Genomic DNA, 144,179 nt, shown 5'->3' with positions numbered 1-144,179 from the left:
GAGTATCAAAAAACGTATGATGCAAAGATAAGGCACATCGAAAATATACCAGAGGTTCTTAAACTTTTCCAGTTTGCGACCCACTTTTAATTGTAAGGTAAAAAAGGTCATTGTAGTGCTTCGGAAGATTACTAACATGATGTGTGATAAATTGTTTCAGGTGGCTGTCAAGGTAAAATCAAAGCAAGTTAGTCAAGGTTCCCCGGTTTCAGCGTCCCTTCACTGGTACATCCCCATAGATGAATCTCTGAAAGTACCACTTGAGCAATTCCTGAAGGAACTGCTGGAGCAACTTCTGAAAGAATCCATGAATCAACTTTTGAAAAAATCTCTGTAGAAAATTCTGATGTTTTTCTAGGAATAATAAAGTAGTCTCTAAAGATATTTTCAAAAGTATCGCTGAAGAAATTTCAGAAGGAATTTAAAATTTCAGAAGGGATTAAAACCAAATTCTAAATAAATTTCTAATAGAATCTCTGAAAAAAAAACAGGAATATTTTAAGAATCCATAAATGGATTTTCTGAAGAAAATCCAGGACGAATACTTGAAGAAACACCTGGAAACCCCTAGAGAAACATCCAACAAAAACTCTTAAGATATTTTTGGAAAAAATCACATAATAAAAATCCTATTTTTTTGATGAATTCATGGACTAATCGATAGCGAAATTCCTATAGGTATGCATGGAGAAAATCCTTGAGTAATTTCTTAGAAAATACATAGAGGAACGCCCGCCGGAATTTCTGATGAAATCTTTTTGTGAATTTCTGCAAAAATCTCTGCGAAGACATTTATTTCCGTAAGAATGCTAATAAAAATCTCTGAAATAAACTGTAGAAAAATTCTTAAAGAAGCCTGGATCTTCTTAGAAATTTTTCAAGAAATCCCTGGAACAATATTTGGAAGAGAAATATCTTGAAGAAATATGTAAAGGAATGCGAAGAAATTTTGAGAAGAAATTTTGGAAGCTGTCCGTGCAAGACTCTCTTAAGAAGTTCTTGGTGAAATTTCTGGAGGACATTCTAAACTAGTCTAAAAGATACCCTAGAAGATTTTGTGGCAAAATTCGAACTGAATTTCTTTAGGATTTCCTGGATGACTTTTCAAAGTAAATCTACGAGGAGTTTCCAAAGGATTTCCTAAAAGAACATTTTTAAGAATCCCTGGGAGATTTTTTTTTGAGAAACTCGCGAAATTATTTTTAAATGAATTATAGCTAGCTGAAGGTCTATGACAGAATTCTCGAAAAATCTGTGGAAGTTTTTTTTTCACAGTAATCCTTGGAGAAATTCGTAAAGAAATCTTTGGAGAAAAATCTGGAGATATTTCTAAAGAAATGGCCGATGCATATATTATTTTTCTTTTATGTCCGAGACCTCTCATGGGGTACGAGGCGGGAGCAAAAATAAATAAGGAACAAAAAATTAACTGCTGAAAAATTAAAAAAATATATCCTCTATTGAAAAACACATTTTCAACCATTGAAAAATTGTAGCTTGAAAACATTTTTTCTATTGAAAACGGAGTCATGGGCCGCCATGTTTTTTACCTCTTCAAAATTTTGGGAATTATGGGGGGTAGGTTGACATAAAACAAATTAAATATTTGCATCAGCCTTAATAGTCGAAATTATAATAAAAGCAATGGGAGGTTTTCTGAAACAAACCCTCGACAAAATTTGTGAAGGTATCTCTGAGGGAGTTTTCATAGGAATCCCTGCAGAAAATTGCCGAATAGATCTCACTTTTTTTTTTGAAAAGAGTCCTTGGAGGGATTTCGTTTGAGAGAAAGCTTAAATAAATTTCCAAAGAATTTTTCGGAAAAAAAATCTAGAAAATCCCCAAAAAATAGGGTAAATCTATGAAGGATTTTCCCTAGAGAAACTCATACACAAGTCGTTGCGGAACTTCTGGAAGAATCCGTAGTGGAATTTCTGGAGAAATTGGAAGTTGCTGTGGGACTTTCTGGTAAAATCCTTAGAAAATTTTCAAAGTTAACCAAGTACAAATTTTTGAAGGAACTTTTGAAAAAAATTCTGAAAAACTCTGGAATAGTTTCTGAAGGTATCGCTGAAAGTTTTATTAAAGGAGAAATTTCTGAATAAATGTCTTAAGAAATTTCTGAAGGAATCTCTGAACGAAGTTTTGAAAGAATCCCTGGAGGAATTTCTGCCCAAATTCATGGATAATATTTTGGAAAAAGATGGAGGAATTTCAGAAGTAAATCATGCAAGATACTTTGAAAGATATTTTTGTGGAATTTGTAGAATAGGGTGAATTTCTAAACAAATCCCTGAAGAAAATTTCCTTCAGGGATCTTTTCACGACCTTCTCCTTGGATTCTCTAAGGTATTTCTTTAGAACTTCCTCTAGAAAATACTCCGGAAATTCTTCTAGACATTCCTCCAGGGGTTTTCCACCACGAGTTGCATCACAAACTTTTTTTTAAAGATTTATTTGGAATTCTTTCAGAAATTTTTCAGGATCCCTGCAGAGAATTTTTTAAGATTTTTTTTCAGAAATCGCTTTAGGTTTTTCTTTTGGCGTTTATCCAGGAATATCTCAAAAAATTGTATTTGTTAATTTTGATTTCCCAAAAAAATCAATTTCTTTAGAAATTTCTTTAGGTGGTGCCTTTAAGAAGTTATTCCTGATTTGTTTTAAATTTCTGCTGCTATCTTTCCACCGAAGATTCCTATAGAGATTGGTTCGTGAATTGCTCCAGGGATGTTTGTCCACTAATACCTTTCAAACCTTTTTCAAGAAACTTTTTCAAGATTCCTCCAGAAGTACCTCCAAGAGTTCTTCCAGGGTTTGCTTCAGAACATCCTTCAGTAATCCCTTCAGAAATTGATGCAAAGATTTATTCAAGTGTTCCTCCAGTACCTTTGTCTGCAATTCCTACATGGATCCTTTGGAAAACGCTTCAGGGATTCTCTCAGATATTTCTCCAGGATTTTTTCCTTCAATACCTCCAACAGATTTTCAGAAATATTTTCCAGGAGTTTCTCCTGAGAAATTTCAAGAAGTTCCTGCAGGTGATCCCCAGGAAATTCTCCAGGAACTTCTCCAGCGAGTGCTTCACATAATTTTGTTCAGGAATCTCTTCAAGAAATCATCAAAAAATCTTCTTGGAATGTCCAAAGGTATCTCCAGGGATTCCCTTAGAAATTTCGTCAGGTAAACCCTTGAAAAGTTATTCCAGTATTTTTATGTGATTTAACAAAGTACTTCTGTAAAAATCCGAGGAGATATATCTTAAACAATTCCTGGGGAAATCTCTGAAGAATTCCAAGAAAATATTTCTGAAGGTCCCTTCAGGAAAAATTCAAAAACGAAACTTTCTTGTAACCCTGACGAAATTTTCCAAGGGATTCCTGGAGGAACTTTTGGAAGAATTTCCGAAACAATGTATGATTTTTTTCAAAATAATTCAGAATAATTGAACTACTGAAGGAGTCACCGGGGATTTTTCGAAAGGAATTCCTGAAGAAGTTTAGGATAAGGAGGGAGATATTCTTAACCTTCCGTAACTCGCGCGGTTGGCCACCACCGCCAGCACCACGTTAATGCCGAATAAAAAAGCGAGATTTTTTCAAAGTGTTGTACGAAATACAACAGCGCGATCGCTCGAGGGTTAAAGGATCGTGTGAGGGATATCTACAATAATCCCAGGGATGTTCTTGAGGAAATTCTAGATAAAGATGCTGATAGAAAGGAGTTCCTAAAAAATGTCTGAAGAAGCACTATAACTCCTCTACAAGTTCCTAAAAAAATCTCATGAGATTTCCAAAGGAATTTCTGTAGAGGTTTTTAGGAATCACTTGTGAATAAATTTCTGAATTTCTTGAAGAATCCGAGTAAAAATTTCTGAGCGTTTTTTTGGATCCTGAAGGCTCCTGGAGAAAGTTCTGATGGATGATACATGGATGAATTCTCGGAGAATCTCTGCAAAAATCTTCGAATGAATATATGGTGGAATCACAAGAAGAATCATAAAGGAACTTCGGGAGGAATTCCTGGAGACATTTAATGAAGAAATTCTTTGAGGTTTGCTTGAAAGAAGGAACCGGTGGAAGAATTCCTGGTATAAATACTTGGATTACTTTATAAACGGAATTCAGAAGTTCCCATACAAAAAGTGTGGCACTTATTGGGAGGAGGGGGGTTGACAATGAACCATTTTTTTTGTGAATCTGAGCTCTGAATTTTCTGAAAAAAAAATCGCTTCGAGAATGTCTGGAATCCATGCATGGTTTTCTCAAAGCATTCCGAGAGCAAATCAAATCCGTTTTGATGTAGACACTTGTCGCGTTATTACTCGCCTATACCTCTCTGAGAGAGGGCTAATCGCAACTAGCATAAGTGTGAAGCATAATTTATGCACTGCAATGATGATGACTGCAACAACGCTACATCATCTATACATCAACATGCTGCGCTACCCTCTGGGTCTGTGTTAGTTTCGACTCGACCCTGATTATGTGGCATAAACAGACAGGTAGTTATGCTGCGGAACCACACGCACACTCACCCCTAAGCAATGCAAAACATCAACACTGCGAGTATTGAGGGGAGATCTGGGCATTGTGTCACTTAGGGTAGGGTTTTATTGGATAGCATTATTGAAAGTTTTATCAAGCTTATGATACACTCTGTTCATGGTAGATTCAACAATATAAAATTGATTAACATTTACGACTCTTTTTACTTTTTTGAAGAAAGTCTCAAAAAGTTAAACATAGCTAATACTGTTCTGGATAATCAGTCTGAACTATTTAATATTTGTCATGTTTCCAATACAAACTAAAAACTCTTGTCCCATGGAATACGCCATAATTCTTTTTTTTTAACTACATCCTCTCCACTCCTCTTTGTGTATATCATGTAACAGTCACGAAGATACTCTATGCTCAAGGAATTAAAAAAAAAATCCATTACGAATAGTTCCTGGACCGATCGGGGATCTAAGCCGTCACCCACTCGCTGAATACCGGTGCCTTTACCACTTCGACTATATGGATCCTTTATACACCCTAGGACCCTAGGTATATATCAGTTTTAATTCACAACCGTTGTTTATATCGATGATAGGTTCTGCAAACTTAGCAGTTTCACTATTATGAAATGTTTTAGAGAAAAAAAAACATGTTAGATTCCAACTAATTCTGCATTGAATTTCCGTAGAGTTTGTTATAAGTTCTCAAAGACTTTATTTGAATATTTCCCCAGAGATCCTCCAAAATCATGCTATTTTGGGTTTGGGGATTAAAGTTAATTCTTTTCTAAAGTTTTGTCAATAGTTTCTCTAGAAGAGTTTCATGTTATTCTTACAATTTTATTAGATCTCCATAAAGAATTTAACTCCTTTTCCAGCGATTCGAATAAAAATCTTTCAGAAATTTATCAAGGGATCTCTTTTTCAAACGTTCGCTCTGGATTTCATAACTAAGAGCTCCTCCAGATTTTTCTCCAAGTAGTCCCTCGTGAAGTTCCTCCACGTTTTCTTCGCGTTTCATAGCAGTTCTTCAATGGGCTTGATGTGTTTTCATGGTAGCTGTGTTTATAAGTAAAAAAAGTTACGAAAATCAACTTCAAAGAAGAGCAATTGTAAAATTTCTGAAATTGTTATGAGCGGGAAAGAAATTCAAAACGATCACAATAAAACCAATATAAAGTGCGGTGCCAAAATGACTCCCCAGCAGTCGTCAAACAATCACAATCAAAATGGCAGTTCGACGTCTGCCGGGTCAGCTTGTCCTAAATAAAATGGAAAGGGGGTTTACGAATGTCTCGCTAAATTCCTGTGTTTTCCAAACCACTCCGAGTGATAAAACTTATTCTGAAATATTCACGAAGAAAGTTTGACGAATTACAACAGTATTCATGATTTTTTTTTAAAAGGTGAATATTATTGAAATAAAACTAGCTGTCCCCGGCAAACTTTGTCTTGTCTACTGCGTTTTTTTGACGTTTCAAACCACTATCCAAACCCAACTCCTCGTTCAAAATGTATGAAAACCCAATTTTCAAAAACTATCAATTTTTCCATGGTTTTTGCCTCATAAACCTTCCTTGGGTGAAAACTAACAGAACAAAACTTAGACGACCCAAATCGGATCATCTGTTCACAAGTTATGCGCGGTCCCACGTATGCCACTGCATTTCTATATATAAAAAAATGAAGTGTTCTATCCAATTCTACCATAATTTTGTTCTGAAAAAATCCGCCTATGAATAGAAAACAACATTTTCTCAGAAAGAAACTCCTTTAACAATTTCAGTAAAAATTAATCTTCAAGATTCACTTAAAATACCCTGAAATCAAATCGGTTCAAAATATTTCAATAGTTTTTAGATTTACGAGTTCCGAAATGTTTTCAGTCTCCAGAAACACTTACAAAAATAGTTTACACCTCGGTTTACACACATGTACCAACTTGGGAATTCTGTATAATTATGTAGATTTCTGAGATATTTAGAACAAGCATTGTTTAATCCTGAAGAACCCGAAGGAATTCATAGAAAAATTCGCAAAGGGATTCCTAGAGAAATGTTCGAAGAAACTTCAAACAAACTTGGGAAAAAAAATCCTAAAGAAACTGCTAGAAATATTTGTGGAGCAGTCCCCAAAGTATCTCTTGAAGAAGCTACTGAATCATTTTCTGAAAAAACTCTTAGAGAACTTTTTGAAGGAGTTTGCAGAGTTATTATTGTAAAAACTTTTGGAGAAATTCGTCGATGAACTTTTAGAGAATTCCCTCAAGGAAGTTCTAGAAGGAACTCCTCGCGGAAGTTCAGCAGGAATACCTGAAGTAGTACCTGTAGAAACTTTTGCGGGCAAATCTGTAGGAACTCCAATAGGCATTCGCGCATCTATTTCTAAGATTAATAGTTCTGGGTTGTTTTGTTTTTCGTGGAAATTTAGAAGACACTTCTCAGTAGATTTTTGGAAAACTGAAAGAATTTTCTGTGGCAACTTCTGGAACAATGGCTTAAAGAACTCCAACCCCTGAATAAACTCTCAAAATGATTCCCGAAAGAAATTCTACAACAGTTCCTAGATTACAAATTTTCTTACTTCTTTTATGAAAAAATATACGAAGAGGGAGCGGAGCTGGTGGGCTTTGAGATGACCAAAAGTGAATCAACGTTATTTTTAAACAGCGCCAAAAGAACTCCTGAAAGAAACTCCTGAAAAGACTCCTGCAGGAACTTTCAGAAACATTGTTGAAGAAATTCCTCCTTAAGGAATTCTTGGAGTAATTCGTTACTTCTTGGAACCCCTTGAGAAACTCACACAGTAATGCCCACATTTAGATTTCCCAAGAGAACAACAATTATTTTCCCTCATTTGAAAGAACTGCACTTTGACTTTCGAGACTACCTAGAAAAAATGGAAATAAAAATATGCGACAAAATCAAATTTTTCATGTTTTATGGTTTTTTTTATTCTTCAACCACTTAACCTAATTTACAGCTCTTTTGTCCACTAAGGCACTGTGTGAGCAATTCCAGTTGGCGGCTAAAGAGTAATGCGGGGCGAAAGTCCGCACGGTGCAAAAGTTCGCAGTGGGTCTATTTCTGAGCACGAGTTAATAACCCAAACAAATCTGTATGGGTTCGACCTTGGGTTCAACACATAATCAGGTCAGTTACTCGTCAATAAAAATTGGAACGACTTCGTTATGGTTTGGCAGAGTAATACGAAAAAATGTGTTTCTAGGTGTTTTGATAGAATTTTTGAGCCGTTTGGAATAAGAATTTGTAATAACAGGAAGAAGAAGAATCTCATAACCTCTTGATGTCGGAGAATCGTTATTCCATAATAGTTCGCGAGGTGCATTCGAATAAACAATAAACTATTAGTGCTTCTTGTAGAAAGGGGCATTGTTGAAACCTCGACAGTGGGGCAAAAGTTCGCATTAGATTTCTGAAGCTAATACATCAATATAATTACAGAATCTTTGATGCAATGATGATTTCGTACAAAAACTACTATATACAGGGGATGGCCAAAATGTTTGGGATAGGCAACTTTTTTTTCTCTCACAAAAAAGTTCAGCATGCTATAACTTTTCATAGAGCGCATCAAAAAATCTCAAATTTTGACTGTTTGTCAACCTATTATATGTGCATCATTGGTACAAATTTGGGCTTGATTGATTAATATTTCGCAAAGTTAGAACCGTTCGGGTAAAACACCTTTTTTTAGACAACGCATTTTTGAGCTGTCATATCTCGGAAACCAGTAAACCGAATTGAATGAAATTTTGAACGTACACTAACAATATGTAAATGCTTCACAAACTATTAAAACATAGATACTTTTTAAACGTTGAAAAAAGTTATCATGGATTGACACTTTTTGGACTTTTCTCGAAAAAATGTATTTTTTTTTACATTAATGTGAATAAATTTTAGTGTTGATATCCAAAGATTTTCCACTTCTGTTCTCAAATTATCTCTAATCAGATATATTAGAGCCTATTTAGATTGAAGGAAAAACACATTTAATATTTTTTGTGTGGTATTGTTAATTTTACTTATTTTCCTCTATATGGGTAAAAGTTTCAACCCGATATAACTTAATTCGCCGTGAGAAAATATTACATTTTATAACGTCGTATTGAGTATCAATATATTGTTGATAAACGTTAAAAAATTCATTCAATTTGGTTCACTGGTTTCCGAGTTATGACAGCTCAAAAATGAGTTGTCTAAAAAATAGTGTTTTACGAGAACGGTTCTAACTTCGCGAAAAATTTATCAATCGAGCCCAAATTTGTACCAATGATGCACACATAATAGATTGACAAACAGTCAAAATTTGAGATTTTTTGATGCACTCTATGAAAAGTTACATCATGTTGAATTTTTTTGTGGGAGAAAAAAAGTTACTCCCCTGTACAGGGGATGGCCAAAATGTTTGGGATAGGCAACTTTTTTTCTCCCACAAAAAAAATCAACATGCTGTAACTTTTCATAGAGTGCATCAAAAAATCTCAAATTTTGACTGTTTGTCAACCTATTATATGTGCATCATTGGTACAAATTTGGGCTCGATTGATTAATTTTTCGCGAAGTTAGAACCGTTCGGGTGAAACACTATGTTTTAGACAACTAATTTTTGAACTGTCATATCTCGAAAACCAGTGAACCGAATTGAATGATTTTTTTAACGTTTATCAACAATATATTGATACTTAATACGACGTTATAAAATGTAATATTTTCTCACAACGAATTAAGGTACACCGGGTTGAAATTTTTACCCATATAGAGGAAAATAACTCAAATTTACAATACCACACAAAAATTATTAAATGTGTTCTTCCTTCAATCTAAATAAACTCTAATATATCTGATTAGAGATAATTTGAGAACAGAATTGGAAAATCTTTATATATTATCACAAAAATTTATTGACATTGATGTAAAAAAAAAAATTTTTTTGAAGAAAAATCCAAAAAGTGTCAATCCATGATAACTTTTTTCAACGTTCAAAAACTATTTATGTTTCAATAGTTTGTGAAGCATCTGTATATTGTTAGTGTACGTTTAAAATTTCATTCAATTCGGTTCACTGGTTTCCGAGATATGACAGCTCAAAAATGAGTTGTCTAAAAAATAGTGTTTTACCCGAACGGTTCTAACTTTGCGAAATATTAATCAATCCAGCCTAAATTTGTACCAAAGATGCACATATAGTAGGTTGACAAACAGTCAAAATTTGAGATTTTTTGATGCGCTCTATGAAAAGTTATAGCATGTTGAACTTTTTTGTGAGAGAAAAAAAAGTTGCCTATCCCAAACATTTTGGCCATCCCCTGTATATTGTCCATTATGAGTTGCCTCTCGGGGGGAAGAGTAACTGACGAAAAATTGCAAGTGCCGGGGCTGGGATCGAACCCATGACCATCCATTTATGAAGTGAACGTGTAGCCACTACGCTAGGGGCCCCGGCATTTTTATGGTTTTTATCCACTTTTTGTTTAACTTGTTGTGGTAAATCTCAGAGGCAACGTAAACAAAAGTTTGTTTGCACACATACAAGTATAAGTAATGACTGAATTATTGCAATAATAAGTATCACATAAAACGAAAACTAAACAGATGGAAAAAATACGCAAAACTGTTATCGCTCAATAGCACAATTGTGCTGGCTCGTCACGAAAATTAGGTCAGTAAAAATTAGAAAAATGTTAAAAAAATGTATGAATTATTTCGGCTCCGTTATATTCATGTGACAATATTGAGTTTGAAGACATCTAAACACATTTTAGCGTGTCTTGTGGGGACATTTGAAAAATTCACATTGCATTCGTCTGTCGGCCGTCGTATCTGCAAATTACACTTGCTTTGGAGTGTTTAGCAGAATGAATCTGACGTAACGGTAGTGGTCCACGGTTTTTAACTTTTGCAGGAGCATTATCACTTGTCCTGGTGTCATGTGTACTATTTTTAAAATAACTTCGCTTTATGGATTGTATGACAGATAACTCTTGACTGTGTCCCTCTATGAGGAACTTGTTATCTATCGACCTCGTGAGCTGTTCTGCAAGTGCTTCCAGTGTATTTCCATCCACCGGCTCATCTTCTCGAGGATACCCGATTGATATGATTTTTACATCTCAAATCTACGTTGCAAATGTACTTTTCTACAAAAATCAATGGAATCGACGAGAAAACTACTTAGAGCTGATCCGGCTTTATCGTCACAAAAGTTGTGATAGGTTGAAGAAATTGAAGGTAAGGCGAATTACAGGATCGACTGTAATTACAATTTTTTATTAGTTGTTCTAGAAATAGAATTGTGTATTTGTACGAGAAAATTTTCAGACACAAATAAACACCGGGTTGAGTCGTATCCCACCGGCGCATATCATGCCGTTTCCCCCTTGTTGGAGGGCAGAACAAATCATGCTGTGGCGCGATGCGCGCGATTCCACTATCACAACTATCGCGCGCGCGCGCGCCTCAAACGAAACGTATACTATAGTGAGAGTGAGTGGTAGCGTTCCCGCGCGCCACCCATAATCATCAATGACGTGCGGGCAGGCTTGACAGAAACTCCCTCGCGAGAAAATGAGTAAGCGATTTCGGCGATTTTCTGAGGAGTGAAAATAAAACTCAGAAATCACAACGCAAATCCTCAACAGCAGCGAGCGCGAGCTTGCCGCGCAGCGAGGAGTTGGTCCAACACTCATAATTGCTTGTTGTGTGTCTCACGTCCACTCACACTCAAAAAGCTCTCGCGAGTTCCACTCCCATACAAAGAAAGACTCTCGAGGCGAAAATCGCACTCAAAAACCCGAAAAAATCATCGGCTCTTTTTTCGTTCCCCTCTTCCTCGCTCAGTTTTTATTGCCTCTCTGTTTAGGGTTCGTTCGCTCCCTCGCGACGAGGCAAAAGCAAAACACCGCTCTAGAGCTTGTTGCAAAACTCTTTTGATTTCGAGGAGGATTATCAAGCCTGCGTGCGGGTAAGTTGAATTTCGCGGGGCATCCACTCGAGCTCGGTATTTCGTCATCGGCGGCGGTGACGACGACTACAACAACAGCGCGGCGGCGGCTGACTCATGGTTTGCTTTCGAGAATTCAACGCTCGGCTCAAGTTCGCGCGGTGGCGAATCATTGAACGCCTCACTGACACTGCACTGATGCACAGACGGCTTTGCGTGGCGGCGTGGCGAGACGGAAATACAATATACCTACGATCAACAAAACAACTATAAACTGGATGGTTCTTGGCCAGAAGAAGTGGGTATCCGAGGACGCCCTCAATAAAAAGGCTTCCACCATTGACCGTGATGCAACGCAACGTAAGCAGATATATCGGCGGAGGATATCGATGTCAGAGCGTCGCGGAGTGAATCAGTCTGCGTATGTATTAGCTAGCAGCTCGGGTATGTAGGTATGTACCCGACATGCTTGGGATGCTTATGAAATCATCGAAACAAAACGCGAAATAGACACTCACCTAATTTTCCCGCTGACGTTGGCCGCGATGAAATCATTCCGTTGTTGTTGTTGGTTGGTTTAACTTGCTTCTTTTGATTTTTGTTCGTTCTCACTTTTCGCTGTTCACATTTATCGGGGTCAGCACTGTTTTGGCGGTTGTTTTGCGCACTTGGTGTTGGATTTCGCTTGTTTCGTCCTCTGAAGCCATTCGCCACACTACCATTGGCATTGGCCATCGACGGCGACGACGACGACGACGATTTAGGCGACGGGGGAGTTTTGCTCGTTCCATTCTCCGCAACCAAGGCCGGAAATCCTTCGGATTGCGTTACATTCCGCTGACGTTGCTGCCTCGGTCGCAGCTGATGACGATCCGAGGTCAACGTCCACGGTGGAGGGGATTCTGCGGTCACTAACATTTGCTGTGTCTTCCGTGTCGCCAAGTTCTTACTGACTCTTCTGTGCTTCTGAACTTCACTCGCGCAAATGAGTAACATCGTCTCCGGGTGTACAACGGTAAAATTTTCCCTTGTTTTATTCTTGCTGTTTTCAAAATTACACTGTCTTCATCTACGCGACAACACACTTTGAACCGAAATGCTGAACACTTCTTCGTGATTCTGATTTTTTTTTCTGCTGCTGTGTCCTGTAGAGGCGAGATGCTGCGCCAAACACTTCCTTTGTGTCCTACTGAGAATCGGTCAATATGTAAACAGTAGCTGCACTTTTTAGCGCATTCATCTGCCTTCACGGCACGTCCGACTTATTCCGTTCGAATGCACTCCGCAAATGTAGACATACAAATTGTTTTTGCTTTTATCGAACACACCGACGAACCAAACGACCCACCGATACAACGCCGCTACGTACGATGTCGCTACGCTGACTGACTTGGGAATACCACACGTAGGGTAGCTGTTTGTTGAACACCAGCGCGCATAGGGGAACAAAGCCCAAAATGCCAAGATGGGGTAAAATGGCCCAACTCATAAAATCATTCCTCGATGTGATTTGACCATTACTATAGGTGAATGGTGTCAAGATATGTTAACATAAAACATTCTTCTAGAAGCTAAGCCGCCATACCCATGGAAAATCTTTCGATTTCCCAATGAAAACTATCAACTTCCGGTTTTTCGTGCTTGCAATTAAGGTTTTCTGGTGATTTTATCACCAGCCAAGTGTTTCCAAGCAGATTGAGACACACATGGAGGCGCATGGTTGTTGATGTCTACGCTTTTCATGTTAGGGATCATTCAAATATGACGACCATAGTTTAGCGGGGAGAGCGGTGACACTCCATGTATTGAGCATACGAAAATAGCGAACCAGAGGAGCAAAGGGAGCCAGAAGTGCCCGAAAAATGATGGACGTAATTTTTGAACGTTTTCATGAAGTGGCATCTTACCCCATGGCAGGTGGCCTTTTTGCACCACTTCCGTTTTACGAACCAGTTTTTGAAATCGCTATAAATCGATGAAAATGCATTAGTTTAGTGAATATTTTTGCTGAAGCATCGAGCAAATATTGTCTAGTTGCTGTTAACACTTTGGAAGCCTAGAAAATGAAGCTATATATCATAGAAAACGATGAAAGTTTGAAAAATGGCATATTGCCCCACTTTACCCTACCACTCTGCTGAAGCCAGGCAGTGAACGACGGACGGACGGACGACGCTGCTGATGATGGCCAATGACGATGATGATGGTCGGACTGTTGAAATCAGCGTTTGTTTACACACATTTCTTGGCCACGACACACGCTGAGTCGAGGCGAGAGTCGCGATGGGGAGACCCAGAATGCATTCGAGGCGTACAGTGTAGGTAAACGCGCGCGTTCTGAGGGTATGCGATATAGGTAGCAAGTGAGTTCACCAATTACTTAGCTTTAGCTTTACTGGCTGCACATTATCTGTGGTTGCTACTACATGATTGAACGAAACCAGTGAAAGCACGAAACAGCACAAAAATGAATCAATTGAAGAGATGACTGACAGTGGTCATAACTTATATGTCACTGTTCATGGTTTAGTGGTTTTACTTTAAAACAACAACAGCGCAGGCCACGTAGTTGCAGGATAAATTACAATATAAATTACCGGCCCTTAAGGTGCTTCAATCTTGGGGTGAACTAATCATTTATAAAAAGGAAGGAAAGGAAGGAATTTTGTAACTATGTAAAATTTGTTATTCCAGGAATTGGGAACGAGTTCCCGGATGACATGTTGGTCGGAGTTATGGCGACACGGACACAACACTTATCGCTCTTAAAAATATAAGAGAATAAAAGATTTACCTTTACATGGACCGCTTTCGGGCTCTACCCAAGCAACCAAAACTTCGGATAAATAGCATGTTTGGGCTTAAGCAGCTATTCGAAGGAAGATCAAAAGCATTCTATTCAGCTCACTTTTTAAGTAAATAACCGAACTTGAGTTCACAAAAAGTACACTTGTGTCGCTGAAAGGAACGCTAATAAGCTTAAAAATAAGCGTCAAAAAAAATGTTTAGTCCTCAAAAGTAATTTATTATTAAGAAACATTAGTTCATGTGGAATCCAAATTGACTAATTCTTTATTACACCAACGAACCTAACCTCACTTGACTGACAATTCACAGGTCATTTTGACAGATGTAACATGAGCATGAAAAGGACGACAACAAAATCGATAAAGTAGAATATATGATCCGTCTTTTTCGTGCATGTGTTTGGTCTGTCAAAATGACCTCAGAAGTGTCAAACATTTTCATGGCTAGCTTTGTTGGTGTAATCAAGAATACCTAGAAAATAATTTGTGATGTTTTTTACTTACTGAGATTTGAACTCGGGTTCTCCTCGTTGAAAGCCGGTGCCTAACCACTACTCCATGTATGTGTTGTTAGGCACTGTGGGATTTTATCCAATGTGCTGATATCATATAGTAGAGCTCAATCAGGTTCGCATGTGAACTTTCCCTGAACTTGGAATACTTTTTGAAGTCGAAAGTTCGAAAGAAGTTCACGTGGAACTTCTTGTGCACTTACACAGTTTGACATTTTCAATTTGTTGTGGTTCGCAGTGCAAAGCAATAAATTAGGGCCAGTGTATCGACTTTAAGAAAAGATTATAAGTTTTCAGCTTGGTTTCCAGTGATTACGATTGCGTCGATTACCGGCGCGCTGCAGCGACAAGTGAGACAAGTGTGAAAACATCCAGCAAAGCTGGAAAATTTTTGTGCGCAGCCGAAAAAACCCCGGCGGAATTCTGGGGGGAAGAGTTGCCCGCTGCGGGGGCAGCCTTTGAGCCACAAAATACGGATCCTTTGCGTTGATTACAAGTAAGTACGTTGAAATATTATAGTGGAACAAAGTGTACTTGTGAAATTAACACAAGCTGTGGCTGCTGCGCTCGATTTCCGAGTGATTTAATTGAATGAGAACTTCTCCCCGGCCCCGCTGTCGCCGAAGTTCAAGTGAAGTTCACTTTTGGTACGGTTAATATTCATACGAAATTTGAGTAGTAAGTTCAAAACAAGTTCGAAACAAGGAACGGATGATTTCAAGTTGTTGGAATATGTCCAAATGAACTATATTTGAGTTTTGAAGGCACGCATGTGTTCGGTTAATATTTGATTGAACTCTGTTTTAAAGTTCAACATAAGTTCTTTTTGAACCTTTTTTCGACTTTAATGTCGTTTTGAAGTGAAGTCAAAAGCTTGTACATGTACTTCCAAGTTCATAAACAATACAAGAGTAACTTTTTGGAGAATTGAGTTCAACGAAACCGGAATTGAACCAAACTTGAACTTCTGAGTTCGTTATTCAAGTGGAATCCGAACTTTTGGTTGCTTGGGTATGTTGCCCATCTATCGGAGAAGCGTTGAGAATCATTCGTAGTAACTTATTTTAAACGGAGTTTCAAGTGGTGGTTTTGGGCGCAGCTCTCCCAAACTTGCAGGTACATTACCAGTGCATTACTATTCGATTACCGGCGAGATGTTGTTTGTAGAGAGCAAGCTTGTTTCTCTGAGGCAAGGTCGTCTGCACAGCAGTTTGCTGTCTAAGATGAGGCCAAGATAATCTGTCTTGTTCCCACATTTTACCGCTGAACGATTGAGGGTGATTTTACAACTCTCAGTTGGAACAAATCTGGGAGATTGATTTTGGGGAAAGCGGGGTCTTCGTCGCATTGACGCAAATCTTCCAGCTGGTGAAATACTCTGTCAGGACATTCTAAGCAGTCTCGTCGTGCCATGCCATGACCCTACCATTGTGGACCACTGCGGTGTCACCGGTGAACAATGACAGAGATCCGTTTTCGGGGTGTTGTGGCATATCTGAGGTGAAGAGGTTTAACGGAAGTGGACCTAGTATGCTGCCCTGCGTAATACCTCTGGGCTTCGTGGCCGAGTAGTTTCCGGCGTCAATCGTTAAGGTGTTTCGTAAGTCTCGTAATTAAAAATCAGTGCCAGCTGTTGGTTGAATTTCAGGCTCAAGTTCTTGAGTTTTGTAACAACGGTTGTAATAAAACATGTGCCGATACTAGTTATGTGCTAGTTACGAAACTGGTTCCTCGTCGAAAGCAGATCGAGGACCTATCGTTTGTATTCTTCAAAGTAACGGATACTAAAGCAGCTTCAAACGTAGTTGGCGACTCGTTTTACTGGCCAGAGGGTATATCGGTCCGTCTTTTCGAGCCCAACCAAAAACAAAACGCCTCTGCGGTTCGTCTTCCAAATTCGCAGTAAAATCAGCCTACAACCTATCGATGTCCTGTTCGCCACACCCGGGACGCACATTGTTTTACACTATAGAAGCCTTCCCGGTCCTGTGTCTGGGGTAGGCGGAAGGGGTCTTCCAGAGTGTGTCTCCAGGCAAGTTAATTAAATGTATGAACCTCATCCGCACTGATGATGTCAATAACAACAGATCGATGAACCCGGGACGCACAACAATTTGCACTACGGAAGCCCCGGAGCCTGCCAGCACAGTCCTGACCATCCAGCCTGCGTTCATCTGCCGTTCCGGTCCTGTGTCTGGACTAGGTGATGGGGTCTTCCAGCCTATGCTATCAGGCGAGTATAATTCAACAATGAACATAACCAGCTCTGATGCCATTATTACCCCTAGCGAAGTCGACCAAAATAAGTCGCACCTTATCGAATATCGTTTTTCATCACCAACTCCAAGACGCACATTAACTCGCACAACGGGAGACCCGGAACCTCCCATCACAGTCCAGACCATCCAGCCAGCGGCCTGCAGTCGTCCCGGTCCTGTGTTTGGGTCTGGCGGAAAGGTCTCCCGCCCTGTGCCATCAGGCAAGTATTCGCTATATATGAACTGTATATGCTCTGACGAGGTTTCACCATGCAGCTCAAGGGATGCCGACGAAGATATCACACCACGGTCCAGTTCTTTCCAATGTCAACGCCAAAGTTCACCTCAGCCTCTGGGACGCACAATACTTAGCTTTATGGAAGCCCCGAAGCCACTCATCACAGTCCAGACCATCCAGCCAGCGACCTGCAGTCGTCTCGGTCCTGTGTTTGGGTCGGGTGGAGGGGTCTTCCAATCGACGTTTCTAGGCAAGTACGATCAAGCCAATAGCATTATTCGCACTGATGAAATTACTTCCGGCAGCCGTGATGAACACGTTGGTGAAAATGGAGACATTCACGAATCTTCGGTGGTATTCAACGGTCGTCAACTGCTCATCTACTACCAGAACGTTAGAGGATTACGAACTAAAATCGATGACTTCGTGTTAATCGCATCAGAATCTCACTACGACGTTATTGTTTTGACCGAGACTTGGCTCGATGAACGTATATTCTCAGCCCAACTGTTTGGCGACTCATTCACCGTTTTCCGAAACGATCGAAATAGGACTAACAGTGAAAAGTCACGAGGCGGTGGCTTTCTTATCGCGGTCTCTACACGTTGGTCTTGCTGCTCCTTAGATCCTTCCATTGTCTGCAATACACTTGAGCATCTGTGGGTTAGGATCAAAATCGTTTCTAGTTGCTTTCACCTTGGCGTTATGTATCTACCACCAGACCGGAAATTCAACCTCTTGGATATCAATAACCACATTAGCTCGTTAGGGGCGGTTATTTCCAACATGACACTCTCGAACCAAATTCTGCAATTCAGGGACTACAACCAATCCGGTCTTACTTGGTCAACTTCTGATGATGGATTGCCTTCAGTAGATGCTATCAACTCGAACATGTCTGCAGCCTGCTCTTCCTTGCTGGATGGATTCTGTCTTCATGGCTTAACCCAGATCAACCATGTGGCTTATTGTTATGGTGGACTACTCGACCTTGTCCTGGCAAACGAGCCTCGTAATTGTACTGTTTCGAAAGCGATCGAACCATTAACTACCCTCGATCAAGCTCACCCAGCATTGCAAGTCTCTGTGAAGTTGAGTCAAGCTGTTCGGTTCGAAGACATTGCAGATCTTTCAGGGTTGGATTTTCGACGTGCTGACTACGTAGCTCTAAGCGCAGCAATTCAAGCAATTGACTGGAGTTTCATCGAAACATCGGATTGCATCGACAGTGCAGTAGAATTATTCAACGAAGTAGTAAATCGTGCTATCATCGACTGCGTACCGCTTCGTCTGCCTATTCGTAAACCAGCTTGGTCCAACAGACGTCTTCGCACTCTTAAAAGATTAAGATCAAAAGCTTTTGAAGAGAAACACATTTTACTACAAGAGCACTGGTGGTTTATTAGGTGGAAAAAGAAACTGAGTTGCTCCCAGAGACCAGAGCGATATTTATACCCCAACGGTTGCCATGCAGTTGTTATTTATTATGTACATAGCAACCGACATTAGCCTTATGTACTATGATGGAATTCAAATGCATCATACGATTGCTATGATTTCCAACACCCCCTCTCAATTGAATCCTTCTATTCCTAACTTATTCCTTAAAGCTACGAACGTTGGAGCGGGCAGGGACTTCGTGACGATGTCGGCTTGCTGCTTCTGAGTCGGAACGTATACCAACTTCACCTTACCGTCGGCAACAACATTTCGGATGAAATGGTACTTCACGTCAATGTGTTTGACTCGCCTCGTTTCCTCTCGTTCAGCCATCGCAATTGCTCGTTGGTTGTCCTCATATATCGATACCGGATACAGCAGGGCATCCGGTTGGAGATCGGCCATCAAACCGGCCAACCATATCGTCTCACTAACGCAGGAACTCATGGCAACGTACTCGGCTTCGGTAGAAGACATTGCCACAGTAGACTGCTTCTTCGATGACCAGGCAACTGTGTTTCCGTGAACCTTCAGCAGAAAGCCAGAGACGCACTTACGATCGGATTCATCGCTTGCGTAGTCTGCATCTGCGTAGGCAGCGACCATCGGTTCTCTTGGATTTCTTCGGTAGACTAACTCCATGTTTTTCGTTGCTTGCAGATACCGTAGGACTCGCTTGGATTGCTTCCAGTGTTCTTCATTAGCAGCATCCTGAAACCTCGCCAAGTAGCCAACGATGAAACAAAGGTCCGGTCGAGAGCCCATCATGATGTACATGAGACTACCGACCAGTTCGCGGTAGGGATACGGACATCTTCCATCTCTTCGCTTCAGCTGCAGTTTGGGTTCTGCTGGAGTCTTGGCAGGATTGCAGTTTTCCATGCCAAAACGAGCAATAATCTTGTCGATATGCCCCGACTGGGACAGCTTCGTCACTCCTCGATCCAGATCCCTAGTGATCTTAATGCCCAGGAAGTGGTGCATCTCCTTCATGTCCGTCATTTCAAACTTCCGCATCAGCACATTCTTCACTCGCTCGATTTCGACTTCGTTCCTGGCAGCAATCAGAAGGTCATCCACGTATACTACGATGTACACCGTGTTGTCGCCAGTAATCCGAACATACAGGCAATAGTCGTACTTCGATCGCGTAAATCCCAACGTTGTCAGGAACTCGTTCAGATGGCTTTTCCAGCACCTCGGCGGCTGCTTCAGACCATAAAGCGTTTGATGTAGTAGGCAGACTTCTCCAGGACGTAGGACCACCCCCTCTGGACACTGCATGTACACCTTCTCGTTGAGCTTCCCATTCAGAAAAGCAGTTTTGACATCTAGCTGGTGAATCTGCAGTCCGTTCGTCGTTGCTACTGCCAGTAGAGATCGGATGGTAGCCAGCCGCGCCACTGGTGCAAACGTCTCCTCATAGTCGATATGCTTCTTCTGTGCGTAGCCCTTAGCTACCAGCCGCGCCTTGTAGCGCGTAGGACGTCCATCAGCATCGGTCTTTACATTGAACACCCACTTGCACGGTACGGGCTGTACCTCGGCGGGACATCGAACCACGGTCCATGTGCGGTTTTTCTGCAACGCTGCCAGCTCTTCATCAATTGCTTGTCTCCATGCAGGCTCGTGCGAATGACCATCGACATCGGAATAACGTTCGGGAACCTGTATGGAATTTACACCAGCAGAAAGCGCTCTATACGGAATAAAATCAGAAAACCAACCTGGTCTCCTGCACTCCCGACCACTGGACCTCGGAACATCATCACGTGGTGCGTTCCTTTCTGATTGTGGCGGGAGTGCGGTTGCGCCTTCCTCATTGTCGTCCTCCTCTCCAGCAGTGGAATAACCACCGGAGACATGGTCATCGTCCTGAGCATTGTCGTCTGGTCCAGCATCTTCATTTTCCCCCTCTTGCTCGGGGACCGGTGATACTTCCTCCGGAATAACCAGTCGACGATCGATGTCTTCACTTGGTGACTTGAATGGAAATGCTGCCTCATTGCAGCGGACATCACGGGTCACGAACATTTTCCGAGAATCCTGATCCCAGAGGCGATACCCAGCCGGTGCGTACCCGACAAATACACACTTCCGTCCGGTTGGATCCAGCTTACCTCTTTTCTGTTTCGGTATCCAGGAAAACGCTTGGCATCCGAACACTCTCAGCTTGGTGACATCCTGCTTCTCTCCGTGCCATCGTTCCGCAGGCGTTTGGTTTCCCTTGATTGCTTCAGTCGGACTTCTGTTGGCAACGTAGACAGCATTCAGGACCGCTTCTCCCCAAAGGTACTTCGGTGCACCCGACTCTGTCAGCATTGCTCGCATTTTCTCCACTATGGTGCGGTTAAAGCATTCCGCCACACCATTATGCTGCGGGGTATACCCGACCGTTGACTCCACTTGGATTCCTTTTTCCTCGTAGTAGGCCAGTTGCTGATTTAAAAAATACTCACGTCCAAGATCACACCGCAAGCTTGTTATTTTTGTCCCGAATTTGGCCGTCGCCATCGCCTCGTAGACCTTGAAATAATCGAACACCTGATTCTTCCTTTTCAACAGGTAAACGACTCCGAAGTGCGTGTAATCGTCCACGAACGATAGGTAATAGCGGTAACCATCCGCCGTCGTCGGTGTGATTTGTCCACACACGTCCGTGTGCACACGCTCCAATGGCCTTCGAGTCTGCGGTCTCGTTCCGTTGAATGACAGCCTCACCATGTTGCTTTCCGCGCATGTGTCACAAAACTTTGCGTCACCATGGATACCATCCAGTCCTGTCACCATCTTGGCATTCTTTAATTTGAGCACATTCTTGAAGCTGAGATGCGCATACCGCTTGTGCCACAGCCCCAGGTCCGGAGTGCTATCCGCCGCCAACGCCGTTCCATTGGGTAGCCGGTTCATCCGCAGATAGAAAAGATTACCTTTCGCTCTCGCCACACCGATAGTATCGCCGTCCTTCGTCAGAACGGCACAATCCGGCTTGAATTCGACGTACACACCCGCTTTCAGTAGCCGCGCCAACGACAGCAGGTTATACTTCAGCTGCTTGACAAGCAACACGTGGCTGAATGACAACGTGTATCGGTGCTCTCCAACGAGTGACTTGCCTTTCACGGTTCCTTCCTTGGATGCTACCAGAACTTCACCATCCTTCGCGCTGTCGATGTGAAGTGGTAGCACATGGATCTCCTGGAAATATCCTTCGTCGCTGACCATGTGGCAACTTGCACCCGAGTCCAGCACCCACTCGATTTCGTCCTGCTCGAGGGACACCGTCGCTCCGGAAACAAGGGCCACTTCCTTGTCGATCGGGAGTCTCGCTACCTCCGCCCGATCCGGATGATTTTTCACCTTGGGACAGGCAAACTTTTCATGCCCCACTTCTCCGAAATGGTAGCATTTTCCTGGGAATTTCGTTGCCTTCCCACGCCGATTTCCGGATTTGGCCGCCAACACCACTCCATTCGAACCGCTCGCTGCACTCGTAGCGGAATCTCGTTCAGAACGCTTTTGCTCCTCCGCTAGAAGGCGTGCTTTGACAGTCCCGAGGTTTAACTGTTGGTCGTCCAAATTTTCCATTGCCGTGGTAACCACATCGTAACTAGGTGGCAACGAAATAAACAGCTGGCTCACCATGTCGAGCTCCGTCACCGTGGCACCGGCATCCCTCTGCTGTCGTCCCAGCTCATCGAACCGACGGAAATGGTCCGTCAGCGGTGTTCCTTCCTCCATTCGCAGCAACGCCATCGACCGCCGGATGTACGCCTGGGGAGCAAAACCTTTTTTCGCGAAGGTATTTGCCAACGACGTCCACAACGCTTTCGCGGTTTGCTTGTCGCGAATATACTCCAGGTGGCTGTCCGCAATGTACGCCACCAGCAGCGCTTTCGCCTTCTCGTCCTTCTCCAGAAACGCCACCTTCGCTGCGCCTTCCTCCGGGGGGTCGTTCGTGATGGCTTCCTTCACTCCGTGCGCCGAAAGCTGAGTCTCCACTCGAAACTTCCACGTGTCGTAGCCTTCGCCGGCAAACTGCACGATTCCTGCCTTCTTCGCACTGGACATCCTGGATTCTGGAACGGGCTTGAGATTTTTGACGTTGAATAACGTCCTTCGGCAACATATAGGGGTGTAATTTCAGAAAAACCAAAAATCGGCCGCGTCACGAAAAGTGGTCAGCTTTTGAACGCTAATAACTCAGTCATTTATGAACGAATTTTAAAAATTTTAGCACCGATCAGACGCAAATATTTCCAGCAATTATGTCAATTGATAACAACTATTGATTTTCAACAGCGAACTATTGAAAATTTAGGAAAAGTGAACCCATGTTTTATCCAGCCAATCACGTTCGAGTGCAGTTTTGCACTTTTGCGTCGAGCGCCTGGCAGTATAAAAGCTATTTCTTCTTCCCTTCTTCCTTCATTCTTCATCAACACCTCGAGGGGAACGCATCGGCAGAGAGCTGTGCAGTTTGCTCCGTTTGCGTTTTCATTTAGTGTTCTTTGACAAGCCGAGCGCGGTGGTCGGTGCCTCTTCGCGCGCGGCAGCTCGTTTACCGGATCAGAGACGGAGGAGCACAGCTCGGTTTGCATTTTCGCTCAGCATTCTCTTCTCACAGCACATTCTCGCGCTGTCGACCGCAGTAGACGGACGGACGCGGGACGGAACGCACCGACGACAACCGAGCAGCAGCGGCGGTGGTGGAATAATTTATCATTTCCCCAGTTCGGAAGCGGATGGGCGCCGACGACACGGCAGTAACGCGGTTTGGTTTTGTGAAATCAAAATTCTCAGATCAAAATTAAACAGCCATTATTAGGGCTACAATTTTAAATTCCACGTAAGAGTTGGTTCGAATTCCTGCAAACATTTTGAAACCTACTTCGAGAGCACCGCCAGCAACCTAGAAGCAGTCGCGGCGGTGGCTCATTCGCATTTTCCCAGTGCGATAGCGGATGGGCATGGCAACAACTGGGAATATTTTAACCGCTTGATGTAGAATCTATTCTAAATTCAAGATACGGTAACAAAAGCCTAAACTTATGCGCGCATCATAAATCTGTTTAAAATTTCTACAACTTTGAAAAATAGCAGGTTTACTGGAAATGAAAACTGTTAACCAGCGTTGCCAAATTTCAATAAGAATTTTAGAATTTCAAATATCTGTGATCTTTAGAAATTTTGGTCGAAAATACATGACGATGCCGTTACTAAACATTATAATATTGGTTAATCCTAAGCCTACCTACTGATTTGGCAATGGCTAATAATAATCATTTTAGTATATTTTAATACTCCGCTATAATAAATTAATGCAGATAAATTTGTATGGCATCGTTGAATTTTACTCCCCTCACATCTAACCAATCACGTTCGAGAGGGGAAGCCAGGCGATTGTGCCGTATAAAAGCAAACTGCTTCTTCTCATCTTCCATCACTCGGGAAAAGTTTAGTGTAGTGTAGTAGTGTACAGTTGTGAAGCACTGTCGGCATGGCTCGCCGGCGTAAGAAGGCTGCTGACCAGTCGGGAAACATCTCGGCCAACACCACAACCAGCTCCCCGGAGGCGAAGGGAGAAAAGACGAAGAAGAAGCGAAACGACGACGAAGCGTCCATCGTTGAATCGCTGTTGTCCCGCAATCGGTACAGTACCGGTGGAACGGCGGTCAACGATAGCGATCTCGGCGATTTCGGTGAAGATCCGGAAATCCCAACCCAACACCAAGGCAACTCCACCACGAACCAAGCTGCGGATCCACCCGCGGAAAAGATGAAGCTTCCCCCGCTGGTGGTCAAGAAAGTTCCGCTAGACAGGCTCGTCAGCAAAATCGCCGCGCTCGGTGTAGCTGCGGAATACAAGCTCTCGCGCATCGGAACGAAGGTTATGGTGTACACCAAGCCGGAGTACGACCGCGTCTGTCAACTACTCAAGAATTCCAAGGTGGAGTTCTTTACCCACGACATCCCCGGCGAGAGGCCGTTCAAGGCGGTTATCCGGGGACTGGCAAACATCAACCCCTCCGAAATCGAGGAGGAACTTCGAAGCCGGTACAAACTGGCCCCGACGGCCGTCCACCGGATCACGCGGAGGGACGAATCGGTGAAAACGTTCAAGGACTGTCTTTTCCTTGTCCACTTCCGGAAGGGAACAGTGACACTGAACGCCCTCCAGGCAGTACGCACCATCCGCTCCATAATCGTGTCGTGGGAGCGCTATCGTGGCGGACGTCACGATGTTACGCAGTGCCAACGATGCCTGAACTTTGGCCATGGCACTCGGAGTTGCCACCTCCATCCTCGGTGCAGTAACTGCGCCGACAAACACATCACGTCCGACTGCCCTCTGAGCGGAGCTGCGGTCGATGAAGCGGTGGAATTCAAGTGCGCCAACTGCGGTGAAGCCCACCAGGGCTCCGACCGGCGGTGCCCGAAACGAGAGGAATTCAAACGGATTCGCAAGCAAGCTTCCACAGCAAACCAACCAGGACGAAGGAAGGAGAAAGCCCCGGTCTTTGGCGCAGAAGACTTTCCACCGCTGAATCCTGGCCCGGCTCAAGCATCCCGCCCGCAAGCGACACCAACCTGGCCACGTAAGCACCCCCCCACACCGCTGGCCGCCCACTACAATCAACCACCAAGCGAGGCGAACGACGAGTCCTTATTTTCGGATGAGGAACTGGTCATTCTGGTCATGGAGGTGCTCTTGATCAAGCGATCCTGCAGGACCCGTTCGGAACAGCTGCGTGCTGTCATCTCCCTAGTCGGCAAGTATGGGAACTAAGCCGCTAACCGTCGTCACATGGAACGCTTGCTCACTACGAGCAAAACAATACGAGCTTGCTGATTTCGCCAACAGGCTCGACATCGATGTGGGGCTCTTCTCCGAGACCCACCTCAAACCCGGCGAAAGCTTCTTTCTGCCGGACTACAACATCATCCGGCTTGATCGCATCGGCTCCAGGGGGGGTGGCGTTGCGATTGCCATCAAGAAGGGGATCAAGTTCACCACGCTTCCGCACCTGCGCACTTCCGTCATAGAGGCCCTCAGCGTGGAGGTGGAGGCATCGACAGGGAATATCCGGTTCATCGCTGTCTACTGTCCTCGACAGTGCACTGACGGCAATGGACTGGGTACGCAGTTCAAGAACGACTTGGCGGCCATCACACGAACCGGCTCTCGTTTCGTCGTCGGTGGAGACTTGAATGCCCGCCATGAAGCGTGGGGCAACTACCAACGGAACCAGAATGGACGATTGCTGTTCGAGCATGCACAACATGGCCTGTATGTGGTGCACCACCCGGACGAACCGACCTTCTTCTCCCGGGCAGGAAATCCATCGACTTTGGACTTTTTCCTGTCGAATTTCGACCTCTCCAAGCCAACGGCACTCAACGAACTCAGTTCGGACCACCAACCGGTGGTGGCTGCAGTCAAGGCCAGCACAAATCCGGCTCCAACGTACCAGCGGAAGGATTACCACCACGTTAACTGGGTGGTCTTCGCACGAATGGTGGACCGGAACGTGGACGAGAACCCACCGCTCGACACCGTGGAGGACATCAACCGAGCCCTGGAGGAGCTTCAACGGGCCATATCCGTGGCCGACGAGGCGTGCGTTCGGCGAGTTCCAGTTAGGGGTAAGTTTGTTGTTATTGATGCCCACACCAAACTATTAATTAGGCTGCGAAACATCCGTAGACGACAATTCCAGAGGACGGGTGATCTGAACCGGAAAAGCGAGATGGCCGATCTGAACAGGCAGATTGCTTCCAGAATGGTCTCACTCCGTAACAAAAAGTTGGAGGGGTTGTATACTAGACACGACCGCAAGTCTGACGTTGAATAACGTCCGTTTATGCATTAGTTTCGATTATTGAATGCTGTATTAACTTTGATAAAGACTGTGATGTGAAATTTTGGTTTGTTTTAGTTTGATTGTAGACGGCAATTGACAGTGGAGTTTATTATTTATCATTATTTTAGGTCCGATTCATTCTTTATGAACTTTGCCGTTCAATTTGAATAGGTCGTAAATTTGCTGGGATTCCTATACAGATACGACCTATTCAAATCGAACGTCAGAACTGTTTAAACCTGTGCACTAACTTAGCACTAGGTTTTCTTGGTTCACCATTTATGAGCAGCCCAGGTACTGGTAGTCGTAACTAGTTTCTCTTTCATTAAACTATGTTGTTGCTCTCGAAATACAGTGAGTAAATTAGCAGAATAATTTCAGCGGGCCAACTGTAGTTTGCTAGACCTTTGGATTTCTTTGGAGGCTAACAGGTAATTATTTTACGAAGAAAATTGATGCAGATTTCAAATCCTCTCGCACAATTTCTCTGTTTTTGCAGGTTTATATATAGAAATTTAGAATGGACGCGACAAGACTTGTTCCGCGTAGTAGTTGGTTTTAAAATGTTTCCATAAACGAGTTTTTCAAAACCATTTAAAAATCTTTACCTATAACAGAATTGTCTTGGTAACCGTTAATTTTATAAGAATTTAAACAGATGCAATCCAACAGATCATTCAAAAATGCAAATCATCAAGCTTTTGCTAATTGGTGGACTGGAAGTACCAATATGTAATTATATAACAAAGAATTTCTAGATATCATACAGTTCTCTTCTAGATTGCGTGACAAAAATGGGTATAGAAATGTTTAATTTTTGCGAACACAACACACATTGAAATTGGGCTGGGAAATATAAAAGGTGCTATAACAATCTAATATATTTTCACTATTCCGCTTGCAAAGTTTATGCTACGGTTTTAAGACTTAGTCGGTTTTGACGTATTTGTGACCCGACGCGTCGGCTAAGAGAATTATTCGTATTGTTGCTTGAGCAATGTTCGACGCCAGATTGATGCAGATTTCAAATCCTCTCCTACAATTTCACTGCTTTTGCTGGTTTTTTGAAAATTTGAATGGACGCGACAAGACTTGACCTGCGAAGTAGTTGGTTTTAACATATTTCCATAAACGAATTTGTCAAAACTCTTTAATAATCTTTACCTATAACAGAATTGTCTTGGTAACCGTTCATTTTATAAGAATTTAAACAGATGCAATCCAACAGATCATTCAAAAATGCAAATCATCAAGCTTTTGCTAATGGGTGAACTGAATTGACCAATAGTTAATTAAATAACTAATAATTTTCAGATATCGTACAGTTTTCTTCTAGATTGTGTGGCAAAAATCGGCATAGAAGTGTTCAATTTTTGCGGAGACAACACGCATTGAAATTTGGCTGGGAAATATCAAGATGCTACAAGAATCTAATATATTTCCACTACTCCGTTTGCAAAGTTTATGCTATGGTTTTGGACTTAGCTGGTTTTGACACATTTGACGTGGCGCGTCGTCTAGGAAAATTATTCGGGTCACTGTTGTGGGAAACATTTTTGAAGCCCTTAGAAGGGCTGTTTAATTTTATTTGTTGTACAATAATCGTTCAATTATTGCATGGGGTAAAAATCGGTAGTTATGCCAACCAAATCCAGAACGGCATCGGTGGCGTTGACTTCGATGGGGATTTTGCGATGGCGATGCTGCGCAAACTCGGTGCAAAAGAAAGCCCTCGTTGTAGCCGCGCACCAGTTTGAACTGGCTGATTGCTCCACTGGCGCCGCGTACAACAATGCGTAGGAGAGCGTAACAGCCGATAACCACCGCGCTCGGCTTGCCAAAGCATGCTGATGGAAAACGCAAACAGAGAAACTGGCTAGCTCTCCTTCGATGCGATCCCCTCGAGGGGTCAAGAAAGAATGATGGAAGATGAGAAGAAGCAGTTTGCTTTTATACGGCACAATCGCCTGGCTTCCCCTCTCGAATGTGATTGGTTAGATGTGAGGGGAGTAAAATTCAACGATGCCATACAAATTTATCTGCAATAATTTATTATAGCGGAGTATTAAAATATACTAAAATGATTATTATTAGCCATTGCCAAATCAGTAGGTAGGCTAGGATTAACCAATATTATAATGTTTAGTAAGGAATGACAGTATGTAGTACAAAAGTCATGTATTTTCGACCAAAATGTCTAAAGATTACAGATATTTGAAATTCTTATTGAAATTTGGCAACGCTGGTTAACATTTTCATTTTCCAGCAAACCTGCCATTTTTCAAAGTTGTAGAAATTTCAAGCAGATTTATGATGCGCGCATAAGTTTAGGCTTTCGTTACCGTATCTTGAATTTAGAATAGATTCTACATCTGCGGTTAAAATATTCCCAGTTGTTGCTATGGCCATCCGCTACCGCACTGGGAAAATGTGAATGAGCCACCGCCGCGGCTGCTTCTAGGTTGCAAGTTGCAAATGATAAATTATCCCCCCACCCCACCCCCCAGACCCCCCCCGGCGCTGCTGCACGGTTGTCGTCGGTGCGTCAGTCCGTCCACCGCGGTCGACAGCGTGAGAATGTGCTGTGAGAAGAGAATGCTGAACGAAAATGCAAACCGAGCTGTGCTCCTCCGTCTCTGATCCGGTAAACGAGCTGCCGCGCGAGAAGAGGCACCGACCACCGCGCTCGGCTTGCCAAAGAACACTAAATGAAAACGCAAACGGAGCAAACTGCACAGCTCTCTGCCGATGCGTTCCCCTCGAGGTGTTGATAAAGAATGAAGGAAGAGGGGAAGAAGAAATAGCTTTTATACTGCCAGGCGCTCGACGGAAAAGTCCAAAACTGTGCTCGAACGTGATTGGCTAGATAAAATATGGGTTCACTTTTCTCAAATTTTCAATAGTTTGTTGTTGAAAATCAATAGGAACCTTAGATAGATTCGATGCGTAGATAAATTTGTGATCAATTCATGCAAAAATTTTGAAAATCCATCAAGAAATGGCAGAGTTATTAGCGGTCAAAATCTAACCACTTTTCGTTACATGCTCAAATTTTCGGTTTTCTGAAGTTACACCCCTATATGTTGCCGAAGGACGTTATTCAACGTCAAAATGAACGGTTACCAAGACAATTCTATTATAGGTAAAGATTATTAAATGGTTTTGAAATATTCGTTTATAGATACATTTTAAAACCAATTACTACGCGGAACAAGTCTTGTCGCGTCCATTCTAAATTTCTATATATAAACCTGCAAAAGCAGAGAAATTGTGCGACAGGATTTGAAATCTGCATCAATTTTCTTTGCAAAATAATTACCTGATAGCATCCAAAGAAATTCAAAGGTCTAGCTTATTCTGCAAATTGACTCACTGTATTTCGAGAGCAACAACATAGTTTAATGAAAGAGTAACTAGTTACAACTACCAGTACCTGGGCTGCTCATAAATGGTGAACCAAGAAAACCTAGTGCTGGGCTAGTACACAGGCTTAAATAGTTCTGACGTTCGATTTGAATAGGTTGTATCTGTATAGGAATCCCAGCAAATTTACGACCTATTCAAATTGAACGGCAAAGTTCATAAGGAATGAATCGGAGCGAAAATAATGATGAATAATAAACTCCACTATCAATTGCCGTCTACAATCAAACTAAACCAAACTAAAATTTCACATCACAGTCTTTATCAATGTTAATACAGCATTCAATAATCGAAACTAATACATAAACGGACGTTATTCAACGTCAGACTTGCGGTCGTTTCTAGTATACAACCCCTTCAACTTTTTCACTTTTGCTCTTAGGTCGGCGTGACTGGGCCAATAACCTGAAGAGAAACACGTTTTACTACAAGAGCACTGGTGGTTTATTAGGTGGAAAAAGAAACTGAGTTGCTCCCAGGGACCAGAGCGATATTTATACCCCAACGGTTGCCATGCAGTTGTTATTTATTATGTACATAGCAACCGACATTAGCCTTATGTACTATGATGGAATTCAAATGCATCATACGATTGCTATGATTTCCAACAGCTTTACGTACATATTGCGCATCAAGATGTACACTGCTGAAACAACAGTTTAACAGAGCTAGTCAGCGACACCGATTGTACAATCGTTTTCTCTACAAACGATATGTGATTTGCACACAGGAAGATCTACGTCGTAACCCCAAGCGTTACTGGTTATTTGTGGATTCAAAAAAAAAAAAACAAAATGGACTTCCCGTTGAAATTGATTGATTGATTGATTTGTCTTTATTAAAGAGACTTTCAGCCCCCCGTTGAAATGTTTTTAGGCAACGAAACCGCGAGAACCTCTCTTGAAAAATGCAACCTCTTTGCTACCCATTTTAAGCAAGTTTTTAACGACGAAATAGCATCATCTCAGGAGATCTCTGATGCTCTTCAGGACACACCATTAGACGTAATCGATTTCAACATTTTTAGCATAACATCCCGTCACGTCGAATCTGTCATTGGAAAATTGAAAACTTCCTACTCAGCGGGTCCGGATGGTATTCCGTCAATCCTGATTGTAAAATGTGCTGAAGCTTTCATCCACCCTCTGACTGTGCTCTTCAATGCATCTTTGCAGCAGAGCGAATTTCCCACTGCTTGGAAAGATTCCGGAATGTTTCCGGTATTCAAAAAAGGAGACAAATCAAACTTTTCGCGTTATCACATCGCTTTGCGCTTGCTCTAAGGTCTTTGAAATAATCATCAATGATACACTTTTTGCTAGCTGCCAGAGCTATATATCCCAGGATCAACACGGATTTTTCCCTAAGCGCTCCGTATCGACAAATTTAGTAGACTTTGTTGCAACTTGTCTCCGTAACATGGATTCTGGACTTCAAGTCGATGCTGTATACACCTATCTCAAAGCTGCCTTTGACAGAGTAGATCACGGAATTCTACTAGCTAGGCTGAAAAAAAAGGTATGTTATCGCTCTTCGTCTGCTGGTTTAGCTTGTATCTCACCGACCGCGCACTGGGTGTTGAAATTGGATCCGCTCGATCTGCAGTTTTCACCAATTTATCCGGAGTTCCACAAGGGAGTAATCTTGGGCCATTGCTCTTCATCACCTGAATTTCGCTTGTTTTATGCAGACGATGTAAAGATCTACATGGTGATCAGAGGCCTCGAGGATTGCTGGAATCTACAGAAACTGATCGATAAGTTCGAAGGATGGTGCTCTAGGAATTATCTCACACTTAGTATTAGTAAATGTAACATTATTTCGTACAGTCGTAAGGCTAAGCCCTTATTGTTTCCTTTTACTATTGCCGGTCTTCAAGTAGAACGTGTTCACCAAGTTAAAGATTTGGGTGTTGTTAGACAACTTGGATGCATTTTTAAAATTTCAAATGAATTCCGTGATCCATTGTGCTTACGAGCATTGTATTGTTCGCTGGTAAGATCTGTTTTGGAGTCGGCTTTGATTGTTTGTTGCCCTTATCATGCAAATTGGATCACCCGAATTGAGTGTTGATTTAGTTCATTAAGACTAAAACATGTCAGATGAATGTAAATGTGAATAAATGAATAAATTTCTTACAACAGTTGTCATAATTTTGTTATGATCTTGTTATGTGCTTCTGGTCGGGTATCCAAAACTGTTTGAGCTGACGAAATATCGACCTATTTCGTCAGCCTTATCTTCAGGTTCAAACAATCTGTAGAGTCAGTATTATCTAATGGGAACATTGGTGGAATAGCCCTAGGCCGTGATTTTTGTTATATTCCAGAAAGGTCCACCTGTACAGCAATCAGGGGATTGAGGTTCTTGTTTAAAAGATAATCGTAACGAAGGTCCACCATTCTGTCCATGATGATTTTCTTCATGCGATTGATGTCGCTATTCAAAGCAGACTAACTAGAGCGTTACTACTGCCTGCGGGTGGTATTTCGCAATCGAATCAAGTCTTTAGTGAACCTATCACTGGTTAGGTTGTTACCTGATTAGCTGCTGATCTACAGGCACTGGGTGGGAGCATCCGGATTCAAGATTATGTAGTGTCCCTCTTCCAGCTCTTGCTGCAGGATGATGCCGTTGCAAATTCTTCGAGGGTTTCCCCAGGCTTCATTTCTGGTGTTTAGGTTGCCAGCTACGATGAACTGCCGTCGAGTCAGTTTGACGATGTGCCATTTCCATTTCCATTTCATGCCGTCGATGAAGTTGCCCTGTTTGGAACAGTGATGACAGTGATGAGCGCGATGATGGTGATAGCGCCTCGATGGTGTAGAGATTCGATTAGGTTTAGCCAGCAACTCGACAGCCGGCGGCAGTTTATGTTGTGGCGTAAGGTGATGGCGATTCCTCCTCTACTGTAGTCGATCCGATCGAGCCTTCCTCGGAACCGAACAATAAGACACTTTTCTCAGGATTGAGATACGTCTCCATATTTACGGCTGTTTTGTATGTAGAGAAAATTGAACTCAGGTAGGTTTTGTTCAGGATTGAACAAGCGTTCCAATTGGCTTCTTTAGCGGTGTTGAGATAATTCCATATTCTGAATCTGCATGCAAAACTGAGCCGAAATCCAAATTTTCATGAAATTTGGTGCCCGGGAACCTATTTAAAAATCAATTTGAAGTTTGTATGGGAGCGATTTGTCGAATCACCCCTCGTCGCATTTTGTACTGGGCGGAGCTGTCAAGCAGTTGCTCAGCTGTCAAAAGGTGATTTCGAAAAATCTCTTCGAAATCGATTTTAGGTACCAAAATGAAGTTCTAAAAATCTGAAAAAAATCATAGTGGCTCAGAAAAAGGTGCTCTTTCGTTTAAATTCAAAATATCAATACATTTTTCTTAATTTAAAAACCCAATTGGCCACGATAAAAGACACCATATTTGGTCAGAAAAACCATGAACGTTACGATAGTGCGGTGTCGATGTGTCCCTTTTGGAACGGCAGATAAGTACATAGCTGCTCATACAGGTCGGTTTCGTGTGAACTTGGCGACGATCACCGGCGAGTACAGAAAATCCTCATCAGTGGATTGGGGTGCCGGAATTCGGTGTGCGTAAATGCCCCAGCCAAGCGTAGGAGAATGTCGGGTGAATTAAGTGGTGGCGATCACCGTATAACTTCGTAGACCGTGATTTGGTCGGCTGGTTTACTTTGTCGTTTCGGTTCAAGTGAAGGAGATTGGGCACTTGAAATGCCAGCCTGGGGAAGTGTTTTTCGGTTCGTGTGGGAGACGGAATCCGGTTTCGACCGCCTTGCTTCCTGGTTGACGCCCTCCTATGGATCTACAGAAATTCGGCCTGCTATGGACAGTTCCGGATACGGCCTTCGCGCTTGGTACCGCAGTAAGTGCCCTTATGTTCGGTGCCTTCTTCCTTCGGTTGACAGAAGGCAGTGGGATGCATTCCAGCGCACTTGCCACAACGAAATTTTGCGATACGTGGTCAAACGCGAGGCAGTTCTCGCACTGGGTGTCGTCACGCTTCTTTGGTCGATGCCGTTGCCACTCCACGATGATGCTGAACAGCGAATTGGTCTTGTGGAGGTTCGCCTTGGTGGCAGAGTTCTTCTCCCGGTGCACCAGGTACAGTTGATCCCGACCCAGTGATGGTCGCTGCTGTCTTGTACGGCAGTCCATGTATTAGTATCAACATAGCCCCAAATCATGACTGTACTGCCCCACTCACAATACAGTCCCATATGAATAGGAAATCCAGCAAAGATGGGACTGTTATGCAAGTGGCTGCAGTGAAGTACTCGTGAATTTTGGTTTCTAGGTAGAGTCCACTTAGGTTTGGGTGGAGCAGACAATTTTAGTGCTCTGGCTACAGAGCTTAAATAGCGGATGGAATTGCTGACGCTACTTTCTACGTGGTCGTGAAAAACGGCAGTTGCTTCACCCTTTCGGGGACTTGTTTAATCGGGAGAGCGGCAAACTTGTGGTTGGCCCGCAGTCTGGCGTTGAGGGTGGCTGAGGGGTCCTCGACACAAGCTACTTTGGAGCCGAGCAGTGTTCATCGTCGAAGGAATTCACACAACTGTGCACGGCCTGCCTTCGGGTTGGTGTTTCGATTCATTGCAGATGCAAATGGTCATGGTTGGTTTGCTGCATGCTGCTGTATCGACGATTGGAAGCTTGCCATCTCCAGCACATGGACAAGGGTCGGAGATAAGTCCCGAATGGGCGTGAAATCCTATCTTGGTACAAAATCGAACATTCTATCTATATTTATAAAATGTAGTGGTATACGTGAGACTTGGTGGGACCGCGCATAACTTGCGAACGGAAGGCCTGATTAGGGTGGTCATAGTTTTGTTCTGTTAGTTTTCACCCAAGGAAGGTTTATGGGGTGAAAAACATTGATAAATTGAGATTTTTCGAAAATCGATTTTCAAGGAAGAGAGTGGTGGGCTCGGACTTAAAACGTCAAAAACGCAGTAGGCAAGACAAAGTTTGTCGGGGACAGCTAGTTATTCTTAAAAATTCAACCTAAACGGCTATCGTTGAAAACTCTCATACTGACCCAGATGTCGATTGAGAACCATCCGTGTATCGATGCTGATAGCTGTTGTAGTCTGTATCAAGCAGGTCAACTGTTCACGAGCGTCTGATCATAGAGAAGGTGCGGCTGGAGTAAATTCTAGGCTGACATTCAGTGGCTGAATATGAAATGTTTCTCTACCGGAAGCTATACCGAAGGTGGCAACTCCACCACAGGCCAACACCTGCTGCTCTCGAAACCCAGAAATCAAAAATGAAAAACTATAAACAGATTCAATGGAAATGATTTTTAACGTTAAACAACAGACATCAATTGAAACGTGGAATGTACTAACCCTAGCCCAACAGGGTAAACTGGAACAATTAGCCAGTGAGGCATGCCGAACCCTGCAATCCTAGGACTAAGGTGTTTTTATAGAAGGTGTAAGCATCTAAGCAGTCAGTTGATGCGGGGTGCACAGTATGGCGGGGGAGGAAGTAGTGACAGCTGGCGAGTTTGCGATCTGGCTTGCCCGGCTAGCCGATGAGTTTGTTTATGTTTCCTTACACTACCTACAAAAAATTTCTATAAGGTTGTTAGAAGTTGTGTGTGAAAATTTTCCTTTGTGTAGGTATGATAAAAGTAAGTCATTACTCGTTTCTATGGTTTGTGTAATTATTTTCGATTAAATAGCCCTTTCCGGATGTTTTTATTCAAACTCCTCCTTTTTCCTGTTTGCAAGTGACCCCCTGAATACTGACATCCAGAAGGTGGCCAGAGCCGAAAAGATACGGTGGGCAGGCTATGTTGCAAGAATGCCGGGCAACAAAGTTCCGTTTCATTTTTCAATTTTGTAATGAAGACAGCTTCGCATATCGTTTCGTTTCATAATCCTCTTGTAGAAAATCCCATACCGCATACCCTTAGCGCGCACACACCTCCGCATCGGCAGGGGTAGGTGAAATGAGAACAAAGCGCGTGTAATGGTGAAGATGAGTCTGGCTTTACACTCTCTACGACGACGATGCCGTCTACCTAACGGGTGGGATTTAACATCCCGATATTCTTTGTTTGGAAAAACGTCCTGCCCCAACAGGTAACGGCAGTTCGACGAGGCACAGACACAAAACAGCAAAACAGGGTACAATGAACGCTGCAATATCATAGTTGGGTGACTCGGTGTCCTCAGGTGTTCGAACGATGATGACAGCATGGCGAAATACGCTGGATAGAGAAAGTAGAATGAAGGATGGTTTACCTAAGATATCTATAGGTATAAAAAAACAAACGTTTTATCATCGGTCCGTCCGCAAAAAGAAAAGCGAATGAACTGACGGGCTGGAGTCATGAACGAACAGGGAGACCTTGCTGCCGTAGGTACGTTCACGTTGTCGGACGGTCGACAGCAGCAGGGAAGTGAATGACTGTCTGCGAACGACCATCGTTGTCGTCGTCGTCGTCGTCGTCGTCGTCGTCGCCCTGCTAAACTTTATGGTAATGACCTCATTCACAAATTCTCTTTGTTGGCCTCCCATTGCGTTGCATCTATCGGCGGTCGGTCGGTCGGTCGGGCAGAGGTAAAAACAAAGTGAAATTCGTTCAACGATAAGAATTGGATCAGTGTGAACCGCGATAAGGTCGTGCGGAAGTCCGGCGCGTTGTGATGCAAATCCCGAGCAGAAGAGTATGACAAAATAATATTAATGTATTCGATATACTCCGACCTAATTTTATGTCCGTTTCTTTCACGTCGAATCGGTTTACGTTCAAAATTTAGATTAACGTCCATTTCAATCATTGCTCTCAAGTTTTAATAGTTACATAGTCTCAGGTAAATAAACATACAAATTTACGAAAGGTACACATTTAAAAATACTCAGGGCCGTTATGATTTTAGTAATGATCAAGGATTTTTTTCATATAGAGTAACTGCGCCCTTAGCAATTTTATGTCCCCCAAATTTATCCTTTCAAAAAAGCAATAGGAAGCAATCGGTGAAGTACTAGATTGAAAGTACTAAGCTGGATTTTTGTATGGAGAGATAATCTGTTTCTGAAATAATGGCGCAAACAGCGTGGATATTATGATTTCTTGACTAATTTGATGATGTTTGAGCAAAAGTTTGGGTAACTCTGTTGTTGTATTATTTATTTCGTGCAACTTCATGGTGCCTCTACATAAATTAAAATGCTTACCGGAAGTTCTTACATGATCTAATCAGAACAGGTAGAAGTGGGTAGTAAAGTACTTATTCCTGTTTCAAATAACCTTACATTTTACCATGCGACCGTTGAAGTTGGAAGCCAGGCCTTGACAACACGGTGGGTGTGTGCTTGACAGTTTATGTTTATATATTTCTCCACTGTGCCAAACTGGTTTGTAACGCCCAGTGCTGCAGAGCAACTAGCATACGTACGTATTCGGATAGCAAGTACCATATCCAAGTGCTTACATGGGTCAAGCTTGCTAGGCAATTATCGAACCAGTTTGACTAAATCCTATCCGGACACAAAACGAAGGAGCATGATGGGTGCGTGGCCGTACACGCACTCTTATTAGATAATGGATTGATGTTGCGCGGTGAAATTTTTGCGGTGATTAATGTAATTTATTTTCTTCCCAATACTGTAGTAGGGTGTAACTCAGTCAAATAAGTGTCAATAAGTCAAATAACCAGTGCAGAAATGGAGAATTTATACCCTTACCATACCAAAATTCAGTTCATTATTACAAATTTAGTATCTCATAGATCCCACTCTGTAGGACGTGTCCACACCCTGAATAATGAAGCAATCCTAGTAAAAATCCCTAGAAAATTATCTGGAGAAACCCAGTATCAGGGAAAAATCCGGGATAAATGCTAGTAAGAGGGATCCCGGAAGATATTCCTAAAAGAATCCAGAAAAAAAAAACCAGCAGAAATTCCTGGAGGAATCCTGGTAGCAATCCATGGAAGAATCTTGGTTGGAGTAAACACTGAAATAAATCTCAAAAGGAGTCTCTGAGAGATTCCTGGAGAAAATCCCAGGAGAAATCTTGTATAGAGCCCCGAGAGGAATCCATGCAAGTATTACCGGAAAAATCAATAAAAGAATTTCCGAAGGATTCCCTGATAAAACCCTGAATGAAATCCCTAAACGAAATGCACTGGAAAAATCTCTGAAGGATTACATATTAATATCTGAAGAAATACTTGAAACAATACCGCAAAAAAAGAATAAGGGAGTGGACCAATGTGATGTTAAAGCACATGAATTCAGTTTCACTGAATTTCACGTCGAGGACCTGGGATTGAATCTCACACCCGGCAAACTCGCAAAATGTGAGTTCTTCATTTGGAAGGGAAGAAAAGCGTGGATCCCGAGATGCGTTAAAAATTCTCGTAATATGTACAGATAAAAAAAAATCCAGAAGAAGTGTGTCTAAAATTAGCCATTTTTGTGAACGCTAACAAAAATTATATATTATTTTCCATGTCCCAATTTCATCGAACACAGTCTTTAACCCTCACGTACCCGACCCCCGACAACTCATATTCAAAATACTGGCATTTCGTCAATTTTCACCCGATTTTTTTTGAAGTCGCCCTCTATCGATCATAAATTGGTGCTAGTTTACTACACTCAAGGGACCATGTTGTATCCGGAGCCATTCCAAAAATATTCCGGATTGTACTGTGATCAGTGGGTGGGGGAGAGGAACTCTTTTGCCAAATGGCTAAAAGTCATTATTTCGTGTGCTATTTTGTTTGAGAGGCCCCCGCGGAAACTGTTCCAGGTGTTCCGGAGCGGCCATATCAGTTGAGACATACTTAAGTCATTTTTTTTTGCGCCATTCTTTCGAAATCATGAAGATTGATATGTCGCCCGGCATGTTTTGGTTGCAAATCAGAAATGTCCCCAATGAGGCCCTGCGGAGCATGTAACGGGGATCCGGATGAGACAACTTATTCAAATATGGTTATCGCAGTTGATGGTTCAAACACAATAACACACGAAATAATCACTTCTAGCCATTTTGGCAACCCCCTGACCCCAACACAATCCGGAATATGCCCGGAATGGTTCCGGATATGCATGGCCACTTGTGTATAATAAACTAGCACCAATTAATGCTCGATAGAGGGCAACTTAAAAAAAATGGATGAAAATTGATGAAATGTCACCATTTCCCAAGTAACACACTTGTCATAGAAGAATCACGGCGGCGCAGGTTTTTGTTGCATAGAAGTCACTGTGACTTACTTCTAGCAAGTACGTATTAATTTGTTAGAGATATGTCACAGTGACTTCCGCGCAACAAAAACCTGCGCTGCCGTGACTCTTCTGTGACAAGTGTGTTACTTGGGTTTGAGAATGAGTTGTGGGGGGTCGGGACGTGAAGGTTAAAACAGATCATTTCAAATTCCGCTTAAATTTACGGCGAGTGGGTACAGTCGATTTTTGATAATCATAATTCTCCTGGAAGGTTAGATAAGATCTATGTACCTGTATTTTATTGAAGTCACTTGTTCAGCTGTTCTGACATCGGTACAAGTTCAGGTTACCAAAATTCAGCAAAATATTATTCAAATAAAGTTTCAGCAAAGTTCGATAAAAATATATGTTTTTTTGCTTCATTTAACAATGCAGCTTTAGAAATTACTGAACCTAACTGTGGCCAGCAACTTGAATAATGAAATAATTCTAGTAAGCAAGCATATTAAATACTATATGGGTCATTCCATATGAAGTGACCGAGAAAATGTGGAAACTTGCAACCAACCATCACGGATTTGAACCAAATTTGGTTGAAACAATTGTTTAGATGGGAAAAAAAAAATCCAAATTTTGGTGCCGATCGGATCACCCCTCGGCCCGTGGCAGCACCCCTTGTTTTGGCTGATATGAAAATTATCCTCTCTTTCTTTTATTTTTATCATTGAAACGATTGCACATACACATTTTCGACCTTCGGCTTTTTTAAAGGAAATCGTTCAGGGAATCCAGAATAATACAGTGTTGCCAGATATCATATTTTTCAATTTTAAAACTAAAAATCGATTTTCCTCAAAATACGTATATTTTGATTTTAAAAATTTTGATTCCATCGTGTTTATCAGACGTTTTTCGATCGAAAAAGCTTAACTCCCCAAGGTTGTTTACGTCGTTCCTGAGATAAAGCTTTTTTAAGAAAAAATATCCATTTTTTTCATATAAAGTATCATATAAAATCAGGAGCAGTTTATAAATTTCGCAGAAAAACATTGTTCAATGCCATATAAAGACGTTTTGTGTTGATTTTAACAATATCAAGTATAATAAGGATTAAAAAAATGTGTTAGTGTTGCCAGTTCATCAATTACGAGTCTATCGCAACTAAACTCTTGAACTAAAAAAAAAATGTATCTATTGAGATAATCAATTCTAAACAAATTTCATATATTTTAACATTATCTGAACGGAAGAGCTGCTAAATATGTAGAAAACTTAATTTTACTAAAACTTTAGTATAAAATCTAATTGACAAGCCAATAATTATTTTTTTATTTAGGTTTAGTACATTTGGCAACATCGACTTAAAATATATTCAGGAAAACATTTGATGAGTGTATTTATAAGCAACAGTGCTGAAAATGTCACTTCGATATAACTACATTCAATGACCCACAGCTAATTTCAGAAGCTGAACCTGAAAATAAGGAATATGATAAAATATGAAGTATGATATCCTTTGGAATTAGATAATATTAGATACTACGCATTGTCGTGCAATTACCACAGTGTTATTTTTACACCAGATATTATACATAACATACCAAAAAAAAAAACGAAATTTTGAATGGTGCTTACGTCACTTTGCAGAATTACGGCAGGGTAGCTCAGACTTCAGTGTTTTTATTTTATATTCGAAGGTTCAACTCCTTATAAAAATTCATGTAGAAAATCTTTTGATTGATTTTTACGGCAGTGTTGCCGAGTATGCTAGTATTTCGCGGAAACGCAAACAATAGGTGCGGGATGCTTAGTATTGTGTTTACTCTTACTGTGAATGTATCACTCCTATGGGGGGATCGCAGAATAATAGATCATGTCTTTTATTGTCCCGGGCAGAGAAGTGAAGAACAGTGTTGAGTATTGTGTTGTCTATTGATGTGATTGCATATGGTATGAGTTTTTGTTTGTTCTTCGTGGCGAAGAATGAACTAAAATTTCTGAGTGAAATGGATTAGTGGCGTTTGCTCCCTAGAGGGGTGATAACTACCTTTCTTTGGCTTTTTTGCATGGAAAAGAGATCGATTGTACGCGAAGGTTCAATCCGATAAATCAAATCGATTGTTTGATCAATTATAGGTGATTCCCAGATCGACAATGTATAGTACCATATTAAGGATCGGTATATTCGCCTCACTCCATTCATATTCACTCCTTTTTGTGGGAAGCCATGCGCAAGTTGCTTGACATGGATATTCGTTGCCGTTCGTCGCAGCGAATGAATGAATGGCGAATGGTGGAAAATGCTGGTGAGTGATCGAAGTGGCTGCTGTCGTCGCTGACAAGCAAACACACAAACTAAAGCAGGGTTCCTGATTTCCACTTTTCATCTTCTTCCCCATTCTAAGACAGTCAGCAGCGAACGGTTGTCGCTTAAGTTCGTGTGTGTGCTTGTCAGCGACGACAGCAAACTCCGGCGAACGGTGGGAAGCCACACTTGGAAATTATTCATTCGTCCACATTCGCATCGCATGCGAATGCGATTCGTGAGTGATGCGATTGATATTGTGCATACGAATTATTGAGGTTTTTGAATTATTTTCTTTGCTAATCTAGCATTTCAGCGACAATACAGTAAAAATGTATGCATTACATGCAGAAATTCTCTTCTACTTATGATACTAGCCGCTTCGATCGCTCACCAGTATTCTTCACCATTCGCCATTCATTCATTCGCTTGCGATCCAAACTGCGACGAATGGCAACGAATATTCATGTCAAGCAGATGGCTCATCGCTTCCCACTGGTGATGGGGTTGCGTGTTTGATCACAACGATCCGTTTGCTGCATCTTTCTCGATTCGCTTCAGCAAAGAGGAGTGAATATGAATGGAGTGAGGCGAATATACCGATCCTTGAACTAAAGCAACAATCGTTCGCTGCGATTAACCATGGAGCAGCAATCATGAATTGTGTTGCCAAATGTGCTCGATATGTATAAAAAACAGAAATCATTTGTTTTTATTTTGTGTTATCTATTTACGAAAGCTTTCGTGTAAATTAGATGTTTACAATAAAAATGACATGTGTGGCAACACTTCCATCTACAACATCGTTGAAATGAATTTCCAATAGATACATTTTATATTTTAGCAATTTATCTTCATATTTTCCAATTAACCAATTTTTTTTATTGCTAACTATCAAACTAACAATGACTGTCAATTATCAGGTCATTTTGTCAGATAGGACCATAAACAAGAAAACACAGACAAACAGACGTAAAATTGGAGAAATTTCCATCGACCACGGTTTTAACGATTTTTTTAAAATTTTATAGTTGTAGGTTTCACAACCAGAGATGCGGGCATTGTTTTTCTAAGCGTTTGGCGTTTCACACTAGTGCCTTCTGTTGACGATATTGCACAATGCATTGTATCGTGAAACATTTCCACCAGGTGATGCTAGTGTGAACTAGGCGATGGATTTTGACGAATATTATTCTAGGTGTTACGTCTGTTTGTCTGTGAAGAAAAAGTCAACAAGGTCGTTAGAGAAGTTGTGTATTGTTTTTATCTTGCTCACACATCTTGCAACACACATGGTGCGATTTTTCAGAATAACCTGTACATTGTCAAACACATGAAGGTTAGGTTTCATGGTATAATAAAAAGGTAAACTGGCAACACTGCTGTGAATATTGCATAACCTACCGGAACAATTTGTTCCGAGTCCTTTTGCAAATTGCGGATAGAATCACTTGGCATAATCCGGGACCTCGCGATGAAGGCGACCTACTCCGCCAAAGTTCCACTACACGATGAGGCAGTATCACACTGACAACCTTGTTATGTCACCGATGCTGCCGAGGGAAAGGAAGCGGAATATCACTCAAGGGGAATGTCACTAATATCTGGCTACGCCCCACATTCTTCTTCTTCTCCGAAAATTGAAAAAAAGACAAAATTTTCTTACTAAACTATTATTCAGCATTTACATCGAAAACATAAAATAGGGGGATTAGGGGCATAATGGACACCCTAAGCAAATGAGTATGTTAGGCCTGTATAACAGACAAAAACTTAACATATTATCAGTTGGCTTACAACTTTAACTTGTTTCCTACGTATTTCAATCATTTACAGCAGGTAGAATGTCATCATTGTAAAGAAATAATGAATTGTAAACCGTGTGTTTTTTAGGGCTGACAAGAAAGGTACGGAGCGAATTGGGTACCCATCGTGGCATAACGGACACCCCTGCATATTTTATGCTGTATCTTTGATAATATCGACCAGTTAAGTAATTTGCCTACGGAGATCAATACCACATATATAATACTCCATCTTAGACGAGTTTACATAACATCAAAGTTAATTAAATAAGTTTTAGGCTAAAAATATTGGATTGATTTTTTTCAAACTCTCTAAAACGCCTAACAGTATGCAACGCGCGTACATCCATTCATAATTGCCAGTGTTCATTTCGCCCCGAAACGATTAAAACATTGAAATTGCTATTTTCAGTAAGTTTTGATCAAAAATATAATACTTCATCCATTTCTAAATCTGCGTATACATGTAGATAAGCATTTTTTTATGGTGGACATTTTTTATGGTGGACATACTCAAACGCTCGTAATACCTTATTTGCTGCTGCTTCGAAATTATAAGAAATCCACCATATGAAAAACATACTTCAATTTCAATGATATTTTGGTTATTTGGAAGGATTATAAATGGTACTATTGAAAAATAGAACAGTGACTTGTTCCTTTACACTTATGCATTAAAAGTTTTACATAAAAGTCAACGGTTTCGGCAAAAAGAGGGGTGTCCATTTCGCCCCGGGTGTCCATTATGCCCCTAATCCCCCTATCAATATTCATACAGTACTCTTTTTTGCTTTTTATCAAACTTTTTAATCATCTTCAAGCTTAGTTTCCCCATGACCTCCTACTTACTACCCGCTTCCGATTGACGCACATAGTCCGACAAATGGATTGGCGCTTTCCTTTCCCTTGATGGTCTCACAGATGCCATAGGCTCGGAGTAACTTCCTGTGTTTTCCGTTTTTGATTCGGACGCTTCAGATTGTGTGCTCCCCCACTGTACTCTTTTAGTTTGAGTCACATGACGACGAACCAAACGACCATTCTCGTCACTCAGTAATAAGCTGCCGTCGTTTTCCTGCACTACTGTGTATCGAGGAGAATGAAACCGTGCTTCTCCTTTTCCCTTTGATTGTCGCTCAACTATTACAACATCACCAGGACGAATTTTACATGGAACAGCACCACGTCGAACGTCCTCATAAGCCTTCGACTGTAGCTTTGCCTCTGCATCTCTCGTATTCAACAGTTCCTCATCGATGTTAGCCTTTCCTCGATTTATTCACGGTAGACCACGGTGAATTTTCCTCCCATACATGACTTCTTTAGGAGCAATTTTTGTGACAGTATGAGCGGCCGAGTTGTGAGCAACCACAGCTGCCTGCAGTTCGTCGTTGTAGCTGCTTCCAGTCGACGATGCAGTAGACATGGCTTTGTTGACCACTTTCATAAAATTTTCAACTGACCCGTTTTGCTGAGGAAAAAAGGGCGTAGAAAACACTGTTTGGATACCTCTATCACTGCAATACTGCTTATATTCCTCACCGTTGAACGGTGGACCATTATCTGATTTCACAGCTTTTGGAAAACCTTCCTTGCTGAACACGTCATCCAAGATCCTCTTCGTGTTCTCAAAGGAAGTCGATTTTACGGGTCTTGCGATTGCAAACCTCGATCTATAGTCAATAATTACCAATATCAAGATTCCTCCAAACCGCGCATACGGGCCGTTGAAATCAATTGCCACGGTCTCCTAAACCGCTTTCGGCGCAAATTTACATTTCATGGGAGTGGGTCTCTCAGGTCTGCCGTGTATGGCACAGATTTTACACGATTTTACCCATTCTTCGACAGCTGCCGCCATTCCAGGCCACCAAACACGCTCGCGCAGTATACTCTTCATTTTTGCTGTTAAAGGGTGACCATTATGAGCTACCTCCAGTGTTTTCCGACGCAACTGCTCCGGTATCACAATACAGCCAAACTTCGTCAATAATCCATCCCTGGTAGAAAGATCCTCCGATACCGCTTGAAATTTCCTCAAATGTTCTGGCCACTTACCAGATTCGATCGCATCAACAACCTGAACAACAACAAGAAATCAAGTCTCATACAAAAAAAATCTATATTGTAAAACATCTACATATGAAGGCAATGTTTACCTGTGATAGTACGTCATCATGTTCCGTGAATCTCCTGACTTCAACCTCTAATCTAATCTAATCTAATCTAACACATACGCAGCCAGTACAAGAAAGCATCCTGGAAAACAATCGGGTTAGATTACGCCCGATTATTTTTCTTGTCAATATTGATGCTTGCAGCATATCGAAGATATGATACAAGCGTCAAAGCGGCCAGGCCTACTGCGCAGCGTTTACCGCAGAGGTGATTCTTTGAAATGTTTCGAACTATTTTAAGATCGAATCACTTCTTGAATCTACAGGGGAGGAAGGATGCGTGGACATACCGTACCAAACGCTCCGAGATACATTTAGTAAAATATATAGATGTATATAAAATGAACATAAAATAATATAATAATAGCATGAAAACTTCTCTCCAAATCCGTATGGTCCTTCGCTTTGTTAGATTCGGTTGAGTGTTGATTTTCTTTGCTTCAGTGACGTCCATTGGATAGATCAAACTGTCTCTTTCAAAGGATAACTTGATGATAGACGCTTGAGCCTTATTCCAAAAACTCGTGAGATTTTCATCCGGATTGCATTTTGAGCATCATGTGCCGTGGAATAATTTGTGAACGTCAAAGGGAAGACTAATTAATTCGCACCACCGCAAAAAGAATAAACATTTTCTTCAGCCGCTTTTATCACTACTGAAATCCACGATTCATACGTGCAGCAACAGCGAAACGTGAAATGCACCATCTATTATGAAACTTTGACACGGAAATAATGCATTTTTTCACAAAAAAAAAGTAGATTGTGTAAAACATAACTTGCACTCAGCCCTACCACTATTTTTCCGGTCGAAAGGTACGCGTAACGAGAAAAAAACGCGACAGGGAAAACCGCGCTTTTAACTTTTCTGATTTTATGTAAAAACAGCCATGTTTATCAAATCACCAAATATACAAATAAGTGTCTTCATAAACCGACACTATTAATTTGCCGCACATAACCACTGTCACAGGGGACGATCTTCTATGGTATCACACGCGGAATCTTTTCACCGGCCGAATTAAATTTTCAACGGAGACGAGCAAAAACGTGACAGCTAATCGAAAACACGTCCATCCGCGCGCCCAGCTTACTACGATCTTTTTCTCCGTGAATCTCCTGACTTCAACCTCAGTTAAGAAACTAGTTGCACTCGGCTGAATATGAGCAATTTCCCAAAGGCTAGCGTTCTCGTCGAAAGGTAAATCCCTTCCTTGGTACAGCCGAGAAGATGGATCCGCTATATTATCTTCACCCCTAACATACTCAATGATGTAGTCGTACGGGCTCAACCTTAATGCCCAGCCGTCCGCTCTGGTCAATGCTCTCTTCGTGTTCTCACGAGAACGATTGAAAATGAAGGTGACTCCGGTTGCATCAGTACGTAGTGTAAAATGTCTCCCCACTAAAAAATATGAAAAATGTTCAACCGCCTATACCGCACCTAGGGCCTCTCGTTGATTTTGGGGGTATTTCTTTTCCGTCTCCGTCAAAGCTTTTTAAGCAAAGCTAATTATTCGTGGATTTTTACCAGCCCTTTCCTGAACCAAAACTGCAGTGCATTTGGAGACGCATCCGTGTAAAGAACTGTATCCTCACCTTCTGAGAAGTAACCTAACGTTACTGTGCATCGAATTATTTGTCTTTTCAGTTCACAAAATGCTTTCTCTTGACGTTCACCCCAACTCCACAATTTTGAACAAGCAAGCGACCAAAGAGGATTCGATACGTTAGCAAAGTTTCGTAAGTAAGGACTGACAAACGATGCAAGGCCTAGGAAACTTCGCAGTTCAGATGCTGTAATAGGTCTCCTGAATTTCTGAACCGCTCCGATCTTCGCTTCCTCGATGTGGAATCCATCTTCATTTAACACGTGACCAAGAAAGGTGATTTCTGTTTTATCGTACTCACACTTACTAAGATTTAGAGTTAGATTGTTCGCCTTCAAAATGTTAAGCACTTCTTCAACGGTAGCGTGTAGGTCCTCTAGACAGACAGCAAAAATCAAGACGTCATCTATGTAAACGATTTTGTTCTTGACGCCTCTTCATCTCTCGTTTCAGTCTTCGCTTCATTCAGAGAGCTGTCATCCTCAATGTTATTCACACGTTTCTTTCTGCACTGAAATAAATTTTGTTGTGGAAACTACCGATTCCATAGTAAAATTACTAACCGTACCTATGATTCTCAACCGACAACAAAATCTGTTAAGGTAGCTGAAATATGCTTGAAATTACAATGCATTGTAGTAAATTCAACTAAAAGCAGAGTCGTCTCAACAACAAAACATTGTTAATTTTTCCAGGACACGCATTTTACAACACAGTATGGTTAAAAATACAATGCTCATTTGTTAAACTAAGATTATTTTTTGTAATGTTAACTGCACTGCTAGTTAAGTTGACAGTGTTTTAGTAGAATTAACTGGAAAATGTTGTCGGTTGAGAATCATAGGTACGGTTAGTAATTTTACTATGGAATCGGTAGTTTCCACAACAAAATTTATTTCAGTGTGCAGACCACGGCGTAATGCCCGAAACTGCCACATTCGTGACATTTCTGCTTCAATGCTGGACAGGAACGATTTCTGTGGGCCCATCTGTTGCACTTGGAGCATCGTTCTCGTCGTTGATCTTTGTTTCGCCGAAGATACTTGTTCTGAGAGCCTCCAGCAAGACCCCTTCCACTCGTGCGTTTGAACTTTTTTTAAATTCTTTTTATACTCGATATTGTTCAAATCAGCATAAAACGTCTTTATATGGCATGGAACAATGATTCTTTTTACGAAATTTATAAACTGCTCCTGATTTTATATGATACTTTATATGAAAAAATGAACATTTTTTCTTAAAAAACGCTATATCTCAGGAACGACGCAAATTACCTTGGAGAGTTAAGCTTTTTCGATCAAAAAACGTCTGATAAACACGATGGAATCAAAATTTTTTAAATCAAAATATACGTATTTTGAGAAAAATTGATTTTTAGTTTTAAAATTGAAAAATATGATATCAGGCAACACTGTATCAAAAAAAAATAAAATTTTTCTGGATTTCGTGAACGATTTCCTTCAAAAAAGCCGAAGGTCGAAAATGTACATGTGCAATCGTTTCAATGATAAAAATAAAAGAAAGAGTGGATAATTTTCATATCAGCCAAAACGAGGGGTGCTGCCACGGGCCGAGGGGTGATGCGATCGGCATCAAAATTTGGATTTTTTTTTACCATCTAAACAATTGTTTCAACCAAATTTGGTTCAAATCCGTGATGGTCGATTGCAAGCGGTCGGTCACTTGGCACGGAATGACCCATATATATCCCCTATCACACGACACGTAGTTCGCTCCCCGTCCGAGCCCGATGGATCTCTTCCCGGACCTACTGACGATTATCTGGTGGACAATCCTGCTTGTTCAGTTCGCCCCCTGTCTGCTGTAGCTGATGTTGATTGTCTGGGTGACAATCCTGCTTATTCAGGTAAACTTAATGAACGTATATGTCGCGCCGAAGCCAGGATGGATGCTGCTCTCCCTAATAGACGATCGGTTTTGCAGCCCACATCCCCTATCACACGATACGTAGTTCGCTCCCCGTCCGAGCCCGATGGATCTCTTCCCGGACCTACTGACGATTATCTGGTGGACAATCCTGCTTGTTCAGTTCGCCCCCCGTCTGCTGTAGCTGATGTTGATTGTCTGGGTGACAATCCTGCTGGTTCAGGTAAACTTAATGAATGTATATGTCGCGCCGAAGCCAGGATGGATGCTGCTCTCCCTGATAGACGATCGGTTTTGCAGCCCACATCCCCTATCACACGATACGTAGTTCGCCCCCCGTCGGAGCCAGATGGATCTTTTCCCGGACCAACTGACGATTATCTGGTGGACAATCCTGCTTGTTCAGTTCGCCGCCCGTCCGAGCCCGATGGATTTCTTCCCGGACCTACTGTAGCTGATGAAGATTGTCTGGTGGACAATCCTGCTTGTTCAGGTAAACTTAATGAACGTATATGTCGCGCCGAAGCCAGGATGGATGCTGCTCTCCCTAATAGACGATCGGTTTTACAGCCTACATCCTCCATCACACGATACGTAGTTCAACCCCCGTCCGAGCCCGATGACTGCCTTTCCGGCCCTGCTATAGCGAACGTAGATTGTCTAGTGGACAACTCTAACGGCGAAATAGATACCCAGCACAAGTTATCCTTCTACTATCAGAATGTTCGTGGACTTCGCACAAAGATAGACAACTTTTTTCTTGCGGTATCGGCAAGCTGTTATGACGTTATAGTGCTTACTGAGACGTGGCTCAACGATCAAATTCTGTCCCCTCAGCTTTTCGGGAGCTCCTACACCGTATTCAGAAACGATAGAAATCGTCGTAACAGCCGTAAGTCACGTGGTGGCGGCGTTCTTATCGCTGTATCAACAAGAATAAGCAGTAGCATCGATCCTTCTTCTGTGCATTATTCTTTGGAGCAAATATGGGTGAGACTAAATTTGTCTGGCCTTCGAATCAGCATCGGAGTTATATACCTTCCCCCCGACCGGAAGACCGACCTAACAAGCATTAATAACCATGTTGAGTCACTGGAGTCTGTTTTTTCCAATTTGAGAGAAAACGATCTCGCTTACCTGTTTGGCGACTACAACCAGTCAGATTTAATCTGGAACACAACGTCCCGGGCATGCCCAACTGTGGATGCCATGCGATCTACTATGTCTATTGCTTGCAGCAGCCTTCTTGACAATCAGAATCGACGACTCTTAGATTTAGTTCTCGTGAACGATGCTGCCATCGGAAACTGTTCGCTTTATGAGGCACATGATCCCCTTTGCGCTCTGGATGAAAATCATCCTGCTCTGGAGCTTCACGCATATCTACCCAGGCTCCTAGAGTTTGACGATGTCTCGCATCAACCCGAGTTTGACTTTCACAGAGCTGATTTTGACGGACTGAGCGAACAACTTCTTCGATGTGATTGGCGAGTTCTGTTTGCGACAGATAACATCGATGATGCAGTAGATAGTTACACACGAATGATCGAAACCATATTGCCTGATTATGTTCCCTTGCGCAGACCAGCTTCAAAACCTCCGTGGGGTAATTTTCGCCTGAAAAACTTGAAACGTAAAAGGTCAAAGGCCCTTCGATATTACTGTAGATCTCGCTGTGTAGTGACCAAACAGACCCTAACAAGAGCAAGCAACGAATATCGTCTGTATAATAGGTTTCTCTATAAACGTTACACAAGGCGACTGCAAAGTAACTTAAGCAGAAACCCAAAACAATTTTGGAATTTTGTAAAATCAAAACGCAACGAGACAGGCTTGCCCACAGAAATGTTCCTGGGATCATCGTATGCGTCTTCTGCTTCGGAAAAATGCAATCTCTTCGCTAGTCACTTCCAGGGGGCATTCAACGACAAAACAGCTAGGCTTAGTGTACCAGTTATGGCTATAGTACCTCAAGTTCGCCATAGTTGATTTTCAATCTTTAACGATGCAAATCATCAAGAAAAAATATGTGAACAATAGATCACGTTCATAAAAGGTGATTGCACTCATTTAAAGTTCACATTTTGCTCAAATTATGAGAGAAATAAATCATTTTCCTTAAAATTTCGGCTTCCTTGCACCCTATTTCGCCATAGTGTACCAGTTATGGCAAATCCCATAAGGAATGCATGTAAATAGTGCGAAGTGGAACCGAAATTAAAAACTATGTCCATAACTGGTACAGGGTTCCTATCATTGGCACACGCCGTAATAAATAGTAAAAGTGGGTTTGGCTCAGATTTTATATTTTTCCTGTAAAGTATGAAAACAAATCTATCATTTGACATATTGACGACATTCGTCGGTCTTCTTCTTATTTTTGTAGAAGTAGTTTTCCTTAGGTAGTGCGATAACTGGTACAGGCACCCTACTGATTCTCAGATCGAAATCGCATGTAGAGATACTCCCCTTAATGTGTGTGAGCTTTCAGTCAAAAACATAACTAGCCAGCAAGTTGCTTCTGCGATCAACAAAATGAAATACTCCACTGCCGCTAGCCCCGATGGCATTCCAGCTTGTGTACTGAAAAGATGCTGCAATGCTTTAAGCCCCGTATTAGCCTCGCTCTTCAACATGTCTCTTCAGCAATGTCGGTTTCCGTCTAACTGGAAGCTCTCCATTATGTTTCCCGTGTATAAGAAAGGAGATAAAAGGTGTATTGAGAACTACCGCGGAATCACATCATTATGTGCCAGCTCGAAAGTTTTCGAAATCGTCGTCAAAGATATGCTGTTTGCTGCATGTAAACATTACATATGTACCTGCCAGCACGGATTCTATCCTAATAGATCTGTAGCGACGAATCTTGTCAATTTCGCTTCACACTGTATACGGACGACGGAAGATGGTCATCAAACTGATGCGATATATACTGATTTTAAATCTGCGTTCGATCGAGTGGACCACAGCATACTGTTGAAGCGGCTAGAGCTTCTTGGCATGTCTTTAGACTCTATTTCTTGGTTGAGATCGTATTTGTCGAACCGGAAACTTTGTGTGGTGATTGGCTCGGAAACTTCAACTATATTTACTAATTTATCTGGCGTACCACAAGGAAGCAATCTCGGGCCGCTGCTGTTTTCACTTTTCATCAATGATCTGTCTCGTCTGTTACCTCCTGGATGCAAGCTTTTCTTTGCCGACGATTTAAAACTCTATATGACCATCAGAAGTTTAGATGATTGTCTAAGGTTACAGCATTTAGTCAACACCTTTGCTAACTGGAGCTCTATCAACATGCTTACCTTGAGCATTAAGAAGTGCAATGTGATATCTTTTCATCGAAAACTCAAGCCGATAATCTACGATTACACCATAGATAATTTGAAATTAGAGCGCGTTAATCACGTACGCGATTTGGGTGTTATATTGGACCCAGGCTTCACCTTTCGGATCCACTTTGAAGATGTGATTTCGAAAGCGAATCGACAACTGGGGTTCATATTTAAAATCTGTGACGAGTTCAAGGATCCGATGTGCCTACGTTCACTGTATTGCACCCTTGTGAGATCCTTGCTGGAGTCTAATGTTGTCGTTTGGTGCCCATATCAGACAATTTGGATCAACAGAATTGAGGCAGTTCAAAGAAAATTTGTAAGACGTGCTCTTCGTTCCTTGCCTTGGCGTGATCCTGTAAACCTGCCACCGTACGAGCAGCGGTGCCGCCTTCTTGGTATTGATACCCTGGCCAGCCGGAGGTTTGCTCAACAAGCCGGATTTGCTGCGAAAATTCTGCTGGGAGAAATCGATTCACCTGAGATTTTATCGCGACTGAACATCTACGCACCCGAACGGACTCTACGACAGCGTAACTTCCTGACGACCGAAGGCAGCAACACAGTTTATGGCCAACATAGTCCGATTAGTGCCGTAACAACTGCATTCAATGAAGTATTCGATTTGTTCGACTTCAACCTGTCTGCTCAGGCATTCCAGCGAAAGGTTCAGCAGCGGAGGCATCGTGAGCTGTGATAGCATTATTCGACATTGGATGCAGCGAATTTGAATACAGGCGAGAATCTGTCTTTTTTTTTTTTTTTTTCAGTAACTGCTTGAATGACCTGTTGTTTGTAATGTTTTAATAGTATGAAATTGTTTGTATTATAATGTAGATCCTTGTAAGTCAATCTCTGTAATGTTTGTCGAAAAGATACGGGGTTTTTATGCCTTTTGGAGACTGGCAATCACTTTTCATGGCTAACTCCAGGAGGCTTTTCCCCACCACCTTCATTAAGACACGAGTCAGATGAAGCGAATAAAGAATAAATCATAAATATATATTTTGAAATTCAATTGGGTTTTTAAATTATGAAAAATGTATTGATTTTATGACTTTATACGAAAGAGCACCTTATTCTGAGCCACTATGATTTTTTTCAGATTTTTAGAACCTTATTTTGGTACCTAAAATCAATTTCAAAGAGATTTTTTGAAATCACCTTTTGACAGCTGGGCAACTGTTTGACAGCTCCGCCCAGTACAAACTGCGACAAGGGGTGATTCGACAAATTGCTCCCATACAAAATTCAAATTGATTTTTAAATAGGTTCCCGGGCTCCAAATTTCATGAAAATTTGGATTTCGGCTAAGTTTGACATGCAAATTCAGAATATCGAATTATCTCAACATCGCTAAAGAAGCCAATTAAACGTATGTTGGAATCCACTAAGTTATGTTTTATTTTGTTAACAAAAAGCAGGCAGATGTGTTTTTGCAATAAATCTAACCGCAATATTTCAGGATAATACAAAGTTGCAGTAGGGGAAAATAGTGGAAGTTTGCGAATATATTTAATTACTCTTTTTTGCAATACTTTCAGTACATTCAGATGCGTTGCTCCTGCTGAACCCCAAATTGTATTCATGTACGACAAATGCGGCAGAATGAAAGCATTATACAATTGCCAACAGCTTTGAATACTTAGACAATGCCTAGCTTTCTTTAGATCAAATATATGCCCATAATATTTTGTTTTCACGAGTCTAATATGTCTTTTCCAATTGAGATTCTCGTCTATTGCTACACCTAAAAAATCTACCTCAGTAGCTTGAGCTAAACTTTCGTTGTTTATAGTAAGTTCAAATCGTGGGTTTGGATTTTTTAGTGAAAAAAATATGAAGTTTGATTTTTCACTATTTATTTGCATTTTATTGGCAGAAAACCCAACTGGGGAGTAGATGAAGATTATATTGCATCATGTTTTGGAATGATTCTTTGTCTTCTGCTTTATATTTACAGACGGCATCGTCTGCGTGGCATTGCAGTGTTCCCTTGAGTGGCACGTTAAAATGTCATTTACAAAAAGATCGAACAATATAGGACCAACAATGGACCTTTGTGGCACACCAGATTTTATAAGAAGCGGCTCACTCAGATCTCCATTTTGCAATTGGAATTTTAGAGAGGGCTGGCAAAATTGAAACAGGTATATAGTTAGTTTTATTAAACTTATCTCCAGATTTATAGAGTGGAACTGTATTTGCAACTTTCAAACAATCTTCAAAGTGTGAGGAATTATATAGTTGACTGCTTCTGTCAGTTTGGGAGTTATGAAAGAAGAACATTTCTGAAGAAATTTTATCCAATCCGAAAGCATGCTGCAGCACAAGCATTTAATGATTTTAATACAGTAATAACTTTTTCATTATTAGCCACAGAGAAAAAGAGCAAAACTTTTGGTTGTGGGCTCATAAATACTACAAAATTGCTATTTGCTGAACTTATTATTTGAAGTATTAATTGTTTTCAACAGTATTCATTGAAACAAGTAGCTATCAAAGCATCTGTTGGAATAATTTCATTGTTCTCCTTGAGTGACAGCACTTCTGCATTTGATTTTGAACAACTTCTCTGGAAAATTATTTCCCTCAGTATACTCCACGTTTTTCTGTAATCTTTTGCATTTTGGCACAATTTACGCCCGTAATGTTGCTGCTTAGAGTATTTGATCTTGTTTTTTAATGCATAACGCATTCTTACATACACTTAGACTTTTTAGACGATCTGTCGTAGCATTTTTGTATTGTTTATAAATGATTTTTCATAAGGGTCTAACTGACTTGATCGATTTCGTTTCGTCGACTCTTTTTTCGCTAATAACTTGATCAAAACAAACAAAATCATTATTCCGTTTGTTTCTATAGCAACATGTAGTCGTCTTCTTCGCATTTCAACCAAAAAATTTTTGGAAAACTCAATACACATTCTGTGAGAACCCAAAGAGAGGATCGATGAAGAGAATTCGGAAATGTCAGTTAGGCCCAAATGAAAAATCAGTGTCGAATTCATTGCTTATGCATGGCTTCCGAATTCTCATGGTCTTCTTTCTAATTGATGTTTCTGTTTTGTTTACGTTTATAATTGCATTCAATTTTTCTGAAATATCACTAAAATGTGTACTAGAATATAAAGTTGTTTGTGATACTTATCTGAGAATATTGTCGTAGTTAACCCGGGAGCGGTCGCGTTGTGTACTGAGTACACGCACCATGAAAAATGCACGCATGGGGTACACAGCGTGAGCGTTGCGTCGTTGCAGGTAGTCAAAGACGCGAGTGCTCGAGGGTAAATGTATGTTTTCTTTTGCACAAACTCATCGTTCTTTAGTTTTGATGTCTTGATTGATAATACAAGAGTTTTGTGGTCTGATATGCATCGTTAAGTATCTCTCATGTGTAAATGCATTTTGCAATCAATTATATCTGTAATAAAATGGTCAATTACTGTACAAATAGGGTAAGTGTACCAATTATGGCTATAGTACCAATTATTCACCATAGTTGATTTCCACCCTTTAACGATGTGAATCAACAAGAAAAATTCTGTGAACAACAGATCACGTTCACAAAAGATTTAAACTGCACATTTTGCTCACATTATGGTAGAAATATATCTTTCTCCTTAAAATGTCGGCTTCCTTGCGCCCTTTTTCGCCAAAGTGTACCGATTATGGCTAACCTAATAAGGAATGCATGCAAATAGTGCGAAAATGAACCGAAGTTAAAAATTGTAACCATAACTGGTACAGGGTTCTTATCATTGGCACACGCTGTAATAAATACTAAAAGTAGTTTTGGCTCTGTTTCTATATTTTTCCTGTAAAGTATGGAAACAAAGCTATCTTTTAACATATTGATGACATTCGTTGGCCTTCTCGTTATTTTTGTACAAATAGTTTTCCTTAGGTAGTGCCATCATTGGTACAGGCACCCTAGTATTTAAAATACGCGTTGCATAGGGGGAGTCTATTTTGATCAGAATAATATATGCAAGAGATTGAATTTTATGTTTTATTGATAAACAAATTCATTAGTAACATCCAACAAGTTTATATAAAAGTCACCACAAATAACCATAACAAATTTTGAATAATTTGTTCAACCTTCCAGGATCATAAACGCCTTTGATTTTATTTTTATAGAGTAAAATATTCTAATGCTAAAAATTAATTTCCAAAGGAAATTATTTTTACGCGATTTGCACTCCGCAAATGACCAAAAAAAGTTAAAAAAAGATGCGTAACTTCAAGCAAATCGCGTAAAAAAATCACGCAAATTTATCGAGTAGCATGCAGGAAGATACTTTATATCGGAGAACGTTGAACCTAGAATTTCTAGTCCTGAAATTATTGATAGCAGCATTAACTTCAAGGCTAACCCCTAGTCAAACCATTTGTAATCGAAATTCAGTTTGGTGTGGGCAATGTTTCGACACAGCCAAATGTTGAATTCATTAAATACTAGCCGCAGGCTGAAACCATTCAAATGACAGACTCATCATAAGGACACCTGAGCTACGTACGACTTACGTAAACGTGAGTCAACCATAAACACGGGAAGTCTCGTGAAATACCCAGTAATGTTACATCATCCGAAAATGTGCTGAGTGAAGAAATACAAAGCGAGAACGAGCCCACCGACTAACTATAATGGATCCCTTCAAGGCAGGCGCACCAAAATGCATGTGTTTCGTTTTAGCTGAATTCATTCAGTACAGAAAATGCGCTTCAAGAATTCGAAGACTGAATTTAATTATGACAAGGAAGGTAAGTTCAGATGGAGGACCAGACGGTGCATTATGATTAGAAGTTTGTTTAAAGACATAGTCACCGTCTTCAGCTAGGTTGAAAAAATATCGACAAGCTGTGTGTATATCAATGAATATATGTTCAATATTTTGTTGGGCTGCAAAATGGTGAGTAGATATCCTGCATAGAGCATCCAACATATTGAGTATGAGATACACCGCACGGTCTTGATAGTGTTAATTCCAAAGGTGCAGTTGCATAAAATTCTACGCGGCAACGTGTACTTGTCTAATCGTGAAGACAACTTATTACATTATAATCAGATCAAAATTATAACAAAACATTATATAAATGTAAGCTTCAATATAACTCGTTTATCTGAATGCCAAAAAATCAAAACCAAAGTATAAAATGAGTTATGATATTATTCGTGCAACGAGTTGTAAAATGATGATTTTACGGTACGAATCGTAAATTTATCCAACGAGCTTTGTAACAAGTTGCGGCTGTTCGAGTCCGTATGAAGTTGATCATCAATATTAACTTCTTTTCTCGATCAGCCTAGATAGCTGTGTAGTGTCGGTAGCGATTGTCTCAATTGGCTAAGAATAACACTACGGACCGCCTGTTCCGGTGGTAAGAATCCACCAACAGGTGACCCCTAATTCATGGTGTGATGCGGCTTTATGCTTACCGTGCCTAGGAATGAATGGCTAGGGGGGTGTAATAAAAACCTAACCGCTACCGGAGCCTGTGGAGTACCAGGGCGCCCTCCACAGTATGTAGCCCTTACTGCGCTAACCGGAGCAATGGTGCAGTGGACCTTGTGTTTCTCCGAGATAATCAGCTGCCCTTCTTTAGTCTCACTTGAGGCTAAATAAGGGCGGGATTATGAAGATGTTGTTAATTAGTTTAAATTTTCACCTATATGGTTTCGCATTATGCGTTTTACGCAGTGTATTCTGTGTATCCTCGCCTTTGGCGTTTTCCAATCGATACCGATTTGGTTTTATTGTTGCTGTTCTTTGTTGTGCTGTTGCTGCGAAGAGTTTAATCTTACCTAGTTTGGGTAGTGGCTACGGTTAAGATAGCTCAGATCAATCTTCAGCATAAAAGAACAGCAACGATCAATCTTTGCAGATTTATGCAAAATGGTACAGCCCAAGTGGCCTTGGTACAAGAACCTTACTTTCGTAAGGAAATTTCTATCTATGAAACCTTGTGAACCCGGTATTTGCCACTTTCAGTAAACATGAAATGGCAAACTCGCGTGTCAAGCCTCGAGCCTGTGTGCTTATCAACAACGCAATAGTTGCTACACTCATCTCTGAACTATCCACCAGAGATGTATGTGCTATCACAATTGATGTATCTGTTGGAAACCTCAACAGGAAATACGTCTATTGTTCTGTGTATTTACCGCATGATGAACCATCCCCTACGGATGCTTTCAAACAAGTCATCGCATACTGCACTTCAAAAGGCCTTCCGCTAATTGTTGGCAGTTTTATTACTATCATCGTGCTTAGCCTCAATCCCGCCAACGTATATTTTTCTCCTTCGAAAAAGTACAAAAATAGTCACCATACCTTCTTTGTTTTTCGACGGATTTTGATGAAAATTTCACAACTTCCCGAAAAACTCTTTTAATTTAGTATTCCGGGGGCATGGGTACATGGTCTGGTCCACATGGTTCCTCAGGTATTCCGGATTGTCTTGGGGTATTAAAATTAGCCACATACTTTGCATAGCGTATACCTCAAGATCCCGATGAGATAGAAGAATACTTTCTTTGGCAAATTTATTCAGCAGGCTCAGAACTATCTGACAACAGCAACTTTGGTTCTAGATTCGTCCACTAGGTAGCGCCAGCAACTAAGATCAATCTGAGTTCAAACAATAGTTTGTGATTCATCCACTAGGTGGCGCCATATGTTATAAAAGTTCAAAACCGTTATCTCGGTACATACTGACTAGAATTGTGCCGTTTTCAGCAAAGTTGTTTGGCAAACTAAGAACTATTAGGCAACGGTGAGATGCGGACAATATTCTTCCGTTAGACTAGAGCATCATTACTTATCCGATAGGTGGCGCTTAGGGTTAAGAATGTTCTAACACGTACAATAAGCTAAAAGTATTCAGCAAATAAAGAACTATTCGGCAACGTAGCTTCAGTTTGAGATTAAACCGCTAGGTGCCATAGTGTCAAAAGCATTCAAACTTCAGAATCCAGATAAGACAGAATGATACCGTCTTCGGCAAAGACATTCAACTTACCAAGGACTATCTGACAGTTGGATCTTAAGTTCGGGATGCCGGAAAAGTTTTAAAGTAGGCTAAGAACAAATTTTCAATTGAGTCTTTAGTTCGGTTGGTTGATTTTATTAACAACCAAACTACCTTATCTTATCAATCACTGCAGAGACGCCAGATATACAGATTTTTCTGTATTATACAGATTTTCGACCTTCTATACAGACAAGATACAGAGTAAAGAAAAATATAGATTTTTAAATGTGATACAGATTTCTCCAAAAAGCAAAAAAAAATCAAGTAGGGAAGTGGAACCAATTCGGCAAAGATCATATTTTGGGCACTTTTCTGCTATAACTCAGCCAATTAACGCAATTTTTGGAACGCGGTGAGATAAGTAGTGTATCTAACCGTGTACAAAATTCAAATTAATTGGTTTCGAATTGACTGAGTTAATGCGAAAAGTGCCCAAAATACCGGCCACTGCCGAAGTGGCTCGCTACCCTAATTAAAAAAATCAAAATTCAAACTTCATAAATTGCTGCTTAAACTTTAAAGAATTAATGAAAATTTGTTAAAAAAAATAAAACCAGTAAAAGTTAAGCAAACGGTCAAAGCGTAGTACATTTTTGTTAGTTTCTTTTGAAATCTAGGACTCTACGACGATACAGAAAAATCTGTATTGATATAGATTTTAAATAAAATAATCTGGTATCTCTGCCGGTCAGACTAAGGCCTCAGTGGCTCTGCTGTACATAGTAGCCGTCTCCATTCTACTCAGCCCATGGCTGTGTGTCTCCAGTTCCGCACTCTGCGAAGAGTTCGCACATCGTCCTCCACTTGATCGACCCACCTAGCTCGCTGTGCATCACGTCTTCTTGTACAGGTCGAATAACTCTCGAGAACTTTTTTAGTCGGGTTGCTATTTGACATCCTGATGACGTGACCCGCCCACCGTAGCCTCCCGATTTTCGTGGTGTGGACGATGCTTGATTCTCTCAGCAGCGGATGCAGCTCGTGGTTCATTCGCCTTCTCCAAGTCTCGTCTTTCATCTGCATTCTGACGTAGATGGTACGCAACACCTTCCCTTCGAAAACTCCAAGGGTGCGTTGGTCCTCTGCACATAGAGTACATGTTTCGTGCCCATAGAGGACTACCGGTCAATCAGCGTTTTGTAGATAGTTAACTTCGTGTGACGGCAAACGATCGTAGAGTTCTGCGGAGTCCAAAGTATGCTCGATTTTCTGTCACAACGTGCCTCTAAGTTTCTCTGCTGGTGTCGTTGTCGGCGGTCACCAGTGTGCCCAAGTACACGAATTCTTCAACCGCCTCGATTTCACCACCATCGATATAAATTCGGGGTGGCGGGCGCGGTGATTCCTCCCTGGAGCCCTTTGCCATCATATACTTTGCCTTCGACACATTAATGACTATAATTACACTAGATAATTCTCCAGAAATCCCCCAGTATACCTGTGAAATTTTCTCCTCAGGGATGCCACCAGGTATTCCAGCAGGAATCCCCTTAGGGATTTGACCAGAGGTTCCTAAAGGGATTTCTTTGTGTAGTTTTTCAAGAATCCCACCATGAATTCTTCGAAGAGGTTTCTCCAAGAATTGCTTCAATAATTTTGCCAGTGTAACCAGGGTTTTCCAAATCTCTCCATGGATTTCTTTCCATCAGTGATTCCTCCAGACATATTCTCAAGTATATGTAGGGAGGACGGGAGGATCTTACTAGGGATCCTTAAGTTCCTGGCCTTAGTGCCAGACGACGAAGTCGTCTGCCAAGACCTCCGATCAACTGTGCCCAGCTAGCTATGGTTTTGCTCAAAACAGGATTCTTTTTCTTGTTTTTCCCAAAACTCCCATCAGAAACAATTCCCAGTAATCCGTTTCTATTCGATCATCCAAAGAACTATCTTAGTTATTATGTTGCGCAGTGTTGGTAAAAACTCAAATTCTCAAATCTCATGGTTGAGTTGTTTCACGCGCGATTCTTGACTCGCCAAACTCACCGCCGAAAAAATCATGCATGAGTTGACTCATGATTTCACTCATTCCTTTATTTCTTGGTGTTCTTAATGTTTACATCGAAGTTTTTAGGATTGTATGATAGAACAAAAGCAAATCTAGCGTACAACAACATTGAATGCCGTTCAAACTGATTTGGATTCGCTTTACTAGCGAACGAGATTTCGGCGCTTGACTCGTGAGTGCGAGATTTTGCATGAAATTCTCGCGCGTGAGAAAACGATTCAGAATCGCTTGCGAGTTTGCTCACGCAGGAGCGGTTCATGAGTGTGCTTTGAGTATGAGTTAACCCTTTGGAGCCGGAGGGGTCATATATGACCCCGGCGATGAAACCGAGCATAACAAACGTGTTCGACACCAGCGAGGTTGCGTCGACAGCGGCGAAACAAATCGGCTCCAAAAGGTTAAACCAACACTGATGTTGCGTTGAGAAAAGTTTAAAATTTATTCAAATACCCGTTTAGAAATAAAAATAGAGAAGAAAAGTCCGCTTAAATGTTTAAAAATTTCGTATTCGTAATTTGTTCAAGAAGAAAAGACATACATTCCCCTGCATTATATCCTGCAAGAGCTTCTTACTGATTGACCATCGAGAGTTCTCCCAGAGCACTTCGCTAGCCTATGGTACCGAACTTCTCGATGGTCCCTCAGTCCCTGCTCGTAACGTCACTCCCCTCTGTGTTGATCTGTACGTGAGTCTTTCTACCCCTCTACTCTGTTTTCTTCCCCTACTTTTCACAATAAAAGGTCCCTACTCGTGTTGTGTGATGGTGTGTGTCAGTTTTTCGGTACTTACTGTTTGATGACGTTTCGATACCTAGCCGTAACCCTCTCGGGGTGCTCTCGTCACCGTGGTGACGACCGACGACGATCGACCTGGATGCTCCACGAAAGTGCGATCATCGTAGCATTGGTTGTCGTCGGATGCTGGCGGAAGTGGTTGCGGCTGGCGTCCACAACGAAGCCACTCTTCGGTAGACGAGCGACGGGAGCAACTACCCTGTGGAAAGACGACTCTGGGAGAGACGAGGAGATGTGATGCTAGGGCTCACGATCGTCTGTGTGCTTCGGCCGGATAATAGTATGGTGGTAGCACAGAGCGCCCACAACGAAGCAAATTTCAGCAGGCGAGACGGATGGCAATATCTCGGGAACAGATGGCTCGAGGTGGGATGGGTGGTGGCGAGACCAGTCGACCCGAGGCGAGTGGAGGCAGCAATACGGAGCATGACTGTAGTGCTGACGACGACGACCGACGTGATCTTCGTCCTTTTGGGTGTTTTTTTTTCACGGAAAATCTCCGAACGTGGGTCAAAGTGATCATGCTAGCGTTGGGAAATCTCCACCCCTTCGTACTTTCCACGATCTGGCAGTCACGGGTTGGCGAGTGTGACGAACGTGGGCCGAGCACTCTTTCTCGATGAACCAACGCTCTCAGATTGCACCAAGGAGGTTGGTGCACCCAGGATGATCACACTAAAACCACTTCACCGGGCACTTTCTTCGAGGTCTGGAACTGAACGGCAACGCCCTCGTACTCGCACTTCGCCTGACGAATTCTGGCTTCCCAGTTCGTGGCCAGGAACCCAAATAGGATTCGCCACCTGGTTATGGCTACACAAATGAAAATTCCGTCAGAATCGAACACACACACTTAGCCTTCCTTTTGCATCACGTTTGCAGCAGCTCGATGATGTAGTGTACGGTTTGGGTCAAAAATGACCCTAATGCCAAAAGAGGGTTAATAATCATTTCAGCCAAATTACCTGTGCTTCACTTTTTCTATTTCAATTTTCTTTTGCTACGACTCAGGATATATTTTCTTCTATAAAATCATTGATTAAAATAATATTCACTATTCTTATTGATCATTTAATTAAATTAGGCTTACTTTTAGATACACTTTTGTATCGCGCGACTTCTTTAGCGACTTCTTTCGCGAATTTCTTTAGCAAAATATGTAAAAACTTTTGTTTAAAACTCTGAAAGAAAACATTTAGTAAATTATTTAAACTTTATTTTCTCTTTAATTTTCTTCTCTAGAACACACTTTAATGTTACTTTGACTTTTCTCACTGTAATTAAAACTTTTCACGTTTTGGCTATTCGGCTCGGTGGTCCAAATGGAAAAGACCTTCTCGATTTCCCAGACCAACCCAGAAACCTCCTCTATTTCTATTCTATATCTTAATTTCTACTATTCAGGGGTTTCCGGTGTTATCTTGAATTCATTTCCAATACTACAAATTTTCCCGTCAGCGATCATCAGCTGTTCCGGATTTCCTGTTGATCGCTTTTTCACCATCCAATATCATCTACCGATATACCGTGTGAATCACGCACACACCTATAAAACTGATTCGAGCACCTCATAATTGTTGCCTATATTCCAGGTGCAACTGAAAACATCGCTTCTATTTGAAACGACCGATTCTACATAGAAAATTCCACCAAGGATGTTTGATGGTATTCTTCTAGGGCTTGGCCAGGGATTCTCCCGGAAATTTCTTCAGAAAAACCTCTAGAAGCTCTTTAAGGGATCACGGAGTGCTCAGAAAATATCTTCAGAGATGGCACTGGGAATTTCTCTAGGGATCTCTCAAGGTGTCTTTCAAGAATTTTCTCCTGGGATTCCTGAAGAGATCCCAGAATCCAACAAAGGGTTTATCCAGGAACTTCTAGCGGGATTTGTACAAATTTTTTTCCGGAGCGTCCTCCAGTGATTCCCTTGTTTTTCTGTTATGTTTCTGTTATGTATTGACGTCCCAGTATCATGTGTATTACACACGATATGGAATGTATGCGCAGATTTTATGAAATTTTGCAATCGTCGCAATATTCTTATCTGCAGTACAAAGCTGAGAAGAAACGTCACATTTATTGGAGTTTGCCGTGCACAATTTGTTTGTTGTTTATATAATACCAGATTGTAAGGCAATGGCTAACAAAATTGGGTTATCACTGTGGTACTTTCCGTTCTGGATAGCACAGCGTAGCACGTCACAATTTTGAGCTAAACCTCAATTTATAGGGCAAAATATGCGGTTTTGGGCTTTTTTGACTGCAAGCCATTATTTTTTTTTTAAATAAATCAAAGGATAAATAAGTCAATTAACATCTAAATTAGCGACTCATGCAAAATATTTCGTATTACCAAATCGAATTTGATAGTTTTAAGCGATTTATGCTAGGTACAAGCTCACATACTGACATACAGGGGATGGCCAAAGTGTTTGGGGTAGGCAACTTTTCTTTCTCTCACAAAGAAGTCCAACATGCTATAACTTTTTATAGAGTGCATCAAAAAATCTCAAATTTTGATTGTTTGTCAATCTATTATATGTGCATCATTGGTACAAATTTGGGCTCGATTGATTAATCTTTCGCAAAGTTAGAACCGTTCGGGTAAAACTATATGGGTAAAAATTTCAAACCGGTATAACTTAATTCGCCGTGAGAAAATATTATATTTTATAACGTTGTATTGAGTATCGATATATTGTTGATAAACGTTAAAAAAATCATTCAATTCGTTTCACTGGTTTCCGGGATATGACGGCTCAAAAATGAGTTGTTCAAAAAATAGTGTTTAACCCGAACGGTTCTAACTTCGCGAAAAACTATTCAATTGAGCCCAAATTTGTACCAATGATGCACATAAAATAGGTTGATAAACAGTCAAAATTTGAGATTTTTTGATGCACTCTATGAAAAGTTACAGCATGTTGAATTTTTTTGTGGGAGGAAAAAAGTTGCCTATCCCAAACATGTTGGCCACGCCCTGTAAAATGCCTCAATCTTTCAAATTTGATTTAGTAAATCGAAACGATTGTGCGATATTTGCCAGAAAACCATTCGCCAGAATGCCACTGGCCAGAATGACATTTGCCAGAAAATACCATTTCCCAGAAAACCGTTTGCCAGAAAGAACCATTTCCCAGAAAACCATTTGCCAGAATGTACCATTCTCCAGAAAGTACCATTTCCCAGAAATTTTCCGAAGTTCTCAATCCAGAAGTGGTCGCAATCTAATGATAATTTAAAGCATTCTTATTGAAAAAATAAATCATGTTTTTTATTTGTTTTGGACCGATTAGCCCACAATAACGATTGTAAAAATGTAAAATTTTAATTTTGTTCAGATTTATATGCGAAAGTTAAATAAATTATTGGAACTGATGTAAGAGCAAACATTAAATAATTTTAGAGTAACTTTTAAAGAAAAGCCTATAGTTTGAAGAAGGGCAAATCACTCTGAAACAATAAATTGATGTGAACTCAAACCTTTCAAACTTTACAATACATTAAATCTCTTACGTTATTTAATATTTTATTGCGAACAACAGCTAGAACGTCGGGGCCCGTGGCGCAGTAGTCCACACGTTCGCTTCATAAGCGGATGGTCATGGGTTCGAACCCAGCCCCGGCACTTGCAATTTTTCGTCAGTTGCTCTTCCCCCGAGAGCAGCTGGCACCTGACCCTCTTCGGAGCATATAGCTCTAACGGACCCGGAATTTGGATATCGGCAAACCGCAACTCATAATGGACGACCCCCAATTGGACTGGAAAAGGAACAGCAGCCAACCACCAGCATCATCGTGCTCATCATTCTACCGTGGACAGGGTAGAAAAGTTGAAGCAGCACAAGGCACCAGTTCGATTCAGTTGAATTAGAATAGAATACATGTAGGCGCTGTACAAAAGTGTAAGTGCAGCGTCCAATTGGAATCGCTCACGTAGTGCCCAAGTGGACAAAAGAGCTGTAAATTAGGTTAAGTGATTAAGAATAAAAAAAAACAGCTAGAACATTTCCACAAATTTGTTTTGTGGACAAGTTGATCAGGATGTGGATCCAATTGATCAAATATTATTTTGATGGAATTTGATCAATAGAAGGATTTTCCTTTCTTCAACACGTAGGATGTTCTTTCCAGCTTTTACTGATATGGAATTTTTGGCTTAACTAACATTTTTCAAAGATTCCCTTCTTTCAATTGAAAGTAATTTTAAAGCTTATTTTTGACCATAAAAATGACATGATGACTTTAAATAATAATTTTGGTGCCAAACAGCAAAATTACCCGGAATTGTTGATCACACACTGAAGTCAATCGAATACCATACACAAAAACCTAATAGAAGCAACAAGTAAAATACACAGAAATAATAACTTAAGTGACGGTTTTACCTATACCATTAGCCTGACTGTCACTGCCCGAAAGCCAGTACCCCCAATATCACAAGCTTGAATGTACCATTAGGCCGAATATATGGCCTAAAAAGCTTGTTCTTGAGGAAATTGATTCTAATATTTCCAGCAGTTTATTCCTTCTTTTAATCATCTGCTGTTCTTTCTTGATGAACTTCTTAGTTTATGTGCGCCATTTCTAACCAATATATTCCCTTATCACGGTGATTGTAACATGTGAGCTTAACATATTTGGGCTTATCTAATGGCGCTCCGGCTACTGTTATAGAATCTTACTATCAATGGTGTAAGGGCATTCGGCTGAAGGCCATTGGGTCGAATGTCATTGAGTCAAAAAGTTATTTTGCCGAATGGCCATATTTTTTTTCGTTTTCTTCTTTTATGCTGTCAAAACAATTGTTGAAGTTAGAGCTACTGAATTTTACCCATGAATCTTTCCTTTTTTTAAATATAGGAACAATATACGGGTTTAAGATCTGTTATTTTTTTTCAATAATTTAACTATTTGTTCCGCAATATCAATATTGCTTTACGATTCTAATATAATCAACAATTTATGCCAAAAACTAGACTAGATGAAACTAGAAAGAACAGCCTGTGTTCAGAAGAAGGAAAAATTCACTATTTGAACTAGAGAGAATAGTTTCATTGTAGAAAAATAGTTTTTTGCACCGAAACCGTTGATGTTCAACTAGTGAATTTTGCCTTCTTTTGAACATAGGCTGTTCTTTCTAGTTTCATCGTAAGACTAGTTTTTGGCATAAATTGTTGATTGCAGTAAAACAATAAGGCAATATTAATATTGTATAAGTATCAGCTAATTATTGGAAAACCGAACAAATTTAAGAAACCGTTCCAATTCCTGTTCCATAATCACTGAATTGCGATTCGTGATCACCATTCTACCTATTGAACATTCGGCCTAATGGACTTCGGTCAGCAGTATTTTGACCATACCAGATATTTGTGGACATATGCACTTATAGCCTAGTTACATCGAAGTCTCGCGCTTAGTATCATACAGGCGTATCTGCTATGATCGATTTCTCTTCATCGATTTTCTCTTTGCTCAAGAACTACCGGTGAATCATTTCCTGTTGTTTTCGTTGTTCTAGCCCTAGTCGTCCTTTCTCGGAACAAACCAAGAGATCATCCTAGCAGTGAAAATATTGAATTATTGTAAACGATTGAAACTTATGACATTTTTTTATGTAAATGGACTGAATTATATCCACCAAATTCTCACAATCACATCTTTAGTTTCAATTAATTCTTAGAAAACGGAGAAAATTTCTATTTGCCCGAAAGTACCATTTTCCAAAATGTACCAATCCCCAGAACTTAATATTTAATATTAAATTCTGGGGATTGGTACATTCTGGCAAATGGTACTTTCGGGCAAATAGTATTCTGGCAAATGGTACTTTCTGGCAAATGGTTTTCTGGAGTTTGTCATTCTGGCGAATGGTTTTCTGGCGAACGGTTTTCTGGCAAATATCGCACAATCAATCGAAACATTTTGCATGAGTCGATAATTTAAATGTTAATTAATCAATTTATCCTTTGATTGGTTAAAAAAATATGGCTATGCTTAATGGCTTGCAGTCAAAAAAGCCCAAAATCGCATATTTTGCCCTATAAATTGAGGTATAGCTCAAAATTGTGACGTGCTGGAGCAAATCTGAGCCTAGATTCGGATTCAGCGGCCCAAAATCTGTCAGAGACACATAAGTTTGCTCTTGAGACAAAAAAATGTTGCGCTGTGTAGTTTTTATGAAAACTGCATCAATACTGTAGCTTTTCAGAATTTCAAGCAGAGTTGCTCTCTGTCACTATCAATGGTAGGCAAACTGCCGATTTTGATAGGCTGACTGCGAACCAAGTCAGCGTGTGCTCTGTTGAGTCACCGCGTCACCGTCACTTTTCTTTTCCCATCACAACTGGACTGATTGCGATGCCGGGTAGATATCACTGATAGACCATCTTTAAAATTCGTTTAAAAATCAAAATAAACACTTAAAGTGCCCAAGTAACAAAATTAATTTTATAATGCTTCTGAAGTATTCTTCAACACCTACGCTTTAAAACCATGCATAAACCAAATTTCTCTGCAAAACAACATCAACTCAACCATAAACCCGCTATAAGACCAAAGTGGCCCATCTTAAGATGCTCTTGGAGAGTTGTTTTTAAATTTCTCTTAAAACTTCCCAAGTTGTCCTCAAGGTGAATTGCTCTCTCCTTGTAGAATTCTTCAAGTGCACGATAAAACGATAATAAATTTGTCAGTGTTGTTGCTGATGCAGCTTTTATGTCGACAGAAAAGTTTGATGAAATAAATTGAAAAAAAAAAACACACAATGAAAATGACACATTATTGTAATTGGGATTAATTTATTACTCAAATTGGAAATATTTCCGTGGTGTAACAAGCATGCCAAATGCCAAGCAAAATTCATCGTATATGTATATGTTGCAAGATTCTTCCAAAAATTGCAACGCGCTTCCATTATAATGCACCAATAAAATATTTAAACATATTATTCCTGGTCATGAGAACATTGTTCATGAGTTTTCTCAATATGGCTTCCATTGAAATCTAGGCCGGTGGTCGGTCCATTATCGATGGTTTTAATCAACATCACCATAAGACCGTCTTAAACTTCTTTCAACTCATGCCAGAGCTAAAAGCATAACTCAAGAATACTAGGATTTATAACGTTCTCAATGCAGCCTGGTTGGCCTTCATCAAGAACGTCTTAAATTTATTTCATCTTAAGCAAGGGTGAGAAGTATTTCTCAAGAGTGCTCAGGTTTATAACGTTCTTGATGTAGGTTTATGCAAGCTCCGCCGAGAACGTAATAAATCATATACGCCAAATTGTAAACAAACAATAAATTATCGCACCGCGGTGGATTTTGTGAATTTCGTCCGATTAATTTTATCATCAGCCCGATACCGTTGCCAACCAGGTAACCGATAACCGTCCTTGATGCGGTATGCCTCTTTCCTCCGGTCAGCATTTCCAACAGGTAAGTAGTTGTTGATTTTAAAGATCGATGATTGGAACCCGAATTGCACGGGAATCGACGTCCTGGATGACCAAATCCACCTCATTTCGGATGCTGCCACCGGAGGAACTTGGCACTGCACCGCACCGCGTCGCGGTTGGGTTTCCGGGTAGGCGTTCTTGATTGGCAGCAATAATGGAATCAAGAATCAAAGAATCAAAATCTGATGCTTGAGTTTTTTTTTGTATTTTTCATGTACCAAACTGTTCTTATGCGAGAACAGTTGCTCTTGATCAAGAACGGATGATTGAAGTTAACTACAAGAGCCTTATAAAACTGAAAATAAGTTCAACAGTTCTTGTTGTGTTTATGGTTTTAAGAACTGAACCTCAAGTATTCTTGGAGGTGTTTTTAAAACCACATATTGACGAAGAATAGTCCAGCTCAGCTGTAACTCCGATAAAATCAACTAGAATATACAAGGTTCCGATAAAACTATCATAAAAACTAATAAAACCAAATAGAATCAAGATTGTTACTTGGGTGATGAAATTTAAATATGTGGTACAGAATGAAAAGTTTCATATGATGGCCACAAAACATTTTGAGTTTTGTCTAAAATCGCATAAATATCAGTTCAGTTGCTATGATAGTGCTCTGGAGTGTGGGTCAGCGACATTGCCACCCAGCATGCCTCCATTTAAGCGCATGTAAAATGTACGCATATCGCCTCCACTTTAACATCTTTTGCAACATATTATACGATCACTGGTTGACTGGGCAGTCACTATCGGTTTGATATTTATCGGCCTATAGTCCATTTTACGAGCCGATTTTATGAATGAATTTTGACAGGAGGTAGCGTCCAATAACCCGTGAAAATCAATATCATCATCAACATTGTTGTCACTCGTAAAATGGCTCATAGTGATAGTGACGATGGTGCAAAATCAGTAGTCAACTGACATGACTAATATTTGGCAGCACTGATTTCAAGACATAGAGATTTGACCTGCTAACGGCTTACTTCCAGCATATTTAAGGTTTCGACACGTATTTGAATTTTAGTTTGAGATGTCACCTAGCGGATAATTTATGATTCAAGAACTCCAACAATAGAGCTTGCTAAGTTTACTGAACATCTTTGCTGAAGGAGACATCCCAGCTTATCAGAATTCTTAGATATAGGTGTTTTAACGTTTTTAACGCTGGCGGGAACTTACTAGATTGGCCCAAAGAAAGCTTTCCCAGTAAATACAAATACTATTATTTTCAAATAACACCCATTGGTTCATTTTCGTCTAGCCTCTACCCCATTACAAATCGCGAACTCCACAATGCAACGTTAGATCTCTAAGCGGTTGTTCATGAAACTGAGCTCAACAATAAACACCGTGACTGAACAAACAACACCGCCGAAAGCCGGTTAAACTAATTTGCATGATTTCAAGCTAATTTAATCAAACAAGCATTCATGTCACGCAAGCAGCGCAGCCAGCTGACCTTCAGGTGAAAATAGCCTGCACATGTTGGTCTGCTCCATCCAGCAGTATGGAGTCAATCGAAACGCGCGCTGTTGTAGTCGCTCGCGCCGAAGCGTGTAAAATACTACATCACTCCTACCCATAAGCTGTCTGTTTGTAAACAGTGAAAGTCACACCCATGCCAACCGGGGTTCAGGTTTGACAACAAGCGAAAACAAAAAGAGCTTTGCATGCTGGAAAATGCAAACGGAGCATGTGGTGCAGCCGATTCGGACAGGTATGCAGATATGCGATACCTACCTATAGGTACCTGCTGACTGGGCTGGGGCCAGACGCCAGACATTGAAGTGGGCTCGCTCTATTGTCACCCACCATAAGCATTTGACTGAGGCGGATTAATTCCTGTTCCAGCCCACTGGTTTGGGAGCAGGAAATGGTCCGGTACTAATCACAAGGACTTCCACTCTCAGGGCGGCTGCTGCTGCAGTGGCATAGTTTTCAGAGTAATTGGTAATGGGACAGGGCAAATTCTTGCACGATCATAATAATATTATTCATTGAACTGACCTTCCGCTGATTTTTATTGCATTGGAAACCTTAGGTATAGTTTTAGCATTTTATCATTTCTTGGCCGCCTTTTCCACATCTCTGGTAGGGAAACAAAATTCAAATGGCTCAACTCGAACAATCATTCCTGAATGTAATTTGATCATTACTGTAGGTGAATGGTGTCAAGATATGTTTGCATCACACATCCTTCTAGAAGCGAGGCAGGCAAACTCACGGAAAATCTTTTGATTTCCCAATGCAAATTGTCAACTTCCGGTTTTTTTTGCTGGCAATTAAGGTTTTCTGGTGATTTTATTGACAGCCAAGTATTTCCAAGGATATTGAGAAACGCATGAAGGCGCATGGTTGTTTGTTGATGCCTACGCTGTCTATGTTACGGGTCATTCATATATGACGACCATCTTCTAAGGGGAGGGGATCTGTAAAAGATTGACCCTCCATGTATTGAGTATACGAAAAAGCGATACAGATGAGGGGAAGGGGTCTATAACGCTCATAAAGTGATGGCCGTTATTTTCGAATGTTTTTATTAAGTGGAACCCCATGGTAGATGACCTTTTTGCACCTACAAGCAGCACACAAGTCACAAAGGAGTGTCGACAGCGCAGGTTTTTGGACACTGGTTGGTCTCAGGCTTGGGCCACTTTCATTTTACAAACCAACTTTTAATATCTTAAAAAAAATGATGTCAATGCATTAGTTTCGAGAATATTTCTGCTGAATCAAATGTTGTTTAGTTGCTGTTACCGCTTTGAATGTTTAACAAATGAGGCTAGGGATTTTCTATCTATTTAAACCTCGTCTTAGTTTGTAACGTTTCACGTTTCACCACGTTGCTTGCTGCAGAATTACCCCCACGCTACATTCTCTTCCTATAAAATCACTCTGCTCTCCTCGTTGAATCATTCGTTCCATCGACCCCGTACCACAGTAACGATAATGCTCCTCGGCTGCATCGTTGACTGACTACTCCAGCAATCCTCTAGAAGGTGCACAGCGAGCTCGCCCTCGCCTGGTAACACTGCCTCATTCTGTACGTATGTTGAAGCGACATCCGGTTGCTTCAGCCGCTCAGACTGTATCATGTCGGTCGCCCATACCGTGCATTGTTGATGACGGAAAGTCGTGGGTACAGTTTATGACCAACAACAGGTCAGAGCCGATGTTAGTGCCACGGTAGGTCCTGACGTCGATAACGTCGGAAAAGTGCCGCCCACCAATGAGAACGTGGTCGACTTGCGATTCCGCCTGCCTGACTCCATAATTGACTTCACGTCCTCAAAGTCGAACATCAGCAAGGACCTCCGGCGGCCAAGCAGGATCATCATGAACTCATGGCGGCTGTGGCAGCAGTAGAGCCCGTGAAGCTGGCTGTTCCGATGTCTATTCAGAGAGAGTCCTTCGCATTCACGAGTAGCCCGAAGGAAAAATACGCTAGACATATTGACAAGCAATTGCCAAAGCCTTCGGAGCAGCCGTTAGGTAAGGAGCTACCAGGCAGCGCTTGCAAAGCCAGGAGGTTGTTAACTCTGAGTGTGAAGGACAATAATTCCGACAAGTCGGACCCTGACCAGGCGTCCAAAATGCTGGAAAGAGTGGGTCTGAAAAGGCCGGCTCCTCCCAGATCAAAGGGAGCAGGGGGTTGCAACCATGTGTAAGTCCTCAGCCACTACAGGTTAGTAGGGTTCAGGGGGAGCACGCTCCTTTACCCTATTCATTTTTCATTTTCACTTATTCAACGTAACATCAAATTCAAGAAAACTAAATGAACAGTATTACCACGGCTCCACCCCATTACCCCGAACGCCATTACCCCGAACGCCACTACCCCGAATGCCATTACCCCGAGTAGGCCACTACCCCGAAAGCCATTACCCCGAATGGGTCATTACCCCGAAAGCCATTTCCCCGAAAGCCATTACCCCGAAAGCCACTACCCCGAAAGGGCCATTACCCCGAATCGTTCAGGAGATCACCAAAAAGTAGTTATAAGTTAGAAAAGGGTAATCAGTAACTAGTGTAGGTATGAATACTCTTCTCCATCCTATGCCCCTATGTTAATTCTATTCTTAAACAGACGATTTGGGTACCGATTTTTTCCGTTTTCTTTTTGTAACGAGTAAAAAAAAAATATAAAAATAAAACACAAATCAAATAACTCTTATTTACTAGGTTTTAGATAGCATGACAATGGGAGCACATTGTTTAAGATAGGTTCCGTTTCCCTTAGGTTTCCGTATGTTGTGCTTCATGCAAAAGTAAGGTTCGTGAAAACGAAAGCAGCAAACGCAATGAAATCAGGAAGACAAGTAAAGACAAATTTTCCATATGTTAAACTAGTTACTCTTTTGAACTTATAGCTATGGCTATAAAAACTACAAGTATTTCAAACTGACATTTTCCCTTCTTTAAAAAGTTGGTTGGCCTCAAGCACGATTGTAAACTGGTGGCAAACGATTGTGCTGGTTATCAAACTACACTTCTTCAAATATTTGCCTTCTTTTAAAAATAGGCTGTTCTTTTGAGTTTGCAGTTTCCAACCGTGTACTATTGCAGAGTTGTTTGGTAGCCAAACTGTTAATTTCTTTATAGAAATGTTTCCTTCTTTTCATCAGAAGCTGTTCTTTAGAGTTTGAGTGTTACTCCATAGCGGATTTGTTCTTCTTTGAATAATGAGCTGTTCTTTCAAGTAAAATTTTTCAGAATTGACTTGCGGCCAAACTAGCAACTAGATTTCTTTTGATTTTCTTTTGATTTTTATGATCAGTTTCCAGAACATCAAGCCCTTAAGTTGTTTTCTGAATATTTTTTTTTTCAAGATTGTAGTACTGGACTGGATTTCAGATATTGAGTTCAGTTCACTTAGCAAGGTAGATCCAGCATCGTTGGACCAAATTAACTATTTTTTTTTCTGGCGACTAAACTGTAGCTTTTCTTTTCATGAAAGGCTGTTCTTCTAGCTGCACTTATATAGTTTACTGGGAGTGAAAGCTGCTTACTGTATATGAGATTTGCCCTTCTTCAATTTATAGGCTGTTCTTTCTAGTTACGTCGTTACATATCTCTATTAATTCCATCTGGAGTTTTTCCTTCTTTTAAAGTTATGCTTTTCTTTCGACTTATATTGTTACAGAGTTGTTTGGTAGCCATGTTGCCCTTTGCAGATTTATGTATAGGGAGGGGCCGTGCATAAAAGGGGTCTCCAGTTAGCCTAGAGGTTAAGGCTATGGATCGCCAATCCGGAGACGGCGGGTTCGATTCCCGTTCCGGTCGGGAAAATTTTCTCGACTCCCTGGGCATAGCGTATCATTGTACTTGCCTCACAATATACAAATTCATGCAATGGCAGGCAAAGAAAGCCCTTCAATTAATAACTGTGGAAGTGCTCAAAGAACACTAAGTTGAAGCGAGGCAGGCCAAGTCCCAGTGGGGACGTAGAGCCATAAAGAAGAAGAAGAAGAAGAAGGCCGCGCAAAACTATGTAAATAGGAGAGGGTCTATCCAAATTCTAAGCTCTGTACAAATTTACAAATTTTTGTATGAACAAATCGTGAACTTCGTGGCCGAGCGGTTAGCGGCGTTAGTCGTTTAGGTATCTCGCATGCCTCGGAGTGTGGGTTCGATTCCCGCTCCGGTCGAGGAAAACTTTTCGTCAAAACAGAAAACACTCCACTGGGCCACTGAGTGTTATACGTGTTGTCCATTGTCTAATGTTAGTAATGTTCAGTCTGTGCAGCCTCTGGCCGAAGACGGTGTAATTGTCTTTTAAAATTCTACGATGAGAAGGGGAGGGGACCGAGGTGACCAAAATTCGGTCAACGTAGTTTATGAATGGTCCCATAGGAGATTTGCCCTTCTTTAATTTATATGCTGTTCTTTCTAGTTATATTCTTGCAGACCTTATTGGCGGCCAACCTATCAATCACATTTTTTCACATTTAAGGAATGTTTTTTTAAGCTACACTGTTATAGTATAGGTAATAGTGTTTTATTACCAAATCGTCTATTCCTCCTTAAAAGATTTTTTCTTTTTCTAAATATAAATATTCTTTCCGGGCCTATTTTGCAATTTGTATTATTTGATCTCGCCTAATGATCATTAGACTTATTAGTGATACTTTGGCCAAATGTCTTTTCGGCCTAATGAGCCAATATCGATAGCCAGTATTTGAAGGACCTTTGCTGACAGCTCTATTTCATACAAGATCATCTCTAATACGTATTATTCCATTATTTTGTATTAAGGTTATTCATTACAATGATATCTTCTGGTATTAAAGCTGTCAGTAATGTTAATAAATTAATAAAAAATATAAAATACCCATCATCAGAATAACCCATCTAAAAATATGCTTTCGGGGTAATGGCGTTCGGGGTAGTGGCCCATTCGAGGTAGTGGCGTTCGGGGTAATGGCCTATTCGGGGTAATGGCTTTCGGGGTAGTGGCGTTCGGGGTAATGGCGTTCGGGGTAGTGGCATTCGGGGTAATGGGGTAGAACCATTACCACAGACAAACGGACGTAACACCTTGAACGATTTTTATGGAAATCCATCGCCCAGTTCACACTACCATTACCTGGTGGAAAAGTTGCACGAATCACTGTGTTGTGCAATATCGTCAACAGAAAGCGCTAGAGTGAAACGTCAAACGCATAGAAAAACGATGCGCACGCCACTGGTTATGAAAGCCACAACTATGAAAATTTAAAATGATCGTTAAAAGCGCGGTCGCCGTAGTACACGGTTCGTGGCTTTACTTTAACTTACTGGTCAGACTAAGGCCTGGGTGTCCTCTGCTGTACGTAGGAGTCGTCTCCATTTTACTCGGTCCTTGGCTGTGTCTCCAGTTCCGCACTCTGTTAAAGGCTTCCTGATTTTCGCACTCTGAGAAGTAGCCTCCTGATTTTCGCGGATCGGACGCAGTTCGTGGATCATTCGCCTTCTCCAAGTCCCGTCTTCTATCTGCACTTTACCGTAGATAAAACGCAACTCTTTCCGTTCGAAAACTCCAAGAATGCGTTAGATCTCTGCGCGTAGAGTCCATGCTTCGTGCCCATAGAGGACTATCGGTCTAATCAGCGATTTGTAGATAGTTAACTTCGTGTGATGGCGGACTTTGTTCAATTGTAGAGTTCTGTGGAGTCCAATGTAAACTCGATTTCCTACTACAATGCATCTCTGAATTTCTCTGATAGTGTCGTTGTCGGTAGTCACCAGTGAACTCAAGTACACGAATTCTTCAACCTCCCGAGCAGAGGAGAATATCAAGTTAATAACTACGAAATCACATAACCTGTTTATATATCTTGTTTTGTTATTATTAAATTCTCAAGGCATAGCTTTTCCATAACAAATTTTGTTGGACAATCTCATTGTGTTATAATGAAGCTATTGATATACATTACCTAAATTACATTTAAATAACATGTTTTGTTGTACTATTGATCAACTTATCAGCAATAATACAACAGTAACAAATTTTGAAATCACAGCAACAATTCGACGATTACGATCTGTCCCTTTATGTTGTTCCATTTTTGTATTCAGGTTAGAAGGAAACTTCTCAACGACTCCTTTTAAGGCCGCATGGGACGACGTGTAATTTTTCCTATCTTCCTTCTCTTTATAACAATTTGCCTCACAATTTTGAAGATGCAAATATCAATTTCCCCTGCACTGACGTAGCTGAAACTTTAGTCGATTGTGCACCGCAAGTGAGCAAATGAACGATCAAATTTCTAGCCAATAATATGAAGTAGAAGTTGAGATGTGCATCTTACTAACAACAGAGCAATGGCGGACGATTCAACCACCGTCCGGCCTTAAGAATTCCTTAAATAATTTTCGGATAAGCACTTGGAAGTTCTGGAGGAACCTTTCGATAAATCCCTGGAGAAGTCTTCAAGAGAACTCCTGGGGCAATTTTCTTAGAAACTCGGAAGGTAATTCTTCTGAGCAATGTTTAGAATTCTTGGCAAAATCTTTTGAAAAATACCTGGAGAAACATTCGGAAGAACTCCTGATGAAATCCTCAAAGAAATTTTCAGAGAAATTTTAAGATGAACTTCAGGACTAATGATCACAGGAAATTCTGAAGAAATCCTTGAAGGAATTCTATGCAGGATTCTGGAGGAATTTCTAGAGTCTTTGAAAATCCATTAAAGATTCCGCCGAAGAACTATCGGAGAAATTTCTGGAAAAATTTTTAAGTAATTTATGGAAAATTTTATGATTAAATTTGTCGACGAATTTCTGGAAGAATTTTTTGACAAAGTTACTTGACAAACACAAAAGGAGTTTTTGACGGCATCCTTAGAGAAATAAATAGAGGAATTTTAGAAAAAAAATATTGCAAACATTTCTAGTGAAAGTCCTGTAGGAATCATCAGAGGAAGTTCAGGAGAAATAATAGCAAAATTTTTGGCGGAATCCTTGTAGAATCCAGGAGGAATATTCGACATAATTCTAGAATCCAGGGAAAATCGGGGGAATTAAAACAAAATTTCAAGAAAAGTTGTAATATTCCCATTATCTTAGAAAAGTTGTAATATTTCCATTATCCCAAAAAATTTCTGCAAAACTGTTGAGCATTCTAAAAATTCTTCAGTTTCTACGCTTAAAAAAAAACCCAACCAAAAGTCACAAATTGCTATCGACGATCAAACTTTTTCAAATACATGTGTTGATTTTAAAACCGTGCTCCGAAAACAATTAAGGTACACCGGGGCATGTTGAAGCGGGTTAACATGATGTTTTTCAATGATGATAAACAGTTCGATCGCCATAACACATAGTTTTTGATTCAAACAATCTTTTAGTGAAGGATAAATTTCCAGATTGTATTGAAATCTATTTCAAAACTTCGTGTTTCATCTTGCCCCACCCATTTCAACTTGCCACGGTGTACCTTAAAGTAGAGCAGTTTATGAATTACAGGTGGAAATCGAAGCTCGTCGTATTTGATAATATAGAAATTACTAAAGTTCGATTATCTTGCGACTTCAAATCTTTTAGAATGGATTATAAGCTGAATATAGTATTCTTCGATAGTTTTAAAATATTTCTTACGTCAGAGTCAGCAAGCCTCGTTGGATAAATGTACGACTCGTGCTGAAAAATCAATTTTTCGCAACTCGTTACTTAAATCTAAATAGTTTTTCGATAGTGTTTATAATTTTTAAATTTTTAATAGTTTTTTTTTGTTTGATCCTTATTTTTTTTGTCCCCCCCCCCTCGTACCTGATGAGAGGTCTCGGACATAAAAGAATAATATTTGCATCGGCCTAGGTATTATAACTTATTTAGTAACGAGTTTGATATCGTAGCAAATCCTGCTCTCCGATTACTATCAATAACATATTAATATCAAAATTGATTATGGAAATATTTTTCGAATTCACTGTTATTAAGTTGTTATTGAAACTAACAAAACAAGTTATTGAAATGGTTTTCTAGAAATATTTTTTTGTTATGGAATTTGTTATTTTGCCGCTTATGACAGACAAGTTTATAACACAATATAGTATGGTCATAACTTGAAAATAATCGATTTTATTATTCAGTTAGGCTGATACAAATTTTATTTTGACTTTTTGTCTCCCCCCCCCTTCAAAAAATTTTGGCTGGATTTTGCATTTTGAGGGGGCAGTTGAAAAAATATTTATCAAAATTTCGGGTCTTGCTCAAAATTCTTTAACAAATTCGATGAGTTTTTAATATTTTTCAAATTAAATGCTTTATTATTTTTATCCCCCCCTCGACCAGTCAAAGAGTGGTGGGACAAAAAGTGAAATAAATATTTGTAACGGCCTTATTTTGCCCAAATAACACAGCTCCTTATGCTGTTGTTATTCCCTTCTGCTCGGGCTTCGATAGAAATTCTGGGTGGGGGCACTGTGATTCCTCCCTGGAGGCCTTTTCCATCATGTACTTTGTCTTCGACACATTAATGCCTAATCCGATTCGCCTGGCTTCACTCTTCAGTTGGATGTACGTTTCCACCATCGTCTCAGCTAAAATAACATCATCAGCGAAACCAAGCAGTTGGACGTACTTGGACGTACTGAAAATCGTTCCACTCATGTTTATGCTTGTTTTACCTCTCCTTATTACAGCGATGTTAAATAGCAAGCACGATAGACCATCATCTTGCCCTATCCCTCTGCAAGATTCGAAGGGATTCGAGAGTGTTTCTGATACTCGAATTACGTACATCACTCGATCCATCGCATTGTCGCCATGATCACTCGTATCAGTTTATCCGGGAATCCGTATTCGTGCATAGTCTGTCATAGCTGGTCTCGATCGATTGTATCATACGCTGATTTAACCCTTCAGGACGCGCGCCGTTGTAAAAAGTACAACACTACCAAAAACCTTACTCGTCGTATACAGCGCGAGCGCGGTTCAGTTTTGAGATCAAATAGGGTATCGCGCTACTTGGGCGGTGGCTTCTATATTCGTCTGTTTTCCACTATAACTCAGTCAATTTTGAACCAATTGACTTGAAATGTTGTACACGGGTAGATACTATACCTATCTCACTGCATTCCAAAAATTGTGTCAATTGGTTCAAATTTGACTGAGTTATAGTGCAAAACAGACGAAAATAGAAGCCACCAGACGAAAATAGAAGCCCTAGCTTTGCGTCCTGATGGGTTAAAATCGATGAACAAGTGATGTGTGGGCCCTTGTGGCATTTCTGCAACACCTGGCGGATGACGAATATCTGGTACGTTTTAGCGCGTTCACACATGAATCCAGCCTGATATTGCCCCACAAACTCTCTTGGAATCGGTGATAGACGGCGGCATAAAATTTGAGAGAGTACCTTGTAGGCAGCGCTCACTAGTGTGATCGTGCGATAGTTCCCGCAATCCAACTTCCCAAGCAACACACATGTTATACAAAAGTTACGACAGCGCAAGTTTTGGTTGTATAGAAGTTTATTTTACGTTATTTCAACACAATGTTAGAATTACGTAAAATAAACTTCTATATAACCAAAACTTGCGCTGTCGTAACTTTATTATAACATGTGTGTTGCTTGGGTTGTCGCCCTTTTTGTGGAAGGGACACACGATACCTTCCATCCATTCCTCCGGTAATACCTCCTTCTCCCAGGTATCCACCATACAGCGATCAAGAAGGAACTGCAGGACAAGTTCTTGCATCGTGTCAACTGTGTTCTGAGGAGCTTTCTGTCAGCCGGCAACAAGGTGAAGGCGATCAACACGTTTGCTGTGCCCCTGTTGACCTACAAGTTTGGGGTGGTAAAGTGGACCAAGACTGACCTCGAAACGTTAGAACGAGCAGAACGAGTGGCGTTCAGAAGTCAGAACATACGCTGTTTAAGCCACACTTTTTGGAGAACAGATGCACGGTTCGTGGCTGTCAAACTTCCATCCTCTGTCAAGCCCAACGCTCGCCAGATCATTTTCCACCTGCTTCTTCTACCTTGAACGCTGCTCTCCAGGTATTCTTGTACCACCCGGATCTCTTTCAAACTCTAGTTATGCAGATTTTTTGTCCGGCATTCTCACAACATGTCCTGCTCTTCGTATCCTTCCAGCGTTTGTCATCTTCCGAATATTCATTTTTCCTTAGAGTACAACGGGTTTGTGGTTCATCTTTCACCGCCACATACCGTTCCCTTGCACACCGCCAAAGATGCACTTAATGCTCGAACACTTCGAGTGCTTGCATGTCCTCCTCCAGCACAGTCCTGGTCTCACGACCGTAGAGAACCACACCGGTCATATTAGAATGCATGGTGCGGAGTGAATCCCTTAGCGTAGTTTAGGCCTCAGTTCCGGACAGATTTCCGAACCTGGCCTTTAAAGTAGTTATTGCAGAAGCTCCTGGAATGTTCAGACCTGCTATGCAGAAATGTCTTGACAAGGGAGTCTTCCCAGAAGTTTGCATGCGGCAGAGTCTGGTCATATGACCATATGAATATATATTGCCAAAGGTGAGATAACCACCCGGATAACCACTCGTCGGCATATAGACTAATACACCTAATTAACAGAGTGTTGAGCTACAACGAGGGTGTTGCCGATGAAATACAGAGGTTGGCCAAAATGTTTGGGATAGGCCACTTTTTTTCTCCAACAAAACAATTCAACATGCTGTAACTTTTCATAAAATGCATCAAAAAATCTCAAATTTTGACTGTTTGCCAACCTATTATATGTGCATCATTGGTACAAATTTGGGCTCGATTGATTAAATTTCGCGAAGTTAGAACTGTTCGGGTAAAACACTATTTTTAGACAACTAATTTTTGAACTGTCATGTCTCGGAAACCAGTGAACCGAATTGAATGAATTTTTTAACGTTTATCAACAATATATTGATGCTTAATACGACGTTATTAAATATAATATTTTCTCACAGCGAATTAAGTTATACCGGGTTAAAATTTTTACCCATGTAGAGGAAAATAAGTCAAATTTACAATACCACACAAAAATTATTAAATGTGTTCTTCCTGTAATTATCGGGTAAGTCGGTCGGGAGCAGTACTGACTCTCTCTCGTTTGTCGGGTGAAGATCACTGCGTCCAGATTTTAGAACTATTGTGATATACCCTTTTGCTGTGAGGTACGCAAGTTCCCAAGCAACACACATGTTACACAAATTGAAAGTGAAACACACATGTTATAATAGAGTTACGACAGCGCAAGTTTTGGTTGTATAGAAGTTTATTTTACGTAATTCTAACATTGTGTTGAAATAACGTAAAATAAACTTCTATACAACAAAAACTTGCGCTGTCGTAGTTTTAATATAACATGTGTGTTGCTTGGGTTATCTCAGTAACATATTTGTCACTGAGATACCTTGGTATCGACTGAACTCAAGACCATCTATTATTGATGAATAGAGATCCTGAGTTACAGTATGTGACTCCCCCATTCTGGCGAGACTAGCTTTATGAAGCCAACCACGTCCTTGGGAGATAAGATCCATATGTCAGCAGGCCCTAAAAAGGGCTTGCTGAGAACTTTGAACCTACGTTGAGTGAGTGCACTGCAATAACAGAGGATGTGTTCTGATGTTTCCCTCTCCTCGTCACAGAAGCGGCAATTTGAGGTTTGGATTGCTCCGATCTTTTGTGGATGGTATCTGCAGGGGCAGTGTCCAGTTATTAGACCGGTGTAGATGTTGAGATCCCTTTTGTTGAGACCTAATAGTTGTTGGGTTTTCTTGGGGTTTATCGTTACGAGCCTTTTAGATTGGCTCGTATGGGGAAGTGCATTCCAGTTTGATGTGATTTGACTGACCATATATTTGTTCAGTTCCATTTTTACAGAGCAGTCTGAGATCCCGCAGAAGGGCTCAGGGCCAATGAACCTTTCATTAGATCCATTTCTGGCTAGCTCATCAGCAATATCGTTTCCCTCTAGACCCGTATGTCCTGGGATCCAATATAGGTAGACTCGATTGCGTATGGATAAGTTTTTCAAAGCCAGAATGCATTCCCACACTAGCTTTGAGTTACAAGTGTAGTTATTAAGCGACTTAATTGCCGCTTGGCTGTCAGAGAAAATACATATTTTTGCAAACCTATACTTTCTCCTCAGGCATAATAACACGCATTCTAATATTGCATATATTTCCGCCTGAAATACTGTGGGCCACTGTCCTAAGTGGACAGAGATTTTTGTTCTAGGGCCATAGATTCCGGAGCCTGTCAGATTATTCATTTTCGAACCATCAGTGAAGAAATTTATAGAGCCTGTTGGAACGCTGGGTCCACCTCCTTCCCACTCCTGGCGGGAAGGAATGAGCACATCGTAAGGTAAGTCATAATTGACTACCGTTTCCATCCAGTCACTACAAATTCCTATTGCGGGATTTATGGCAAATTCATTTAATATGCTGAGGGGACCCGTAAGCCAAATATACTATATTAACAATATAGGTCACTCTTACGATTTTTTGGCGACACCTTTTTAGTGAATGTGGCGCCACCAAGCGTCAGAAGAGGTACTACTACACACTAAATGCATGCGCTATCCGAATGACGTTTATTCTGTCGAACTGTCATTGCATGATGGGGATGCCCAATTCTTCTGAAATAATCGATTAACATTAATCGATTTTTTTTCAACTTTACTCAAATTAGATCAAATTTAATTCTCTCTTCTTAAACAATTTTTGGCGTATATTATCGTTGCAGCACCAAATCGAAGTCGCGACTCGCGACATGCGAAATAACTTTAACCCTATTAAGGCAGTGGCAACTATATTGCCACCTTATACACATATTTTTTTCTGTTCGTTTAGAAATTTTTTAAAATTTCTGTTTTAACTGATGGACACATTAGGCCTTTGTGAACACTCATGATTTTTTTGAGCCATAACAAATATGAATGGGCTTTTTTAGAACAAAATGTCTGTCCAAAAACTTCCATTTTTGGGTGCATAAAGGTTTTTAAGCTCGAACTTCTGTTGTGGTCAGTAAATTGAAAATCAAATGATGGGGAATAAAAGGCCCATGTTCCTTATACTTGTGGACAACATTTCAACTTGATTGCTTCATTACTTTTAGGAACTCAACCGTTTAAAAAAATGTACTATTATAAATGGGCATGTACTAAAATTGCCATATCTTCCAAAATGATTGACCAATCGACTTCAAATCCACACATGTAGCTCATGAATATTGGGTCAATAACTTATCAAAAAATCAGCATGATTGATAAACGCATCACAAAATAACAACATTTTAAACTTTGTTGACAAAAAGTTGAAATTTAGACCAATTTTTTTTCATACAAAATCGACCATCGAATTTTTTGAAAATAAAATCGTATTTGTTCATTACACCACATGTGCTTTATATTCCAATGTAGAACGAGTTGATTCCGTGCCTGGTTTTCTCGGCCTTATAAAGGGTTAAACTGATAAACGTTATGTACGTAGACTAAAACACAGAAGACCCTAAAGGAGCTTTCCGTTAGCGAGTTATGAACGGTATTTTCTCCGTAAATTACACAAGAATTTTCTTGTGGGATCCCTTCAAGAATTGCACCCTGTTTTTCTCCAAGATTCCTACAGAAGCTCTTGGGGGATTCCTCCTAGAAATAATTCTGGGATTATTTTAGGAACTCCTTTCGGGATTGCTTAGGGAGAGCGTTCCAGCGTTCCTCCTCCATCCTCCAACATTTTTTTTTTTTTCAAATTTCTCCAGCAGTTTAAAAAAAATCCTCCAGATATTCGTTCTGGTTTTTTTTTTCAAAAGTTCCTTCTGGGATTACATATACATAAAACGTAATCAGTGAAGTACTAGATTTGTAGTAAAAAGCTGAATTTTTGTATAATGAGAAAGTAAATTCTCCGTTACTGCAATAAAATGGTAACTGCAATAATGGTAATAAAAAAGCAAGGGTTTTATGACTGCTAGACTGATTTGATGTTGTTTGAGCAAAACTTTGGGTAACTGTGTAGTTGTATTCTCATTTATTGCAACTTCAACAACATAGTTCCCCAAAGTTTTGCTGAGGCAGCATCACCGTTTCAATGTAGTAATGGAGAGTTTAGCATCTCACCATACAAAAAACCAACTCATTACTACAAATCTAGTATTCACTAATTCCTTCTGGGAATCCCCGATAAAGTACTTCTGAAGACATTCCAAATTTGTAGAAATCTCGAAAGGAATCACAAAAATAATTCTTGGAGGATTTCTGATACTTCAAAGAGAAAACTTCTGAAGGAATCCTGAAAAAAAAATCCCTCGAAAAATATTAATTGAATTGTTCATATAAAATCGCGTTAGAGATTTACAGAGTCACTTCATCCCAGAAGACCTTGTGGAAATCCTTAAAGGACGGAGTGAATTCCAGAAGGAACTTTTGGAGTAATACTGGTATAAATTCCCAGAAGGAGGAATTTTTGAAGGAACTCTTAGATAAATCACTGAAACAACTTTGGAGGAATTCAAGAAGGAACTCCGGGAGGTATTCGTAAAAACAAAACCATCTGAGGGAATCGTTGAAGGAGCTTCTGCAGGAATCCAAGAAAGACTCCAAGAAACTCCTATAAGGAAATCCTATAAGGAACTTCTTAATGAATCCAAGAATAGAATTCTTGAGGATTCCTAGAATTAATTCTTGAAGGAACATCAGAAGGAATTGCTGGAGTAATTTCAGTAGGAACTCCTGGGGGTCCCTCGAAGAACCTCTGGAGAAATGGGAGAAATTTTAGAAAAAAAACTTTAAATCAATCTCTTAAGGCACTCTTGGATGAATTTCAAAAAGAACTCCTGAATGATTCTCTGAAAAAAAAAACTCAAGGAGGAAACCAAGGGGAATGACATATCCTTTTTCTAATTGGAAAATCCGAATTTATCCGTTCCTAACCGTCGCTAACCGCTGCTAACTGAGCCGCAGGCGCAAGGAAACCGATTAGTCTGGAATAAAACTATCAGTATTCGAATAAACTCACAGTTCACTTCGGAAGAACAACGAAATTAATCGAAATTAAATATTTTCATTCTCAGGTCCGGTCCCGGAGCTTATTTTTTGTAAGCACGGAATGAATGCAATGTCTTGCACTCTGCGACAAGAAATTTGACGTGCACTTCTCGCGCTTAGTATCATACGGGCGTATCTACAATGATCGATTTCTTTTTATCGACTTTCTCTTTGGTTAATAAATTGACCAGCAAATCATTTTCGTCTGTTTTTATTGTTTTAGATGCTAGTTCTAATAGTCCTTTACTGAAACACGCCCAGAGATCATCCGAATATTGGTCGTATTTCCCGGAATAATCCGAAGGGAAAATCGATGAAGAGAAATCGATCATTGTAGATACACCTGTATGATACTAAACGCGAGACTTGGTTGGTGATCTTCCTGATTTTTTGTAAGCTACCCAATCCGATGTATGTATGTCAGCGTGGACATTAAGAAAGATGACATTAAAAGCCATTGTCAAAGGAAAATAGCAACCACCAGGGCAAAATATAAGTTAATTTTGTTGGAGTAAAGTAGTAACAGCCCCCTTGTACTAGAATTATAATAACGATGAATGATGAATGATGAGATCTGTCTGAGTGTGTATGTGTACGAGTATCGACGAAGCATATTGCTGAATAATTGTGTTGATTGTTTTATTTTTATCATTAGTCCGTACTAGCCCGTTGGCAAATAAACAAATGTAAAAACGCACTCTGAGAGTTAATCAATTTCTTCTTGGTTACGCGAATCCCGGGACGGTAGTGATGTGATAGATCGGTTGGAATTACAGTGACGATTCGTTCGTTGAGAGCTCGTTAGATGGGCTGTCTCGATGGCTGAATGTTCACTGGTTGAGGCAAAACCCAACTGAAAAGCACTGTCAATGTCAAAATAGATGTCAAAACGAGTTTGACGTCTGACCGCCGTCGCATCACAGCTCCTGTATACAGATCGTTTGCGCAAGTATGTGAGTGTTCCGTGACGTATTTCTCGCCACTTGCGTGTGTCTAGAGCATTTTGATCAGTTGTCAGTTGCCCCAATGAACGAACACGATTCGCTAATCGGGGCGCAGTTGTGACCCAACCAGCGAATCCGGACTGTATAACCGTGTCCACTGCGAGGCCAAGTTCAACAAATTTTGAGGGTGAAAATTTTAAATTTCGAAGTTTAACGATTTCAGTGACTTAACAATGAGGGAGCATTCAAATTCTTCTACAGATATTGAGTATTTTACAGCTAAGTAGACTATTTATATTCGTAGATGTCATCTAATCAAATATTATTTTGTTTGTGTACCTATATTGTAAATCGATTATTTTATTAATCGATTATTTGGGAACAAAAAACTTCGACACCCCTAACATCTTTTTTCGAGAAATATCACCTTGCACGGTAAACTAAAATTGATCAAAATTCAATTATTGACTTTTTCTGACAACAGGTGGTGCTGTAATCATTCGTAAACGGCGTCTCCATGTCGTTGTATGTAAAAACACGAAGTGACCTATATTGTTAATATAGTATATTTGCGTAAGGTCTCCCGACAGCAGCGTTTTTGTTCTCTTTAACCTTAGAGCACTCTTTTCCGCTTCCAGCTTTATGAATTGATCTAACCGGGGCAGGTGAAGCATTGCGTCTAGGGCCAAAGTGGGTGTACTACGAACTGCACCAGTGATCGCTATGCAAGCGGTGCGTTGGATTTTGTTGAGCTTCGCCCTTGCAGCAGCCTCATTAGTTTTAGGCCACCAGACAAGGGAAGCGTAAGTAGTCCTGGGACGAACAATGGTTTTATATATCCATATGATCATACTTGGTTTTAGGCCCCATCTTTTACCCAGGGTTTTTGAACAAACCCAAAGTGTATTGAGACCTTTCTGCACAACTGATTGGAGATGAGAGTTCCAATTCAGTTTTGCGTCGAGTATGACACCTAGATATTTTACTTTGCTTGAATAAACTAGTTGTGTATGATTCAAGAAAAGGGGTTTCAGTTGGACCTTCCTCGGTGCTGTGTGAAGAATTAGCAATAAGTTAAAATTCACAAATACAAAGAAATTAAAAAAAAAAAAACCTTCCTCGGTTTGGTGAAAGGGATAATGGAAGTTTTTGTAGGATTTATGCCTAGTTGTTCCTTATGACACCAGGAAAAAGTGTGATTTAGGGCAGATTGCATTCTTTCCATGATAACACTTTCGAATTTGCCTCGTACAATAATGACAACGTCATCAGCATATCCAACCACTTCAAAGCCTCTTCTCTCTAAGCTGTCTAGAAGCTCATCCACCACCAGTGACCACAACAAAGGAGAAAGCACTCCGCCTTGCGGACATCCCCTTGTTGCTTTAACAGTAATGTATGAACCGCTAAGCTCAGAGGAGATTTTTCGATTAGCTAGCATAGCATGTACCCAGGTAACAATGCATGGGTCGAATTTTCTCCTCAACATTGCTGACCCTATAGACGAATAAGAAGCGTTATCGAATGCGCCCTCAATATCAAGAAATGCTACAAGAGCCATTTCTTTTGCATTGAGTGTTTTTTCGATCTTTTGAACTACCGTATGTAGTGCCGAGATCGTAGATTTTCCACTTTGATAAGCGAATTGGTTTTTTGACAAAGGCATTGCTTTCATAAATTTGTGATCTATGTACTCGCATAGTACCTTTTCCATAATTTTGAGCATTACAGAGGATAAACTTATCGGCCTGAATGCTTTGGGGTTGGTTTTATCCCTCTTTCCTGCCTTCGGAATGAAGACAGCCCGGATTTGACGCCAATCGTTGGGTATATGCCCCAAAATCAGACTCGCCCTAAAAATCTCAACCAAGGGTGGAACCAGTGTTTTCTCCTCTTTTTGGATCAACGCTGGGAATATTCCATCCATGCCAGGAGACTTAAATGGCTCGAAAGATCTCACAGCCCTCTCAACCCTGGCCCGAGTGAAAGCTTCCTTTGCAACCTTTATTGCGTCTTTTTTAGATCCAGAAACCCATGATTGGATCTCTTGTGGATCTGAGACAGCTATTCCAGTGTCTTGGTCGCCGATGCTCGACTCAGGGATTGAATCAGGGAAGTGGATCTTTAACAATTCGCTCAGTGTATCGCTAGGCTCTACAGTGAGCGAACCATCCGTCTTTCGGAGGCTACCCACACCATTGGAGTGGTCTTTTGAAAGAGTTTTTTGGAGTCTGGCCACTACGGGTGTATTCTCTATGCTTTCACACATTAGAATCCACGATTTCCGTTTGGCTGATCTTATTTCTTTGTTCTAGTTCGTCAGGGCCTTTCTGTATAGGCTCCAATCGCCGGTTCGCTTGGCACGATTGAATTCCCTACGCGCAGTTTTCCTAAGCTTCTCAAGAGTTTTATTCCACCATGGAACGTCTCTGCTCGAACTAATTGATTTAGTTGGACAGCTCTTTTGGTAGGCATTAAGGATTTTGTTTTTAATGGATTTGGACGCATCTTCCAATTGTGTAATGGACTTGATGTGACTTTCTATGATGTACTCTTCAGATTGTAGGATAGCTGAGTAGGATTCCCAATCAGTTTTCTTAGGATCTTTAAATGTTTTTTCTATCGTTAGACCCCCTTCCCATTCGAAGATGATGTGTTTGTGGTCTGACATTGATATTTCTTCAGAAACATGCCAGTTTTTTATTTTATCAGAGATAGACCGACTACATAGAGTCAAGTCCAAAACTTCCTGACGAATGAGGTTTTCAAACGTGGGCTTGTCACCAACATTACAAATGTCAATGTTCTTGGAAGAGACAAACTGTAACAGGTACTCACCTCTGGTGTTTATATTTGTACTTCCCCATACGGTGTGATGTGCATTTGCGTCACACCCTATGACGAAGGGGATGTTGTGTCGGTGGCTGTAGGCTACGAGCGCAGCTATTTCTGGAGGAGGGATTTCGTCCACGTCACCTGGGAAGTATGCCGAGACCATCAAGATCTCTCTACTCCCTCTAGCGGAAGGTACCTCCATCCTGACAGCTACGATGTCCCTTTTTATGAATTCTGAAATTGGAAAGTATTTACAGTTGTTATGTAATAAAATAGCCGCTCTAGGAGAAAGCTGGCTGTCATCATATACCAACTTACATGAGTGTTGTGGAATACCTTGTATTCTGGATTCATTGACCCATGGCTCTTGAATGAGGGCCACGGTTAGATTCTCTTTGGTGAACCTCCGACAGAGCACACCCGTGGCGCTCTCAGCATGGTGGAGGTTCACTTGCAGAACTTTAGTCGCCATTTCCAGGGTTACCGCTTTTTTCCGGACGACGACTACCCGGCTTTGGATGTTGCGGATCATCAGGGTGTCGTTTGGTGTTACAGTTTGAGTTGTTTCTCTTCCCTGTAGCGACCTGGACCGCCAGTTTCGCCTCTGTGGTCAAACTGTCGCTTTTTGCACTCCCTTTGCCCTGTTTAGATACCTTTGGTTTGGTACCACTAGAGCAGGGAGTCGCATGTAAGCTTCGAGCTTTTCCTTTAGAGGCGGACTGACTAGCCTTTATGGTGCTTTTGGGGTGAGATTTACTAACCTCGCCCGAACCGGAGGTTTCCTCAGATTTCTCTTGGGTCGGCCTTCCAGTTAGCCGAACCTTGCTCGAACAGGAGGCCTCCTCAGATTGCTCTTGGGTCGGCCTTCCAGTCGGATTGGCGGTATCGGCAGTCGGTTGATCTGTAATCTTCCTTAGTTGGATTTCACCAAATCGGTAGTTGAGGGTGTATTTGGACTTCTTCAACTTTTCCATCGACGCACCCTCTACTGTGAAGATCCATTCGACATGAATGTCTTTCAGAATGGATCGTTTCACAATACGCCAATTAGTTGTTGTGATGTCATTTTGGCTTTCTATGAGAGCCTTTATTCTGTAGTCCACTGCGCACTCTCTCTGTCCACTTCCACAAACTTCTTGAACTTCAACTTCTTTCCACTTTTCAAGCTTTTCTTTCCACTTCTCAAACTTTTCCTATCAATTCTTTCGTTTCAACTTTTAGCCTTCAATCTATCTTGGTCGACGAACTCTGGGCAAGTCAACGATCTCTGAGTCGCCGACCGCCTCGAGGTCCATGACTTCGTTCCTCGGCCATTGCCCTCTCCAGCCATACCATTTCTCAATGGCCCCGTTACGCCACCCCTAATGGCCGCCCAATTGGTGGTAACCAGTCCCTTTGGTGGTGGGTTTTCCAACTACGATGTGTAGCGTGCTGATGGTTGCTTTTAGGGTGGTGGAGCCTAGCCTTGTCCTGTCTAGCCTATCGGGAGTTTTTTAGCTGGGTGACACCTACACTAACCACGAGTATTACCTGCCATAAACAATTCAACATTTCACGTAACACAAATCACGAAATTTTCGGCAATACTCACAACACAAAATAACCAACACTTACATTCCTTTAATCTAAATAGGCTCTAATATATCTGATTAAAGATAACTTGAGAACAGAAATGGAAAATCTTTGGATATCAACACTAAAATTTATTGACAATGATGTAGAAAAATTACATTTTTTCGAGAAAAATCCAAGAAGTGTCAATTCATGATAGCTTTTTTCAACGTTTAAAAAGTACCTATGTTTTAATAGTTTGTGAAGCATTGGTATATTGTTAGTGTACGTTCAAAATTTCATTCAATTCGGTTCACTGGTTTCCGAGATATGACAGCTCAAAAATGAGTTGTCTAAAAAATAGTGTTTTACCCTAATGGTTCTAACTTTGCGAAATATTAATCAATCGAGCCCAAATTGGTACCAGCCCAAATCGAACCAATGATGCACATATAATAGGTTAACAGTCAAAATTTGAGATTTTTTGATGCGCTCTATGAAAAGTTATAGCATGTTGAACTTTTTCGAGAGAGAAAAAAAAAGTTGCCTATCCCAAACATTTTGGCCATCCCCTGTAGAACTATAGCTTTAGATATGCTAAAAAAACTTTGTTGTAGACCGCCAAGTGAGCAGACAGAAAACAAAAGTATCTACAAACCAATAATTTTGAATATGCTCTATTTCAAGCCATTTAAGTATTCAGTTTTTCACCACAGGTATTGAATTCTGCTCATAACGTTGAATTCAAACTCAGCTCAAAAGTGTTCAAACTTTGGAGCTTGTTATTTTTTCATGCACATGCTCCTCGTTGTGGCAGGAACGTGAACTCGTTTGAAATAATGTCACGTCGCAACTCTTCAAAGCAAACGTGATCAGCTTTAATATGATCCATAAAATTATACGAAAGTAAAACTCACTCCCGTCGCAAACGATCCATCAACGACGACAAAGCGATCGTCTTCAATTTCAGCAACACCACACCACCGCCGAAGAAGAGGCGGGTGCTTTGCTCAGCACTTTGCCAGCAGTCAGATCGACAATTGAAACAAGGGAAGTTAAACGTGGAGCCAATATCGCAACGCCAAACTTCTCCTTAGCGACTGATCACGATTCGTGATTTGCAGGACTTACAGGAAACCGTATGGCGTGTTGGTAAATTTTTAATGAACAGATTGCTATGCAGAACCACACACCCACTCCGTCTCGTATGAAGTTGGTTTGATTGCTTATAGTTGGATAGAAACAAAGATTATTTTCGTTTTGTGATATCCATCAGCCGTTCGTTGGTCGGCTCATTATTTGACGATCCAATGGCTCGAGACGAGAAACAGGAAGAGGAACGATACCACCGCCAGGAATAGTGTTGGCGCGTCATGAATTACAATCTCTCATGGGTGAAAAACTGAAAACCTGTTAAGGCGGAAGCGTAAGTAGCTGGTTGCTTCGTTCTAACTATAAATCTCTCTTACTTGTTTCTTTCTACAACCGAACGAGATAATTGATAGAGGTGAAAATAATTTCGAGGAACTTAAATTTACAGAAAACTACTTATCAGCTTAGTGTTTAATATGCACTAAAGCCCGCAACGTGGGTAGACTACCTAGGAATGACGAGTAAGATGTTTTCCTTTTTTCATACTAATTTACAGCTCTTTTCCAATTTCACCCCGAATGTGGAATTAAACTAATTTTCAAAATAAAACAAAAGTCGTGAACTTCCATGAACGACCAAAATTTTTGGTCATAAATACGTGCTGCTTTCGAGAGCGTGCTTCACACATTTTTAAGAAGACAAGTTTTTTTTTTTAGTTTTAGCTGAACATCAAGTTTTATAGTGTTTAAAATTTAAAATCAAGGAATTTTGTAAAATTAAAATGTCTTGCGTTGCACTGTTGAAATCAACCAATATTTAATCTTTATAACTGGGGTATAACTGTTTTCATAGACGTTGGATCATTTTGTGTTCTTCGACAAAGTTCTTTGGTATATAGCACCTACAACAATATCAAAGGGTTTAATTATTGAGTGCTTACAGCACTGCCTAGCGGCAAAATTCGAAAATTAAAGATTTCTGCATACATTTGGTCAAGTTTTCCCATACAAACTTCAAGCTTGTTGAGCGCCTCCTTAGAATTAATCGATTTTGCTCAAATTTTCAACGTAGCTTCTGGGAGTCCAAGACAACTGGTTGAGGAGGTGAGATTTGGCATTTTTCAATGTTTTTGTTTTGCATATAAGCGTGGGCCACCCTAATAGAGAGTCTAAAAATATTCCACTGTTGGGTAAATCGACAATTATTGCACACTCCATGCTTTTCTTATGAGGTATGCAACAATTGGTGTCCGGCCATTTGGCCGAACGCCATTTGGCCGAATGCCATCTGGCCGAATGGGTCGTTTGGCCGAATGCCATTTGGCCGAATTATGATCAAATGAATTCAGAGGAAGTTTTTGATAGTCTAACTACCATTATGATCATCACAAATATTTCCTTCTTTTAATCATAGGCTATTCTTTCTAGTTTTGACATTTTGGGATTAATTGGCGTTGAAACTGACACAATTTTATCAAACATTTTTCCTTCTTTGAATCATAGGCTGTTCTTTCGAGTCATATTGATGCGGAGAACGGTTTAAATTCATCATTCATTTTTCGGCCAAACAGCATTCGACCAAATGGCATTCGGCCAAATGACCCTTTCGGCCAAATGGCGTTCGGCCAAACGGCATTCGGCAAAATGGCGTTCGGCCAAATGACTCGGAACCGCAACAATTGGCGAGTTGTTCAGATGTGCAGCAATTTACGATTTACACTACTATATTTTTATCCTTCAAACACCGAAGGTGGCGTGGTAACAGATCTAGAAATAGGTGCGCAGTACGAAAATCTTCCGGCTCCTAACCTCCAAGAGATTGAGGAGGAGGTTGCCTCGTTAAAAAAAAACCGCTGGAGCAGATCAACTACCAAGCAAGTTGCTTAAATACGGTGGAGAAGCACTGGTGCGAGCATTATACTGGGTCTATTATCTTGATTTGAGAAGAGGAAGTATTGCCAGAGGAATGGTTGGCAGGTATCGTGTGTCCCATCTACAAATAGGACGACAAGTTGGATTACGGGAACTACCGCGTGATCACCCTACTGAGCGCTGCCTGCAAGATACTCTCTCAAATTTTATTCCGTCGTCTATCACCGATTGCAAGAGAGTTCGTAGGGCAATATCAGGCTGGATTCATGGATGAACGTGCTAAAACGGACCAGATGTTCGCCATCCGCCAGGTGTTGCAGAAATGCCGCGAATAAAACTTGCCCACACATCACTTGTTCATCGATTTTAAATCGGCGTATGATACAATCGATCGAGACTAGCTATGGCAGATTATGCACGAATACGGATTCCCGGATAAACTGATACGATTGATCAAGGCGACGATGGATCGAGTGATGTGCGTTGTTCGAGTATCAGGGACACTCTCAAGTACCTTCGAATCTCGCAGAGGGTAACGGCAAGGTGATGGTCTTTTGTGCTGGCTGCCCAACATTGATTTAGAGAGTGTAATAAGGAGAGCGGTGATAAACACGAGTGGGACGATTTTCATGAAGTTCGTTCAGCTGCTTGGTTTCGCTGATGATATTGATATTATAGCTCGCAAATTTGAGGCGATGGCGGAAACGTACATCCTACTAAAGAGTGGACCCAGGTGAATCGGATTAGTCATTAATGTGTCGAAGACAAAGTACAAGATGGCAAAGGGCTCCAGGGAGGAATCACCGCGCCCGCCACCCCGAATTTCTATCGATGGTGATGAAATCGAGACGGTTGAAGAATTCGTGTGCTTGGGCTCACTGGTGACCGCCGACAACGATACCCACAGAGTAATTCAGAGACGCATTGTGGCAGGAAATCGAGTTTACTTTGGACTCCGCAGAACTCTACGATCGAATAAAGTTCACCGTCACACGAAGTTAACTATCTACAAAACGCTGATTGGACCGGTAGTCCTCCATGGGCACGAAGCATGGACCCTACCTGCAAAGGACCAACGCACCCTTGGAGCTTTCGAACGGAAGGTGCTGCGTACTATCTATGGTGAAGTGCAGATGGAAGACGGGACTTGGAGAAAGCGAATGAACCCGAACTGCATCAGCTGCTGTGAGAACCAACCATCGTCCACTCCGCGGCGATTGGGAGGCTACGGTGGGCGGGCCACGTCATCAGGTTGTAGGATAGCAACTCGACTTAAATGGTTCTCGAGAGTCGTCCGACCCGTATAAGAAGACGCGGTGCGCAACGAGATGGGTGGGTCGATCAAATGGAGAACGATATGCGGACCCTACGCAGAGTGCGGAACTGGAGACACACAGCCATGGACCGAGTGGAGTGGAGACGGCTACTATGTACAGCAGAGGCCACTCAGTAAGATAGATAGTGCAGGAATAAACTCAATGCAACAATGGACAAACTAACAACCCAAACCATATGCATTCACAACAAGAAACAACACAACACTAAACACCCACGATTTTTATTCCAAAAAATTGTTTTCACCATGATGGCAACCACCGATTTTTTTAATTTTTGCAACAATTGAAAGATGAAGCATTTAAAAATAATGTATCAAAAATTAGAGATGTCTATTTCTTCTTTCAAAAAAGATGGCGGCTAAATTCAATATGGCCAACCAAACTTTTTATTATTGTAAATAGTAGCTCTATTCTTCCTCTTTTCAATTCGGTTTGAGGTGGTTTTTGGAGAAACTTTCGCGTTACATATAACGATTTAAATGAGCCAACATTTGACCAAAATCGAGAGGTCTGCAAAAATGGTTGTGGCTCTAACTAATAAGGGGTCCACCATTTTGAGTAACCAAATGCATTTTCCTTACTTTTTTAGCGAGGACTTTCAGAAAATCGGCACCTTAAACATTTTTGAAGACAATGTGTAAATAGTGGGCCGGTCTCAGTGAGAATTACTCACAACAAAGTCATCATCAGACACATTCCACGCACTTCTACGCCAAAGGTGTGAAATTTCAAAGTGAATGTTTTGCCTTAACCTTTTCAGCATATGAAAAAGGGTAGATTCAATCTTAGGAAAACCATTTGTTTTACTTAAAATTTGACTGGTAACGTATTTAAATAGCTAAGTGCAGTAATATCATTTTATGTAAGAAAAATGAAATTTTTCATTGATAATTTTCAAATATGCCTGCTTGCATGTTAAAGTTCGGAAACATTATACCTTTTTTTGTTAATATAGTATAATAATGTATATTATGTACACCGAAAGTAAACTTTTCATAAAATGGGTTTTGATATGTTTTAAGCACTTTTTGCAATAGCCGCAATTTAATGGTGTCCCGTTACGAAAATAGCACATTTGTTGTAATAACGAATTTATTACGAACTTTAGAAAAATGATTTTCAGGATTCTCTTAGTACTCGTGGAGACCTTTCTTCCAACCTTGATCGACGCGTTATCTTAGGCGTTACAATGGGTACGTAAACATGGTGTCCCGTTACGGAAATTTTATAAACATTTATAAGTGGATAAATAAGTTTGGTTTGATCAAATATTTAACCAAAAATCTGTAACCATGATGAAATGATATTAAAGGGTGTATATATTTTCATTATCCTTCTTGGTGTAACGCCCCTACTGGAACAAAGCCCGCTCCTCAGCTCTATGAAAACTACGTAAACAAAGGGCAGGTATTCTGGTGGATCAACATAACAAGTGATTTTTTAGAAAGTTTTGTGGTGACAGCATACTCTTTAAGTGCTATAACCTTTTTAACATGTCCTATGAATTACCACCATGATGTATAAAAAGGTTTATAGAATCACACAACGTTCAAAACTTGAAGGTCGCGAAGTAATGGTTGGCATTCCTTCTTTATCCCAATAATCACCGTATAATTTACTTTTATGATGACAAACATATTTTGAAGCTTATGTTTTTATTGAAAATAAAAAAATGTAAAATGCATTACAAAAATGGCGTTTAATTACTTTTTGTGACTACCCAAATTAGTAACCATTGATTGAAAGTCTAGCGACCTCCCTCTTGTCGTTTTGATTGTCATCCTTTTTTTCTTCCCGAAATCCGTTTGTTTGTATCACTACTGGTTGCCGTTTATCAACGGAAAGCCCCCATAATCCCATCCCTTCTAACATAGTATGAAAGAAAAATCCCCATAAAAATGTAAAATTTATTTCAACGAAAATTGGCTCCTTTATTCCCAAGGCGCATGAGCCTTCAAATAAAGGATTAAAGCAACATGCGACATATGCTTGAAAAACTGTGTTGGAAGAATGTACTAAAGATATCATTGAATCTTCTTCGAATCATTATTCATTAGAATGTGGAAAAAACCGAGAAGATAGATACGTCGCACAACCATAGTTTTGGAGATACAATTAAACTTCACGTACCCGACTCATTTTCAAAATGCTGGCATTTCGTCAATCTCCATTCGATTTTTTTAAGCCGCCCTCGATCGATCAAAAATTGGTGCTTATTTATTACACTCAAATGGCCATGTAGTATCCAAAACAATTCCGGAGATATTCCGGATTGTACTGGGGTCAGAGGGGGAAGGGATCTGTTTTGCCAAATTGTTAAAAGTGATTATTTCGTGTGTGTTGTGTTTGAGAGGCCCCCGCGGAACCTGCTTCAGATGTTACGGAGCGGCCATATCAGTTGGATACATACTTAAGTCAATTTTTTCTATCCCATTCTTTCGAAATCATGAAGATTGATACGTCGCTCAGCATGTTTTGGTTACAAACCAGAAATGTTCCCGATGATACCCCCGTGGAACCTGTGTTAAATGTTCCGAGGTGACCATATTAGTTGATACATACTTCAGTCTATCCACAGACAATCAGACGTAACACCTAGAACAATTTTCGTGAAAATCATCGCCCAGTTCACACTACCATCATCCGGTGGAAATGTTTCACGAAACACTGCGTTGAGCAATATCATCAACAGAAGGCGCTTGGGTTAAACGTCAAACGCAAAAAAAAAAACGATGTGCGCGTCTTTGGTTGTGAAAGTGACAACTATGAAGATATAAAATGATCGTTAAAAGCAATGTTACTGAACACTGATGAAACATGCGAAGGGCGATGAATATTGCTTCGCCATGTACATGTGAACTGTGAGTGAACATAGTTGCCAATGGTTGAGTTTTATTCGTCATCAACAAAGCTTCGTCGTCGCTCGTTACGACTGGAAAAAAAAACTTCATCGCCCGAAGACATGATTGCTTCGATGCAGCATGCGTGCTCTTCGCGAAGATCAGAAAACCATTCGCCACGATTAGCTTCGTGAACTGCACCCGCTGCACGGCATCCTAGCTAACATGCTACCCTGGTACCTGCTAAACAAAAATGGTCATATTTTTGCCATTTTGTCGCCGATTTTAGCAATCTTGGGCAAATTTGACTCAAAAAATCACCTTCTACCACAGAGAACAGACATCCAGGCTAGAACAAATTTCATTCGGAAGGTTGTGTATTTTGCAAAGGATGCATCAAAATTCGTCGACGTTCAAATCGTCGACTATTATAAGTATTATTATCGAGTATTGTGTAAGCATTTGAATCTTTACTTGAGTAAGGTTGCAAACCAATAAACGATGACAACACTAACGCCACCAAACACCATATTGCCACAGTCAGTGGTGAATTGAAACATTTCAAGTGGTGAATTAAATTAGTATGGGAAATTAACCGATTGCAGCGCCACGCTATTGCCACTTGTGTTGCCGATTTCAAATGGCCGTTAAATTCCTTACACAGTTTCGGAACTGGACTTGGATGTATGTTCTCCGTGCTTCTACTGAGAGGGAGAACCGGTGCGGTCACCGAGAATTGCGGAAAATCCGGATTTCGGCGTAGAATTTTAATGCCTGATGCCAGGTCTTTCCTAACCAGATTAGCCGCAACGCAACTGTCAAAATGCACTCGCAAAGAAGTGGACGAATGGAGGAGTGAGTACCATGAACGAATGGGAGTCGCATGTGGTCTGCAAAAGTGATCAACTTACTTCCTCGTTCACTGCTCCCATTTACTTGCTAAAGTGTTCTTCGCGAAGCATAAATGAAAAAACGAATGCTTGCGAATAATGAATCGCAAAGATGCAAAAATGAATGCTCGCGAAGAAGATCCAACGCAACATTGGTAAAAAGCATGGTCGATAGAAATTTCGCCAGTGTTACGTTTGTTTGTCTGTGGTCTATCGTTTCTGACTCAGTCATTCGAAATTATGAAGTTTAATATGTCTCACGGCATGTTTAGGTTGAAAGCCAGAAGTGTCCCCAATGAGGCCCCGCGGAACCTGTCACGGGGATCCGGATGGGCCAACTTATTCAAATCTTGTTATAGCAGTTGTGTTTTACTGTTCGCTAAAAAAATTTCGTTGAAAATCGATGGTTTAAACACAACAACATACGAAATAAACACTTTTAGCCATTTTGACAACCCCCTGACCCCAGCACAATCCGGAATGTCCGAAATGGTCCGGAATGGTTCCGGATATTGCATGGCCACTTGAGTATAATAAACTAGCGCCAATTTATGATCAATTGAGGGCGACTTCAAATGCCAGCATTTTGAAAATGAGTTGTAGAGCGTCGGGTACGTGAAGGTTAAATAAACCTCGAAACAGATTCCCCAGGGCCCATTCCGATGGCCACCATAGGGCTAGAGTGGGTTTGAAGGCCTATTTGTGTCCTACCAGAGAGTTACCATCTGTCTGAAAAATATAGCCGAATAAACCAACGTTCTATCTAGCAAAGCATTTAATCTACAACTAGATGTCTTTATCCGTAACGGGACACCATTTGCAAAACACTGTTTTCACGCGAGCGTAACGCTGCGCTCCCAAAACTAAATCAAGAATATTTCCAAAATTATACATTTCTCAGTAAAACTCACTTCGGCAATCTTGTTCACATCATTTCAAAGAAGAAATGTCTAGAAAACTCTATTATTCAAAACCTCATAACAGAGCTAATATATGCATTTCAGTTTGAAATTTTTAAAAAGAAGATTTCTGCGATGGTGTCCCGTTACGAAATGTAACATGTTATATAAAGTAAATTGGAACCAAAACCCCATAGAACAAGTATTGCATCAGCAAGTACAACTAATAAGCTTGTTATAAAACCTGTTAAACCATATGATCATGAACATTGTAGTTGATTGCAGACGTCATTTGTTCACGAAAGTTAGTTCCTCGTGGTGTCCCGTTACGCTGGAATGTGTCATCATCATCATAAAAAAATAAATATAAGTAGAGCATTGTGTGATATAATTTGTATTTCTGCTCTTGGTTTTTTATATCTAGCTTTGTTATAATTGTCTTGAGCCGAGGCCCGTGGCGCAATTGGTCACACCTTTGCAGATGGTCATGGGTTCGATCCCAGCCCCGGCACTTTCGTCAGGTGCTTTTTCTCCCTCAGAGCAGCTGACACTGAGCCCATGGCTCAAATGGACCCGGATACTTGGATATCGGCGAACGGCAACCCATAATGGACCCCCAATCGGACTGGAAACAGGAACAACCAACAGCCACACATCAACATCCTCGTGATCATCATTCTACCACAGAGAACAGACATCCAGGCTAGAACAAATTTCATTCAGAAAGTTGTGTAAGGATTTGAATCTTTACTTGAGTGAGGTTGCAAACCAATACACGATGACAGCAATAACGCCACCAAACACCATATTGCCACAGTCAGTGGTGAATTGAAACATTTCAAGTGGTGAATTAAATTAATATGGGAAATTAACCGATTGCAGCGCCACGCTATTGCCACTTGTGTTGCCGATTTCAAATGATCGTTAAATTCCTTACACAGTTTCGGAACTGGACTTGGATGTCTGTTCTCTGTGGCGTGGCGCTGTAATCGGTTAATTTCCCATACTAATTTAATTCACCACTTGAAATGTTTCAATTCACCACTGACTGTGACAATATGGTGTTTGGTGGGTTTGGTGGCGTTAATGCTGTCATCGTGTATTGGTTTGCAACCTTACTCAAGTAAAGATTCAAATCCTTACACAACTTTCCGAATGAAATTTGTTCTAGCCTGGATGTCTGTTCTCTGTGTCTACGTTGATCAATGGAACAAACAGCAGGTACAATCGTGCAGAGTTATCCGCTGATGAATTTGGTTCTCAAGTGTGCTATAGTAGAGAAGAAAGCAACACTTCTAAACTTAATGCCGAACAACAATTGTTTCTTTTTATGACAGTAGTATATCCGAGGCTAACGTTAAGACTATGGTATGTCAATGCATTGGCTGCCCCAGTATAGACTGTAAAAAGTGGTCAAATTGATTTCTAGGAATGTGGACTCTAAAATGCTCGATTGCGTATCATTTTAGTAGATGTGAATGTGAAGTGGATAGAAAGAGCTCTTCGTGCTACCACATGACCTTCCGGAATATAGTTTCGCGAATTTTTGAATCGAGCAAGGAAACTTACATTGAATTAGTAATTTTTATCCTATACCATTAATTGTTCTTGATATTTGAGTTTGAATGTGTTTGTAAACTGATATTATAATACGATTGTTTTGTTGTTGAAACAATGTTTGAAACTATTCGCATGTATTTAGTTTTAAGGTATTCAATTAGATCAATATAAGATCCGTTGGATTAATAAACAATTAAATGAATAAATAAACCAAGAACAGATATATTATTATAAATTATAAGGTTGTGAATTGTAAAATATACCATTATTGAGTTATTGAGAGTAGAACAACAACATAATTAGTTATTCTCTTGGCAACTGAAGAAGGGTAAATGTAGTTGTCTATTCCAATACCAAAATAAAAATCTAATGAGTTTTTCGGAAGGAATGTGATTGTACACAAATCTCAAGTCTTACCATTAGAATAGCCAAATTTGTTGTTGCCAAATATGTTGTTCTTGATATTATGCTTTTGGTTGTAATCCGAAGTGACCGGCGGTGCGAAAATTGATTTATAACCTACTTAGAAATGTCGCAACTCAATTTGGATTAGTGCATATTGTAGGTCTTAATTAAAATAATTAAATTAATGCAATTAATTGATGCGCAACAGAAAAAGAAAGATTCAAATTTACTTCGCAGCTACAACTTCGCATGTGCTTCAAATGACGACTTCGATTTGGTGGTGCGATGATAATAAGTGCAAAAAAGGGCGACGTTCCATCAAATTCGCAAGACATCAACAATATCTCATCAATTCATGGTAAAAAAATCTGCACGGTGATATAAACTGATTGGCACTTGGATTCGTACTACTGTTCAATATATCCAATATCAATTGAATATCAGTTGGTAAAGTATATCCATTGCCTCTTCAATATTAATGGAACTACACTTCAATTCGTTGTTGAGAATGTTTTGATTTCACAACAAGAATTTAAAAAAAGCATGCCCGCACCCAGATTCGATATCAGGACCTTGAGAATCATGATCATCTGTTCTACCACTATACTACTTCACATCTGTTTGAGAGGTGCGAATCAAAGCAGAACATTTTCTACAACCTGTCATCTTATTTACATACTTTCATGCCCAAAGCAGTCATTATCAAATCAACAACTTTCTACTTTGCATCGTATTGCTTTATACAGTAGTCCTAATCGAAGTAATTTTCAGTTGATCTCTCTGGTGGGTTTGTTTTGGTTTTCAAATCAACACTGACAGCATTGCGAATTTAAAGGAAAAGCATTTCTGATCATGTTGATTGGGATGTTGAATAGTTGAAAGATTTTTCCCTTGAATCGAGCGTGCAGAATTTTTACCGTGATACAAAATTAGTTATGATACTAAAATCAAACATTCAATAGTTATTCTACTATTTTTTTAATTATTAACTAAATAACAAGCAAATAGCATATTTTGATATGATATCAAATCATGCTATTGACATGCTATTTTAAGCTATTCATGAAGAACTCATGAATGTCAAAATTAGTTATGTCAATAAAATTTGTCATCAATGGCGTGCCGAACGATAGCTAGTTGAGTTGGCCCCCCTTCCCCAACCAGGACCTTCAGTTCAACAAATAGTCTAAGTATTAGCCAGGCCCACGAGCCTCCAGGGGAGAGTGAACAACTTAAGGCGGTAGCTGGTGGAACCCTAACCAATAGAGAGTACTCATGTACGGTCCCCCCTCTTCTCGAAATCACCCCTAATTGGCGTACCGCGTAGGTAAGGAAGAGAGAGAATGGGTTTGTAGTGGGTCGATCCACAAATAAACCGAGGAACCAGCTCTTGGGTATCTGATCAGCAGATTTTCTCATTCAATAAAAAAGGGCTGCTCAACAATGGAAAAAGTCTGAATAATTCTTAATTCATCACTGCACCATTTATTTGTAGGGTCTTGTACCATTTGGGCAGGTGTACCTATTTTGGGCACTTGCCGCTATAACTAAGTCAATTTCAAACCGATTGATATGAGTTTTTGTATAGAGTTAGATACTGTACGTGCCTAACTCTATACAAAAATTCAAATCAATCCGTTTGAAATTGACTTAGTTATAGCGGCAAGTGCCCAAAATAGGTACACCTGCCCAAATGGTACAAGACCCTATATGTTTTCGTGTGACTAAAACATAATTTGATTATATTTACTAGGTTTAATCACCGCATGACTTTATCATCATTAATTTTAATTGGCTTTTTTCGATGAAAAAAGTAAATTAAAATTAATTATGATAATTTGATTATAACGATATATATATATAGGGGTGGTGGGGGTAAAGTGGACAGGTGGGGTAAAATGGACAAGGTACAGTTTCATGGCTTTTATGGTTTTTCAAAATGTTTCAACGATTAGAGCTTATGCCTAAGCATGAATCATTATACTTTTGCTGATCTTGAACATTAAAATCAAATAAACCTCTTCAAGATGACAAAAACTTTAAAAATCACGTGAAAAATCGGAAATGATGTAAAATCTGCTTATAATTGCTAAGGTTTTCTCGTAAGTTATTTTCAAATAATTACAAGTTTTAAACCCTAAACCAATAAAGTCCACGTAGGAGAATATATTTGACAGAAAAAAAATTTAAGTTTTGTAAAGAAAAAGTTTTTGGAAATAATTTTAACAAAATCAGACCGTGGGGGTAAAATGGACAATCGCTTCAAATTTCACCAAAATTTCATATTATATTTTGCAAACTTCAGAATCATCAGCCGTCATACCTATCGTGAGATAGTTGAAGTAAAAAGTTATAAAAAAAAGTTTATATCAACAAAATATAATTTTTATCCAAAATAGTGCTTGCTTTTTACACTATTTTTGCAATAATTATTTAAGTGTGTTTCAAAGTTTGTATAAAAAGTTTGAAAACAACAAAATAAAGGTATCGTATGAAATTTGATAGTTTGTATTTAAAAACATAGAAACAATATGCTGTTGTATAACTTTTAACGACTTGTTCATTTTACCCCATCGATTGTCCATTTTACCCCCACCATTTTTTTCACGCTATTTTGATGCACGATTTTGTGAAGAAAATAATCAAAGAAAACAATATTTTTTAATTGCAACCCCTTACAAGATTTCTAGAGTATGTCATTACCTTCCATGTTACTCGGAAAAGCAGATGGATTTTGCCGCATTTCCACGGGAAACGACCAAAATGCTTAGGTTGTCCACTTTACCCCCACCACCCCTATATTAGATTTTAACGTATGTATTTTCGGCAGTTTTGTTCTTTTCGTCATGGCGTCATGAGGGGTTTTCAAGCATGTTGAACTTAGAGTTTGCCTCAAATCTTTCCCAACCAAGCTGAATTGTATGACCAAGTTCCAGGCAATTTGGCCGACAAAAACCCCCCATGACGAAGAGAACAAACCTGCAGTCACCCTAAAACCAATCTCCCAAAAATAAATCCAATGTTCTGCACTAAATGACCCGCTAAAACGCAACAAACTATCAATATTTAATGAAAACTTTCGTCCAAAGTTCCATGCAAGCTCAAGATGGAGAGCGCTGAGTAAACTGACAGCATTAATTTACCCAGGGATGGCTTGAGATGAATACCTAAAAAGCATTCGAAGAGACGCGCCGAAAAAAATAGTTATTTATGAAACGAGTTGCAAAAAGTTGATTTTTTCAGCACGAGTCGTACATGTATCTAACGAGGCTTGCCGAGTTGGATAAATACAAAGAGTGCTAAAAAAATCGAGTTTTGCAAATTTTATGAAATGTTTTTTTTTTTTTTCATTATACAACTCATTTGAGTTGCATAATATTCATAATGCAACCCAAATGAGTTGCATTATGAACATTATGCAACTTTTTTTTCATTATGCAACTCATTTCAGTTGCATAATGAACCGTTTCGGAAAAATTGGCCATTGTGATACCAAAATGAGTTATATAAAATAGAAATTATGATACCCAACAAACATTTTTGCTGTTCAAGAGTGGAATAAATCACTCTTCAGCAAACTTTAGCTGAAGAAACTGTTGTTCAGCTAGTCTACTAGTACTGAATTGCATAAAGAAATTTACTGAGCAGTTTTTTCAACGGTTATATTATCAGAAAGGCGTCGAAGACATTATGCGATGTAATCGGCTATTTTTCACCACAATAATTAATTAGGATGATTTGGATTATGATCTAAGCTTCACTCATTGTCTTTTATTGTTATGTGGTGAAGTTGTCATAAATTAGCCATTATAGCCACGATATCGTGGTTGAAAATAATAAAATAGCATATATTTTTTTCTGGCGTATTCAGTTGAAAAACATTGAAAAAATAGTGACTTCATTATCACAAAATCGGTTCTGGGGTCAATATAAACGCAATATTTAAGAAACCCTTCAAAAATGTCTAGAGATCCACCTTGACTAACAAAGATATTCAATTTCGGACTGCATTTAAGAAGTGAAACATGAGATATTAGTTATCTTTTACTGTTCACTTAACGCACTATCACTTTAAATCATTACTTTAAATTTTGAAAAAGATATTTTTTGTACTTTTTCAAACTTCTTGAACACATAATTTTGACAAACGGTATAGGTATGTTGACTGAAATATCGAATGGAATATTGTATGCAAGCATCCGCCATATTTGAAAGCATACTTTTGTCACATGTCATGGCAGCTGTAGGTGTAATCAGCACATACGCATGCGCATGTAGCAAACACCGGCATTAGTTGGATCGCTGAATGATTCCATTTGATAATGGTTTTCGTTGATTATTCTTTATCGGGCAAAAACTTGGTGATACTGAAACTAAGAAGGAACAAACCAACGGGCAAAACCATCAAAGTAAAACAGCGATTTCATCAACCATTTTCTCTTTCAGTTGATTGCTCGATAATTTTATTATTAAATAATACTGTTTCATTTTTAACCAACTTAATATTGAATGGGTTTCTGTGATTCCACAAACTCATATAGATTTCCCACATTTTTGTTTTGTTTTATAGTATATTTTTCAATTTCATATACGGGACGGGACGCTCTTATTTTAGCTACGTTATTCAGCATGTTACGGGAACATCATCGTCTCTCATATTTCAGCACTACCCTTGACTGTACCATGGAGACGCATGGTATGAAGTAATAGCAGATTTTAAAAATATTTATCAGTTAAGATATTTTCCGTTATAATCATTTGTTCGATTTTCATAGATGATAAATACCAATCACAAGAACATAGATGATCAATAACAGCTTATATTACATTTTTTTAGTTAAAAAGTTATGTAAAAGTCCCATTACATATGTGCAGGTGCACATGTTTGATAATGATAGTTGACATTATTTTTTTATTTTTATTTTGTAATTTGTTGTTTATTGGGTACGTTACTAAAACTAGGTTGTCATGATTTATTCATGTAGTGTTGTGAAAACGTTCGGCCAAAAATTTGTATTTCCGTAAACCCAGAGCCTAAAAGGAATTCACGCAGTTGGAAGTTTAACAAGTTGCCGAGAAGCGAATTTGTTCTTCATTTAATTTACATCCAACTACATAACATGTGTTTCTCAGCTGGGCTCGCTTGTGGCCGTTGTTGTTTTGCTAGCCGAGAAGCTTTTTCCAGCGTGGGAAGATAGCAGAGAGGGTATGCTAGCACCACCAAACAAGTTCACACAAACGTACAAGCACACAGACATAACGAATCAACGCCGCCGTGTGCGCTGAAAACCCGGAAAGATGTACCGCTATTACATTAATGATAGTAATGACGATGAGGACGATGATGATAAAAGAAAAATTAACTATCCAACATAAAACGAAACATGCAATAAAATGAGGAAAACTTTCTTTCGCACTGGAGGGGTTCCCGTTGGCCGGTACGGGATAAATGGTTGTGGAGTAGTTGGGGCATTAGAAATAAAAGTTTGGATAACGAAGCAAAAGCAAAATTTTTGTTGCAACACTGATTCAATGCTTAAAAATTAAACTACTTATCCCATACCATACAGAAACGCCATAAGCAGCGTTACTCAAAAATTGGTTAAATAACTATTTATCTGTTATTATTTTGAAAAATTCAAACCATATGGGATAATGCGTATAAGAAACGCAACTAAAATTTGGACCTAAGGGGCTATCCATTTATTTTTTTTCTTAATTTTGGCCTGCCGTGGTTTTAGAATTGTTGTCCAGCAATCTTGCATCATGTCCTGCCCACCGTATTCTTTTGGCTTTGTTCACCTTCTGGACGCTGGGTCCGACGTAGAACTTCGTCGTCCCACACCGTTCCCGTTCACACTGACGAAGATCGTCCTTAGCACGCATCGCTTGAAAACTCCGAGTGCTTGCAGGTCTTTTTCGAGCATGGTCCATGTTTCGTGTTCGTAGAGGACCACCGATCTTATTGGCGTTTGGCGTTTGGTGCATTTGGTACGGAAGTGAACCTTTTATAACCGCAGTTTCTTTTGAAGCCCTAGAAAGCACAACCTACACTTATGATGCGCCTTCGCAATCCACGACTGACATAGTTGTCAGCAGCCGTTAGTAGGGATCCATGCTAGACAAAATCCTCCATCGCTTCGAAGGTATCCGTTTTTCTTTACTACGTAGAAAGATCTGGTCGTGTTCGGTTCTACCAGCCTGATTTTGACGCATCCACAGACCTTTGCTGCTTCCGTTTCAGGCGGGTGTAATTTTCAGCCACCATTCCAAATGTTCAGGCGATAATTTCCATTTTGGACCGGATTTTGCGAAATTCATACCATGGATATTGAGCCTGGCTCGTTTCCTTACATCTTCCAGAGCGATGTTGAATAATAGGTATGAGACCTTGCCACAGTCCCAGGCGAGAAGCTGGATAGTTCACCCGAAACCCTTACGCAGTTCTGCACACCGTACACAGCTCACTATGGTCAGCTTAGCAGAAAAGCCGTTCTCGTCCATGCATGGTTTACCAGGGTTTACCATAATTCTGTGCGGTCGAAACTGTCATAAGCCGCCATGGAGTCGCGTTGGGACCTGGTATTCAAGGCATTTCTGGAGGATTAGCAGTACGATGAGGATCTTATTCGTTGTCGACCAGCCGTCAATGAAGCCAGGTTGATAATCTTCCACGAACTTATTCATTTTCAGTGACAAATGACGGAAGACGCGACAGCACTTTGTAGGCGACATTCAAACTGGTGATTACAAAAGGTCTTGCGAATGGGAGTTACGTTAATAAAGACGTCACGTTTCCAGGCGGTGCTTTTCCTCCTGAAAGAGACTGGTCTACAGTTTCCGCTTCTGTTTGTAACGTTCCACGTTCTGCTTTGCTGCAGCATTAACACCCGTGCGTCATTGTTCTCCTCCAAAATTATTCTACACTCCTCGTCCCTTCATTGATGGCTGCTTTTACTGTACTCCAGCAGCCCAACTGACAATCACTCATTTAACAAGCGCCTTTATGACGAATAAGCTAAGCATGATGCTGAATAACATTTGGATAATTTTCAGATATAACCTTTGTTTGGGTTTTATTCACACAAATTTGGAAAAATATAAAGCATAGTGTTGTGTATCAACTGAACTGTTTGTTGTTTAAAGCATTTTAACAAATCTATAGTAAAGCTGTTATTCAGCTTCAACAAAAATGATTTTAAATAAATTAAATGCAAAATTATTCCATTTCTACGAGGGTATATGAACCGATCATGAACAATTATTGCTATGAACAATTATTATGAAATAATAACTACACATAAATTTACCTAAATCAAGATTCGAACTCGAGACCCGTAGATTGCCATCCGCATACCTTCCGCATACCTTCCTATCTGCGCCATCCTAGAGATGATGAACTGAAGCACTTCCCGTGGTTTACTAATGATCACACTTCGACTCCTATTCAGCAGTGAATTACCTCAGAACATTATGGTTACCAATTGAATAACACATTTATTCGGCTGCTGTTCAGTAAACAACACGTGTTTTTCATCCCGTACTCTGGGTCAAAGTATGATGAAACAAAAACGCTTATTCGAATACACATTATACAGATACATGTGTTTATTTATTTATAAACTTAACAAGAAGCAGAAAAGGGTCTTGTGAAACTATTTTGTAAAAAAAATACTTGTAAAACTATTTTGTAAAAAAAAATTCTGCACGTTGAATAGAAACTCTTGAAAAGGGTTTTTTAATTCTCATTGTTAATACCGATACGAAAGGTTGAACATTAGCTACTTTTTCAATTGAAAAAGCATTTGTACAGTAATGTGTACAGCATAATTTTAGTTCTAGCATTACTATTATAAAGCAACAATTCAGCATGCATGCTTGTGTGGGGTTTGCGATTGTTAGTTGGGAGTCCTCTAGAGCGACCACATCGAGCTCACCCTCGTCCGGCAAAGCTGACTCGAGATTATGCGCGTATGTTCGACATAAATTTCTTCAGTCGCCCAAGGTTGTATCGTGCCGGTCTCTGGTCCCGTACATTGTTGATGACGGAAAGTTTTGGGCGCAGTTTGACCATCACCAGGTAGTAGTCACACAGATAAAAAATAATGAGGTTTACACGTCATGTAAACTTCATTCTAGTCATGGAAATTTCGTGTTATGATGGTTTACATGATATACCATGTAAATTCGTGTTATATGTCATGTAAACATTCTGAGTCATGCTGAGTTACATGACATATAATGGAAGTTTACATAATATTTACATGATAAGTCATGTAAACTTCTGTAATATCCCACGCTCCAATTATGTGCATCATATGTCACAGAAATTTACACTCTTTTTTCGATCTGTGCAATCGACTTAGCCCCTGACGTCGATAATGTCAGAGAAATGCCATACATCCATTAGAATGTGGTCGATTTGCGACTCCGTTTGCTGTGGTAATCTCCAAGTGTAACGATAAGAAAGGCTGTGTTTTTAAATATGGCGGAAAAGGTGAATCGTTGCCGTTTGCGTGTGTCAGCAGGTGGGCGCAGTGCTTTCTAAAGGTCCACATATATGGGGACTTTAATCAACGTAATGCTGATTTCATTCTGGACTCTGAAAATGAAAGTATTTTACTCCCAGTCGTTGGGGAGAATGAAACCCTGCAATTTATTTTTGACAAAACAGCAAATTTAGGTCTAAACCAAATTAATCACATAAAAAACCGCCAAAATTGCTACCTTGACTTTTTATTAACGAATATCTTGGACGACTTCTGTGTTAGCGAATCATTGTCTCCGTTATGGAAAAATGAAGCTTTCCACACAGCAATCGAATATTCTTTGTTCATACATGAGCACAAAATCCCCAACGACTGCGAATATGAGGAAGTGTTTGAATACAAATTAGCGAAGTACGAAAACATTAAATGTAAATTAAGTTTTGTAGATTGGCAAGCTATTCTTAGGAATGAAGGAAATGTCGAATCTGCCGTAGAAGAGTTCTACAAAATTTTAAATGAAATTATTGGGCAAGAAACTCCAATAAAAACGAAACGTCGTCATATAAATTCAAAATATCCAATCTGGTATAATCAACAAATCAAAAATCTGAAAAATCGCAAACAAAAAGCACATAAAATTTACAAAAAATATAAAACTGATGAAAATTTAGCTAAATATTTGAACCTATGCGACCAATTAAATTTTGAAATTAATAATGCATTTGAAGAATATAATACGAAAACTGAACTCGAAATAAAGTCCTGCCCAAAGAACTTCTTTAATTACGTAAAAACCAAATTAAAATCTGACAATTTTCCATCCGTAATGCATCTTCACGAAAAAGTTGGGGACACCCCGGAAAAAATTGTAATCTATTTGCTGATTTTTTCCAGGAAATCTATACAACTTTTTCGGAAGAAGATCGTGACCGCGATTACTTTGCTTTCTACCCTGAATTTATTAGGAATGTTGGTGTAAATCAAATTCAACCAAATGAAATTTGTGAAGCACTTTTGAACTTGGACGCCTCTAAGGGACATGGTCCTGACAAAATTCCTCCAATATTTCTGAAAACTTTAGCTAAGGAGCTCACTGTTCCTTTATTTTGGCTTTTTAAAATATCACTCGACACTGCAAACTTCCCAAAAATATGGAAAAGCTCTTTTTTAGTGCCTATTTTTAAATCGGGTCGTAAATCAGACGTACGTAATTATCGCGGAATAGCCATTATCTCTTGCATTCCAAAACTATTTGAGGCAATTGTCAACAAAAAGTTATTTCTACAAATCAAAAACAGAATAACTAACATGCAGCACGGCTTTTTTAAAGGCCGGTCAACTTCAACAAACTTGCTTCAATTTGTTGACTATATATTGAATGCAATGGATAATGGAAACCACGTGGAAGCTCTTTATACGGACTTTAGTAAGGCATTTGATCGCATCGACATATCAATGCTGCTTTTCAAATTGCACAAAATTGGAATTGAACCAGGTCACCTGAAATGGCTTGAATCATATCTAACTGACCGCCAACAAATAATTAAATTTGAAGGATACAAATCAAAACCAATTCAAGTCACTTCCGGTGTACCACAAGGTTCTCATTTGGGACCTCTTCTTTTTATCATTTATGTAAACGACATTTCCTTCATTCTCAAGAAATTAAAAGTGTTAATTTATGCCGACGACATGAAGCTCTTTTTGGAAATAAGAAATGATGAAGACATCAATGTATTCCGCAATGAAATAGAAATATTCTACACATGGTGCAACAAAAGCCTATTAGAACTGAATGTTAAAAAATGCAATTTAATATCATTCAGCAGAAAAAGAACAACACCGAATGTCTCAATTGCATTAGGAAATAAGAATGTGGAAAAATGTGAAAGGGTTAGGGATTTAGGAGTAATCTTAGATTCTAAACTTACATTCGTTGACCACTACAACACAATCATTCACAGGGCTAATAATACTCTAGGGTTCATTAAGCGCTTCTGCTATAACTTTCAAGACCCATATACAATTAAAACACTTTATATTGCCTATGTTAGATCTATTTTAGAATACTGCAGCACTGTATGGTCTCCTTTTTCAACCACGCACGAAGAAAGATTAGAATCAGTGCAAAAACAATTTCTACTGTTTGCTCTTCGTAAATTAGGCTGGACATCATTTCCACTTCCGTCTTACAAAGCACGCTGCATGCTTATTGACATACAAACTCTGCAAGAGCGGCGTGAAATCGCAATGATTTCATTCGTAAACGATATCGTTTCGCATCGTATAGACTCGCCTGAAATCTTATCAAAACTAAATTTTTATATACCTACTCGGCAATTAAGAAGTCGAAATATTTTCACAAGTAACCACCACCGAACAAACTACGTCAAATTTGGGCCTATAAATCGCATGATGGTTGCTTATAATAAACATTGCGAAACGATTGACTTTACCATGTCTAGGCAAAATTTGAAAACATATTTTCGTACCATTAGAAATAGGAACACTTAAAAAACAAAACACTACTAAATTTATTTATTTTTTTTTTAAATTTATTTTTCAATGTATTTCGTAATTATATTACTTAGAAATAAGAAAAAATATGTATATGTATAATGTACTAGTCTACGTCGGTTGACGAAAAGAAATAAATAAATAATTGTCAATCTGAATTTCTGCTCCTAGCCCACCTGAGCGTTTAGATCCCCCATGACGATTAGGGTCTGGGACCATTTGGGCAGGGGACCTATTTTTGGAACTTACTACTATAACTCAGTGATTTACTTGGATTGACCAATTGATTTTTGGAACACGATCCGATACGTACAGTATCTATCCATGTTCAAAATTTCAAGTCAATCGATTTGAAATTGACTGAGTTATAGCAGCAAGTGCTTAAAATAGGTTCTCCTGCTCAAACTTGGTTATCAACCGTGCCAGGCTCTTGAAACCGGTGGTGGTTGATAAGTTTTAACAGCAAACGAGACAGTAATTGACTATCACCAGAAGCTGGACAAGTAAATATGTGAGATAAACAAAAAGGATGATCTGAACACTTGATTGCAGTCTACCTGCGGATGAGTGCATGAGCCCAAGGGGTAGATAGTTCAGACGCTATACAAGAGGTGGTGCAATGGCTCGGAGTAGGCTACATAGGTCATACCGGTGCCATGAGGTCAAAATCGACCCTTACAGCGTTTAATTGACCGCGGGAAAACAACCTACTAGCGTTGCTGTTGCGTCGTAGCGTTGGTCTTTTTTATAGAATGAGAAATCTACTGATCAGATACCTAAAAGATGGTTCATCGGGTTATGTGGGTTTCGATCTACTTAAAACTCATTCTCTCTCTTCCTTACCTTCGCGGTACGCCCGTTAGGGATGACGTCGAGAAGGTGGGACCGTGCATGAGTACTCTGGTTAGAGTTCCACCAGCTACCGCCTTAGGCTGTCCTTTTTACCCTGGAAGTATGAGTCCTGGATAGTACTTTAGACTACCCGTTGGTTTCAAGTTTCTGGATGGGGAGAGGGGGGGGGGATTAACTTAATTTGCTGAGACCGTGTTACTAATGGAATCCCACTTGTCCGCCCCCGTACACGGTCCACCTCCTTTCAATAATGTTGTCCGGAGTGATGTCACTACCACATATCTCCTGCATACTCGACCTTTGATCCAGGAAGCGTGGGCATTCAAAGAGCACATGCTCAGCGGTCTCGTCGCAGTCTGCGCATTCTGGACGTTGTGACATTCCAGAAATTGTGTCAAGTAAAAGTTCACTTCACCATGGGGCCTGCTCGTCCATATAGACATGCTCGATACGAGCCTGTGTGTCCATGTTGGAGGAATCCAATTCCCTTTGCGACCTCTTACGCCGCGTCGCTCAAAGCACTCTTCGTCCTCTGCCACCAGTAGTACCATGGGCATCATGCCCACTAGCATGCATACCGCGTATGTACCTTGATATTGTGCATACCTAGGACACATCAGCCTGTGGGTAGTCACTTCACGTTTCAGTTGACCACTAGCGCACTCGACCATGCCGCGACACCATACCGCAGCTTCCGCTTACTCGAGACAATTACCGAGTTATTTGACATTATTTTTGACAACTCCATTACCGCTACGCTACCAGTTCCAGTGTGCGCTTAGAATCACTGCCTGTGGTTCAGCCTTGCGGCTGTTTAATACCACACACTTAAAACAGAATGCCGAGATCGGCTGTGCAAGTATCGGTTAAAGTTTATTTGCTGAATCTCGGCCAAACACTTGACGTATGAAGATTGATACCAGCGGCACCCATAGGTGCTGTTGTGAATAAAATTGATTTTATGCCGATATTTCAGTTACATTTAGGTTGCCGAGCACTCGGCTGCGCAGGTCTCGACAAAAGAATGAAAATTAGCCGAGCTCAACGACACACTCAGTTGAGCTCGGATAATGTTTAGCCGAGATTCAGCAAATGAACTTAAACCGAGATTTGCACAGCCGATCTCAGCATTCTGTTTTAAGGGAGTAAGTGTGCACCACCTTCGTTTTGTGGTACGTGAGTGCTAACAGTCTCGACCTCATCTAGTCCTTTATTATGTCAATTGCGTACGTTGCTGTCAGTTCCACTTTCTCTAAAGACTCGCCGCATACCACGAGGGTTATATAAGGTAAGTATGACCCTCAATACGCCATCATACGCCGCGTTCCATAATACCGGGTCCAGTACCCTGCCTGTCTTCCGTGTATAAAGGGAGTGGTATGGACCGCTCGGGAAACTCGCTAAGCATCAGCCTGCTACTTTGGTGGTCTCTCCGAAGCGAGTCATTCATGTACGTTGCTGCAGGCTACGCAGCTAACCTTGAGGGTGTGATGTGCACTAGCCCCTCTCTGAAGCAATGCCTTCTTGGTGGTTTCGAAGAGACGAATGATTTGGTGGCCATGGGAATGTTGTTTAGTGAGTCGAGGAAAAAATAGTCCTGGCCTTTACTTTAATTGTAGAAAACGATCCTTAGCCCAACACTACCTGGACCTCCCTGTTCAGGTGTCTGTTGAACAGGTTATCTCCCATGGTTTGGAGGAATAAAAATACATGCGCGGGAGGCGATAGGCACTGCTCAAAGAGAAATTGGAACAAATGGATCGACAGGCAGTGCCAGAGGGTAACGGATGAGAGGAATGTTGCTAGAAGCCGGATACTGCTGTCCGAGACCCGGCAGAGCAGGGAGCGACATAGGGAAGCAAGAGTAGCCGAAATACGAATCCATCATAAACAATTACACGAATAAAAAACATGAGTATATATATATGGTTGCATAGGTACAAGAGAGTATGGAACAGAATGATATGCGGAGATATTATGAAACTGTGAATGGCGTGCGGAGAGAAACAGCCCCTTTTCCCATCATGTACAGCGATCGTGATGCCTCACTTGAACCGCGTGTTGCGAGTGTACGCATATCGCCTCCACTTTAGCATCCTATTCAAAATCACATGCGATCGTGTGTTGGCTGGATTAGAATCTACCAACACCACAGATGTTATGAGAGCACATCATTTTATGACTGAAGAAATACGTTCTATTGTAATATTTTCAATTTGTATACTTACGTTTTTTAGCGGCGCGGCGTATAGTCTTCTCATTAAAAACAAAGCTGAGAAGTAGTATTTTTCACACCACCAGCGAGGAGAAGAAGAAGGAATAGTAGTAGTTGTTTGCCTTCTACTGTTTGTTAACCTGAATGTATTAAAAAATGGTTGAGGTCTTGATTTTTTTCTTTTTCATTTTTTTTCTTTATTTATTTATTTTTCCTAATTTGGACTTAGTCATCAGAAGCTATAACATAACATTGCACAATAAATTCTTAACATAACGTGATTCAAAACGTGATATGCTTGTTTAAAAATTATATTGCATTCAAAACCTGCTGAAACCAATAAATTTCTACTTAGGGGTCCCATTCGATAACAAGAAGACCCATATTCCATTAATTTTCTTCACCTCCCTTCTTATCGTCACTACATCGATCATTCTCATTCTAACGCGCGACAGTGGTAAAAAGCTTTTTCCACTTTCGTTTTTCCTACCTTATCTGAATGGTTCGTCGCATCTCAGCTCACCCGCATGCTCTCGTAGGGTAGAGGTCCATATAGCAGCAGCTTTAATGGCGTGGGTTTTCTCCATGACCATGCTGAGGGTAAGGCTTTGGAGAAGCAAGCTATGTTTTAGTAAGGACGTTACGCCAAGAAGAACAAACTCTCATAGAGTTAACGTGCCAAGAAAGAGCTGATCATTTTATTTATTTTTTGTATCACGTAGAGAATTCATTTGAGTAGACAGACTCTCTATTGCCAGAATACTTTCTATCATCCAAACATTCATAATTGGCACACATACCCCATATATTCCTTATTCCATCATCATCCAGTTTCCTTTCAATCAATCCCATCTCATCGTCGTCGTCGTCAACGTTCTGTGAAGCTGCGGCACACTTGCTAGATTTTAAATTAATTAATCAATTTAAATGACAAATGCTATCGTGCGTGTATGTGATACGGCGAGAATGTGATTGGGCACCACATTCACCTCTTTAGCCAGTCAAAGTACCGATGGATGTATGTTGCCGATTGTATGTACGTGTGTTGAGATTGTGAGGAACTTTCCATGTATGACAGAAAATCGATAACTTTTCATATTTGCGCTGGAAGTTTCTTAGCGTGAAATATGAATACATTACTTCTCCATGACGATGAGCGATATCTGTCGACGTAAGAGGATACTTTATTCTTACTAGCGTTTCAATGATAGATTAACGTAAAGTTTATTTAATTAATTTGATTCGTCACTAAAAAAAACTGCAAGCCTGCAACGTCCTCCACACTCAACGTTTGCCAAATCAGGTCCTGGAATCGTGCAATCTACGCTTCATGCTTACTTGTGCCAATCAGAGCACCAGTGATCATCAACTGAGCAGAGTATTTCTCCGGCATTCTGACTTCATGAACAGGCCAACGTAGTTTTGCGCACCGTCCATCAATCTGTTCGGCTTCCCAAGAAAGCAGTTCTCGTCCATTAATTTCTATAGCTCGGTGCGACAGATACTGTTGTATACTTACTTACCTTACCGATCAGGCTAAGGCCATGGTGGCCTCTGCTGTACATAGCAGCCATCTCCATTCCACTCGGTCCATGGCTGTTTGTCTCCAGCTCCGCACTCTGCGTAGGGTCCGTAGATCGTCCTCCACTTGGTCGACCCACCTAGCTCGCTGCGGTCCACGTCTTCTTGTACCGGTTGGATGACTCTCGAGAACCATTTTAGTCGGGTTGCTATCCGACATCCTGATGACGTGACCCGCCCACCGTAGCCTACCGATTTTCGCGGTATGGACGATGGTTGGTTCTCTCAGCAGCTGATTCAGCTCGTGGTTCATTCACCTTCTTCAAATCCCGTCTTCCATCTGCACTCCGCCGTAGATTGTACGCAACACCTTCCGTTCGAAAACTCCAAGGGCGCGTTGGTCCTCTGCACGTAGGGTCCTTGTTTCGTGCCCATAGAGAACCACCGGTCTAATCAACGTTTCCGCCATCGTCTCAAATTTACGATCTATAATTTCAAAATCACGAAAACGGCTTTCCTGGGAAGCTGGCTAGACTGATTAAAGCAACGATGGACGGTGTGCAAAACTGCGTAAGGGTTTCCGGTGAACTATCCAGTTCATTCTAATCTCGCCGGGGACTGCGACAAGGTGACGGATTCTCATGCTTACTCTTCAACATCGCTCTGGAAGGTGTGATGCGACGAGCTGGGCTCAACAACCGGGGAACGATTTTCACAAAATCCGGTCAATTTGTGTGCTTTGCGGACGACATGGACATTATCGCTAGAACATTTGGATCGGTGGCAGAGCTGTACACCCGGCTGAAACGCGAAGCAGCAAAGGTCGGACTGGTGGTGAATGCCTCAAAAACAAAGTACATGCTGGTAGGCGGAACGGAACACAACCGGATCCGTCTGGGTAGTAATGTTACGATAGACGGGGATACTTTCGAGGTGGTTGAGGAATTCGTCTACATCGGATCCTTACTGACGGCTGACAACAACGTGAGCCGTGAAATTCGGAGGCGCATCATCAGCGGAAGTCGTAGTAGGCTCCAGAAGAAACTGCGGTCACCCACGCACCAAATGCACCATGTACAAAACGCTAATAAGATCGGTGATCCGGGCACGTGACATGGTCCATGCTCGAGGAGGACCTACAAGCACTCGGAGTTTTCGAGTGACGCGTGCAAGAACGATCGGTATGCAGGAGAACGGTGTGTGGCGGAGAAGGATGAACCACGAGCTCGCTGCACTTTACGGCGAACCCAGCATCCAGAAGGTGGCCAAAGCCGGAAGGATACGGTGGGCAGGGCATGTTGCAAGAATGCCGGATGCAGGAGAACGGTGTGTGGCGGAGAAGGATGAACCACGAGCTCGCTGCACTTTACGGCGAACCCAGCATCCAGAAGGTGGCCAAAGCCGGAAGGATACGGTGGGCAGGGCATGTTGCAAGAATGCCGGACACCAACCCTGCAAAGCTGGTGTTTCCAACTGATCCGGTTGGCACAAGAAGGCGTGGAGCGCAGAGAGCACGATGGGCGGACCAGGTGGAGCGTGACTTGGCCAGCGTTGGGCGCGACCAAGGATGAAGAGCGGCAGCCACAAACCGAGTATTGTGGCGTACTATTGTTGATTATGTCTTGTCTTAATGATGTTGAACAAATAAATGTATGTATGTAATATCCATATCATCAGCGAAACCAAGCAGCTGAACGGACTTCGTGAAAATCGTCACACTCGTGTTTATCCCCGCTCTCCTTATTACACCTTCTAACGCAATGTTCAACAGCAAGCACGAAAGATTATCACCTTGCCGTAACCCTCTGCGAGATTCGAAGGGACTCGAGAGTGTCCCTGATACTCGAACTACGCACATCACTCGATCCATCGTCGCCTTGATCAATCGTATCAGTTTATCCGGGAATCCGTATTCGTGCATAATCTGCCACCGCTGGTCTCGATCGATTGTATCATACGTCGATTTGAAATCGATGAACAAGTGATGTGTGGGCACGTTGTATTCGCGGCATTTCTGCAACACCTGGCGGATGGCGAACATCTGGTCTGTTGTAGCGCGTTCAACCATGAATCTAGCCTGATATTGCCCACGAACTGTCTTGCAATCGGTGATAGGCGGCGACATAAAATTTGAGAGAGTACCTTGTAGGCAGCGCTCAGTAGTGTGATCGCGCGATAGTTCCCGCAATCCTACTTGTCGCCCTTTATGTAGATGGGGCACACGATACCTTCCATCCACTCCTCCGGAAACACTCCCTCCTCCCAAATCTTAGTAATGACCCAGTGTAGTGCTCTCACCAGTGCTTCTCCACTGTGTTTTAGAAACTCGCTTGGCAGTTGATCTGCTCCAGCGGCTTTGTTGTTTTTCTACCGGCAAACCTCCTCAATCTCTTGGAGGTTAGGGGCTGGAAATCTTTCGTCCTGCGCACGTGCTCCTAAATCTGTTACCGTGCCACCTTCGGTGCTTGCAACGTCGTCATTGAGGTGCTCATAGTAATGCTGCAGCCACCTCTCGATCACCTCACGCTCGCTCGTGAGAATATTCCCGTGATTATCTCGGCACATGTCGGCTTGTGGCACGAAGCCTCTGTGCGAGCGGTTCAGCTTCTCGTAGAACTTTTGTGTGTAATACATCGCTTCGCGATCTCGTTCTTCCTGCTGGCGCTTTTTCATCCGGAAGACTGAGTTCTGCCTGTTCCGCGCCAGTCTGTAACGTGCCTCATTCGCTCTCGTACTGCAACACCGGCATTCTCGCCCATGCTGCATTCTTCTCGTTTTTCAACTGTTCACATTCGCCGTCGTACCAGTCGTTTCTGTGATTCGGAGTCGCGAAGCCTAGTGCTGCAGCCGAGGTACTACCTATGGCGGATCGGATGTCCCTCCAGCCATCCTCAAGTGTAGCTGCGCCAAGCTGCTCTTCCGTTGGTAGGGCCACTGCTAACTGCTGCGCGTAGTCTTGAGCCACTTCTACGTTACGTAGCTGCTCGATGTTGAGCCGTGGCGTTCGACTTCGAGGCGTGGTAATAACTGTCGAAAGTTTTGAGCGCAAGCATATAGCGACTAAGTAGTGATCCGAATCTATATTCGCACTGCGATATGTGCGGATATTGGTTATATCCGAGAAGATTTTACCGTTGGTTGATTAGAACGTGGTCGATTTGGTTTTCTGTTTGATGGTAGGGTTATCTCCAGGTGGCTTTGTGGATATCTTTGCGGGAGAAGAAGGTGCTTCGGACTACCATACCACGGGAGGCTGCAAAGTATACGCATCGCTGGACGTTATCATTCGATATGGCGTGCAGGCTGTATCGACCGATTACCCGTCTGTACATTTCCTCCCTTCCTACCTGTGCGTTCATGTCGCCAACAACGATTTTCACGTCATGCGGCGAGCAACCATCGTATGTTTGTTCTAACTGCGTGAAGAACGCTTCTTTCTCGTCATCAGATCTCCCTTCGTGTGGACGTTGATGATGCTGTAGTTGAAGAAACGGCAAAAGGTTATTGCAACCATAACAAATTGCAAATGCTCCATAGAAAATCAAAAAGCTCTCCATAAAGAATAAACATATGTACCATGAAAATGTGAAATGTTACCCATAAATAATTGAACACATTCCATATTTTATAAAAAAATGTACCGGTATAACGTAAAATTTTCTCATTAAACGTGAAATTTTGCATCAAGAAATAATGCTGAAATGCTCTATAATGAAATACGAATGCTCCATAGCAAAATTTAAATGTTCCATAATAAAATTAAATTGTTCCCATAGAAAATTGAATATTGCTTCATAGAAAAATTAAATTCCACCATAAAAAATTGAAATTGCACCATGGAAAATAGACAAATGCTTCATAAGTATTATCAAACTGCACCACATAAAATACAATTTGCTCCAAAAAATTGAAAATTCTCCATAACTTCAAACATTTGCACTACAAAAGCAGTGCAATGTAAAGCAATTCAGCCCTGTCGAATTAAATTATGAGAATATTATGAGAATAGATATATGAAAGATTTTCAATTTTTCATGGTGCAATACATGTTTTCTATGGTGCAGTTTCAATTATTTATGGTGCAATTTAATTTTTCTATGGAGCAATATTCAATTTTCTATGGGTACAATTTTAATTATTTATGGAGCATTTGAATTTTTCTATGGAGCATTTGTATTTTATTATGGGACATTTCAGTATTATTTATAGGTGCAAAATTTCACCTTTAATGAGAAAATTTTATGTTTTACCGGTACATTTTTTATAAAGTATGGAACGTTTTCAATTATTTATGGGTAACATTGCACATTTACATGGTACATATGTTCATTCTTTATGGAGCGCTTTTTGATTTTCTATGGAACGTTTCTATTTATTTATGGGTGCAATAAATAGGCGGCCCTTAACTCTCAACATGCACATCCTTGCGTTGATCGGCTGCCACCCGATCACACGTTGTTGCATCTTGCCCAACACTATAAATCCTGTTCCCAGTTCATTGGGGGTGCCACAGCTTTGGTAGAAGGTAGCCGCTCGATGCCCGTTTTTCCTCAGATATGCTTTGAAGGACAGTGTAGACCTGGCAAGATTTTTTTCAAAAGAGGAAAGTAAGCGTTTGCTTCTGTTTGTATCGATCCATATTCTGTCGGAATTCATGCTGTAGATTTACCGTCCACATCACGTTCTTCTAGAAATCTCATTGAGATTCATACAAGAGCATCTCAATAAGTTTCTGGGGTATTCCAGGACATTTACAGGTATTTTCAAGTGTTTATAGGGGCGTTCTTGGTGTTTTCAGTGGCGTTCTCGGGGCCTCAGAGATATTCCAGGGGCTTTCATTGGTGTTCCAGAGGAGTTCATGTGAATTTCAAAAGTATTTCAGAAGCTTTCAAGGGCTTCAGTTGTCTCGAACCAGGAGACAAATCATGGAACTGCGAAGGCTCTGACAGGACCAAGTTATGCAGGCGATGCGGCGGTGAAGATTACAAGGCACAAGGTTGCATGAGTCCACCCACGTGTTTGATTTGTTGCACCCAAAGGGTGGTCCAAGTTACCGGCATTCAGAAGAGCCGCAGTTGACAATTCACAGTACAGGTAACGGAGCTGAACTTGAACCACTGTGACTGATACCGTGTACCCGCCGGTTACGGCAATTGGGTCGCGGATGGGTCCGGAAAATGGTGGCGATGCGCTCTGCCATAAGCGGCTCTCTCACGAACGTGCAACGTGATCATGCCAGGCAGGTCCACCCTAGAAATGGGAGAGACCTCCGCCTTATTGGTAAACTCAAGCGATTGCGGATCTACGCCGCACCTGCCTGGGGGCTAGGCGGTGGATGCAGCGAGCACGAACTGAGGAAGAGCAAAATGAACGGTAAGTGGTGTAAGCCACTGCCAAACTTCGCGAGATTGAGATAACGACTAGCAAAAGGGCTTTGAGGGTCTTTGTCAGAGTGCCATTGTGAATCCGTGGGGGTGATGCCTACAGGATTACGATGGCCAAGAGAAATGGTGTAATGACTTCTACAGAGCACTCTTCTGAGATGTAGGAGAGGATCATCGAGGGGCTTTTTCAGTGACATGATCTTTCCTTGGCCTCTTTTCGTAGGATAGCTGGGACTAGAGCTGGCGATGAACTTGCGGGGATAGCAAAGTCTTGTAGCGTAGGTAAAGCCCCTGGTCCGGACAGAGTTCTGAACTTGGCCTTTTAAGTACCGTTGATGGGTCGCGTTTAATATCGCTAGTTGGGCAGCTACTGCCGACGCGACGCGCTATTGCGTCTGGGGATATCCGGGTATCTGTGCATGATTCTCGGAAGTTACTTCCAGAATCGAGTACTAGTTTACGCCTGCTGCGTCAGTTTGCATGGGAAGGGGAGGGAAGTGATGATTGCCATCGCTTGTTGCCAACAGGCCGTTGAGTCCTCTGCACCTTCACAAGCTCATGCGGATGTCGATGTGTTGGTGGGAAATGTTTATGTTTGGCACAGGGTTAATCCATTGGTCCATGGATGCAAAGGCGTAAAATGATAGGTTGTGTGAAGATTACTGTGAAGCAAGCGGCACAGTTCGCTTGGTTGCATAATTTGTAGGCGTTATATGATAGATTGACACTGTGCTGTGATGAAAGTTTGAAGGAAGGGAAACGACCTTCTGCCTATGAATCAGAAGCGGTAGCCATTAGTTCCCCAAACTCGTCTCACAACTACTTTCGATCGCCCCAATGTCACAGCAGACCCACTGGAGAAATAGACTGCCTTTTAAGTATGTCGTTGTTTATGGACAGCGCCCAGCGAGTCTATTGAACATCGACCTACGGAAGTCTGACTGTATCCGATTACACGGGCAATACCTGTAACAGAATTTAAAAATGGCAATCAATTCACTTATAATACGAAACACTTAGCATCAGGTGCAATCAGGTGGTCAATCGAACGTGGCCGCTTGGTACTCTACGAACACCTCGGACCGGCGTGACGTGGGCAGGCGGGCGCGTGACAAAAGTAGTCTTCCGCCTCGGCACGCTGCCCTGTGGAGGCAGCAAAAGCATAAGCGAAAGACGACGAAGAAAATTATTATTATTACAGCTCAATTTAGCTTAATTAATTTAATTATCATTATCAAACACGATTCATTATTCATGCTCAGCGCAAGGAGGAACACACAATGAACGGCAACAATGAAATAATAGAGCACGCGCAATCACACACACCCATTGACACAGACACAGTGGCGGCGCACAGATGTTAGAAGAAGTGGTGGGTACAATATCGGCCCCGACCTAATTTCAATCCAAAGCAACCAGCAACAACGGCGACTTCACATAGACGCGCGACCAGCATCTTAACAGTAGTGTCCGATGACGAAATGACGATGATATTAGCTACGGAAGTGGAATAAAGTGGTGCTGCAGGGCCATTCCATGGAGAACCATGAGCTGTCTTGTGAGCATGTTTGAATATGTGTCAACGGTTTTTGCATCATTGCATACATATTTTTATCTATTTTTATTTGCTCAACATCGCATTTAAGATAAAATAGATATATTTAATCAACAATAGCACGCCACAATATTTGGTTTCTGGCTGCCACTCTCCCTCCATCCTCGGTCATGTCCAATGCTCGCAAGGTCACGCTCCTCCTGGTCCGCCCATCGTGCTCTTTGCGCTCCACGCCTGTCTCTGCCAACCGAATCGGTCGCAAACACCGAATTTGCAGGGTTGTTGTTCGGCAGGGTTCCTGATTTCCACTTTTCATCTTCTTCCCCATTCGAAGACAGTCAGCAGCGAACGGTTGTCGCTTGAGTTCGTGTGTGTGCTTGTCAGCGACGACAGCAAACTCCGGCGAACGGTGGGAAGCCACACTTGGAAATTATTCATTCGCCCACATTCGCATCGCAAGCGAATGCGACTCGTGAGTGATGCGATTGATATTGTGCATACGAATTATTGATGTTTTCGAATTATTTTCTTTGCTAATCTAGCATTTCAGCGACAATACAGTAAAAATGTATGCATTACATGCAGAAATTCTCTTCTACTTATGATAATAGCCGCTTCGATCGCTCATTAGTATTCTTCACCATTCGCCATTCATTCATTCGCTTGCGATCCAAACTGCGACGAATGGCAACGAATATTCATGTCAAGCAGATGGCTCATCGCTTCCCACTGGTGATGGGGTTGCGTGTTTGATCACGACGATCCGTTTGCTGCATCTTTCTCGATTCGCTTCAGCAAAGAGGAGTGAATATGAATGGAGTGAGGCGAATATACCGATCCTTGTTGTTCGGTATTCTTGTAACATGCCATGCCCACCGTAACCTTTCGGTTTTGGTTACCTTACGGATGCTGTGTTCGCCGTAACGTGCAGCGAGCTTGTTGTCCGTAGAGGACCACCGGTCTTATTAGCGCTTTGTACATGGCGCATTCGATGCGGGGGCGAAGGTAGAGCCCGTAGGATGGAGCTATGTAGTTCTCACATTCCAAATGGTCGCCTTTCTTGTGAATGGCGCAGATTGCATCTTACTTCCAATTCTCCGACAGTTTGTCGGTTTCCCAGTTCCTGACTACCAAGCGGTGCAGACAGGTGGCCAACGTTTCTGGGCCCATCTTGATAACGTTCCACGTTGTGCTGGGTACCTTGCTGCAGCATTATCGCCAGTGCTGCGTTCTTCTTCTCCGAAATTGCTCTGCACTCCTCATCAAATCATTCGTTTCGTTGACTTCTTTCCACGTACGCAATGGTGCTCTCGGTGTCGTTGATGGCTGCTTTTACTGTTCTCCAGCAGCAGTCCTCTAGAGGGGCCACATCGAGCTCACCCTCTTCTGACAACGATACCCCGAGATTCTGCGCGTATGCTGAGGCTTCAGTCACTCTAGGTTGTATCGTGGCGGCCCTCGGCGCCGTACATTGTTGCTGACGGAAAGTTTTGGGCACACTTTGACCATCATGAGGTAGTGGTCGGAGTAGATGTTAGCCCCACGATAGGTCCTGATGTTGATAACGTCAGAAGTGTCATCCATTAATAAAGAACGTAGTCGATTTGCGATTCCGTTTGCTGTAGTGATATGCAGGTGTAAAGATAAGGGAGACTGTGTTGAAAAAATACGCTACGAATGGTCATAGTTTTTGGAAGCTGCGAAATCAATGAGTTATAAACCGTTTTTGGTGGATGGCTGGTTGGCACTGAACCAATGGGCTTGGTGGCCTAGTGGCTACCGCTTCTGCTTCATTTGAAGAAGGTCCTGGGTTCAATGCCTGGCTCCTGGGTCCTGGGTTTCAATCCCTTTTCCTCCTACTTTGTATCTTTTTATCTACTTTCCCTTTCTCCTACACTGTCCTACACACATTCTACCGTGACGTTACAACGTTTTAACCCCTTTTCGGTCATATTTTACACTATACTTCATAAGTACGACGATAAACCTTAAATATTTTTGCATATTCGGATTTCTTGTAAAATTTAGTGTAAATATGATCAGTTTAACATACAGGGGATAGACAAAATGATCGGGACAGGCAAAATTTTCTCTTTTTCAAAAATGTTCAACTAGCTGTAACTTTTCGAAAAGTGCATCAAATATTCTCAAATTTTCACTGTAAGTTTATCAACTAGTTGTGCATTAGTGGACAAAATTTGGAAAAGATCGGGCTATTCTACACGAAATTAAAAAGATTTTGGAAATAAGTATAATTATCCGATAGTCAACTTTGAGCTGTTATATCTCCGGATTCAATGAACCGAATGCAATGAAATTTTGACCATTTAAGACTTATATAATGAGCTCTGAAAAACGTTTGACACAACTTTAAATTATTAACAATGGAAAAAATAATAGCGATATTATTTATTTATTGATTTTTCAGTAAAACGGCCTATCTTTAATATTCATCCCAATACTTTTTATATTAATTGAAGGCTATGTTGTTACTTTCCTTCAAAACATATTTATATTAAAGACAATTAGAGGGAATTTAAATTAACTATAATAAGCATCTTGAATTTTGAAACGATGTTGAAGTTTTAGGAAATTTGGTGTTTTATTAGGAAAATAAAATAATCGTAATAATTTTCTTCCGTATAAAGAATTTTAAGTTGTGACAAAAGTTTTTCAAAATTCATTATATAAGTCTTAAATAGTCAAAATTTCATTGCATATCGGATAATTAAACCTTTTTTAAAGAATCTTTATAACTCCGTGCAACCCGATCTTTTCCAAATGTTGTCCACTGATACACAACTAGTTGATCAACTTACAGTGAAAATTTGAAAATATTTGATGCACGTTTCGAAAAGTTACAGCGAGTTGAACATTTTTTGAAAAGTAAAAATCTTGCCTGTCCCGATCATTTTGTCTATCCCCTGTACAGCTTTCATTAGAAAAGCTGGTTAAAAATGAGAATGAGTAGCGTGACGTTACAACGTTGCCATAGCCTTTTAAACACACTTTTAAAATGAATATTAACTGTTCAACAGATCATATTTATTGCAAATTTTATAAGGAATCCACATATGCAAAAATATCTTACCCGGTCAGAAAATTCACTCATTTTGGAGCTAAAGTGGGACAACTCAAAAATGAGTAAATTTTATTTCCAGCGATACCACTGGCCCAAGTGCGAAAATCTCATTTGTTTAAGTTGTATAATATTCTTGCTGATGTGAAGAATATTATACGGCTTAAACTGTTTGGGTTTTTGCACTTGGGCCAGCGCTATCGCTGGAAATGCAATTTACTCATTTTTTGAGCTGTTCCAGTTTACCTCAGTTTTGTGTGAATCTTACTCATTTTAGAGTAACTTTTTCTTGGCGTGTAGGTTTATCGCCGTATTTACGAGAATCTGATCAAAAAGGCGTCAACACGTTGTAACGTCATGGTAGAATGTGTCTTATACATATGTATCATGTATATTCGCATGTTCGTAGCGATCGCTAGAACCAGAAATTGATTGAAAAAAAAAACACAACGACCTGTTGGCAACAAGCGATTGCAATTATCACTTCCCTCCCTATCCCCACATTGACATGCAAACTGACGCAGCAGGCGCCATTGTCGTCCAAAAATACCAGACCACCAACGCTTACACACTGAAGATGCTTGTTCGTCTCAAGCAGTGTATCCAACTATTTAACAATTGCAAGCCGCAAACAAGCATGCATGATGAATTGTTGCTTTATAACAGTAATGATAGCTGAATTCAAATCATGCTGTACACAGTACTCCCAGACAACCAGTAATCGTATAAGATGTTGCATAAGATGATAAAGTGGAGGCCGTATGCGTGCATGCCTCCATTTAGGCGCATATAAAATGTACGCATATCGCCTCCACTTTATCATCTTTTGCAACATCTTATACGATCACTGGTTGACTGGGCTGTACAAATGCTTTATCAATTGAACAAGAAGCCAATGATCAACCTTTCGAATCGGTATTAACAACGATAATTTAGAACACTTTTTAAGAGTTTAATAATATTTCTATTCGATTTGCAACAGTTCCTTTACAAAATAGTCTAACAAGTAGAAATTATATAGGACCCATGTAGCCGAGGCGGTAAACGCACGGGTATTCAGCATGACCATGCAGGGGGTGACGGGTTCGATTCCCGGTCGGTCCAGGATCTTTTCGTAAAGGAAATTTCCTTGACTTCCTTGGGCATAGAGTATCTTCGTGCCTGTCACACGATATACGCATGCAAAATGGGCATTGGCAGAGGAAGCTCTCAGTTAATAACTGTGGAAGTGCTCATAGAACACTAAGCTGAGAAGCAGGCTTTGTCCCAATGAGGACGTTACGCCAAGAAGAGAGAGAGAAGTAGAAATTATCTTCTTCTTCTTTATGACTCGACGTCCCAACTGGGAGTTGGCCTGCCTCGGTTCAACTTAGTGTTCTTTGGGCACTTTCACAGTTATTAATTGAAGGGCTTTCTTTGCCTGCCATTAAATGAATTTGTATATTGTGAGGCAAGTACAATGATACACTCTGCCCAGGGAGTCGAGAAAATTTTCCCGACTGGAACGGGAATCGAACCCGCCGTCTCCGGATTGGCGATCCTTAGCCTTAACCACTAGGCTAACTGGAGACCCCTACAAGAAATAATATCAAATTTAAATTATATTGTGTTATGATCAGTGAAGAGAATTGTCAGACAAAAGAGGCACAAAACAAGCAACAAAGAAGGTGCGACGATTACTCTTTATCCCTACTGGTAACAGATAATGACATGATCTCGAAATTTTTTGTTGCAGACAAAACGGAAGCTGAATTTGTTGCGTACTTTTCAACTCGTGAATAATCAATTATTGCTAACCCAAAGTCGAAACTGTTTAATGGTAGAGCTTCACCAGAGTTACAGTGTTTACCGACTCGAAGTTACCGTTCGAAAATCGCAAGCCTTGCATAAAAATCTCTAAACTCGTGGTGTACGATGTTAATCCCATTTTTTTCAAGTTGGGACAAACTTATGTCGCATGGGTTTGTTTGTCGCAACAAATACAGGTTGCGACATTGTCATTATTGTTGCGCGATGGTTGAATTTTGATTCACTGGTTATGATGTTATAATATTTTTCTATAACTTATTATGCTATAAACTAGTTGCAGATAGAACTGTGCGCCGCCACTGACACTTTTTGTCCCAAGCCGACGCCGACCGAGGTATCGGCGGCGCGCCATACGCCTCTGTTCGTCATGCCGCCGGTTTTCATTTTTCGCGCCGGTGATCAGTGCATTGAAATTGAAAATTCTCACGATCACTCTCATAAGAGTTTCTCATCATCGATTTTCTCATCTGTAAATCCTGGAGGCATCCCTGATGAAGTTTCTCTCAAGAAACTTCTAGAGAGATATGAATGATTTTTTAGAGTATTTGTATTTGTATTTGGACTATATGCTGCAAGCCCGTTACCCTACTTACAGACTAGATAAAACATTCTTCTTTATATTGTCCATTGATTTCTAAAAAACAATCTTAATCTATCTCGAATCACTTCTGTAGTCATATTAAGAGAAATTACATCTTGTAGTCCGTTGAATTCATTAATGAATCTTACAGTAGGCTCATGCTGCGTATAATTTCTTGACCGCAATGGAGGATCGAATACCCTTCTCCGGCGAAGTGACACTAGACTGTTGTTGAAGCTGAGTCGGTTGTACAGGAAAGGACTTTTTGTTCGTCCGCTTAAAATATTACAGAAGAACACAATATCGGCGATCTTATGTTTACTACTAATGTAATCCAGGTCTACGAGACAGCAAAGATCTTCGTATCGAGGAAGTTCTGCTGCGGTCCATCCGAGGTTTCTTAGTGCATACCTTAAAAACTTTCTTTGCACTCCTTCTAGCCTTTGGACGTGTATGTCATATTGTGGTCGCCACACCACGCTCGCGAAATCAAGTTTTGTCCTAACAAGATTGGCATAAATTGTCAGGATCACATGAGGATCGGTGAAGTCTCTGCCAAAACGTCGAGTGACTGCAAAGAGTTGTAACGCCTCTTTAACAACTCTGGTGATGTGATCATTGAATGTCAAGCACTGATCCATTGTCACACCAAGATCCCGAACATTTTCTACGCGCTGCAAGACCGTGTCACTCAAGTTGTAGTCAAATGCTACCGGTTGAAGTCTTCTGCAGTATGTAACAATTGAACATTTACTGGGGTTGATGCTCATTCCGCTTTCTTCGACGAATCTCTCAAAATTGTGCAAATCGCGCTGAAGTGAGAGACAATCACTGGCAACTTTCACCGGTAGAAATATTTTTACGTCGTCTGCATAGATTAATACAATCGCTTTTGTCATGAATGATGGAAACTTATTCATAACCATAACGAACAGTAGTGGGCCCAGGTGGCTACCCTGTGAAACCCCAGAGTGTACGCTAAACGAACTGGACGTGTTGTTAAGCACCTTGACAAATTGTACTCTTTTCTGCAGATATGACACACGGTGTCAAAATTTTGATTATTATCGAACTTTCATGTACCTCGGATTTTTCTTCATAGAATTTTAGAATTTCGGCTATAATTTATAAATTCAAAATTTGAAAATATTCTATCGGGGAAAATTTGAGTTAGATGAGTTTTTAGCTATTTTCCATACTAAAAATCAATAATTACTAGTTTAGCCCAAAAAACGTCCCATACAAAATGTATGGAAAAATTTTCGCCGATGAAATATTTTCTAGTTTTCCGATTATGAATATATAGCCCAAATACTAATCATTTTCGAAGAAAAATCCGAGGTACATGAATGTTCGATAATAATCGAAATTTTGACACCGTGTGACAAGATCCACTCAAATAACGTTCCACTAATCCCGAAATCAGCTACTGCACTCATTATGCTGTTAATACTCACGACGTCGAAAGCCTTACTCATATCCGTATAAACGCAGTCAACTTGATAGCCTTTGGATATGAAGTCCGTGACCATGGTACTGAACTCACACAGGTTCGTCACTACCGATTTTCCTTTAAGGAACCCGTGCTGTGCCGCGGAGATTTGGTCGTTAATTCGTTCGCTTAGATGGGAGTATACTATTGACGATCTTGCGCCAAATACGACGCACAGGCAAACATAATTGTCCCACCACAAAATATGCACACCGGTTTCAGCATACATTGGTTGATGTCTTTGCTACAGTTTTCCAGTAACGGAGCGTTATTTTGGGGTGGTGTTTCGACTAATCGGTTTGTTTATGCACTGTTTCCTTTGTTGTTGGATGTGTGAACATTGTGCTGTCAAAGATTGAACATTTGCACGATCGTCGCGAAATCCTTGCAAAGCTCAATATCCGCTCGAGCAGTTTTGGCGTCGCTGATTGGATAGCTATTCCCCGATAGGGGCTGTCCATAAACCACGTGGTCATTAGGGGGGGGGGGGGGTTCGGCCAATGACCATTTTGTATGGACAAATAAATTTTTTTGTATGGACTAATGACCACGGGGGGGGGGGGGGGTTTGAAAAGTCCCAAAAAAATGACCACGTGGTTTATGGACAGCCCCATAGTTCTCTACGTCTGAACGAGAGCCCTTTTTATGAACCGGCGTTATATTATATATATTTTCCAAAGAAGTGGAAAATAACCACATGAAAGTGAGGAATTGAAAAGAACGGTCAAAGGTTCGCAGAGTTCATCCTTGAATTCCTTCAGAAGCTTTGCTAATAACTTGTCCGGACCTGCTGACTTCCCAGGGTCTAGTGCCTCCAAACCTTGGCGCACTTCTGCTGCAGACAGCACCATTACATCAGCCATCAGCCTGTGTACCGATTGGATAGTTGATGTCGTTTGCGTGGTCATTACGGTAAACACTCTTGAAGTACTCGGCGAAAAGTTGAGCGGTGTCCAGGCCATTCGTAGAAGATCTATTTCCGTACTTCAACACTTGCGGGATTCCTGTATTCTTTCGCTTGCTATTTACGAATTTCCAGAATGGATTTTGGAGATGTGCACTTGGTACGCTTCTCTATGCAACACCTTGAATGTTCCCAGTAGCTGTTTGTAGGATGGCGGCGTTTTTTCTTCAATGCTTTCCGTTTGTCCTTGAGAACGCGGATGAGTATCGGCGAAAACCATTCAGGATACCGGCCTTCCCTGCTCGAGGAATTTCTCGAAAATGGAGCGAACCGTGCGAAGATACTGTATAGCACGAAGTAGAAAGACAAAACGTTGAAGTCCATGCTGTTGCAAACAGTTGCAAACGATTGAAGAGTGTTCTTGTTCACAATTGAAAACGTCGAGAGAGGTGAGAAATTCCAGCATCGACACGGCCTGCTCATTATGTCCGTCTGGATCACGGTCATAGTCTGCTTGTGAGATAAACACGTTGTTCCACAAAATATCCGATAGCGCCCTTTTAACCGATTCCATATCCATTAACTCCAGATTCAAGTGCATATTGGACGTTCCGGCTTCCAACTCGCGCAGATTATCTGTAGCTATCGTCAGCTGCATTGCGTAGTGGTGAATTTCGTTCTTGATTACACTAGTTTACAGCATTTTTGAACTCGGTAAGCTGATGATCATTTTTGGTGTAGAATCATGCCCTGAGTTCGAAAACGTGAAAGAAAAAAAATACAGTAGAACGGAAATTTTTTCGACTTTCCATGCAAGGTTGATGATTTGAAATCGATTTTTGTTCTATTTTTAAGCAAAGTCGCTCACTTCAAACATCTCATTCTCCGTATTCAATGATCCGATTGAGCTGTAATTTTTACTGTAACTAGCCTACATGTGATATGTCAAATAAACATCGAGAAAGAATTTTTAAGTTGGTTTTTTCTTATTAAAAAAAATATATTTCTTCAAAAAATTTTGGGAATTTTGATAAAATTTAAGAAGATCGTCCCTAAAACTCGCCAATATCTTGAATTTTCATCAATCTGACGTAAAACCTGTATTCAGATAATCGAATGGTATTGTATTCAGCTTTTAATTTATGGAAAAAGATTTTAAATTGGTTGAACAAAACCCAATATATTTGAATTTTAGTAAATTACATATTTTGAAAAGTTGCAAAACTCGATATTGAGCTAAAACTCAAAAACTGTTCTACTTAAAATTTTTTGAAGGTCGGTTTCGAAATCAGCACTAAATTGTGCTTCAAAAACTTTGGTCGTTGACAGAAATTCATGACTTTCGTTTTATTTTGTAAACTTGTGTTATCGGATCGGTTACCGAAACTTGACAGGACTCGGTGTCAGTGGTGAATATGAGATCCAAAAAGTTGTTGTTTTGGTTCGGCAGATCACACACTTGCATCGCATTAAGGGATGCCTCCTAGGGATACATCAGAGAATCAATCAGAAGATGTTTCAGGAATTCCCATAGGAAGTCCTTCAGAGTATAGTCTGAGAGTTCCTTCAGGTTTAGGGATTCCTTCTGAAGTTCCTTCTGGAATTCCTACATGAGTTTCTTTAGGATCTAGTCCAGGAGTTTCCTCTAGAATTCCAAGATTTTGATCCATTCTGAAGTATCTTCATAAATGCCTGTAGGAGTTCTTACAGAAATTAGTGCAGAAGTTCCTTCAGAGAATCTCTGAAGAATTCAGGAATTCCCCCCAGAAGTTTATTCAAGGATTTCTATATAAGAGTTCTTTCTAAGGTTCTTTCAGGATATCCTTAGGGGATTGCTCGTGAACTTCCATTAGGGATTCTTCCAGGAGTTTTTCCATGGGTCGCTCCTGGGGTTCTTTCAGTTTGTAGATTGAGATTGAAATTTTTCCAGGAGAACTTGTGGATGTCTCCAGGAGTTACATCAGAGATCGCTCATTCAGTAATTCCTACAGGATTCCTTCAGGTAATCATGTAGGAATTCCTTCAATAATTTCCTAAGGATTATAATCAGGCATATCTCCAGGATATTCTTGAGGGATCCTTTATGGAGTTTCTACAAGAATTCCTCCAGGATTTTTTTTCTCTAAAATTCCTCCAGGAATTCTTTAGGGGATTCCTCTTACACATCCTTACCCCTACCCGGAAAGATTCTATTTGAAAGATTCTGCTGAAAATCCTTCGAAGAATCCACCTGGTATTCCTTCGGAGATTCCTACACTGAAAATATATTTTGTTTCATTGTACGAAATCACTCGTCATGTTTACAAATGCCATTCGTTGTTTTCTGCAACGAAAAGCTTCGTAATGTGCATGAGTTCTTTTCGTACAAAATTGCTCCGACACATTTTTCTGTCTCTTTTTTTTTTGTCGGAATGACATTAAACATGCTTAAAAAAATACCACACGTTCGTCCACTTGGATGCCACAGGCATCGAATCACGTATCTTTTGATTGATACCTACCAGTGCTAACCACCCATCTGTGGGCGCTTGTTGAAACTATCCAAAAACAACCAGAACGCTTTCCACTTTGGTTCTGTTTATAAATAACCTTCACTTCCAACCGAGAGCATATTTCCTTTCCTCTTCTCGCACACGCACCGTCATATGATCATGAAAACAGGTTGCTTTGTTTTCTCTGCGATCCAATCAAGCGTCAGTGAGGACTGCAAAACTTTGTTGCATTCTACGAAGTAAAATTTTCTTTTTACGCATGGTTAGTAAAAAACGTATGACATTTATATGTTTTGTTTTATTCTACACAGCTGGAGCTAAAATCTACGAATGAGCAAGTTGACTGCGTGTCGGATTCGTGATTTCGTACATGATACTACTCCATTTGTATTGTTTCAGCATGGTGGTACGAATGGACCGTACATTATACGCAAATTGCTTTCAATTTACGAAAACTAGTTTTACGAAACATATTCGTTGAGCTTTTACGAAAGAATATTCTGAGTGTACCGGAATTCCTTCGATTGTCTCCCCCTGGAAAACCAGCAGGGATCTCTCTTGTAATTTCTTCGCGGATTCCTCCTGGACTTCCGTCAAAGTTCCCCCTGGATTTCCTTCAAGAATTCCTCCTGGAATATCTTTGGAGATTCCTCCTAAAATTCTATCGGGAAAATCGCCTGGAATTCCTTCGGGGATTCTTCCAAGATTTTTTCCAATAATTCTTTCGGAAATTTCTTCTGATATTCTGTCGTGGGTTTCTCCTGAATTTCCTTCGGGGTTTCCCCCTGGATTTTTTAAAATGATTTCTTTACAATTCCTACGGAGATTCCTCCTAGAGTTCCTTCGGGGATTCCTTCTGAGATTCCTTCGAAACTTCTGAACTTCTTATGGGGTTTCCTCTTGAAAATTCGTCGATTATACCGCATGGAAATCATTTGAAGATTCCTCCCAGAATTCTTTCAGGGGTTCCCCCTGGGATTCCTGCAGGGATTTTTCCTGTTATTTCTTCGGGGATTTCTCCGGGAATTCCTTCAGGAAATCCTCCTGGACTTCCGTCGGGTATTCTTTCTGGACTTCCTTCCAGGGTTCCTCCTGGAATCCCTTCGGAGATCCCTCCTGGAATTAATTCGAAGATTCCTCGTAGAATTCCTCCTTGAATTTCTTCAGAGATTCCTCCTGGAATTCTTCCTTGAATTCTTTCGGAGATTTCTTTTGGAATTCCTTCGAAGATTCCTACTAGCACAGATCTGTGCTACTAGAGTTCCTTTGGGGATTTCTTCTGAAATTCTTTCGGGAATTCCTCCTGGTAGTCCGTCGAGGATTCCTCCTGAAATTTCTACGTGAACTGCTCCTGGATTTACTTCAGAGTTTACTCTTGGAATTCCTTCATGGATTCCTCCTGAATTTTTTCGGTAATTCCTCTTGATATTCCGTCGTGGATTCCTCCGGGGTATCCTCTTGGAATTCTCTCGGGGATTCCTGCTGGACTTCCTTCGAGGTCTTCTTCTGAAATTTCTTCGGGTATTCCTTCTGATATTATTTCTCTAGGAATTACTTTGGAATTTCTTTTTACAATTCCTATGGTTAATCCTCTTCGATTTATTTTCGGAAATTCCTCCTGGAATTCCTTAAATCCTTCATGGAATTCCTTCAGGATTCCTCTTGAATGTAATTCGAGGTTTCCTTCTTGATTCGGAGATTCTTCCTAGAGTTTCTTCGGGATTCCTTCTTGAATTTCTTCGGGAAATCCTTCTGACTTCCTATGGGGATTCCTCTTGGAATTCCTTCGGGGTTTCCTCTTGAAAAACCTTTGAGGATTCTGCTCGGAATTCCTTCGGAGATTACTCCCGGAATTCTTTGGGTGGTTTCTCCTGGGATTTCTGCAAAAAATTCTCCAGTAATTTCGTCGGAGATTCCTCCCCAAGCAACACACATGTTATAATAGAGTTACGACAGCGCAAGTTTTGGTTGTATATAAGTTTATTTGACGTAATTCTAACATTGTGTTGAAATAACGTAAAATAAACTTCTATACAACCAAAACTTTCGCTGTCGTAACTATTATATAACATGTGTGTTGCTTGGGTCCTAGAATTACTTCTGGAATTCCTCCGGGATTTTCTTAGTAGAATTACTTTTAGAATTCCTTCGGGGATTCTCTTAGTATTCCTTCAGAGATTGTTGCTGGAATTCCTTCAAGGATTCCTCGTGGAATTTTTCCGGCAATTACTCCTAGAATCCTCTCAGGGATTTCTCCTGAAAGTCCTCCAAAAATTCCTCTAAGGTATTTTGTATTTCCTCCTAGAAATCCTTCGGGGGTTTTTTCTCAAATTGTCTTGGAAACTCCCACTATTCCTGCTGGATTCTGGATTCCTGCTAGAAATTCTTTAAAGATTTTTCCTCCTGGATATTTTTCGTTGATTCTTCCAAAGAATCCTTAGAGGATTCCTTCTCGAATTCCTTTAGAAATTCCCACTGGAATTCCTTCAGGGGTTCCTGCTATAAATCCCTTAGGATTTCTGCTTTAATTCATTTGAGGAATCTTCCTGGATTTCTTTCTAAAATTCCTCGAAAATTTCAATAATGGATTTCTTCAGAAGTTTCTGCAGGGATCTCTCTAAGACAGATTCTTGAACCACCAGAGATTTCTGCAGAAATTCCTTCAGGGTTTCATACAGCAGTTCCTGCAGATATTAGTCCAGAATTTACTTCATGAATTCCTCTAGGATTTTCTTTTAATGTTCCTCCTGGAATTACTTCTGAGATTCCTCCTTGAAATCATTCATCTTATTTTGAAATTTTATTGCTTCTGAATGTTCTAAGAAAGCAAAACAAAAACTTTAGCAAAATCGTTTTTCATTGCCTTTACTTGAAATGGAGCAATGCAACATGTACTACATTAAGGATAAGGGTAATGTCTAATCACTGGTCGCAGTAATGGATCTGAACAGAAATAAAAAAAGGCATTCATTCAAACGTAATAGTTTATGTCATCAATGGTCATGAAAAAGCTCAGACTATTTACAAATTCTAGAGCGTAATGACAACTTCTTTGCTTTGCCGATGTAACACTATGGTCACGCCGATTCACGTCGCCGCCGCCGCCGCCGAGAAAAACATAGTCGGCGGCGCACTATAGGGCACTGCACTGTTTTGATTTTGTATGGGATTTTGACGTTTCGTGGCCTTGTTGTTTACAAATTTTCTATATGTGTGAAAGAGAAGGAGAGTATTTCATGCAGTGCCCTATTACTGAGATTTCTTGCGTACTTCACATCAAAAAAGTAGGGTGTGCCATCAGTAATCTTACGCTCCCATATTCATCCTATTCGAAAACAAGCGATTACGGCACCGATTGATGCCGTTCTTCTTGTTTTCGTGGGTGCTCACTTATAACAAAAAACTACAAAAATAAGAAACAAAACAAACAGCGCTTCAGTCCTTTGTTTTTCGCGTGATGAAAATGGGCGCCACATGCTTAATAAAGGAACCAATACCCTATATAACAATAGTCCTAAAATCTGGACGCAGTGATCCTCACCCGATAGGGAGAGGGAGAGAGGGGTTACTCTAGTAATTTCTCCAGGAATTCCTCCAAGAATTCCTACAGGGATTTCCCAGGATTTTTTTGAAGAATTCTCCCAAGGATTACTCCAGGAATTCCTCTAGGATTCCTTCAAGAATATCTCCAAGAGTTGCTCCAGGAATTCCTCCAAGAATTCCTACAGATGTTTCTCAAGGATGTTTTTCCAAAGAATCCTCCGAAGCTGTACTATACTAATATACATTTTCTTCCTTCACAATCTTTCGTTGTTTTTTTTTTGCATTATGGATGAACTTCCGGAACGACTAAAACTAAATACTTAAACCTTTGAAAATGCATCAAAATTAAAGCTTAAATAAATATGCTTTTCATTAAGTGAATCAAGCTGCGGATGAAAATCTCTACTTCAAACTATTGAACGTTAGCCATAAATATTCAACACAGTGAACAGTACCTATATCTGACGTTGAATTTTAAAATATTTTAAAATTTTATAATCAATGGGTCACATCAAAACTTTCAACGTACTCATAATGTACATCCAAGAGTTCATTCATTTCACATGGATTCATCGCTTGGTAAGCTTCTGAGATAACACAACAGTTCGCTTTGATTACTGCGCGTACATATTTCCACCAGAATAGTCATCATTTCGTAAGACAACGTGTTCCAAGTGAGCTCTGAAACTGAAACTCTTCCCTGTATATCATTTATCGCGTAGGAGGGAATAATAAAATTTGCATTAAATACACTTTTCCAGCGTACCTACACTTAAAAGCAACTTCCCTCCTCTTCAAAAGCTCTGCGGATCTGCTGACTGTGAATGGCTGCTCCGACTGGCGCTGGTTCTGTTACCACTTCCATAGCAGCTTGTTTCATTCGAAGGCCACAGCAGCAAAACGTACACAAGGTGATTCGGTTGATTGGTATTTCAGCCGACTATATTTTGAAAACTGTGGCAATATTATGGCAATGTTCGGCTAAAGAGCCGATGCACAAGGATGGAAAACAATGTCAGTTATGTTTGGTTTTGGAATTTGTCTACTCAGTCAATTGGACTGGTGGTGAATCATCTTCGTGAGCTCAACCTAAATACATGTCTGTGCTTTTCGACTGAGTTGCCTCGGTGCTACCCTGCGCTAAATAAATTATATTCATATTTTATTAGTTAATTATTTTGTCAAGGCAGATAGCAGCACAACGTCAAATTTTGATAAATTGATTTATGTTTTCCTTCATTAAGATTTATTATTCGTTTCATATGTAGCTGAGGAGCCGTGGGGAGAGTGAGAGATAATAAATAGCACATTTGGATATTGCGGTTGATTGTAGTTAGAGCGTGTTGGATGTGGGAGTGAGATATCAATGGAATATAAAGTTGCATTTACCTTCAATCAAGTGACGGTACCTTTATGTGTTCTTATTTGAATGTCATTCAAAGCGATTTAATCTAGGTTACTTAAATAACGGCAGTTGTCTTGATCGAAGCAACTTACCGGCTTGAATGGGTTGGTTCGATTGCTGTTAAAGAAGAACTCAATTAACGATCTTTTTTATCTTGTAATTAGATCATATCTCGGGGCCGTCATTTTTCTTCCGAAGGTACAACTCACGTTGTGTGAGATTATCGGAGATGAGAATGAATTCCAAGTCCTTGGCATGAAAGTTACGTGCTTTAACCAATACAGCCCACTGAAGTCTGCCTCATTTACGTTTCGCAAACCCTTTCTTAGTATGTACATACACTTGAAATGAAACACGTGTTTCTGAAACGCATACCATTTTCCAGTTTCCCACCAGAAATTGTCTCGGAGTGCAGTGCTTCTAAGTATCAGTTTTGATCAGTTGATCAGCTGATCGACTGCGACGGTCGTTATCAGTTCCACGTTATGAAAACTAACGGAAGACAAAGGTAAAGGTGTGCGCCACTCATTGACGCCAATCAGGGATGGGAACACTCACTTGCTATCGAAAACAGTGAAAAGGTGGAAGCAACACTTTGATGAGCACCTGAATGACTTGGAAGCGACACTCCACGAGATGAGTGTAATTTACACTCACCTCGTGGAGAGTCGCCTGCACAGCTCTCTAACGACTTTGATATGCGTGTGCGACCCTTAGTTTATTCTGCAAAGTTTTAGATGAAACATCAGGGTAAAAGACATCCATACACTGTTTTTTGATAGCATGCTTCTGAACCAAGAAAATATCAAGTCAGTGTAACTCTTTGCAAGTGAGTGTTCCCATCCCTCATTGACGCCGTCGCCCATGCCTACATTCTCCACGTCATTCAGGTGCTCATCACAGTGCTGCTTCCTCCTTTCGATCACCTCACGTTCGTTCATCAGAAGCCCCCTTACCCCTGCCTGTTTCGGCCCGCGGCATGAAGCCGTTACGGGATGCGTTGAGCTTCTGGTTGGTAAAACTCCCGTGATTTTAGGAACGACACATAGCAGTAGTCCCACGTGCACGATGGCGTTCTCGGCTGCGTCATTGATGGCTACTTTAACCGTACTCCAATAGTCCTCTAGAGGGACCACATTGAGCTCGTCCTCGTCTGATAGCACTGCCTCAAGATGCTGCGCGTATACTGAGGCTTTTCTTCAATTATTCTAGGTTGCACTGGTTGCCAGCACCGTACATTGTTGATTACGGAAAGTTTTGGGCTCAGTTTGACCATCACCAGATAGTGGTCAGAGTCGATGTTAGCACCACGATAGATCCTGACGTGGATAATGTCGGAGAAGTGCCATCGGTCAATCAAACGTGGTGATCTCCAGGTGTAACGATAAGGCAGGCTGTACTGGAAAAAGGTAGTAAGGTTCACCGGGACAAGTTGAAACGGTGTCATGCCATTCGGCCGAAGGTCATTAGGCCGAATGGTTATTAGACCGAATGGTCATTAGGCCGAATGGTCATTAGGCCGAATGGTCATCAGGCTGAATGGTCATTGGGTCTTCTTCTTGCCGTTACGTTCCCACTGAGACAAAGCCTGCTTTTCAGCTTAGCGTTCTATGAACACTTCCACAGTTATTAACTGAGAGCTTCCTCTGCAAATGACCATTTTGCATGTGTGTATCGTGTGATAGGCACGAAGATACTTTATTGATGTTGAATCTACTGATATTTTACCCATGAATTTTTCCTTCTTTTAAATATAGGCTGTTCTTTCTAGTAACATTGCTAAAATAGTTTTTGGCGCTGAAACTGCTGATATTCAATTCATAAATTTTTCCTTCATAAAAAATAGGCTATTCTTTCTAGTTTCAATGTTACCCGAGCAGAGGAGAATAGCAAATTGATAACAAAAGAATCACATAACCTGTTTTTATATCATAATTTGTTATTGTTAACTTATCAAAATATATTTTTTTAATAACATGTTTTGTTGGGCAATCTTATTTTATTATGTTCAAGTTATTGAGGTATATCCACAAGATAACATTTAAATAATATATTTTATTGTAGAACAAATTTAGTTATTATTCTACTATAGAGAATGTTCAAATATGTGATGAACAATAACACAACAGTAACAAGTTCACAAATTACCTGTTATTAAGTTGTGATTGGTCTAACAAAACATGTTATTGAGTTAGTCTTTCAGGAACATTTTTTTGTTATGTTATTTGTTATTTTGCCGCTTATGACAGACAAGTTTATAACATAATATGTTATGCAAATAACATAAAAATTACTTATTCTATTATACAGTTATTAAGTCAAAATAACATATTTTATTATGCTTTTGATATTTTCTTCTGCTCGGGAAACTAGTTTTTGGCAAAAATTGTTGGAAAAGGTAAAAACAACGGCTAACTTTCAATTCGTCCTAATGACCATTCGGCCTAATGACCCAGCATCGCTGAAACGCGTGAGGCAAGATGAAACAGCGGGTTAACATGATTTTATCCAATGATGGTGAACAGCTTGAATGCCATAACACATAGTTTTTTATTCAAACAATCTTGTAACGAAAGAAAAATGTTTAAAATGTATTGAAAACTATTTCAAAACTTCGCGTTTCATCTTGGCCCACCCTCTTCAACTTGTCCCAGTATACCTTACGTATGGCCATGCTTTTGTATGCGTTTTCGTTCGTCAGCTGGTCGCTAAACTTTCCACCATTGATCCAGTCCATCAAATCTCCTGCAGCACTACGATGCCAAACCCGCTTTCCTTCAGTAAATCGGCATCCCAATCGGCTCCCAATAAAATAGAGAGATCAACAAATTACTTTTCCATGTTTTACGATAGTGACCCCAAACTTTTGGTCGATTACATCGAGGATTGATTTACTTAATAACTTTTTTTTCTAGATTTTTTTGCTAAGTTCTGTAAAAAGCACATGAAAGCTGATAGAAAATGGGTTATATTACCGCTCTTATATTAAAATTTGGTCGACCCAATTTCCAGCGACATTGCCGTAAGTTTATATTCATTTTTTAGAAAATTTGGCATCTTTGGGTTAAGTTTACATGCATTTTTTTTGAAAAAGTTTCTTTTCAATCATGTTCAAAGTTTCTTTGACTTATTATCTTTTGAATGAGACCTAGGGTTTTGAAATCGGACGCCAATTGGCGAAGATATGGGCCTAAAAAATGACATGTTTTTGAGGGGGTGACTCCAAACTTTTGATCGGGAGTGTATAAGCATTAATAATATTTCATCAACAACTTTCCAAAATACTCTGCGAGCCGCATTTACGAGGTTCGAGGGTCGCATGCGGCCCGCGGGCCGCAGTTTGAGCACCACTGGCTTAGATAAATCTCTGATGGCACTCCTTGAGGAATTCCAGAAGGAGCTCCTGAATGAATCTTAGAAAGAACTTTAAGAGGAATCTGAAAAGACACTTCCGTAGGAAAGGAATTTATGGAGGAATTCAGAAGGAACTTCTGAAGGGATGATTGTGCGATATTTGCCAGAAAACCATTCGTCAGAATGCCATTGGCCAGAAAGACATTTGCCAGAACATACCATTTCCCAGAAAACCGTTTGCCAGAAAGAACCATTTCCCAGAAAACAATTTGTTAGAATGTACCATTCCCGAGAAAGTGCCATTTCCCTGAAATTTGTCAAATTTCTCAATCCAGAAGTGTTCCCAATCTAATGATAATTTAATACATTCTTATTTAAAAATAAATCTTGCTTTTTTTGTTTGTTTAGGATTGATTAGCCCACGATAACGATTGCAAAAATGTAAAATATTACTTTTGTTCAGATTTATATGCCAAAGTATAACAAATTAGTGGAACTGGTGTAAGCGCAAACAAGAAATGGTTTTAGAGTAATTTTGAAAGAAAAACCTATAGTTTGAAGAAGGGCAAATCACTCTAAAACAAAAAAAAATGATGTGAACTCAAACC

This window comes from Aedes albopictus, chromosome 1, assembly GCF_035046485.1.
Source record: "Aedes albopictus strain Foshan chromosome 1, AalbF5, whole genome shotgun sequence".
Lineage (NCBI taxonomy): Eukaryota > Metazoa > Arthropoda > Insecta > Diptera > Culicidae > Aedes > Aedes albopictus.
The sequence above is the reverse complement of the archived record's forward strand: the minus strand, read 5'-3'. Positions refer to the sequence as shown.